Consider the following 123,361-nt stretch of genomic DNA (forward strand, 5'->3'; position numbering starts at 1 on the left):
GGCAGCTGCAATGGGAAGTGGCAGCTGGAGAGAGGAAAGGCACAGAAGGGCTGTTCTGGGGAAAGGTGCTCCATTCCTCGGACAAGCAAGGTGGACGCAGCGTCATTGCTGCGAAAACACTGCAAGAGGGTGGCAGGAGCAGTGGGACAGCGTTGCTGCTGCTGCTGCTTGAGTTCCACAGCGTCTGCTGCGGCCATGGAGCAGCTGATCAAGCTTTTGTCCCCCACACCAGCCCTTGCTACTCTGTCCTGCCGACACTGCCTCCAGGTGCTGAGCTCTCTGGAGTGGCACCGTTTCCCATGGGAAGCAGAAGCCCGGCAGCAGGACCAGCTCTGCTCTGAGCCCAGGCATCACTGATGGGTTGCAGAGTGCGGGGCAGCTGGTGGCGATTGTGACCACCAGCCTGTGGCACCAGGGCCTTGACACGGAGCGTCCCCTCGCTCTCTGCCGTGAGAGCGTTGGTCCCCTGTCAGATGCAGCAAACGCCAGCGTGAGCGGTAAGAGCGGGCTAACAACTGCAAATCGCTCTTCTCCTGCGAGTGGAGTTCAGTACAGCGGCTTCCCTGTCCTAAATACAGCGTACAGTAAGTATTGAATTAACTTTTCCTCACTGACCTCGCGCAGCCAGTGCGGCACGGTTGCAGCCCAGTGCTGCAATGGGACATGTTCCGGGTGGGGAGGGGGATCTCGAGGGGCTCCTGCCAGGGCTTGAGAAGAAGCAGGACAAGTGTGATTTCAGCTGTGTGGGTGCAGCAGAGCATCACCGAGACTGCACTGGGACAGCAAAGCAGCGTCCCCAGACGGGATGGGTGGGAGTCCAACAGCAGCAACAGCTTTGCCGTGAGACAGCCCCTCTGTTTTGCAGCAACACGCGGCCAGGGAAGTCTGGAAACCTGCTAGAGGTGACAGAGTGACACCACAGAGAGCCCAGAGGAGCAAGAGCTCAGGGTGAGAGCAGGTTCCCAGGGAGCTCCTTGGCTCTACCGCTGCATTTCCTGGTTGTTGTGATGTTAATTGCGCAACTTCCACCCCAAACGAATGCAAGTTTTCTACATTTAGCACCAGGGGTCTTCTTAAGGAAAACTGATGGGGTTTTTGTGAAAGAGAAACAGAAGTTTCGAGACAGTGACAAAGATGAAGGTAGACACATTTTATCTGAACATCCACAAAATTTGTGCTGTTTTCATGCAAATCATTCCATAAAGTTATTCCTGGCCTACAAAATGCTGACTGTGAGCAGCTGGAGTGCTGTAGCCACCGCTTTTCACCATAAGCAATCTTGCTGTAACCTGTATGTCTCCATTTTTCTCTCGCATTAAGCCACAGCGGGGTCACCGGGGCCGGCAGCAGCTTAAACAGCTCGTGCCCAGTCCCTGGTCCCCGCTGCTCTGCCAGCGCCACTGCTGTGTGGGTACAACCATGCACATCTGCAGTGTAAATCAGACCAGTGATGACTCTAGGTTAAAAATAATCCCCGTCAGGTGCAAGTTTTCTGATGCTATTTTTTAAATCTGAGATTAGTGTCCTGATGCAGCTCACAGAGCAGTTGTGTAGGCAAGATGTGTAAGAGCCCGGGGGCAGAGTGGAGGGGTGGGAACAAGCAGACAGAAACTGCATGTGCTGCGTCACCTCCAAAGCCCGTTTTGTCCAAGCAGAGACTCACGTAAAGGCGTGCTTCCCGGCAGCGAGAGCGGCTGCAATCGCACATCCCAGCTGGGTGGTGGGCCTGCCTGCAGACCTTGCAGGCAGCAAATTGCTGGGAACAGTTCTTCTTCCAGGGGTCTGGGAGCTTTCAGCTGCCTGAGCTCCCTGAACCAGCCCGTCCGAGTCCGCAGCCACAGCACAAGGAAGAGTCACGGGAGACCGGGCAGCAGCATCCTTCCCTGGGACAAACCCAGGCTGCCCCAGAACGGCATGCTAAGATCAGAAATCGGAGCAGGCGCTCTCTTTTGTCAGCTCTTCTTTATAGACCCAGCACTATGTGTGGCAGTTCACTGGTGGGTGTCACATCATTACGTCACCATGCGAATAAGAAACAATGACATTAAGCAATTATTATTGTTACCAAGCATGAGGGTCAATTATAATTCCCAGTTAGGAAATTACAGACTTTTTTGGCACAGGTGGTGACGACCTTGGACCATTCAGAAGGGTTTTAAGGTGCTGGGCTGGGCTGGCCCTTGGTCATGCTGACTCCCTGCACCTGTGCTGAGCTCCCAGGAGGATCCTGCATCCATACTGGCACCAGCACGGTGAAGGCTGGTCTGTAGGTGGGGAGTCAGCAATGCTGCCATGAGGTAAGAGAGAAATTTTTCTATTAAATTGTGGTTTTCATTTTTCCCATTCTGAAACTACATCAGAAATGTTATTTGGGGCTTTTAGAGCTAGAATTAAGAGATTTTTGGGTAGAGACCAAGTCTGGGGAAATGTGTAACAAAAATAGCTACCTGGGAAAGCTCTGATCCAACAGGAGGGAGGGTTTGACACTATATATTGAAATCTGTGTTCCAACAGAGAGCTAAGAATACTTTTTTAAAATTTATTTATTTACAATTGTATTTGGCTTTGGTATTCAGACATACAAGAATAACTAGTTCCCATATAAGTAAAACAGAGGCAGGGAGAAGTTTAAGGTGACAGTGAGGACTGGTGCTCAAAATCTTCCCGGCCACATGCTCCCTCACTAGGGCTCAAAGCACAGCAGGGAGTTTTGCAGCAGGTAAATATGTTACTGCTCCAGATCAAATGGAGCAAAGTGAGTCAGCTTTTATCACAGTCTCTGGCTTAAATCCTTTTCTGGGGCTTGTGATGCCTTCGGGCTTGTGCCCCCGCTCTGCGGGGCTGAGCTCCTGCTCCTGCAGCCCCCTGCCACAGACAGCCCCGACAGCGCGGGGCGGCTGCCAGGAGAACAACTGTGTTCCAGGGACCCAGAGGCTTCTGGAGGAACAGCAGAAGGATAATCAAGAGCTCTGATGGGGCTTGCAGTGTCAGTGTTAAGTAACAGCCGCTGGTGGCAGTTGAGGGGGGCAGGACTCATTCCAGAACTATTAATACAGCCCCTATTTATACTGCTAGGCTCCCGCAAACGGCGCAGCGGAGAGCTACAGCTGCAGAGCTAAAATGGAATAAATGTCAGCCTCCAGGGAGAAAGCGATGCTTTCGGCAATCGTGTGGGAAAGGAGACGGTGAAAGGACAGAACGCGGGGCGGCTTTCAGACCTGAGGAAGCGGAGCGAGCTGATCGCAGCACCCTGAGAACGCAGCCGGTGGGCAGAGCCAGCCAGTAACCTCTCTGCAGCTGACAAGTCTGTGCCGAGAGCCTGCCAGAAACGCACACTCAGCATCAGACGCAGCACCTACGGATACTGGTAGAGACAAGGAGGGGATTCAAGCTGCTGCTCTGCTCAGCCAGGACCAGGTGTGACTCAGGACAAAGGAACAAAAGCCTGAAAGGGCATTTTGAGGGACCTGTAAGTGCATTGTCTGCCGGGCTGGAAAGATGATGGAGAGCACGGGAGGGCCATATCTGAACACTGCTGCTGTGACATCCCCGGTGGGAATAGCTCGGTTGCTGCAGGTGACGTTTGGATGCACCACGTTCAGCCTGGTAGCCCACCAAGGGGGATTCAGCGCAGCGTACGGCACTTTCTGCATGTTTGTCTGGACCTTCTGTTTCGCCGTCACTGTCTTCATCATCACCTGCGAATTCACGCACCTGCACAGCTGCCTGAGTATTTCCTGGGGAAACTTCACTGCTGCTTTTGCCATGCTTGCCACGCTCATGTCTGTCACGGCTGCAGTGATCTACCCGCTCTACTTTGTCCAGCTCGGCTGTTACCCCATCGGCTGTGAGGTGAGAGACTTTCGCATCGCAGCCAGCGTCTTTGCAGGCCTCCTGTTCGTTGCGTACACCGCCGAGGTGTTCTTAACCAGGGCAAAACCGGGACAGGTCACCAGCTACATGGCCACCGTCTCCGGGCTCCTGAAAATCGTGCAGGCCTTCGTGGCCTGCATCATCTTTGGGGCGCTGGTGAACGACAGCCAGTATAGCAAATACGTGGCGACGCAGTGGTGCGTGGCTGTCTACAGCTTCTGCTTTGTGGTGACAGTGGTGGTAGTGGCCTTCAGTGTCACAGGGAAGACTGCCTTGCTGTGGTTCCCCTTCGAGCGCTCTGTGGTCGTCTACACCTTCGGGGCTGTGCTGCTGTACGTGAGCGCAGCGGTCATCTGGCCGGTGTTCTGCTTCGACAGTAAGTACGGCTCGCCGCAGCGCCCCGGCCTCTGCACCAAGGGCAAGTGCCCCTGGGACAGCCAGCTGGTCATCGCCATCTTCACCTACGTGAACCTGCTGCTCTACGTCGTGGACCTGGCGTACTCCCAGCGCATCCGCTTTGTCTCGCACCTCTGAAATGCGGGTCTGCCGCTGCAAAGCCGTCCCAGCCGCGTAAGCAGCAGCAGTCGGGGATGCAGCAGGAGATGGGATGCGGGAAAGGGACGTGCTGATCAGGCATGCGCGCAAGAACCATCAACAAACCTTCAAGGTCAAGACGGACTGGACCAGTAAATTAACAACCTGTAGTGGGTGGGATGCAGCTGATGCTAGGAAAAGCCCACCTCCCCCATCATTCAACATCTGCCTCAGCCACCTGGTGCCAGAGCGAGGAAACGATGCAGCTCAAAGTACGCAACATGGCCTTTCCTCTCCAGGCGGCAGAAACGCTTGCTGCAACAGCGGGTCTGCAGGCTACTGGATCACTGAGCCAAATATTAGGAAAGACACCAAGGATTTTGAAACTTACCAACAATTAACCATAATCAAGTGACTACCCAGGAAGTGGGAAAGTTAAAAGCTGCATGAAGGAACACCAGTTCTGGAGATGAAAAACAATCCCTCAGAGTTTGGGTTAGTTTGGGCTGTGTGGTGAGACACAAAATGCTTCCAAGTGTGGGAAATTCCAGTCGGGATGTTTCTGAGAAGAACATCATAGCTATTATAGTATTTTGAAGATTAGCACTCCTTTTCTCTTCCCCTCCTTCACTGTTTAGCACAGAACAAGAATATCCTCAAGCACACACCTTGGGGGGAAGCATGGGATATTCCTATTTAGCAAACACTGAATCATCACAGAAATGAAAATTTGCAAAATCGAGGCTCTACTGCCAAGAGACAGGGTGCAGAACAGAGCTGGACGGCAAAACAACCACCTGTAAGTTGACATCCTCGCTCGAGCAGGGCCAGAAGGTACCTTGGCACGTGCTTTGCCTCAGTTCATGTGCCACCGTTTCTTCATGCTGATGTCGAGAATTTTTTTTTCTGGAAGCTTAAAGATAAATTCTGGGGGGAGGGGGATGCAGAGATTAATTGATCTCACAGCGCTGCATAAAAGACTAAACCTGGGAGGGGGACACAGATGGGACAGGACACGACAAAACCTGCGTACAACGGTCACAAATCGGGAGCGCTGCCTCAGAGCAGATCAGGCGCTAGGATTTCCGAGCTCTCTGCGTCAGCAATGAGCTGCATTTCTCTGACCCATCCCTGACAAAACACCCACTTTGAAGTCCCACATTGCATAGCTCAGATTTCAAGCTTAATAGGAATAAATGTTCTTCATTCCTGATCCAGCGAGAAACCAAAGCAGTCTGAGTACTTGTGCAGAAAGCATGCAGACTAGATAGGTTTGATTAAAATCTAAAGTAGCTGACTGTCAGAAGCAAGATTTATTTTTAACCAAATTAAAATAAAGCTAAATGGCAGACTTGCATACTACATCTCCAGAGATTTGTATACTTTTATCTTGCTCTCCACACAGCTTTTATTTCACCAGACACAGCCCTTCTGCTTTCTGCCAGAAAGCACAGGTCAATTTATTTTGGTGCATGATGCCTGAACGCAGCCCCAAAAAGGTATATAGGCAAACGGCCGAGACCTCTGACTGACATTCCCTGTGGCAGAGTCACTCAGGAAAGAGGAAGGAAACTTACTTTTCATCAGTGCTTTGTCTGGGGTTTGAAAAGCAAAGGAAAAAATTGTTGGGGCAGACTGTGTTGGATAACTCTGCTACCGAGTAAGAGCCAGCCTTTAGCAGCAGGAATTATTAGCCCGTGAAACAGGTGAAGAATCGGTATCCAGCATAAAGGGAATGCACTAAACAGCCTTCCGAGGGGTTTTTCTCTTCCGCAAGTCCCTGGTAAGGGCAGGAAGTCTGGCAGATGGTCCAGTAAGAGGCTGGCCAGCTTGTCTGTCTATCTACTAGAGACATAAACTGGGATATTGGAGAGCTTTATTTCTTGACGCCCAAAGAAATTAAGCGGTTGTACAAATAAGAAATGCTAACCTGGGAAAATAAGTCATTTGTATTGGAGGAGGCAGCGTACAAAGAGAGCCACTGCACACAAAAGGAACCTTGAGCATTTATGATGGATTGTTTTTAAACCCATCGCCTGGACAAATTAAGCTGTGTAACTTGAAAGTCACCTTTTTTGTTGTTATTACAGAGCGCTAAAAATCAAACAGGTGTGACTGTGAACCATCATGGCTTCTGCTATAACACTCAAACCTGCAAAACGAGGAATATTGCTTTACGGAAGCGTCTTCCTGTGGGCTCTGAGCGGCTGGTGGAGGCCAGGGAGAGGGACGTCAGCGGCAGGCGCGCTGCAGGCACGGGCTGCTTGTCCGCAGAGGTGACACTGCAACTCTCTCGGGCAGTGAAGCCTGTCGGAAAGCTCCTCAGCCAGTTAAGACGTTTTTCAGCTATGCATTTGCTTACTTTTTGCTGTGAAGATTTTGCACTAAGTAGGAGGAATTAGCAGGAATATGACAGAATCTGCTAGTGACACAGGTTGATGCAGCTTACACAGTAACGGGGACATAAGGTCAGGCCCGGGAGAAAGAGGTAACTGGGAAACAATGGGGGTAAAATTCAGTGCCTTCACAATAAGGAGGAAATAGAATTTAACATGGAAATCATGATCCCACTGACTGGAGGAGTGGAAAGACAAGTCATTGCCAAGAACAGTGTGTTCAGATTTAGCTTTCTCATCTGCCAGCCAAAGACTGAGCAAAAAATGTTAGCATGGTCAAAATGGCAAAAAAAAGATTGTGTGGACAACAATCCACTCTTTTAGGAAAAAAAAAAAATCAAAACCTCATGCTTCAGTGGTTAAAACACTCACTAACCAGTGGAAACTATGAGATTACCCAATCTAGGACAGAAAACATCTGATATCTGCTTAATATGATTTTAACAACCAACCTTGTCATGATTCAGTTAATGAAAAAACACTTTATTTCCAGAGCTCATCTTTCCCCTTAATTAATAAATCATGATCAAGTAACTTGTCATGAAACAGGCTTCCGAGGACACCAATCATTCTCTACTTTTTTTGTGAACTAATGTCAGAATGTACGTGCATTCACTTAGAACTATGGGTTTGTGTTTGCTGCCAATCTGGACACCTCCTAGGCGATCCCAACCTGAAATATATATATGTAAAAAAAAAAAAATTATCTGAATACTTAATGGATTGGGTTTAGTTTTGGTTCTGCCAAAGGCAAGGGCACGAGACATCAGCCCGGTAAGATGACATTAGGATCAAAAAGCACTGCTGGTGTTCGTGGCGACGCGTTCCAAAGCGCCTCGGCCTCCCCGCAGCGCGCGGGCCTCTCCCCTGCGCGAGGCCATGCCACGGGCCGTCGCCCTGAAGCACGCGGGTGGGACCATACCGCCCTCAGCGCAAGAACGCCCGCGCCCCACGCGTGGCCGCCTCCGCGCTTGCCGCGGGTTCCCCTTGGCTGTGCTGGCACAGCCGGTCTGGTCACCGGCTACAGAATGGCCGCCCCAGTCCGAGTGCAGGAAAAGCCCTTCGCTCGGGGAATCTACACCGGTCCCGAGAGACGAGGAAGCCACCGCTGCAGGCCGACGGCTGCCCGAGCCCATCCGGCACGGCAGGAACCCGCGCAGCCGGGAAGGGAGAACGCGCCAGAGTCCCGGACCCTGGGGAGGCAGAGCCCGGTCACCGGGGCTTCCCGAGCCCCCGCTCCCACCTGCGGCCGGCGAGGAGCAGGGGGAGGACGGGCGCGGGCGGAGGGGCACCTCCCGGTGCGGCACGGGGGGAGGCACGGCCCCGCGGGGGACCGAGGGCCCCTTCCCGCGCCCGCTGAGCCCCGGGCCCGCGGCGCGCTCGGCCACCCCGGGGCTGGCCGCGCTCGGCTCCGCGCCGTCGGGTGAGGGCAGGGGCGGCGCGGGAGCGCGCGGGCCGCTCACGCGCGGCGGCGCACGAAGCTTCCAGAACGGCGCGCGCCGCCGGCCCGCCGCTGCGCCGGGAGGAGAGCGCCGCCTGGCGGGGCGGGGCGGAACGGCAGCAGGCCGCCCGCGGCCCCCGTAGGCGGTGAATGATGCAAGACCCAGCGCCGGTTGCCCCAATAGCTGGCGAGGGCTGCGCCAGTGGCACCGCCCCTGGTCCCTGAGTGGCGGAGGGCCGGCGCGACCCCGCCCCGCCGCCCGCCGATTTGCTGCGAGCCGACGCCCCGCCCCACTGCCGCGCGGCACCGCTTCCCTGCGCGGTGCGCGGCCACGTGGACGGCGGCGCGGGCGCAGGTGGGCTCCGGCGGGGCCGAGCGAGCCGACCGCGCCGCGCCGCACCGCACCATGAGCGTGGGGTTCATCGGGGCGGGGCAGCTCGCCTTCGCCCTGGCCAGGGGCTTCACGGCGGCAGGTGGGGGTGGGCGCGGGCGAGTGGGCGCGGGCGGGCGGGGGGCGCCGAGCCGCCTGGGCTGACGCGCGGTGCCGTTCGCAGGGGTCCTGGCCGCGCACAAGATCACGGCGAGCTCCCCGGACATCGACCTGCCCACCGTCAGCGGGCTGCGGGTGAGTGCGGGCAGGCGGCGGGGCGCGGGCGGCGGTGCCGGGCCGCCCCGGGCCACAGCGGTCCCGTTTCTCCCCGACCGCTGCAGAAAATGGGCGTGAACTTCACGGTGAGCAACAAGGACACGGTGAAGAGCAGCGACGTCCTCTTCCTGGCCGTGAAGCCCCCCATCATCCCCTTCATCCTGGAGGAGGTGGGCCCCGACATCGAGCCCCGCCACATCGTGGTCTCCTGCGCGGCCGGCGTCACCATTGGCTCCATCGAGAAGGTGAGGGGAGGCGTGGGCTGGGGGGCCGGGCGGGGGCCCGCCGCCTCGCAGAGCCGACACCGCAGGGCAGGGCCGTGGGGGAGCCGGCCGTGAGCCGCCCCTGCTCCCCGGGACTGAGCCCGTGCTGCAGCCAGCTGGTTGCTCCGGTCACCTTTGCCTGCCCTGGTCAGAAAAAACTGTAAGAGTCTTTATGCCAGGTCTTCTATTGCATGAGGCGCTATCAGATCTTCTTTCTCTCAACAGAGGTGGGTCATCTTCCCCTGAATTTCTGCAGGTTTTGTGCTAAGTGTCTGCAGGAGCTGTTTTGGAGCCTTGTGAGTTGAGTGGGAATGAGGCCTTCAGGGTATTGTTGCCAACAGCAGCTCTGCCCAGCTTCCTGTTTGCTGCTACTCCTAAAGGCTTCACCTTTAAGTTTTGGCCGCTTTGGCTCAAAGCGGGAGTTTAGAATACAGGAGTCTCTCTCTTCCCTCTGCTTCTGTTGTTCTTGCCCCTGGGGAGTCCCTTCCTAGACAGCCTGTTTGGTATGCCAAATATGCACTAAAGCTCATTTTTCTCTCCTCCTTCTTTCTTTCTTTCTATCTCCAATAATTTTCCTCCCTAAGAAACTCTCTGCCTTCTGCCCCACACCAAAAGTGATCAGGTGCATGACCAACACCCCTGTGATTGTCCGGGAAGGTGCTACAGTCTATGCCACTGGGACTCATGCGGATGTGGAAGACGGGAAGCTCTTGGAACAGCTGATGGCCAGTGTAGGCTTCTGCACCGAGGTGGAAGAGGACCTGATAGATGCTGTAACGGGGCTCAGTGGCAGTGGCCCTGCGTATGTATGTGCTTCTTCCTCAACTTGTGACGGTCTTGGGGAGAGCAGTAGGCTTTGCATGGGGTAAAAGCCTGCGCAACTTCAGTTTGTCATTTCTTGTTTTTCTCATCGCTCACGTTTGCGATGGGACATGTTATCCAGGTATCCAGTTTATAACCAGTTTGGGTCAACAACAAAAGTCCCTTACCAGCCAGATGAGTCTGAAGTCCATAGCCAGTGAGCAGTGTCCACGTGTCTGTGTTGCAAAACATGGGCCTGTAGCTAGTGTGACCCAGAAGCTGAATCCTGCCATTCTCCCCGCTCCTGAGCTGGAACTAGTGAGAGGGAAGCCTGGCACGGCACCCGTACAGTGAAGGGGGAGGCTTTTGTCAAGTCTGTAAGTGACAGGAGTCACAGTGTGGTCCTGGAGCCCTGGATTCTCTCCTTCCTGAGAATATCAGTCTTGGAGTAGAGACTTTCAGTCACCTTCTTCCTCTGTCTGGTCTCAGGCGTTCACTGCCCTGGATGCTCTGGCGGATGGGGGAGTGAAAATGGGACTTCCCCGCAGACTGGCTGTTCGACTTGGAGCGCAGGCTTTGCTGGTCAGTATTTCCTCCTCCAGAACATTTGAGTCTGAGCCTGCTCTCTGCAGAGTATTCTGCATGTCATGGTTTGAAACGATCTCGGTCCTCTTACTGAATCTACTTTAAAAAAAAGTGTTTGGTTTGACTGTACACATGTTCCTGGTGAGGGGACATAGGAAGTGTCCGCAGCAATCTGCTGGCGCTGATGGTGATGCGGGAGCTGGGGCCTGGGGAACCGTGACTCCTCTGCAGGCTTTGTCGGCTCTGATAAGTGTTTTGGCTGCCTGCAGGAGCCCAGTTTTGCCCACTGTGAGTGTTAGGTCCTGCTCTATGCAGTGGAGAACAGGAGTATTTGACAGTTGGTTCCTCAGTCACAGCTCTGGCAGCTGTTTTCTCTTCCTCACTACAGGGTGCTGCCAAAATGCTGTTAGAATCTGAGCAGCATCCCGGTCAGCTGAAGGACAATGTGTGCTCCCCCGGGGGAGCCACCATCCATGCCTTGCACTTCCTGGAGAGCGGTGGCTTTCGCTCACTCCTAATCAATGCTGTGGAGGCTTCCTGCATCCGGACAAGGTGGGCACCTAGGAAGTCCTAAAGAGCCTGCAAAACTTGCCCCCCACGCTCCCCGTCTCTTCCTTCCTATGCCTTTCTCCCACCACTCCATTGCAGGGAGCTGCAGCATCTGGCGGACCAAGAGAAGATTTCCCCGGCAGCCATAAAGAAGACTTTGCTGGATAAGGTGAAGCTGGAGTCTCCTTCTCTGTCCGTGGCATCTGCCAGCAAAGTCAGTCTGTTCACCAGTAAGAGCACCAGCAGCAAGAAGAACTGATCAGACTGCTGGAGTCTGGCTCTGCTGAACATCAGTCTCCTCCATGCCTTTTCTTTTTTGTCTGAGGAAAACGCTCACTCTCAGTGTTGGTGTCCCCCATACCTGGCGCTTTGCTTGTAGCAGCTGTGGGGCAGTGCGACGCTGTAGATGAGGGTTTTTAACCTGTAGTGGGGTTGGCGCAAACTGTCCCTGGCATTGCTGTTTGCTGTTGGGCAGGGTGATACTATCATCAGAGCTTCAAAGGCATCATTTGTCCAGAAGCCTTGGATGCTTCTGGGACTTGGGCAGTGTCCATGGTGTCTAGTAGGATTTTTAGGAGGTTTCAGCATGCCTTTTGGTTTCAAAGGTTTGAAGCAGGCCTGGATCCCTCTTGCCCCATCTTGCATCTGCTGTCAGAGCTTGTATCTTGTTGCCGTCTTTATTACTTTGAGCAGATGCTGCCACACCAGTGCAGTGCTGCACACTACATTAGAGGCTGGGTGCTAAAGCATCTCTCAGAAGGGACCACAGTGCCTCTGCCCCATCTCCCGTCTGCCTTGACTTTAAGAGACAGGTGGTGCAGACCTCTGGACCACACTCCATTTCTCTCGTTGCTGGCCACCCCTTCTATCTGCTCTATATGTTTGCGGGACCATTCACTGCTCTCACTTTGCTGCTAGCCTGGCTTAGGTGGTTGGGCAGGTGGAGGGGTAGTGAGTGTTCCCTTTTCCCTCTCTTTCTCACACCTCTTCCTGCTCTCCATCAGCAGAATCTGCTCCCACAAGCCCATGGATATGTTTCAGCATCACTGTGCACCCCAATGTTCTCCTTGCTCTTTGCGCTGCTCCTGGGGCAGCCAGGAGCAGAGCTGAAGTCGACAACCTCCTTCAAGAAAGCCGCTTTCTGTACTGTTCCCTTAGACACAAGCAGAGTTTTGTACCCAGCTGCTGAGCTACTGTGTGGCAGCAGAAGTCTTCCTGAGCACCTTTCCTTGCATCAGGCTGTACCTCCTTGGACTGCAGTGTTGGTGCCTGTTGACAGTGGCTGCTCTGCTTCAGCTTGTGCAGTCCAGCTGTGCTGTGGTGAACTGTCCCATCCAGACAGCATTTCTCCCAGCAGAGCCCCTGGCCTGGTGAAATCCAGCACAGGAGCCCTCAGCGTTACCTTATGTTGGCACAGTTATGTCTCCCTGGTATTTTCTAGACTGTTTCTTTTTTCTTAGTCTCTTAGAAGGTGTTGCACTGCTAATGGCTAGAATGGGAAGACAGCTATAAAAAAGTTCAGGGCTGCTTCATGCAGTTGCATTCCTAGTTCTTTAGAATACAAGACTAAAGTGAGACACTGAGTCATCTGTTCTGGCTTGTGGCTTCGATCTTGTCCCATCTCACCTAGCTAGCTTGTCCTGCATGAGACCCAGGAGGAAAGTCAGTCGCTGCTTGGTGAAACACATCCAGATGACTATGCTTTTGCAGAGGAGGAAGATCCTTGCTGTTCTGGTCTGGAGAATTTCCCGTCTGACTCAAATTTATGAGCAATAAACAGCAGTGAAGTGGTCCCTTCTGACCTTCACGCTCCAGTACTGGGGAGGGAAGGAATGTACAGCCCTGAGCACCAGGCCAGGCGTGAGCAGGCACTGTGCTGTGTCGAGGCAACGCAGCACCCCTCTTCCCTGGGCCCACTAGGGAAAGGGATGAATGAGGGTTGGAGACTCAAAGGGCAGAAGGGACGAGGGTTCTGATCAGACAGAAGGTGGATTACAGCCTCTCATCGAGGGTGGTTAACCTTTCCTTCAGGCACAGCCGTGGGAGCCAGCCCCAGAACGGCAGCAAAGAGAAGATTGCACCTAGTGCTTTCTGAGATTTCTTTGAGCTGATCTCCATGCGTGGCTTCCTTGCCTCTCTACTTTTCTTCCAGAGCCCGAGTCCTGTCCCAGGCTAGGAAACTGCAAAGCGCACCCGCTGCCCCTGCCACTTTTATGGGGCTGCAGTGGGAGCAACAGGCTGGAGGGGATGGAATGGGTTTGGGTGGGTAACTGTCACACTGTATTCTACCTTGGGGTATACTGGGGGGGTGCTGGTAGAAGGAGGACATTTAAGATGGGCTTTTTGTCTCCTGAGGAATCCTGGACGTGCATTTCGGTATCGATGCCGAGGCTGCCAAAGGTGCTAGCGTTAAAGTGTTTTTAGTTTTAGGCTTTTGGCTCGTAGCAGGGTGTGATCCTATAGGCATGACAGATGGTTACTCCTTTTCCCTCTTTACATAATAAACTGCTTCTCTGACGGAGACCTGCGGCTAATCCCAGCTGTTTGGACTGGCTGTGTCTGTTGCCTCTGGCAGTGGCCATTGGGTCCTTGCTGCCTGCGGTGAGTGTGCTCAAGGTGTGCTGCAAACCTGTCTTTGAGGATGGTTTGTCTGGGGGTGGGACTGGGAAGCATATCAGCCTTTTTCTCCTGTCACCCATGGTTCCTGAGCAACAACACAAAAGTTATTCTAGAGCCCTGTGGTGCCAGTTTTCAGAGATTTAAAGAGAAGGGAAGGAAGAAAGCATGAGCATCCTGACCCTTTAGGCTTTCTAGTCGTTCTGCCAAGACAAGATTCCATGGGAGGCAAGCGGGTGCTGGGCGTTCCTCTGTTTCCCCCGCTCAGAAGCTGTGAGTATCCCGCGCAGGCAGGCTAAGCTGGCAGTCAGATGGCTTTAGTACTGGCTGATGGAAAATGAAAGGGAGTCTTGCAGAGAGAGTTTCCACTTGGCTGATAAAGTGCAATGCAGAGTAAAAGGTAGGATGGCTGAGCTCGAGCAGACTTACAGACTGCCCAGCGTACGCCCAGAGAGGCAGAGCTCTGTATGAATTTCCTAGATGCTTGTAGACCTCGTAACTGAGCCGGCTGCCGCAGCAGATGGAAAACCCCGCCTGTCAAGGGCTAGAAAAGGGCCCTGCAGGACCCAAAGTCAGGTCCCCTGCGTGTGCTGCAGAGGACAGTGGTGCTGCTGCTGAATGCCCAGGGCCCAGACTATTTCCTCCTAAGGAGCACGCTTTCTCCGTGCTGTTGCCCTAACTCCCGTATGCCCAGTTTCGTTGCTGCACCCTCCAGTTGTCCCTCGTCCCCTGCTGTACTCCTCTTGTGAGCGCTGCTTTGCTCGCAGCAGGGCAGTAAATGCAGCAGGCACCAGTATTGCTGTGGTGGGCACCCACAGCGGCGGAGCAGGTGGAAACGCACCCGGAGAAAGCCAGGCAGGACCCGGGCGAGCCGGCCCTGGGCTTCACGCTTGTCAGCCGAGTCAGAGGTGCCCCGGAGCGCTGCTGCAAAGCCCTTTTCCCCGGGTCAGCATTTTCGGGGGAGCGCCTGCTGCTCCGGGCAGTTCCAGCAGCACGGGGGAGCGGGGCCCTGGGCGAGCGGGCGGCCGCGCTCCTCTGCGCTGCAGCCGAGTTAAAAGGCGGGACGTGGCACGTGGGGTGCCCCCCCCGCGTCCTGCTGCGCGGCCGTGCTCCGCTAACACGCCTGGGAGCCCGGGGAAGAGGAGGCCGCCGACCCACCGGGGCCCTGCCGGGCCTGCGGGCACGGCTGCGGCGTGGGCGCGGGCCGGGGCCTGGGAGCCCCCGCGCCTCCTGGGCGGAGCCCCGCGCCTGCGGGCGGGAGGCGGCGGGCGCGGCGCGGCCCGGCCCGGCCCCGCCGCCGCCACCCCTTCAAGGCGCCGCCTCCGCCAGGGACGCGCGGCCCCCTTAAGGCCCGGGTCGGTTGCGCCGGGCGCTTCATGAATGGAGCCACGTGACCCAAACATCACGTGACGCGTCCGTGAGCGGCGGCGGCTCGCGGCGTCCCGGTCCCTCCCAGCGCGGCCTCCCCGCCCGGCCCGGCCCCGGCGGCTCCGTCAGGAGGTGAGCGCCACCGGCGCCGGCTGCGGCGGCGGGCGCGGCCCGGGCGGCGGGCGCGGCCCTGGCACCGGGCGGGGCGGGGCGGCGGGCCGGTCCCCGGGGGCGGGCCGGGGCGGGGCGGGCCCGGGATGGCGGCCGGGGCCGCCGCCGCGGGCCGGCCGGTGCCGCGCGGGGCCGCCGCCGCTGACTCACGGCGGGGGTTCCGGGGCCGCGGCCGCCCCGGCGCCGCCCGCCGCTGTCCCCCGCCCCGCGGCGAGCAACAGGTGTGCGGGGCCGCCGGGCTGCGGCCTGTCCGCGCCCGCCGCCTCCCGGGGCCGCCAGCGGGCACCCCCGGCGCGTCCCGCCCCGCTCCTCCCGGCCGCCCTGCGGACCGGCTGCCCCGGGGGCCGGGCCTGCCCCTCCCGGCGCCGCCACGGCCTGGCCCGCAGCGGCTCCCCGCTCCCGCGTGGGCGGGCTGCCCCGGGGGTCTCCTCGGCGCGCGCCGTGACGCGTGTTTTTCCCCCGGCGGGAGGAGCGGGGGTCTGGGGCGGGTGGGACAGCCGCCCTTCCCCGCTACCGGCAGCTCGGCGCGGCCGGCGCCGACCGACTGGCAGAGAGCCGGCGGCCGAGGGGACGCGGCTGCGGGGTTCCGGCCCCTGTTCCGTGGGTCCCGCGGCCTCGCCGTCCCGCCGGAGCCCCCGGTGGGTGCGGGGAGCGGGCTGGGGTGCGGGTCTGCTCGGCCCTCGGCGCTGAGCGCATCCCTCCGGCGGGACTGCGGGGCGGGCTGCGAGGGTGCGTGCGGGCAGGGTCCGGCTGCCCAGCGCTCGGGAGCCGCCCGCGCGTTGGGGAGCGAGGGCCGTCAGGGTGCGCTGGCCCCGGCTCACCGGGGGCTCCCGGCGCGGGGGCGGGCGCGCAGAGGCGCTGTCCTGACCTCGCGCGCAACGGGGGGCGCAGCCGAGTGCGGATTCCCGGGGGGGCTGCGTGAGCCGATTCCCGAGGATGGAACCCGCACCAGGAGAGAGCCTTCCCGCGCCCGCCCGGTGCTGCGGGGCCCGTTGTGGAGCGCAGCCCCGTCCTCCGCCGCCCGGTCCCGGCGCCGTCCCGGGCCAGCCTGCGCCGGAGTGGCTGACGTCACCGTGTTTACGCGGGGCTCGTGGCGCGGTTCTGCGGTCGGGAACGTGCAGAGCGGGGCTGCGCTGGATCACGCGCCGTGCTGTCGGCTCCCTTGTGCGGCCTTTGAGCTGAGGAGAGAATTGGCTGCGCTTGTGCTGAGTTCAGGCCTTTTGAGCTCTGGGGAAATGTGTTGAGGCTGCGTTTTCTTCATTGCAGTCACTGCGTTTGGCACTTTTCAGTGTGATCTTTCTTCAGGAAGCTATCAAAAGCTGAGCAATCAGCTAGAGAGTTAAGCCAAGTTTGGTCTCTGTCTCGGTGCCAGTTCTCTGGGTGTCCTCTGTGCAAGCTGCCAGATAGCCCTGTCTCTGATCCTGTACACGGGACTCAGAAAACAGCCAGCAGCCAGTCTGAGGGTTGTTCTCATTTTGCTGACCGACTTGTGTGTTGCTGCGTCTTGTTTTGATCCGCCTGGGGGGGGGACGAGGGGAGATGGGATCACCAGGGGCTTTTGGGGACGGTCCCGTTACAGCTTTGACGACTGTTGTGGGAGGCTTCTGCCTGACACGGTTTGATTCCTCCAGGTAAAAACGCTTGGCTCTTAACTTTGCTTTAGCTTCTAAACCGCTGTTGTCAGGGTCTGGCACCAGCCTCTTCTCGTGTCTGCTGATAGCTCTCCGGCCCCCACCTCAGCTTTCGCAGGAGTCATAGTGCAAAGGCAGAATGAGTCGCTGCCTTCGCGAGGTCTGGACCGCGCGAGCACCTGCGCTGACGCCCCAGCCTGCCCCGGGGAGCTCTCTGCCCAGTGCCCTGCCTGATGCAGCATGTTTGCCTGGTTTGTTTTCTTTCCGCTGTGCTGTAAAGAAGGAAGCTTGAGTGCTTGCCAGGCAGCTGGAAATTGTGTAGTGCCACAAGGCAAACAAATTTCTGTGGCCCCGCTGAGCAGACCTGCCCTTGGCTCCCTGCGCTCACAGGGACGGCTCAGGGAGGTGCTGCAGCGGCGACACTGTTGGTCTCCCCAGCTATTCCCTTCCCTCTCCCCTTTTCCCAGCAGCCATGTTGTTTGCCAAGTAGGAGCAGAGGAAGGAAATACAACAGTATGGGGAAGAGTGAAGAAGTGATTTTATGAAGCAGTTGCTTGTGTGCTGTCTGCCCTGTGTTAGCCTGCTTCGTTGCAGCTACCTGCCTCAGACAGCAAAGTGACCCTTTCTGCGCCAGCGCTGTCAGGTTGTGGCAGACGTCTTGTTGGAAGGAGCATTGTCCTCTGGGTATAAATAGCCTGCCTCCTGGCAGGCTGGAGGCTTTGGGAACGTCTCTGCCAGTGTCCTGGCGAACGCTGACCCCATTCACCTCTAATAGGTGGTAGGTGCATTGCAGGGAGCCTGCACCACAGCTGCTGGATGAGCATAAATTCGTATTTGCTGACTTGTGCGTCTGGTTTCTTGGCTATAACTGTACATCAGTGCCTCTTACAGCTAGTAAAGCAGTAGCAAACAAAATTGTTGACTGGCACCAAAGAGACGAAAGGTTCAGCAGCGTTTGTAGACGCGCTTGCGCAGGAACGCTTGCCTTGTTTAAGGAGATGTGCAGTTCCTGGCTGTTTGGGACACAGCTGTGTCTGTCAGGCAATATCTGAGTGCGTTAGTTCATTGGGCAGTGTAGCAGCGCTCTGAACTAAAGCCTGAGGGGAGAAGGTATGTAGGGTCAGAAACAGGAGCTCGGGTATGATTCACTGTAAAAACAGGCCTAGGAATGGCTTTTCCGTGGTAGTGAAGGCGTCTGCTCTCCTCCGGTTTTGGCTGCCCTTAATCTTTGTTTTCTTACGAGCATACCTTGGCTCTGAAGATAAGGGAGGGAGAGAGTGGTTCTGTGCCCTGGCGTTACCGGGGACTGATAGGGGCTTTCTCACAGAAGGGAGCTACCGCTGGGGTCAGCTTTGCGTGACTGGGAGAGGTGAAGGCTGCTGAGGCATCGGCCCAAATTTGTGATGGGATTCCAGCGTGCCCAGATGCTTCCTTGTGCTGCAATATCAGGTTGTCCTTCTGTTCCTTGGGAAAGGTTGGGTGCAGAACTTTGGCTTGAACCTGGATGTGCTGGCTTTCCTGGGAAGCAGGACGAAGTTTGGAGAGGCATGAGCACAGCAGCGGCACCCTGTGTCGCGGAGGCAAAGGCTTCCGCCATGCTCCTTGCCCGGGGTCGCATGTTCTTGAACCATACTGGTTGCGTCCTTGGGGGCACCTAGAATCTGGTAGGACTCTTGCCCTGGGAAGTTTCTGGGCTGTGCTTGGGCACCTGTTGGAGAGGGTGTGTCAGAGCAACTGCCTGCGTTGCTCTGCTTGGGAGTGACACGGATGAGGCTGGGAGCAAGAGGAGCAGGGAGTCAGCGTGCTGAGTCAGCATGACTGGCCCGGAGCAGACGTGCTCTGGACCCAGCGTGCTGCCTGCCAGGCTATTTTTAAAAATGTGGCTTCTGTGTATTCTGACTCCTCCTAGTTTTTTAATTTCCCCCACCCCAAGTGAAAAAAACAGCATTGCCACAAAGTCTCCGTGGGAGTAGGGGTGTGGAAGGGCAGGAGTTTCTGCTCAGGGACAGAATCTGCCACTTGTGAGTCCAGCTCAGTCGGGCTCTTGTCGAGTGTTGCCTGAGGAGGGGAGCGGGATGTGCAGCAGCACGGGGCGTTGCTGCTGCTGGACCCTGACACAGGAATGTTGCAGGCCCTGCTGCATCCTGGGGGGCTAACCCGACCTTCCTTCCCTTCCAGAACCTGATTGACAAGGCTGTCGTGTTATGACGACCCCCAACAAAGGAAACAAGGCCTTGAAGGTAAGGGGCACCTGGAGGAACGGGATGCGGGTGGCAGATAGACACCTGCTCCAGGTTTCACGAGCGTGTGCCACCTTCTCTTCCAGGTGAAGCGGGAGCCAGGCGAGAATGGGACCAGCTTGACAGATGAGGAGCTGGTGACCATGTCCGTGCGGGAGCTGAACCAGCATCTACGGGGCCTGTCGAAGGAGGAGATCATCCAGCTGAAGCAGCGCCGGCGCACGCTGAAGAACCGGGGCTACGCGGCCAGCTGCAGAGTCAAGCGTGTTACCCAGAAGGAGGAACTGGAGAAGCAGAAGGCAGAGCTGCAGCAAGAAGTGGAGAAGCTGGCCTCTGAGAACGCCAGCATGAAAATGGAACTTGATGCTCTCCGCTCCAAATACGAGGCTCTCCAGAACTTCGCCAGAACCGTGGCCCGGAGCCCCGTGACCCCTGCGCGGGGGCCTCTCGCCTCCAGTATGGGGCCCCTCGTCCCTGGCAAGGTTGCTACTACTAGTGTCATCACAATAGTGAAATCCAAAACGGACGCCCGGTCTTAGTGAAGCGAGCGTTGCCTGAGCTTGTCTGTGCAGGGCAATTAGGCGCAAAACCAGCCTGGAATCCCCAAAGCACAAACCCTCCCCACACGGGTCCGGGTTCCTTCTCCTTGGCCCAGGACTGGCCTGCTGATCACTCCAGTTTTGTTTTGTTGTGTCCAGATTGGTATGAGCCGTGGTGATGCGTCCCTCGTGCTGTGCAGACAGAGCCTCCCGCCCAGCGGTCTGTAGCCCTCCGTCACCCTTGGGACAGACTGCAAGATCTTGGTTTTCCAGCCAAAGAAAGTCTGTGCAGCGTGGCCGATGGCAGGGCGGCAGGAGGGCTCGGGGAGGGTCCGGAGGGAGGCTTTCTTCCGGGGGGCCGGGAACCCCAATTTTTGGTCACTTCCAAAGGCTTTATTTCGTTACTCTTCCAGGTGGTGCATCCCGGCGCCTGACTGCCAGGCGCCCGAGCCTGACGCTTTTGTTTCATTTGGTACCCGTAGTGCAGTCGGGGTGTTCTGTGTGATAGGTTTTTATTCCTTTCTAGGTGTGCCTCTGTGCCCTAACAGTGGGTTTCCTTCAGACGTCGTTGCGTTAGCTGTGTGAAGTAGCAGTGGTGGAAAGGAGGATGCTGTCGTGCCCTGCCGCCTCTGCCCCAGCGCTGGGGAAGGAGCCGGGGCCCTTGCACCCCAGGGGAGGGAGGGAAGATACCGTGTTGACTGCAGGCCGGTTTTGTGCCTAATGTGTTGCACTGAGCAAGACCAAAATCACTAGTTGTTCCCGTGTTTTGAGGGTATCAAGTGTCTCTAGTGTGATGGTTTACACAACCAGTTTATGTGGTTAAATAGCCCTTTATTTAAAGAGAGAAACATCATTTTAAGAGTTATTAAATTATCTAAGTTTAAAATTAAAATCAGACAGAAGAGAGAGCATATTTATAGTCAGCTTTTTTTTATCTGAGAGGGCGAGAATATTTGACCATAGAAATGGGGAAATATTCTCGGAGACTTTGCTAGTTAAAGGTTAATAAATAAATAATTTTAAAGTTTCTCATGAACCTCCCGCAAACTGTTTGTGGCTCTGAGGTTAGTTTTTATAAAGAGTTATCAGACTTTATTTATAAAACTTAGAAAAAGACAAAAAAAGAGGCAAGTCCTGTTTGATATCTTTTTGCAATTGTACCAAAAGTGACTTATTCTCGACCTTGCTGGCTTCCGTTGTGTCCCCTTGTGTTGCGCTCTCTGAGCTCTTGCGTGGCGCTGCGGTGTGGTGGGGCCAGCGGCTGCCTTTGCCACGTGCTGTCGTTTCATGCTGCCATCGTTTTCCCTAAGCTCGACCGAGAGATTGAATTGGAATCTCTCCGAGTTCTCCAGGATTCTGGCACGCACACAAAGGTGCTGCTGTTCTTGGAGGCAAAAACAAATGGCTGGTGAGACATGCCTGGAACACGCGTCTCTGCAGAGGCGTGCTGCGGGAGCATGGGCAGCGTGGGCCTCTTGCTGGGCAGCCAGCACCAGGTAGCTCAGTTCCCTGCACGGGGGAAACGCTGCGCTTTCCTTCCTCCAGCAAAGCTGGTAGAGAAGTAACACAAGGGAGAATTGTCCAAGTTGAGAAGGAAACTGATAGGATTCAGCTCTGGAATTGGATCCTGTGGTCAGAACTTGTGTTGCTCTTGCAGCTCGTCTGACAAGAGGAGCCAGTCTGCCTGCCTTCTGGGCAGCCCGGGACCAGCGCTAGTCCTGAATGTCCGCATATTACTGAAAATTAAGCTGTGGCATGGTTACTGTCTTTCCTGGTGCAGCTTCTGTCTGTGGGTGTTGGAAGAGTGCGTAGATTTACAGCTGCATGACGCAGCTGAGAAGCTGTGGCCAGGCTCCATTTCCACAAACACTTTGATCCCCTTGTCCCCTCCCCAAAGGTGTGAGCTGATTACCGAGTTGTTTTAGAGAAGCAGGACGTGGGGGTGAAGTCCATGTGATCTCCTGGCTGCTGAAGGCCTCCTGAGCAGAGGGGACAGATCAGGATGGCACAAGTGAAACTGCAGCCTTGCACGGAGGCGTGGTTCGCCATACTGGGTGGTTTTTGGTGATGTGTTTCGTGGGTAACTGAACTGATACTGCTGTCCTGGCTGAGAAGCAGGTAAACCTGACGAAAGCTGCAGTGTTGCAGGAGAGGAGCAGATGGTGGGGATTTCCTGCTGGAGAGGGAGATCAGCTTTGCTCTGATTGGGAGTTTAGAGAGAAACTGTTTGGCATGCTTGTCCCAGTGAACTTCCTGAACAAGGAGTAAGTTCGAATGTCGCCTCCAGGCTTCTCCCTCCCAGCCCTGGGCTTTCTCTTCTCTGAGCTGAAGTGTGTGACGTGCTGTGTCCCAGCTGTTCACCGGATGGGCTGTGCACTGAGCAGCACTCAGCGCGGCGCTCTGGGCTCTAACCTTTGTCTTCCAGCTGGTGACGTGGTACCTGGAAGAGGTGAGATGTTCCAAAACACGGAGACCTCTAGTTGGCCTGAGGTGTCAGTCCCAACCCTGTCCCTCCGGGAGCCAGCCTGAGATGGAACCTGGCTGGAGAGCCGTTCTGAACCCAGCTGGAGGCCTGACCCCAGCAGGGTGAGCAGTCAAGGTTTTGTGTACGGGGCTGGATAGGGACGGAGCTCCAGGGGCTGGAGGCTGTGGTGTGAGGAGGGCCTCATCTACAGAGCAGGTGATGACAAGCAATCCTGAAGCCATGGTGAACTTGCTTCTGTTGTACTCTGGAGCAAGGAGTGGCTGGGTCCTTCCCTGCCTGCTGGGTGGCAGCCGTGCTTTGGAGCGAGCTGTGAGTCAGGAGGACAGAGCAGGCGGCAGCACTGGCTCCACCAGATGTTAACGCTGTCCTTTCTCCTCCCCTCTGCTGTGCCTGCTAGCTTTCTGCCCCAGCCTGCTCCGAGTGGCCAAGTGTGTTCGATGAAGACACATCACATGGGGGAGCAGGTGCAAAGCTGTGGCAGAAGGGCGCCTGTGTGGTAAACAAGCTCTGCGGGTGCTGGGCTGGATGTCAGCAGGGATGCGGTCCCCGCGTGAGTGCTGCTTCCCTACGCTAGTGCGTTGGTTTTGGTTTTGTTCTCAGTGAAGTGCTGGACCCCGAGTGATGTATCTCTGCAGTGTCCAAGGAGTCTCCCGTCCTGCTCTGGGGTCCCGTCCCCTGCCGGCTGGCTGTCGGTGCCTGTGCGAGGCGACCCCTGCCCCGAGCCGCCGCGCTGACCTCTCTCTCGTATATAGCGTTCTGGAGTGTGACAGTTCTTGTTCCTGAGGTGCTCGTCCGTTTGGTTTCCTGCTGTGAAGGGTGTCGTGTTTTCTTTCTCCTTTTCCTGGTGCCGTTGCAGCGGTGGCTGGGGAGGGGGCCCTGCCCCAGCCTGCCCGCAAAGCCCACCCGCGGAGCGTCCTGCCGCCGGGAGCTGTGTATTGTGGTAAATTGTGTAGCTACCCCCGCCCTGGGCGAGGGGCGCCTGGCCCGGGGGACGCGCCCTGTCCCCGGCCGGTGCCCCTGCCCGCGGGGCCGCGGCGCGGGGAGGCCCGGGCTGCCCCGGGGAGGGCTCCTGGCGGCCTCTGCCCCGGCCCGGCGGGGCGGCCTGAGGCGGCCGGGGGCTCGGGGGGCGGGCGGCGGTATTTATTGCTAAGTTATTGCCGGGGCGGCGGGCCGGGCGGTATTTATTGCTGTACATAGTGTCCGTCCGCGCCGCCGCTGTTTTGTACGTGACAATAAACCGCTTTGGAACAGCCGCCGCCTGCCGCTTCCTTGGGCGCGGTCCGCCGCGGCGCGGGGGGGCGCTGCTGCACCCGGGGCGGCGCGGCCGGAAGTGGCGCTCGGCCGCTCTCGCCGGGCAGCGGAAGCGGGGCGCTTCCGGGGCGATGGCGGCCGGCGGCAGCCTCAGCCGCTCGGAGCGGAAGGCGGCGGCGCGCGCCGAGATCCTTCAGCAGGAGGAGCAGCGGGACCGGCGGAGACAGGTACGGCGCGGCGCGGCCCGGCCCGCCCCGCCGCCGCGGGCCGCCGTGACCACCCGTGTGTGCCGGGCAGGTGTCCCGCATCTGGAGGAAGCCGCCGGCGGAGCGGAGCCCCGAGGAGTGCCAGGCGCTGCGCGAGAGCGAGGACATCGTCCGGGAGCTGGAGCGGCGCCGCAAGCGGCGCGAGCGGCTGCGCCGGCGGCAGGAGGAGGTGGGCGGCGGCGGGGGGGGGTGGGGTTGGCCGGTGAAAACCGCTGTGCGCGTGTCCGGGACGGCTCGGGGCCGCGGCCGCGGGGCCTGCCCTCGCGGGGTCTCCGCATCAGCCGTGCTTCCCGCGGCTGCCAGATGCGCGTTTTCCAAACGTGTGCGGCTTTCTGTGCGCGTGCTGTTCCCGCACGTCTCTTGGGAGAATGCATCTGCATGCGCTGCTATCCAGGAAGCTTTTTGCCTTGGTCTTCCACGGACAGCACCCATGTTCTTTTAAGTAGAAGCCACTTCTGACAACATTTGTGTTGCTTTTTCTGGCTAGTTGGCTAATTTTCCCATATTAAAGCTTCCAGGGAGCTCCCTGTGCTTTTCGGTCCCGTGATGCACTGTATCTCAGAAACGTGAACTTGCTCAGTTGTATTTTCTAGGTATGTGACGAACCGGAGGAGTTAAAGAGAAAGGCTACTGAGCTGGCTGCTGCTGTCCGGAACGCCAAGCACCTTGTCATCTATACGGGAGCCGGGATCAGTACGGTAGGATTCCTTGGGGGTGAGTGGCTGGAGCTCCTTCAGGGGTATTGCGGTGTTGTTTGGGCTGTTTCTGTGGTTTCCAAATGACTGTATGATGTGTGTTGGAAGTCACGGCTCCACTGCAAACCGTGACCACGGCATTTGCTAGTTTGCATCTTGGAGTTGTGCCTGCTGCCCAGGAGATTCCGAGGCTCACCCCTGTGACCGTGTGGAGAATGTGGTGATTAAACGAGAAGATTGCTAGTCTTCATTCGAGTCTCTTCAGCTACTCTGGTGTAAAACCTAAAGCCAAGTTAGCTAATTAACGTTGTCTGCATTAATGGACAAGTAGGAGTAGCTGGTGGTTACCAGAACTCACAAATGACAGTTTAAGAAATGGTTGGCTTCAGGGGCCTCTGTTTGGAGAGTGGAAATCTGGTTCTGCATCTTGTAATGTCATACATGCCACCTTTGAACTCTGGAGATGGGAACTTTATTTTTCCTTCCCTTTTCTACAGTCTCTGCAGATGTGGAGCATGATTCGGGGCAGGGTGTATGAGCGCCAATGTCACAAATACTTTTGCTGAAGAATGCTGAGTGCAGGCTACTGGAAATCAGAGTGATGCAAATAGGGAAAGGTTCAAGAACTTAATTATGTGTAGGGAAAGTACCAAGGGTCAAAAAGAGTTCTGGAGGGATTCCATAATGGTAAAATTGGAGAAAATAAATACTGGAGGTGAAAATGAGAGCTGTAAGGCAGGAGAAGAGATGGTGGAGTGAGAGAAAAACATATGAAATTGTTTCATTGCTCCTGCAATTAGGGAACCGCTGCGCTAGAAAACTTGGGAGTGAATGAAGATGCACCTGTGAACGAGGTGTATCTGGTTGTCGCGGGTGGGAGCGGGCTGATGTGTTTGTGGACGAGGTATGAACCTTCCCGTCAGGCCGCCTTCTCTCTCGGTAACACAGGCCGCCTCAATCCCAGACTACAGAGGCCCTAATGGCATATGGACGTTGCTGCAGAAGGGCAGGAGCATCAGGTAAGGAGAAATTCTGAGCTCTGTAGCAGAAAGCTGATACTAAAAGAGAGATTAATGACAATTCCAACTTTTTTTTTTTTTCTTGTTCTCATCAGGGCTACAGACCTGAGTGAGGCAGAGCCCACTCTAACCCACATGAGCATTGCCTGCCTACACAAGCACAACCTGGTAAGGTATTTTTTCCACACCTCACTTGTGTTCCTCTGTCTAAGTATGATAAATAAAACCCATCGGGGGGGGGGGGGGAAGCTTTTCATGAGACTGCGTAACTACTGTTTTTACTCAGGTGGCTACACATCTGTGCAGGAAAAAGCACCTGTGCTCACATACAGCTGACTCTAGCTCTTAGGCTTGCTCCAGGCTGTAGCTCTGGCAGTTTTTCCCCTGGAGCCTTTTCTTTAATACCTTGTATTTGCCTCCTGTGAGGCTGGTCTGGTGACCTGGCAGAGCTCTCTTTCGCAGAGTCGTCTTTTCATTTAGCTTTCATAAAGGTCTGTTCTCTGCGCCTCTCTGCTGTTAGTTCTGCTCTGATGTACGGGGCTGTTCGCTGCGTATTGAGACACGGGTGTCACCTGCATTTAGTAATACTGTCAGTTTTTTGCGAGTGTATTAGCTCAGTGTTTCATTTTCTTCAAGGTGCAGCATGTGGTGTCTCAAAACTGTGATGGGCTGCACCTGAGGAGTGGGTTACCCCGAGCAGCAATATCTGAGCTTCATGGGAACATGTTCATAGAGGTGAGTGGCCAGAACAGGATACAGTTACTGTCCAGGGGCCTCACAAGAAGATAATGTAAACTCTTTATCTCTCACTAGCTCAAGAAGAATTAGTACAAGGGCCAGCCTCTGATTAGTTCATATCTTCAGGCCATCGGGTTTGGGCTGAACTCGTTAGCAAGCGCCAAAACAAGTGTTCTGTACGCCCAGTAGCTTTTTCTCTGTACTTGCTAGAGCCTTCTCTTCTGACTACGCTTCCTCAGACCTTCTCTGGAAGCCCTGCTACCGCATAGCCAACATGCTCCCTGTAATTCCACTTGCTAGTTGAGCTTTTCCAAATTTTTCCAAGTTAGCAACTGATCCCTGATGATCCCTTCTACTGCTTCCAATTTATTGTCCCCCAAAAATGCTTTTCTTCTGAGAGAAGTGGCTGGCTCCTGGCCTTTCATGGGCCAGATGCTAATGATGTAACTGATTTTTTGCTTTTCTCCCGCACCAGGTCTGCACTTCCTGCACCCCCAACAGAGAGTATGTGCGAGTGTTTGATGTGACGGAGCGCACAGCCCTGCACAGGCATCACACGGGCAGGATGTGCCACAAGTGTGGGGCACAGTTGAGAGATACAATCGTCCACTTTGGGGAGAAGGGGACGTTGAGACAGCCCCTGAACTGGGAAGCAGCAACAGAAGCTGCAAGCAAAGCAGATGTGATTCTTTGTCTGGGTTCCAGCTTAAAGGTAACTTTAGAGACTCGGTGAAGATTGTTAGCAGCATTCCCTCTTGATGATACACCTTGGTGCTGAGCAGTTTCCTCCCAAACAGACAACTGTAAACTCTGGTGTCAGGATTCGCCCACCATCTGTGATAGTCTCTCTTCCTCCCTCTTTCCCCTCCTGGTAATACATTCCTTTTCCTCTCGCTGATACGGTTCACAGTTACGCGTGCCTTTTGCTGTACTGATAATCTCTATTTTGTGGCAGGTTTTGAAGAAATACCCACGTCTTTGGTGCATGAGCAAGCCACCCACTCGTCGGCCAAAGCTGTATATCGTGAACCTGCAGGTGAGAGCCTCTCGCGCTGGGTTTGGGCCAGACGGACGCTGGTGTGCGGCGAGCTGTCTGGCCGAGGAGTGCGCGGGCTGCGTCCCAGGCAGCGAGCCCTGCCTGCCCGCGGGGAGCCGCCTGTAGCCGCGGGTCTGCTGTCACTCCTGCAGTGGACGCCGAAGGACGACCTGGCCGCCCTGAAGCTGCACGGCCGCTGCGACGACGTCATGCGGCTGCTGATGGCGGAGCTGGGGCTGGAGATCCCGCGCTACGACCGGTGAGCGGCCCAGGGCCCTGCCCGGCGCTGCGCCCCGGGGCCGCCCGGCAGCGCGCCCACGCTCGCCCTCTCTCCTCCGCAGGGCGCGGGACCCCATCTTCGCGCTGGCCGAGCCGCTGCGCCCCGGGGAGGAAGGCACGCACTCGCGGAAGCCGGTGGCCCCGCCGCCGGGCGCCGAGGCGCCGCGGGAGGAGGAGGAGGCGGGGGCGGAGGCGGCGCCCCCCCGCCCCGGGGGCTGGCTGGGCCGCGGCTGCGCCAAGGGCGCCCGGCGCAGGAAGAGCAACTGAGCGCGGGCGGGGCCGGCGGGGACGCGCCCCAAGATGGCGGCGGGGGCGGGCGCGGGGCGGGGCGGGCGGTGGCCCAGCTCGCTCGGCTGCGGGCGGGGGCGCCGCCGGTGACAGCGCGGCCATGCTGCGCAACGGGGCGGCGGCGGGCGGCGGCCCCGCGGCGGGCGGCGCGGCGGGGCACCGGCCCGTGCGCGTCTGGTGCGACGGATGGTGAGTGCGGCGGGCGCGCGCGGCGTGTCGCCCGCAGAAATAAACCGTGTTGGCTGCGCCGGTGCCTCCGCTCCTCTGTGACCGCGGCGCGGCCGGGCCCCGGCGCTGGGCCCTGCGGGAGAGCGGGTCCCGAGCCGCCGCGTAGCCCTGGTGCGTGCGGGAGCGGGACGCGACCGCGCCGGAGCCGGGAGCGCCCTCGGGCTCCGCCGCCGCGGGGGCCGGGCCGTCGCGAGCGGCCGGGGCTGCAGCCGGTACCGGCCGGGGACAGCGCTGCCGGCCGGTCCCGGAGCGGGGGGGGGCGGCTCTCCGGCGGGGCGGGTTCGTCGCAGCGTGGCGGAGCGCGGTGCCCGATGAGCGGGCTGTGAACGCACCGGTCGCTGCGGGAAAACAGAGCGGGGGGACCGCGGACCTCGGCCCCGGGGCAGGGCTCCGCGCTGGCGCTGCGGGGGGGGAAGGTCGCCTCCTGCGGCTCCCCAGCGCCGGGCGCCCCGGTGTCCGCAGGCTGAACCGGCGCCGTTGTCTTCCTAGCTATGACATGGTGCACTACGGCCACTCCAACCAGCTGCGCCAGGCTCGGGCCATGGGAGATTATCTGATTGTTGGAGTCCACACAGATGGTAAGAGGTTTTCTCAGCTTTTCACCCCGTGCTGCCGCGGGAATCGCCCAGCAGCGTTAGCCCTGAGAGAACAGAGATGTCCTGATACAAAGCAGGCCTCTTCCTGCACCTCCTCAGGGAGCAGCAGCCTCCAAAATAAAACTGTGTTTTCCCTGGGTAAGGGAGTGGAGTTGCCCCTTTCACGCTTGTCGGAGTGAGGGTTAGGTAGTTCGGAGCTTGCAGGCTTCATTTGAGGGGTGATCTGCATTCTGTGCTGTAAAAACAATTGAAACAGTTGAAAATCAGTCTGGTGTTTGCTGCTACAAACTGCAGAACTGATATTCCAAAACAAATTGCTGTGTGGAGAAAACTCGTTTCAAGCCCATCTGAGAGTTAAGCGCTAGCAACTAGTTACTGCATCTGAAAACTGATTTTAAACTGGTTTATGGGTGCGTATTTTCTGGCATGAACCGAGCGTAGCATGAAGCTATTGTTTAAAAGTGGGATTTCCCCTGGGGACTGCCAGGAGGCCCAGGTAGTCTCCCCAGTAGGAAGCATCTGGGTCCAGGGAGGCACTGAGACCTTTTGCCCTCCGGGTGAATTCCAGGGCCCTTGTTACGCACTTAAGAAGTGGAGCTGAACGAAAATATTTTCTGAGCTAGCTGGGGCTTTGGGCTTCCTTCTCTAGCACTACTCCCAGTTCCAAGGGAGTCGTGGAGTTCACTTACCTGTGAAATGACTGAGGCTCCCATAGGTGAGAGCCTTCGTAGCTGTAGTACCTGCTTCTAACTGGGTTTTTCTGTTTCTCGCCCAGAGGAGATTGCCAAGCACAAGGGCCCCCCTGTCTTTACACAGGAGGAGAGGTACAAAATGGTGCAAGCCATCAAGTGGGTGGATGAGATTGCTCCAGGAGCTCCCTATGTCACCACACTGGAAACCCTGGACAAATATAACTGTGACTTCTGTGTGCACGGTGGTGAGTGGTATTCTGAGGCGGTAGTTGTATTAACACGGGCCCTCTGCGGCGTGTGTGCCCTTGCTTTCCCTGCTGCAAGCTGAGGAACGTTCTGGCCGGCGCTGGCTGTCAGAGGACACCTCGTGTAGAGAGGTGTGCCTTACCGACACCTGTGCTGGGCAGCCTGGCCACTCTGGTTCGGGTATTCTGCAGGAATGCGGCTGTGTGCTAGGCACCCTAAGAGAGGCCAAGTCCCTTGGCTTTGAGCATCCCTTTCACTTACAACGATTGAAACACGTTGTCCGACAATTATCCTGAGGTTGCCCTTAGCACAAGCAGAAGGTGGTGTGTGGGGGAATTAATTTACAAAACTTAAACTTGAAAAATGCTGTTAAAAAGGTAAGTGTGCAGAAATACAATCGTATTTATATCTACTTATCCTGGGATGAGATCAGATCTGAAAAGCTTCCCTTTATCCAGCTGATAAGCTGTTCAAGGGCTTAGCTGACTGTGAGGCCTGAGACCTAATTCTTACTGTGAACACTTTTCAGTTTACAGTCACTGAAGAGAACTAGTGTTCTGAGGAAATGCTTCTGTACTCTCTCCCTTCCTGGGACTGCTTCTCGTGTTCATTCAGCCTCAGCCCCTCCTCCCTACCGCTCTGAAGGCGTTTTATTAGTTTAATCAGGAGTAGTCTTTGCACTCATTTCATGTATCCTTCCTCAATTGATCCCAGCCACCTCCTATCGATAAGGCAAGTATTTCATTAAATGTAAACAAATCATTTGTCTTCTATGAGATCGATACTCTTTTTCACAGGGACGGGGGGATTATCAAATTCCTTGTTAACTTAATTGCCTGCCCTGAAAGTGTTTGGCGTATGTGACCCCTTACTAGACTTGATGGGGGATTATCGCAACAGAGAAGCGCTCGTGGCCTTTGCTCCAGTTGCCCTGCCTTTGTCCCCTCTGCCAAGTCAGTCAGTACTTTTACCTCAGTAATACTGTTGCACGCTGCGTGTTGCCAGGTTGTGTTTATGCAAAAGATGAGTTTTGAAATAGCTGAGCCTAACTGGGAAGGTGGCAGACAGCAAGCCCACTGTTTCTGCCTTGCTCCTGGCACACAGAGCTGTATTTGCAGTATGTTCTCTTCTCCCTGTGCTCTGAGAGGAGGGTGTGGGGTTTGAGAACTCCTCCGCTTCCCTGAGCGTGCCACTCAGCTGTGTGAGAGAGCACTCGTGGGCTGCCAGCGCCTGCACCGTAAACTGGCCATTTTGCCAAATGAAAGCCAGATTAGGTTTTAACTTGTTAAGGTTTTGTACTGTCACTGAAAGTAGGTGAGAGGTGTTTTTGTAGAGTGAGTTGGGGACCATGCCAAAGATGAAGGGAATTAACTCTGTCGAAGGGTGCCTTGATGTCACTGTAGAAGGGCCGTCACCAAGGGGAAGAGCTGGCTGTTGGAGGACTGCTTAATTGACTGAAAAAGTTGCAGCATGAACCAATGGCTAAAACCAGTCCTAGAGAAGTTAAGGTTAAGTGCTTTTGAACACTGGGACTGATGGTAGCTGTTTACTGTTATTCAGACAATAATTCAGTCACGCCTGCTGCTGGATTCACTGCAAGGGCAACCCGTTTAGATCTTCTGGACTATCTAAAAAACAATGGACCAGATGGCTAACGGTGTTAGCATCCAGGAATATGCTCGTCTCCATGGATGGAGATGGATAGTCTTGCAGACCCCTGGCATTGCCATGGGAGGCAGGACATATCCCCTGCGTGTGCATGAGGATTTGGATTGCAGGAGTTCTGATCTGGTGTGTGTGCTCAACCTATGCGGCTGCTGCTGTCGTTCTGAAACAGCTTTTGTGCAGGAGGGCTTAGGGCGCAGTTCTGAGGCTTTTCTCTCTCTGCAGATGATATCACCTTAACGGTGGATGGCAAGGATACCTATGAGGAGGTGAAGACAGCAGGGCGATACAGGTAACCTGTTGCTGCTTACCTTCTTATCCTGCTTTGGGCAGAGTTTCTGTGAGTTCATGTCCTGAAGCGAAGTCAGATGAAACACAGCTATCTTGAGGTCGCACTTTAATTTTGCTGTAACGCCTGTCAGAGCTTCAGTTGCTCCTATCACTTTGACTTCCGGAAAGTGTCGCAGACGAGCAGCTGACTGGCAGGGCCTTCCTGTTCCTGGCAGATGCTGGTTCTGGTCTTGAAGCCTCACTGAGAGTTAGCTCTATTGGGAAGTCTGTGCAAGATGAGTTTTCCTCATATGAGCAGTTGCTGTGGCATGAAGAAGGTGCAGAGGCTCAGCAAATGAGTGCTGTACTTTGTATCAAGAGCAGGTAGAAGGAAGGCTTTCTCAGGACGGCTCCCGGTTTGGATTTATCGAGTGTCGTAGGTGTTCCTGTGGTGATGGCGGGAAGAGAAAGAGGCATGTGCTCCTGTGGCTTCTGCTTTATCCTCTGCTTGTCTCCCTGCAGGGAATGCAAACGCACCCAAGGTGTGTCCACCACCGACCTCGTTGGCCGCATGCTGCTCATGACTAAGGCTCACCACAGCAACATAGTGAGTCGGAGGGCTTCGGGGGGGAGTTTGAAGTCCAGGGCGTATGCCGGCTCTTCCCTTTTGCTGTCCCGAAGGGCAGTAGAGCTCCTGGGCCTGGCTCCTAGGTGCACAGAGAACTGGCAAGCTGATTATGGACAGTGGCAGCAAAACACCCTGCTTATGTTTGCTTAAGCCTGTCTGAGATGACAGTGTGATCTCAGCCCTTGCCGCTTTGGAAAGGCGTAGTGGGGATAAAAGCTTCGATCCCTCGTGACTGGTGTGGGCTTCAGGAACATCATGGGAACTACAGGCTGGCCTATGGCTTCTCTGAGGGTGAAGCTACATAGTGCAGCCACGTTCACCTGTCAGCCCAGCGCTGCCAGAATTGGAAACTCCTCTTCCTTCCCACTGAGCTGCATGCTTCTGCCTTCTGCTGTCTCTAGTCTTATCAGCCCTTTCTTCAGTCTCCTCAGCTCACTACCTGGTAGAGGGCTAACCTCACCAAAGGAAAAGAAAGGAAGTAGTTTTGTGTTGGTTAATGAGTTGAATTGACTTGGTAAACAAGCAATCTGGTGAATGGAATAATCTAGAAAACAGCAGGGACAAGACAAGGGACCCACGAGAGAATTCAGGGGTAGAGGGAGATCTTCTAGTGTGCTGAGCAGTTAGGCTGGCTTAGCTGTAATGTCCAAGCTCACACCAAGATCTGGCGCAGTGCTGCTAGCTGGCTGCAGAGATCTGAGCCCGTCCCTACTAGAGTGTCTCTGGAAGAAGGAGCGACGCTGTCCTGTCTGGGTCTTGCGTAGTCGAGAGAGATGTAGGTGTGCAACACTATCAGGTCTGCAGGTTGGGCAAGAACCCTCATCACTGTGTGGTGCCAGGCTGGGATCAGATAAGGACACGTTTCAGTTTCATCTAGCTCAAGCTGGGGCATGACTCTGGTTTGGATATTAACTAGTTTGTCAGCATTCGGTGCCAGGAATCGATGGTGTGCAGGCCAAACCTGGACTTCCCAGCTCTTCTGTCACACACAAGCGTATTCTTGGTTGGATGAGCTATGTGAGTGCTTAAACATTTTGACTCTTTATCTCCCTTCAGGATGAGGACCTAGACTATCGGAAGCACACTGACAACTTTGGGAAGGTAATGTGAGTTCTGGTCATGGACGTCTGGTTGTTGTCCTGTCTGAGAAGGATTCCAAATGTGCTTTCTGGCCTGTGTTGCAGGCTTGTCTTCCCCCTCGCATTTAGTAGTAACCTCAGCAAGTCTGCTGCCCCCGTAAAGCAGCTGCCATAGTCAGTGAGGTAGGCAGGTGTGGCCGCACGAGGCTAGCGAGTGAGCTGTGCTTCAGTGGCACCGTAGAGCTGCTGCGCCCGTTGAGCCTTTGCTGTTTTTCTGGCTTGCTTGCAAATACTTTATTGCTGCTTCCTTCGAGACCTAAGCGCCTGCAGTTCCATCCTAGGGACGGCTTCTGTGGATGCTCCTTTTAGTGCTCGTCTTTTTAAAGGTGTTGCTTTAGGTCTGGGAAGCGTTTCTGTATCCGGCACGTAGCTACCGTGCTGCGCTGCAGAATTTGCATGCCTGGTCTTCAAGACAGCAGGGAACCCCAGGAGGATTGCTCTGCTACGTGTGCAGCTCATGCCTTGGGCTACCTCTAAAGAGCCATCAGCCTCTTTTTTTTTTTTTTGTCCCCTGGGTGTTGGATTGTCCCTGATTAATGAGCACCTGGACCTACAGCTTGAGTAAGTCTTTTTTCACTCACAGGGGGTTTGCTGACCAGGCTGAGTCATCCTCTTTGTTCCCCACCATGCTGGTTGTTTTTAGCAGGCTTTCGGGGCCTGTTGCTCCAGCATGGCTGTTGCCTGGTGCTTGGATCTGGGGAGGATATCTGGGCACCAGGTACCCTGCTGCCGTTGGCGTGGCCTGCCCTGGGCTTGGCCGCGTTGTCGTTGTTCCAGGTCTGGACGAGCAGCCGCCTTCGGGGGAGTGAAGCAGGTGCCAAGTAGGTGATCGGTGGCTGTTTCCAGAACTGCCGCGTGGCGGGGATAAAGCTCCGTCTGCAGTTCAGCGGCGCTGGGATCTGCAGCTCTGGGTGATCCCTCCCGGCTCCGCACGCCTGGGGAACGGGTTGGCTGCCTTAAGGCTTGAGACGCGCGTAGGTGGGCTGTGTGGCGTCTCCCTCGGTCAGCCTTGCCTTCCTGGAGATCAGAGACTGTTGCCTTCCTCCTTCCTGAGCTCTCTTGTCGGCATCGCCTTAGCTGGCTGTTGAGGGGACGATTCAGACTGTATTTGGCAGAGCAAAAAGGGCTTTTGTGAGATTGCACAAATATTTGGTGCCAGGAATATAGAAAGTCCAAGCTGCTAAGAGTCGTGATACCTGCTAGCAGATTGCCTGCAGCTGCATTCTGTGTGTTGTCCAAACACCCTCCTGCAGCCTGAAAAGGAAACATGTGTGGTGTGTTTTCGCAGGGGCCAAAAGGTCACAGTCCCTGGACTGGCGTCTCGCAGTTCCTACAGACATCTCAGAAGATCATCCAGTTTGCATCAGGGAAGGAACCACAGCCGGGAGACACTATCATCTACGTGGCTGGAGCCTTCGACCTGTTCCGTATCCTTGGCTGTTTTGTCAAGGAAGCAGCACTGGTCTTTGTTTTCATGTTTTGAGGCACCAGAATAGGATGTTTGCTGCTTCTTTTTTTTTTTTTTTTCCTGTTCTCTTTTTCTTTTCTGTAGGTATGCATGCGAGAGAGGAGGCAGGAGTTCTTACTGGCAGTTTCTTAGTCACAGGACACTGAGAGCGCTACAGGTCCTCTCTAGAGCGATTTGTGGCTGTTGGAGGATTTCAGGAAGGCAGCTGCATACTCTCCATGCTTTAGTGGTCACGCTCTGGTCCCTGTTGAGAACTCGCTGTCACAGACTGAGTGACTGCACAGGGCATCTGGGGCAGACAGTCCGTCCCTGGGACAGCCTTTGCGGCATTGTGCCAGAGCACTCGAAACAGGTAGAAATTCTGCACAAAGGCAAAGTTGAGTCCATGTCAGGTAGAGCTGAAAACACGTCTGGCTTTTGCCCAGAACCTGTGGAGCCTGAGGAGGGAGGAGGAAACTGTTCTTAGGACATAGGCAATGAGTAATGCAAAAACTAAATCCTTGAGATTCCCGTCTCCTGCTGTGGTTTTTCAGTGCACCTGTTTCTGTCTTCCTTTCCCTGTCTTCCACGTTCACTTCAATTCCTTAAACAAGTCTTACAGATATTGGGCATGTAGATTTCCTGGAGAAGGTTCACCAGCTGGCAGAGAAACCCTACATCATTGTTGGGCTGCACTTCGACCAGGTCTGTATATAACGTTGTGCAAAGACAAAGCAGCTTGGCACCTGTTCTTTCCGAAACAAGCAGGCTGTGCTCTGGAAAGCAGGGAAGGGATGAATTGGCCGATATGGGATTTTCATGTTGGGACAGAGCGAGAGGGAAGGGCGTTGCTTTGTCTCTCTTCTAATCGTGCTTGCTGCTTTGCCTTAGGAAGTGAATCGCTACAAAGGGAAGAACTATCCCATCATGAACATCCACGAGAGAACACTCAGTGTCTTGGCCTGTCGGGTGAGTGCCTGTCGGGTAGGTGCCTCTGTGCTGTTTGGAAATTGCCTGGAGCTGGGCGATGTTCACCCGTAGCCAACAATCCCGCGTGAGTTCTTTGGTGTGTGCCGAGAAGGCCAAGACAAGACTGGTCAGTTTAGGCTGCAGAGGTGCTGGTGTGCTCTCAGGAGGAATTACCAGGCTCCTCTGCCGTCCTGGCTAACCTGAGCTGTTGAACTCCTCCGCCTCTGTTCCAGCGGCAGTGACAAGGCAGGATGCTTTGCGGAGTGCTGCAAGGCAGCTGTGTTCTTGCAGAAAACTCTCTGCTCCCTGCAGCAGGGGAGAAAATTCCTGGGGAGGAAATGTGGGAAGGGCCAGAAATGTGTGGCCTGAGCAATTAACTTTTGGATTTGCTATATATGCACTACCAGAAAGCATATTCGTTAGCGGAACAAAAAGGTGCTGTGTGACAGTGGCTGCCACAGCCACTTTCCTGTTTCCTTACTTGAGTTCCTAACTCTAACTAGGTGATCTGCTCAAGTCTGGTCAGGAAGCAGGCTGGCCTGTTTTGGGTTTGTGGTTTGTTTGGGTTTTTTGTTTGTGGGTTGGTTTGGGGTTTTTTGTGTTTTTTTGTTTGTTTGTTTGTTTGGTTTTTTTTCAAGCCTGGACTCATTTACCTGGTTTCTTTCACAGTATGTCTCGGAAGTGGTGATTGGAGCCCCCTACGCTGTCACTGCTGATCTGCTGGATCACTTCAGGGTGAGAGTCTTTGCGTATGGACAGACGTGAACATGTTGGTGTGTGGTGTGCTCGGGGTGCTGAAGTGGTGCAGGAAAACACAGGGCTGTGGAAGAGAGACGGTCCTGCTCAGCAGGATTACAGGGAGCTCTGGATACGCTGTCAAGCCTGGTGCAGGAGCGGTGGCTCTGCTGATCTCCAGGCCATGTTGCAGTGAGTGCAGTGGCAGGGAAGGTCCCCGTCATCTTTTGGATCTTGTCAGCAACTTTGTGTCCTTCTCCAGGTGACACTTGTGTGTCATGGGATGACTGAGCTGGTGCCAGACAAGGATGGTTCTGATCCGTACGAGGTAAGCTGCTAGCTGCTGTTGTCTGTCCTTCTTTGTCAGCGTCTGATAGATACAGCATGGCTTGGATTGTGTTCCTGAGCTGAGAATTTGTATTGCAGAGGATGCTATGCAAGCAAGTCCTTGGCAGGTGATGCTGTTTTCCATCCACATCTGTTGTAGCTACTTGGAGCAGAGCCTGTAAATCATCCACAACAGCTCCATTCTTTTAGTCGCTGTTTCATCCTGCCTGTTCCTGGTGCCTTCACGGCCGAGTGAGGAATCCTGTAATCTTTGCTCTGTCCCAGTCCTGGGCAGCCTTGCTCAGCTCCCATGTGCTTGAAGCCTTGCTTTCAGCAATTATTTATTCTGCCTACTAGGAGATAGTTTTGTATCATGCCAGGCTGGGTGCCTGTAGGACCTGCCATGACTTCTGCTCAGCTCTCACTGTGGAGCTGTAAACCCAGAGGTCCTGTGTGGTTTTCACAGCTGAGTCTGCTGTGCTTGTTCGCAGGAGCCCAAGAGACGCGGCATTTTCCAGCTGGTGGACAGTGGCAGCAATCTCACCACAGATTTAATTGTGCAAAGAATCATCAAGAACAGGTTGGCTTTCTTCATGTCACATACTGTTCCGTGCAGCTTGTGCGAGGACTAATCAGTGGGATCAAATGGGAAGAGAAGGGGTTATCTAGGGGCGCAGAGTCGGTGACCGGATCCATCATCTTCCGTAGCTTGGGCAGGCTGCTTACATGGGGATGTACTGGGTGTACAGGGAAAGGAACAGCTGAACTCTACTGTATTATTTTTCCTCCTCCTCCTCTATTAATGATAAAATTTCCTTGCTGTGTTCCTGGGGAAAGAAGCATGTTGCTTCTTTCAGAGCTTTGCTCTTTCAGGCCTGAGCCCTTCATCTTCAGCGACCTTGGCTCGGGTAAATGGTGAATTTGATTTTGGTGTTACGGCACTAAGTGGTGTGTCCCAGGGCGGGCCAAGCATGGAATAGCAGCATCTTCCGCAGAGGGAGAAATAAGCAGTGTTTGACCGGTGTGGGAGCCCAGGTCTTGGGAATGATGGTAACCGTCACGGGAAGCTCTGGGTGCTGGCTCTTGGGGAGCCTGGGGTTACTGGTGAGGTTTCTGAAGTACTCTCCCAACAAAGCAGCGTAGGAGAAGGCAGTGCTCCCCTGCTCCAGATGCTGTGATTTCACTAGAGATACAGATGAATGAGAATCTTGTGGCTTTTTGTGATTGATGCAGGCTGGAGTTTGAAGCTAGGAACCAGAAGAAGGAAGCGAAAGAGCTGGCTGTGTTGGAGGCCATGAAGAGACTGGAAGAGGAGAAGCACTAAGCCAGCAGAGAGCTGCTGCTTGGGCTGCGGAGTGCTGCAGCCTCACCCTCTTGAGAAGCAGACAGCTCTTTGAGGGGAGACCCCTGCGTGGGAACACCGCTCCTCACATGCAGGATGTGCTGTCCTACCCTCTGCTGTCCTAGCTCCTCCTGCACTAATTAGGCAGACATAATGAGTTGGGATCCTGCCGCCTAGTTTTTCCTCTGTTAATCAGCCCCCGTTCCCTTTCCCAGGAGGAGATCTGACAACAGGAAAAAAAAACCAAACAGTTTTTAGTTATAACTAATGTTTTAACATGTTGATGTGCTTTTACCTTCTGCCATTTCTGGCTTTTAGTAGGAGGGAAGTGGAGCAGCTGCCCAGGCCCCTTCTGTCCCTCCAGGTTCGGCTGTCCTGACCGGAGCCTGCGTTCCAGAGCAGCCCTTTGGGCGGTGGTGGGGTCTGCTGGACAGACTGGTGAGAAGGGCCTCCTCAGGGAAGGGGTACGGCACCCGCAGTTCCTCCTGTGAGCTTTCGGCTGGGGACACTGGGCCATGGGTGTGCCGGCTGCTCTGGAGTTCGCTCTGCTGCCTCTGCTCAGCTGCTGCCACTGCGTAAATGAACCCAAAGCTGCTTTGGGTTCAGCTGGACAAAGCCCCTTTGCTGCGGCTGGTGCCAGCGAATCCTTTGCTGCCCCAGGAACAGGTAGCACAGCAGCTGCCGAGAGGGGCGCGCGGCTGTGGCGCAGGGGCCCTCGGTTCGGCGGTTCCCTGGTGGGTTGAGGTGTTCCTCAGCGGGAGGAGTGGGACCCCGGGTGCTTTTGCCAAAGGCTCTTCCTGTTGCAAGGCAGCAGGACCCGGTGCTGCGTGTAGACCGTGCTCGGAGCCCTGCTTGCTGCTGCTGCTGGAGTCCACCATGTGCCTGAGGTGTTATCTAGGGGAGGGACCTTGTCAGCTGAAGTTTCATGGCTGTTTTCTGAGGCTGACGTGCAGCACGCATACCCCTGCAGGGAGGTGCGGGGCCTGGGGAGGATGGGTGCTGGGCTGAGCCTCTTTCTGCCTCTTACATTCCGGGGTGCAGTGGTGGGTGTCGTGGCCCGCTCCGCGCACTGTGCTGGACAGTCCTTCCGTGGCGGTTCTGTTGTAAACTTTTGTTGCTGATCGTTAATAAAATGTTGAAGAGTTGTGTGTCGCTGAGGCTCAAGCCTGGGCAGCGGAAAGGGGCCAGGCCCCTGGCTGGAGACTCTTCTGCAGCGGCTTTTCCCTGGAGCTCCGATGGGAGCCGAGGAGAAGCTGCTGTGCCCGAGGACGAGCTGGTTGCCCTTCGGCAGCCCAGCCAGAGCTGTGGGGCGTGTTGGGTTTGTTCTGCTGCAGGGGTTAGGGACCATTCTGCTAGAAACCCTTTGTTCTCCCTGGGAGGAGGTTTTTGCTGAATTCACTAGAAAATTAAACCAGACCGTGTGAGGTCTGTGTCCTGGGGCTTTGTGCTTTCTGGACTCTGAACCTGCGGCAGAATTTACACTGCCAAGGTGAGTGTCTCAGCGCTTTGGCGGGGATGTAGCCATGGTGGGTGTGGAGGGAAGAGGTGGCCTGGGCTATTCTGCTGATCACTTGGCGTATCGCGATGCCGCAGTAGCGTCTGCAAGCGGCCGCGGTGGGTCTGTCCTGCTGCCCGGAGAGGGGCTGCAGTGGGGATGGATCAGCTGTGGAAGCTCGGGGTCTTGTGGCTGCGTAGCTGCTAATCGCAGAGGCTGTGTTCGCGTATTGGCATTTCAGTAGTGAACAGAATGTTCATAGAACAGATCCGTGCGTCGTCTGTGACACCCACCTGTGTGCGAACCGTCCCTGCTGCGCCCTGGGCAGGGGGAGGGACTGGAGGATGAGGATGCTCCCGTCCTCTCCCGATGTAGCTGGAGCCTGGGGATCTCTGCGCCGTGTTGAGCTCGGGTGACGCCGTGAGCGCATCCGCTCATCCTGGGCTCCTCCCAGCTGCCCCTTGCAGCCCCAGGGCCGCTGCTGAGACCCAGATGCTCCTGCTCAGGAGGGACGCAGGAGAGCAAGGCTGGTCCTCGCTGCTCCCAGCCCCGGTCACTGCGCTCCGCACTGTGCTCTGGGCTCTCCCTTCCCCAGGGTGCCCGCGCTCCGCAAAGGGGCTGGAGGAGAGGAGAGGGCAGCCCTGGGGGTGCGGGAGTGATCCCAAACTTCTGCCACCCTTTTTGGCGAGGAGGAAGGTGTCTCTTCTCTAGGAAGGTAACGTGTCTGGCCCCGCTGGCTGGCGGCAGGGTGGTGCTGTGGTGAGAAGCCTCCTGCTGCGACCCCCGCCAGCCTGGGGACACCCCCCGGGCTCTGGGGAAGGAACACCCCCTCCCAGTGCACCCAGGCTGCTGCCGCTTGTCCGCTGCTGTGCGAGGCCGCGCAGCTGCAGCTCCCCAGCCGGGACCGGGGCTTTTCCCCTCCTGACCCGAGCTGCTGCTGCTGTCGGGGGTTTGCCCCGACTGAACCGGCTGTGCCCTGGCTCCCTGTTCAGCTACGCCCCAGCGGAAAACAGGGGGGAGGCCCCACCGGCCGGCTGGGGGTCTGGGCTGCCCCGAGGGTCTGTGAGATTGGGCTGAGCCCTGTCCTCATCCTGGCCACAGCTGGGATGAGGGAGCGGTGTCAATCCTGGCCCGGAGGAGATCGGCTCAGGCCAAGGCTTTGCCTGCTGCAGGACGCAGGGGAGCAGCTGTCGGGCAGGGGGGACGCGTGCTGGAACCACCTCGTGCCTGGGCTGAGCTGCTGCTCAACCCCGCCTCGCAGCCCCCCTGCCCTCTGCGCCCTCCTGCAGAAACCCCGCAGCTTAGGGCGCCAGCCCTGCCGCCCGCAGCCAGCAAAGCTGCTCCTCGGCCCCGAAGCAGCGGTGACGCTGAGCTGTTGGCCCCTTCCCGGGGTCCGCTGGCTGCTGCGTGCAGCCCCCTCCCACAGAGGCCGCAGAAGAGTTTGATGTTAAAAACAAACAACTCGCCCACGGTGACACATCTACCCCGGGCTGAGCATTTGTGTGTAAATGAGCTGCCTCCGGGACCCAAACAGGTACGGTTGTTGTTCTAAAAATGACAGAAGTGCTTTATGTTGGCTCGCACCACGCGCGGGTGCCTGCCTGCTGCTGTGACTTGTTTACGTGGAAACGTCAACTTCACTTGCTCAGCTGGAGCTGCTGCTCCTCGGGGCGGCTGGGAGCTCGTTCTGGTGTTGGAAGCTTGCGTACGATGTTCCTGTCTCCAGGCGCCCCTGGGCACTTCTAAGCTTCTGTTTACTGACAGCCTGTGAGTCCTGGGGAAAAAATAAAGAGCGTGGAGTTAAAAGGCGGGGGGGAATGTAATGAATTTCAAGTTTGTGACTTTGTTTTCTGTGACTTCCCCCCACTGCCACCAAGGGCAGAAATCAAACCTCTGGTTCCTGCACCCATCCTGAGGAGGACCCCTCCCCTGCGCTGCAGACTGCAGTGAGCACCTGACGTTTCCCCAACGGAGCTGATTCGCGGCATCAGTTGTAGCAGGTGCCTGAAAACTTGGGAGGGCAGCCACGACCCTGGTGAGGGGGGCTGGCAGCTTTCCCCCAGCCCCTGCCACGGTGCAGGACCCCCAGAGCAGAGCTGGGGTGGGGGCTTGTCCCCCAAGGCTCCACTATCCGTTCACGGGAGGGGTGATGGGGTAAGCGGACCCTGATGCCCCGTGGGTCACTGTTGGTGGCTGCTGCTGCCCTAGCCAGAGCCCAGACCCGGCTCCTCGCAGCGCGTTGGTCCTGGCGTTGCCGGCACGTTCACCCCGCTGCGTAGGGAGGGCTGGGGCTCTGCAGCCGCTCGCCACGTGTGGTGGCTCTGGGCAGGAGCTCAGCACCGGGGCGGTGACGGGTTACTGCTGCGGGCGGGAGGAGAGCTGCACCCGCTGTGCCCTGGGACACCCGCGCTGGCACCACGGCTGCTGTCTCGAGCTGCCGGAGCACTTGTGCCCACGAGATTTCAGAGATGGGGGCTGAGATTAGTGGCAGGCACTTACGGTGCTGTGCTGACCCTGGCCAAGGTGGGGACGCTGGCATGTGTCCTCCACTGTGGTTGGTGGCCCCGGCACCAGTGGCCTCCGACAGGCTGGTGCTGTGCCCCGATGCAAGCAAGCGCCCTGCCGAGCCTGTGGCCAGGCCAAAGCTTGTGTGGCACAGTGCAATGCATCGCCGTGGGGCTGGGCTGCTGCCAGGGATGCTTGTGGGGAGAAGGTGGGCTGGGGGGGCTCCTTTCATAAACACCACGGCATCCACCGGAGACAAGCACCTCTTGCCAGGCAGGCACCGCCCTGGCAACTGGGTGGGTGCTGTGCTCCCGGCCTCACCCCTGGGGAGAAGGTGGCCCCCTCGGATGCAGGAGGAGCAGCTGGTGTCGGAAGGGGGGCTGCTGCTGCCCCACTCCTGTCACGGAACCCACGTACTGCTGCCAGAGCACGGCCTGGGTGCCCCAGTGCTGGGCAAGGGCTGTGCTCGGGTCTCCTGCAGCGCAGGGGGGTGGCAGGGCCCTTCCCGCTGGGACAATGTGGGGACCACGTCCTGCTACCAGCTGTCTCCAACGTGCTCGCAGCTGGGATGTCACTGCCCCCTTGCCCGAAGCGTTCCCCAGAGCCAGGAGCACGGTGTCCTGCCCCCTGCCCAGCCTGTCCCCCGCATCGTTTGGCTTGACGTAGGGCAGCCCCCGGCCCCAGACAAGGCCCTGCAGGATTTGAGGAGCTGGGGGAGCTGCAGGGGGGAAGCTCAGCAGCCCCAAGCTCCCCAGATCCAGGCGGGCTCCCCTCATCCCACAGCGCCTCCCTCCCCTGCAAGGACAGACACGACGGAGACAGCCCAAACACCTTTATTGTCACCACAGAGCCACCACCGCGGCTCAGGCATCCGCACACTCCACGGGGTCCAAGGACACGATCACGTCTGCCTTGCACTGGAGAGCGCTGCGGGCTCCAGGCAGCACCCGGCAGCTCCGCGGCTGGGGGGCCACATCCGTCACGCACGGCGCCTGCGGGGGAGACCATCAACGGGGACCGGGGTCCCGGGGTAATGCGGCAGCGGCGGGGGGAGCCGGGGTGCCCCCACCGCGCCCCAGCGCCCGCAGGCAGAGGGTCCTACCGCTCAGCGCGCCGCGGGGGTGGGGGGGCCCCGGCGCCCCCGGCTGGGAGCGCAGCCCCCGCGCCCACCGAGCCCCGAGCCCCCGGGGCGGCGCCGGTACTCACCGTGGGGTGGAGCCGCGCGGGCGGCGGGGCCGGGCCGGGCAGCATCGCCCCGGGGCCGGGCTCGGACCGGCGGGGGTGGGGCGAGCGGCGGAGGCTGGCGAGCAGCCCCGAGGCTCTGCCCACCGAGTAGTGGCGGGGCCCGGCCGCCGCCCTGTACCAGGGCTCGGTGGGGCGGCACAGGCAGAGCAGCGCCAGCCCCAGCCAGCGGGCAGCGCGCATGGTGCCGGCGGGACCGCAGCGCTCGGGGCCACCGCCGCCGCCTTTATAGCCGGGCGGGGGGCCCGCCTCGCCCGCCCCCGGCAGCGGCGGGGCCCGCCCTCCCGGGGCGGCGGAGCCCGCGGGGAAGCGCTGCCCGCCCGCGGCCGGGGCCGGGTGAGGCTCGGGGCGGCCCCGACACCGACACCCCGCGCTCGCCGGAGCCGCTTTTCGCTCCCGCAGTCCGGCCCCGCGGCACTGCCCCCACCGCAGCCCCGCTCCCGCGCCGGGAAGGAGAGCGGCCGGCGGAGGGGGCGGCCCGGCCCCCCCGGCCCGGCGTCACTCGCGGAACTTCCACTCCTGGCGGCACATGGGGCAGTGCTGCTGCACCTGCTGCGCGTTCAGCCACTTGAGGATGCAGTGCATGTGGAAGCAGTGCGAGCACTGGCCCCACACCAGCGGGCAGTCGTCGCCGGGCACCTTGCCTGCGGGCGGGCGGGGGTCAGCGCGGGGGCGGGCGGGGCGGGGCGCGGCGCGGCGGGCCGCACTCACAGTCGGGGCAGCAGCCGTTGAAGGCCATGCGGCAGATCCCGCAGTTCTCGTCGTTGGCCACCCACAGCCAGGAGGCCACGCCGTGCCAGCTCCGCACGCGCACCCGCATCGCCCGCGCCGCCGGAACCTCCGCCCCGCCCCGCCCCGCGCGCGAGCGCGCCTTCCCCGCCCGCCCCGCCCCTTCCGCTTCCGGCGGCGTCGCAGCGCGGCCGGAAGTGCAGGCCCCGGAGCGGAGCCGCCATCATGGCCGACAAGATGGACATGTCCCTGGACGATATCATTAAGCTCAACCGGAGCCAGCGCGGGGCTGGCCGGGGCGGCGGCCGGGGCGGCCGGGGCCGGGGCGGCGCCACCCGCGGGGGCGGGCCCGGCCGGGGCGGCGTGGGAGCCGGGCGAGCGGGAGGCGGCGGCCCCGTGCGGAACAGGCCGGTGATGGCCCGGGGCGGCGGCAGGAACCGGCCCGCGCCCTACAGCCGGGTACGGAGCTGCGGCGGGGGCGGGCGGGCGGCGCTGGCCGCCCGCGGGGGCTCGGCGGCGCCGCGGGGACGCGGGCCCGGGCCGGGCCCTTCGGCGGGGCGGGCGGCGGCGGGATGGGGCGGGGGGCGGGGGGCGGGCCCGCCGGGCGGCCCCTTTGTCCGCGGCCGGCGGGGCGGGCAGCGTGGCCGGCGGCGCCCCGCGGCCGGCGGTGCCCCGGCGGCGCTCAGCGAGGTCCCGCTGTCGTTGCAGCCGAAGCAGCTCCCCGAGAAGTGGCAGCACGACCTGTTCGACAGCGGCTTCGGGGCGGGGGCCGGCGTGGAGACCGGCGGGAAGCTGCTCGTCTCGAACCTGGACTTCGGCGTCTCGGACGCGGACATCCAGGTGGGGGCTCGGGGCGGCGCGGCCGGCTGCGCGGGCCGCGTTCGCGGGGGGTTTCATTCATAGCGTCGGGGCCGGGCGCGCTGGGCCCCCGCGGGGGCTCCCCGAGTCCCACTCCCCCGCGGCCGGGGCGGAAGATCCCGAGCGAATCGCCTCTGCCTCGGTGACGAGGATTGCGGTGCGAGCGGCTGTCCTGCCCCGGTTCTGGGCGTCTCGAGGGGGCTGCAGTTCGGAAAAACCAGCGTCTTCCGCGGAGCACTGGCTAATCGCGTTGTTAGAGAGGCGGGCACAGCACGTGTCGGGGAAAACGCTGCTGGTGGCTGCATCCGGCTGCGAGTGCAGAATTCAGCACAAACTGTGCAAACGCCGAAGCTCCGCGTCAGTGCAGAAATCCCACAACCGTACGGCGAGGATGCCTGCGCGCTCTGTTTTCATGGGACCTGTTTGCGCGCCTTTGTTAAAGTCGCATTGTGCTGAGCGCCGAGGCGTGCCTAAGGACACATCTGTCGCTGTAACGGGGGAGGTTGGTTTGAGAGGGAGAGCGCGTGCCCTGCGCCGTAGTGCCTGCGGCACCTGCTGTGCTGGGTTCCCGTCGGGGTCGTATCCCTTGTTTCAGCCGTGCCTTGGGTAAGAACCTGCCGGATTCCTCCGGCTGGGTGCGCGGCGCGCCCCGTCTCTGCGGCTGCGCGGGCCGGGAGGGGTTGAGGCGCGGGGCTCCCACCCGCTGCGAGGGCGCAGTCACGAGTGGGCGGTGGGTTCAGCAGAAATGGACGTTTGCACGTACCAGGTGCGTCCCACGGGGGGCTCTGCTGGCTCGGTCACACTGCAGAGTGGTTCCTTCTAAATTGCCTTGCGCTCCTCGCGTCCTCGCCAGGGAAGAACAGCTAGGCACTGTTAGGCTTTCTTCGCTGGTGAGTTCGTTCCAGTTACTCCGCGTGCTGCTCCACTGTGTTTGGGGAACTGGAAGTGAGCCTTGTCAGGTCACCCAGTTACTGGGTGGTGCGCTAAACGCACCTCTTTTCCTCGTGCAAGTTCAGGTGGGTTTAAAGAAGTTTCTTGTCTGTTGTCGTCGGGCCCCGGTGTGTCAGACGCGGCTCTGTGAGGTCTCCTCCGCTCGAGCGGCTCCTGCGCTTCCTGTGGCCGCTGGGATTGGCCTTTGCCGCTGCGGCTTGGGCAGAGGCGGGACGGACTTCCACGAGTGGTTTGTTTAGCAGCAAAGCTGACTCCATGGCTTTGCACCTGTTTGTTACCACTCATCCCATAATGTAGCGCTGCCTCAGATGTGGGGATCGCTTTGTTTCTGTGCTAATCGCACAGAATGCGGTTCAGCGCCGAGGTGCGTGGGCCAGGAGGAACCTCCAGCGTGCATTGCTCTCGGACGAGCTGCGCGGCCTCGCTCCCTGGGCGTTTGCTGCTGCTCGGGAGGAACCCACGTTCTCTGCGGGGCAGAGAAGGGGCTGAGCGCCGCCTCCCCTGCACCACGCGCCGTTCCGGAAGGCTCCTGTCGGGTGCCGTTCACCTCCGGTGAGAGAGCACGAGGCAGCAGCTGGCTGCGGCCCGGCCCGCGGCGCCGCGTGCTGAGGGAGTGGAGAAGGTGCGCGGTGCTCCGTCGCAAGCCCGGGCAGCAGCTGCGGCTGCGTGGCGGCAGATGCTGTGGAAGGCGGCTTGTACCTCTGGGCAGCTGACAGCTCTGGCATCGATCTGGAGCTTCAGGGGCACAGGGTGCGGCGGAGCCTCGCGAAGCTGAGGTGTCCGTACTGACTTCCGAAACACAGCAGCTGTGAAGCGAAGTCGGTGGCTCCGTTGCTGTCTCCCCGTTGCCGTCCTTCGTGACAGCAGATGACATACTCCAGCAGAGCACTGCCCCAGTCTCAGGTTTTGGGGTTTTAAACTGCACCTGGTCCAGTTCAGATTTAAGGGGGGGGGGCGGGGGAAGTCCAGCACAGTGAAGCTGTGACCGTCTGATGGATCCCTGTGTTCGTACAGATCGCTCTGACTGCGAAATGGGTCGGGGTCTGGGCTGTTTTTAGTCACCCCGCTGATTCAGCCCCAACAGAGACCCGCAGTTCCCCTCGTCTCTGCTTCCTGGCTGCAAAGTGATGGGCGTGAAGTCCCGCTTGTTTTTGTCGCCTGTAGCAGCTTTTGAGATCCTCCTGATGGGCTCGTGCTCCCCTCTGTCGTGGGCGCTTTTTCCGCGTTGTCAGTGACGTTGGGGAGCGGCTGCGGTCGCTGAGAGCGGTTGTGCCTGGGGGTCTGCCAGCACCGTCTCTCGGCTGTGCGGTGTTCGCGGCGCTGATGGGCCTGCGCGCCCTCCTCCCTCTGTTTCTCAGGAACTCTTTGCAGAGTTTGGGACCTTGAAGAAGGCAGCGGTGCACTATGACAGATCTGGCCGCAGCCTAGGGACGGCAGACGTGCATTTCGAAAGGAAGGCAGACGCTCTGAAAGCGATGAAGCAGTACAACGGAGTCCCCTTGGACGGTGAGTCTGCCTGGCTCCCCGTAGCGCGTTCCCCCCGCGTCCTGCAGGCGGGCTCACGGGCTGCTCTCCCTCCAGGGCGCCCCATGAACATCCAGCTGGTCACATCACAGATCGACACACAGAGGAGACCAGCACAGAGGTGAGATGCCGTACGGCCGCGGGAGTCGCTGTGCCCGGCCAGCGCAGGGCGGGACGTGCCTGGCCCCTCTCTGCGCAGGAAGCGTGGATTGGTCTCCTGCTCGGCAAACTTCCACGTGCCCGTGGGGCTGACCGGGGCGCACTAAACCAGTTGCTCTTTAACAATCGCAGTGTAAACAGAGGTGGCATGACCAGAAACCGCGGCGGTTCAGGAGGATTTGGTGGTGGAGGAGGCAACAGGCGAGGTACCCGTGGCGGGAACAGAGGGAGAGGCAGAGGAGCTGGGAGAACTTCCAAACAGCAGCTTTCCGCAGAAGAACTAGACGCACAGCTGGACGCTTACAATGCCAGGGTGAGTGCTGCCTGGGCGCTGCTCGCGGCTTTGCTGCAGCACCTCGCTCTGGGGAACGTGGGCAGCCCGGGGCCGGCAGGAAGGAGAGGGGCTTTCCCGGGCCGTCGGGCTGATGCCGTCTCCCGCTGAGGCCGAGCAGCGCCTTGGCCGGTAGCGGGCTCTACTTTCCGGAGCGCTTTGTCACCTGCTGCGACTGACGGCGCGGGAACGGCCCCTCTTCCCGGCTCCCCGGCTCGCCGGGGCCTGCGCCGGGGGGCTCTCCCGCGGCTGGAACAGCCGTGACGAACTGTAGCTGTGTGACGAAACCCGCCGGGCTGGCAGGCTGGGGAAACAGAAAGCAAAAAGCAAAACCCCCGTGAGAGCGCTGCGCGGGATGCTGGGGGGAGAGGCGTTCTGCCGTGGCGGACGTGAGCCCACGCGCACCGAGCTGCGCGCGCTTGTTGCTGCCTGCAGAACGAGAGCAGCCGCCTCCGCGCCGCAGCCCGGTTAAAACCTCGATAGAGAACCGAGGTCACGCGTGTGGGCGATGACGGCGGAGCTGGGGTGGCAGGAATGGGGTAAAACCGAGGAGGTCGTATGGAGGAAGCGGGATGGGCGGAATTCCAGGAAAAATTGTCGTGGGGCCGTCTGGTGTGTTAGAACGGTGTTCCCTGGCGCTGGGGATGTGCGAATAGCGGTATTTTGCCAAAGCCCGGCTGGGGCGGGGGGCGCAGCACGGCGGGGGCTGCAGGGTGGGGCGGGGGCTGCGGGGGCCGCGGGGCGCGTGGTGACGGCTCCTCTCCTCTCCTCTCTCGCAGATGGACACCAGCTAAAGCGGCGGGCGGCGGCGCAGGGAAGGACTCCGGCCTGGCCGCAGGCTGCGCGGCGGGGGCTGCGGCTGCGGCTCGCTCCGAGGACGGGATTTGTTTTACTTTGCGTTCTGGGATAGGTTTTAACTCCTGTAAAGGTTTTTTTTAATTCCGAAGCAGACCCGTTTTGTACCGAGTTATTTTTGGGATAAATTTTACTGGTTGCCTGTTGGGCCGAGGTGGCTTTTTCACCTTTGCCGTAATAAAATAGAACCGTGTCTAGAGCCGTGCGCGCCTGCTGCGCCGTGCCGCGCCCGCGCGCGCCTTCCCGCCCCGCCCCGCCCCAGCCCTGTGCTCCGTCCCGCCATCGCGCGCGTATCCCCTGGGCCAATCAGCGCGCCGGGCCGCGGCCGGAAGTGAGGCGCGGGGCTCGGCCCCGTATAACGGGAAGTGACGGGCGTGTCCCGGAAGTGCGGGGGTGCGCGGGCGGCTGGGCGGATCCCGGCGGCGTTGTCACCGCAGCGCGGAGAGCGAGCAGGGCCGGTAGGGCGGGGCCGGGCCGCGCGGGGCGGGGGGGCGGCGGGCACCGGGCGCCGGGCGGCTCCCGGGGGCGGCGGGGCCGGGGCGGGGGGGGGGCGGCTCTGGCGGCGGGGCCGCGCCTCCGCCCCGCTGGGGCCTGGCCGGGCCGGGCCGGCCGCACCGCGCCCCGCCGGCCCCGGGGCGCGGCCGAGGCGCGGGAGCGGGGCCCCCAGCGCCCTTGCGCGACCTCCGGGAGGCCGGGGAACGCCGCCGTCGCCCGCGGGGCCTCTCGGGGCACGAGCCCCGCGGTTCGGGCCGGCACGGACGGTTCGGTCGGCTCGTGCGCCCGGGGCTGCCCCGAGCCCTGCCGTCGGGTCCGTGCCGTGGCCTGGGCGGGGGCCTTTTCTCCCCAGGGCGTCGGGAGGGGCGAGCGCTCTCGTTTGCCCCGAACAGCTCCCACGAAGCGTTTCTAGTTCCGAAATCAGGAACTTGGAAGCAGCTTCCTCGTGGCCGCTCTCCGCCCGTGGCGGGGCGATGGAAGGGCCCGGTCCCTCCCCTGACGCTGTGGGCGGGCCGCGGGTTAGAGCCGCTGGGGCACAAAGGCTGCGGCGTGGCTGCCGCGGGAGCTGTCGGTTCTTCCTTCACGGCCCCGCCGCAGGGACCGTGCTGTCTTCCCTGGCTCCGCGGGCCCTTTGAACGAGTCTGACATGCCTCGTCCTAAGACGAGAATTCCCGGTCGCGCTGAGCAGCTGAACTGCTGCCGTGGGGGCTTTGGGTCTAGTCCAGACTGCTCTGGCTTTCCAGGCCTTCTTCCAGCGTGGGTGCCTCGTCCCCGAACCGCTGAGCAGGGACGCCGTAGTGTCCCGCTACGGGGCGGGGGGCGAGGCGTCCGGACGGGCCGCGCTCCGGGCGGTGTCTGTGGCTGCAGCGCTGGGGTCGCCGCACGAATGGCGGCTGCAGCCCGACTGCAGCCCCCGTACCCACGGAGCTTGTCTGCGCCCTGGGTGTGGGACTGCGGGAGGTTCTCAGCCTCCTCCAGCCGTGAGCGCATGGAACTGTCCGCTCACGCCTCCCGTTTGCTGCCGTAGGTGAATGCAGTCCAGGGTTAAGTCAGGAGCAAGAAACCATCAAATCAAATATTAGGTCTCCAAGCTGCCGAGCCCCTAGCAGGCAGCAGGCTGTTTCCAGAGTCCGTCGTCTCCAGAGCTGTGAGCTGGCGGCGGGGACCAGGGGAGATGAGAGCTCTCCGGGACGCTCTCGCAAAGCCGCGGGATTATCTGGTCGTCCCCCTGCCTCTGACTTCCCGGGTGGAGCCGGGGCAGCGCTCTGCCTCGGGAAGGGTCCGTGAGTCACCAGTTCCTCCTCTGCTGCCGATGCGCCGCCCCTGCCGCTGCCTGGGAACCGTCGGAGCCCGGTTCGTTTCTGCTCCAGCCCCCCGGGCTGCGCGGGTACGCGTGGAGCAGCAGCGCGGCCTGAGCTGGGTTAAGCCGTTCTCGCTGCCGTCCGTACAGCGCAGCAGTGTTTGCAGCTGCGTAGCAAACCGGCCAGAGAACTGATCTGGCTGGAAAACAACCCCGCAGAAACGGTTATTAACCGATTAAACTCCAGCCGAGCTTGCTGGGTGGCGGCGCAGGCGGGAGGAAGGGTGGGACCACTGGAACTGGCACTGCTGCGTGTGCGCGGCTGCGCTCTGGCCTCGGGGGTCCGAAGCAATTGGCTCGCAGGAGGCTGTGACCCCCTCTGGCTGCGCCGTGCTGGGATCGGGAGCCAGGGGAGCCGGGGGGCGGCTGTTCAGCGCTGCCTGCCTGAGAACAAGCCGCGGTGTTCCTGGCAGAAGGGGGGCTGCTGCCCTCGCGGCTGCTACCGGTCCTGCACGGAAACTGCTGGGGGGATCCGGAAGAAACTGCTGACTTGAGGAAGCAGCGAAGGCGGCGGTTCAGCCTCCTGCTGTCTTCCGCAGGCTCCTGAGGCCGGCAGCGTGTGCGAAGGGCCCAGGGCTGCTTCCCTGGGTGTCTCTCCGCAGCCGAGGAGCCCGCCTGCTGGAACTGGCTTGGGGCTGAGCGCTGGCTGCGGCAGAGCCCACGGTGGGTCGGTGCCGTCTCGTAGAGCAGCGGGGACACCGGCTCTAGCGCTCTGCGACTTGGCTCTGCCTTGAGAGCTGGAGAGCCACCATGCGGAGGTGCCGAGCAGGGTGCCCGAGCATCTTCTGGGCGTCAGAAGGAGCTGAAGGGGAATTTCCTTCAGAGCAACGCCTGAGGTTTGGGGTGTGGAGCTCCCGTAAGGCACCCACGCCCGCCGCAGGGCAGCAGCGCAGTGGGGAGGCTTTTGTGAAGGAGCTGAGCCCTTTGAAGGGCTGCGTGGCAGGTCTCTCTCCTCTGTGTCAGTGCTCGCTTGCTGGAGGCGCAGGCGGCTGCATGAGCGCGGTTCTCTTCTGTCCTGGCAGTTCAGGCGCGCTCAAGTCCCTTGGCTTTGCGTGGTGCGGCAGTGTGGTGGCTGGTCTCTCTCACACCTGGGAGAGCTCTGGTTTACCAGTCCTGAGCTCCGTCTGCGAAGCCTGAACGGTGAGGCTGGGGCCCTCAGAGAAGTTTTGATCCTTCCTCTCTGGCTGCGTGTTTGGAGAGGCAGCCGTGCGCCATGGTGATGAGATGCAGCCCTCTGCGCGGGAGGGCGCAGCCCCACCGGCTGTGTCGCGGGGGCCCCTCGACCCCCGTGTCCGGCCGGGGCGCAAGAGCCTCCTGGGAGCTGTCAGAGGTGTTTGGCTGCTGCTCCCAGGGAAGCCTGTGGGAAGAGGGGAGGTGGTGTTTCTCCAGCGTTCCGCGGGGAGCAGAGCCCTCGCTGGCCTGAGCCGCTGTTGGAATAGCGCTTTGTTGGTCTAGGGAGCCGTTTTCTGCCTCTGGTGGCTTCCGCGGTTTTAGGGATCCTGTGGGTGCTGGGCTGGATCTCGATTGACCTGTGCGGTGGTACACGCGGTTGTTTCTTTTGCTCTGGATCACAGGATTAGGGCCAGAGGCGCAGGAACGCAACCGGAGAGCTGGGGATTTGGTTTCTCGGTTGGGGCTTTTTTGGTTTTATTCTGTGCCCTCTGTGGCATGGTTGTTGCCGGACGTCTGTTTGTGGGAGGCATTGCCCTGGCAGCTGGTGAAGGCTGGGTGCTGGTGAGGCGTGGGGGGAAGCTGTTCCCCGACTGTTACCTCTGGAGGCTGGTGATCGGCGAGGGGTAGCTCTGAAATGGGCTGAGACCAAACGAATGCGTTCCTTAGCGGTCAGGACACCTGATCCTGGAAAGTGGCTGCAGTTTCGGCTGCTGGAAATCAGTGCTGAATCCTGTTCGGCGCTGAGGCTGCGCCTGTGCAGAGCGCAGCGACCTTCCAGACCCGGCGCTGCTGCTGGGGGAGCTGCGCCGTGGCTGGCGCTGCTCTGTTCACCTTACAGCGCTGATCTTCGCCCCACGCACTGCGCTGGCGTCACGGGCCGTGGCTGTCCGATGGCTCCGGTGGCTGTTGCTCCATCCGGGTGTTCATAAGGAGTTTTGTCTCTGGCTGCTCCGAGAACAGGAAGGCGGCACACACCTGAGGGTGCCGATGCCGCAGAAAGGGACTTGGCCCCGTCAGAGAGACGCGCATGGATACTGGGGACCGTCTGCCGCGTGTGCGGCTCTTTGTTGTGCTAATGCTTTCCAAGAGGGCTCAAACAGAGAGTTTGTGAGTCAAAAGTCAGTAACTCGGGACTTCGCTCCTGTAAAGCTCTCACTGAAGGCCCCTCTGCTCCAGTTCCTGAGATCTACAGAGGTCTTGGGAGGAAGGGCCAGGAGTTCTGCGGGGTAGGGAGGGAGCGCGACCTGTAGCGCTTGGGAGGTGAGATCTCACTGGGGGGCGAGACAGGACTGCACCAAGGCGATCGGGCGGGAGAGCAGATGCTTGGGCGAGTGCTCAACGCTTCTGGGAGTCTTCAGGGCTGGAGGCTTCTTGGACAGGAGCACAAGGAAGCGACGGTTTGGTACAGGGACAGCAGGCTGAAATCCGATCAGCTGGTCGTGTATGATGTAAGATTAAGTGGCCTCTTCCAGGATCTGGGTCCAGGGCGCTGGAGAACGCCATGCGGAAGGGCCGCTGTTTCTTGTGGAGTGCAGAGATGAGGCGGCTGTTGGGAGCTGTAAACGCGAAGGTACAACCGGAAAAGCTCCCCTGCACAGCCGCGCTTGCGCCAAAGCCCTCGTACTAACGGCAGCGCGTCCATCCTCCCCCCGCCTTCCTCTGTGATAGCGGCAGTCAGGCTTTCACGCCCAGAAACGCCGCACGTGTCCTACCCCCGGGACACCCCGAGAGCCCTGCCACCCTCCCCGGGGAAGCGCCGCCAGCCCAGGACAAGTCAGCAGGTCTGCTCTCGGGTCTGCCTGGCTGCAGCCTCGCCTCAGCACGGCTCGCTGGGAGCTGGGGCCGCACCTCGCCCGGGAATCCTGGCAGGCGGGCTGCTCGCCGGTTCCCCCTCCCCTCCCCTCTCCTCTCCGCTCCGCTCCGCGTGCCTGCCGATAGCTCTGCTGCAGCCTTCTCTTCTGGTGGCGGCGTGCGGAATGTCACTTCCTGTGTCTAATTGGTCTCCTTTGCCCTGCTCCCAACAAAACACGAACGATATTTGTAGCTGAAAACGCGGCAGGTGGCACCGCTGCTGTTGTGCTGTTACGGCCGTTGCCGCGTTGGGACTGGCCGTGGCGTCAGGCCGGCTCCAGCACCTGCAGAACTGCCTCGCGTCGCTACAGCGTGTGCTCTGCAAGCCGCGCGCGCTTAACGTCAGCGGGGGGTTCTATTCCCCCTTTGGGTGGAGATGGGATAATTTAACTGCGCTTCTACGCCCGTTAGCTGAAAGAAGAAGGGAGCGGGTGATGGTTAGCTTATTGAGGGTCCTGGGTGGGAAGCTCTGGGTGCATGTAGGTCGTAATTAAGGAGTATTTAAGTAGATTGCGTGTGTTTGCTGTGTTTGGAGCAAATGCTGGAGTTCTTGATTGGTTCAGAGCAGGGAGCGGAGTTCTGCGCTCTGCTGTGAGTTGTGCGTGCTAGCGCAGAGCTCCAGGCAGGAATATCCACCAGGGAATGCCAGGTAATGACGGAAACACCCGGATCCATCAGCAGATAGTGCGTGAAAGATTTTGCTTGAAAAACAAAACCATGTGAAAGCGGCCACTGAAGGAGGTTCTGGAGCCTGTAGAGCCAGGTTGGTGTTGGTTGCAGGATGACCCCGGGACGGCGTGCCGCACGGAGCATCAGGAGCTACCGCGGGCGTCGTTGGCTTCTACCAGCCCTTCAACGGGAGGTCGGCGTCACCTTTCACCGGCCCTCAGCACGCGGCTGGGTGATCCCGGCTACAGTCTCGGGCAGCTGAGCCAAACCCACACGTGTTTTTAATGCGCTGGCTGTTTGACTGCCCGCGTGTGCCGCGGATCTTTGGAAGGGACCGAGCTGAGCCAGGTGTCTCGTTCCGCTCCTGAGGCACCCGGTGCAGAGCAGATTGGTCTGGTTGAGTTACAGACCGTCGGCTCCAGACTGCAGCAGCGGCTCCTGGCGTCTGCGCCCGCGGTGGGGCAGAGGCCTGTCCTTAGCTGGAATCGCGTGTTGTAGAGAGCGGAACTGAACTGGGTTTATCCTGGGCTCAGGTTTATGATGAGTCAGGGCCTCACATGGCTGACCTGTGGAGAAGAGTGTTTTTTCTTTGGCTTGGGCTATTTACATGTTCCAGCTTACGAGTAAAGCACCGAGGCTGAATTTTTCCTGCCCTCTTGCGTGGGCCCCCCTGGGCTGAATACGGGACCTGGCGTGCTAGAGGAGTCTGCAGGGGCAGCGGGGTGCGGGCCCTGGCAGCGCTGTGTCCCCTGAGGACAGCCCGGGGAGGGAGCCTGGGGAGCCGCAGCGGAGCCGTTCTGGGGCAGCCTGGCTGGTGCTGCCGGGCTGCGCTGCTGCGAGGGGGCCCGCGCTGGCGGAGTAGGTGGGTGCAGTTACGCTTCTCCTCCCTGCTTCAGTGTAACTCGCGCGTGTGAGGATGGCAGAGCAGGAGCCAACGGCAGAGCAGCTGGCCCAGATCGCAGCTGAAAATGAGGAGGACGAACACTCCGTCAACTATAAGCCACCTGCCCAGAAGAGCATCCAGGAGATCCAGGAGCTGGACAAGGACGACGAGAGCCTGCGCAAGTACAAGGAGGCGCTGCTTGGTGCTGTCACCGTGACTGCAGGTGAGCCCTGGGCCGTGGCTGCGCCTCGCTCGAGCCAGAGCTCCGTCAGTCACCTCCGGCCTCAGCCCCGTTCCTGCCCGGAGCTGTTCTCCCCTGGCTCTGTGCGCGTCGTGGGAGCGTGAAGGCCAGTGTCTGCGCTCCCGCCGTGCTGATCTCTGGCCCTCGGAAGAAGCTCGGTGTCCTGGTTTCGGCTAAAACCCACGACTCGCAGGGACTGAGGGGCAGCGCTCTGCTGTTAGAGGGGGGTGCTCCTGGGGAGGCTGCGGGCTGGGGCTGCTGCAGCGGGGAGCCCCCACCGTCACTGGCTGGTGCTCTCACTGGTTTTCTCGCTCTTTCAAGAAGTGCCCTGGAAAGAAAAGGAGTCCTGCTGGCTGGCACTGGGGGTGGGTATCTAACAGCCTTTTCCCTTGCCTTCTAGATCCCAACGCTCCAAACGTGGTGGTGACCAAGCTGACTTTGGTCTGCACCACTGCTCCTGGCCCGCTGGAGCTGGACCTGACAGGTGAGCTGGGAGAGAATTCCCGGCCTCCTCCCGGCTGGAGCTGGCGTGGCGTGGGGCCTGGCAGGAGCACAGCTGCGTGCTGGGCAAGCCCTCGTACGTCAGAAGGGCCCCTGCGCTGGGTGCAGTCGGGTGCCCGAGGCGCCGGCGGGTTCTGCCCCCTGAGCCGGCGGCTGCCCGGCCTTTCTGCTTCCGCTGCCTCGTTTTGTGGAGGTGTGAGCTGCCGGGTGGGGGAGCCAGCCGCCCTCCAGCCCGCGCAGCAACACTAACGGCCGCTTTGGGACGGTGACAGCCTCGGAGCAAACGTCTGCAGAGGAATGTTCTTGAATTAACCGCATTGCCGTGCTGCAGTGTCCTTTCACAGGGCATCGCTTGCCCACCTCTGGTAGCGTGGGCAGTGCAGCAAGGGGTCCTGTCGCCCGAAAGTGAAAGGGCGAACCGCGTGTTGTGCAGGCAGTAGGGATCGCACCTGCTGCTGCAGATACTGTCCCATCACCTCCTGCAACTTGAATTCGCCCCAGAGCGCAGTGGGAAGGGGCTCTGAGCAACCCTCTCCCTCTTCCTCGCAGGTGACCTGGAGAGCTACAAGAAGCAAGCGTTTGTGCTGAAGGAGGGTGTGGAATACCGGATAAAAATCTCCTTTAGGGTAAGGATTCAGATCTGAAAGCTGAAGAATGAGCAGAACACCAGGCTGCTGCAACCGCAGCGCAGGGAGTGCCTGAGCCCCGAGAAGCCGCACGATGGAGGGAATTGTCTCCTGCCGTGGGTGGGGTCGGCAGCCTGTGAGATGTCCTCTACAGTCCGTGCTTGTCTCCCGGCAGGTTAACAGGGAGATCGTGTCAGGGCTGAAGTACATTCAGCACACGTTCCGGAAAGGCGTGAAAAGTAAGTGCTGCTCGGCGACTCGGGTACTGCTCGTGTGAAGGCTTTCCGCTCTTTCCTCTGCGGTGACGGGGGCTCGCCCGCTGGGGCCCCCGCAGCTCACCGTGGGAGGAGGCGGTCTTCATCATCTCTGTGCCACTGAGCCCGAATGGGAAGGCTTCTGGGTCTGCTACAGCGTGGCCACCGGCGGCCCTGGCTGCATGGGGCTGTTCATGTGGGGGCTGTTCAGCTCCTTCGTGGATTGCTGTCGCAGTAACAGACCTTTCATTTGCTTTAGCCTTGCCCCAGGTGCAGGGGAGGCTCGTAAACAGCCTCCACACGCCTCTTTTTCTCCTTCCAGTTGACAAGACCGAATACATGGTTGGGAGCTATGGCCCCCGAGCAGAGGAGTACGAGTTCCTGACCCCCATGGAAGAAGCCCCTAAGGGCATGCTGGCCCGGGGCAGCTACAACATCAAGTCCAAGTTCACAGACGATGATAAGACTGACCACCTGTCCTGGGAGTGGAACCTGACCATCAAGAAGGATTGGAAGGACTAGCCCTTCCCAAGGCCAAACCCCAGAGAGCGTGAATCAGACAGTGGCTACCGTAGAAATCCCCCCTGTACCAAAGTGCTGACATTGGAACCCCCGTACCTCTCGCCCCATTATAATTTGAGCAGAGAGCTCCGTTTTGTAACGTGCCCCCTCCCCAGAGAATCGCTGAGTGCATTGACCAAACCGTGCTGTCTGTGTCGGGTCTCCAGCTGCCTGTCCCGGGGCCCCGCTGTCCCAGCGCAGAGGCGGGAGCGCTTGCTCCCTCGCCAGGCCCTCTGCTGCTTCTCACCTTCCTTTACTGGGCAGGTGCTGAAGGGGAGAGACCCTGCGTTCGGTGTAGGATCCTGTGCCTGGCTTTCCTGTGCACAGCGCAGGGTAGCTGCTGTCTCCAGGCAGCTGAAGAACTTTGATGCCAGGCAACTCTTGAACCTCTTTGTTGGCTAAAATCACGTCCGACCTGCCCCTCCCGCCCAGTCAGTGTCCTGGGAACGCCGGCAGCTCCATTTGTGGATGTTCCCTGTAACCATGATGCCTTAATGTGTAACATGTGTCCTCTAGGGAGGGGGCCCTGCCCTCGTTACACTTTTTAAATGCCCCTCAGCCTCCCCCCGTTTGTTGGCATGGCACTCATCTTGGTCACGCCCCTCATGGGTCATTAGGAAAGAGTCACGACTTCCCGCTTTGCTGCTGGTCCGTTCTCCACCCGAGACGCGACATCTCCGGAGGGGAGGGTGGTGTGCCATCCCGGGTGCCGCATGGCTGCCCCCCCCAGTTCCGGAGAGCTGGGCTGGCAGGACCCCAGCCCTGTCTGCGTAGAGCTCCCAACTGCGGCAGCCTTGGCGCCGCCGGGCAGAGGGGGCTGCAAGGCAGGTGGGTGCAGGAGTCACCGGTGCTGCCGTCACCTCGCACTTCTCATTGCAGCCGAGGCAGCTGCAGAGCACTGAAATCCCAGGGCAGCGCCCGCCCTCCCGGCTGTTCTGGGCAGAGGACGGACTGCTCTGCTTCTGCAGCTGCTCTCCTCATGAGATCAGCCAAGAGCTTGCAATGGACAAGCGTTCAGAAGCGGTTAATGCCTTACGTATCTGTTCTGCCTTTAAAATCTGTGCCTGGCCTGTCAGTATTTATTGCCTTGACACTCGGCTGCCCCGTGCCCGCGGCAGACCCCTGCAGCGCGCCAGCCTGCCGCCACGGCTGCGCTGGCACGGCGCTCAGAGCCCAGGAGCCCTCTGGGCAGGCACCTTCCAGCTGCACGGCCCTCCTATTTGGATCCTACCGCGCTGAGGTCGTATTAGAACCGGGACCAAGTTCATGTGGCTTTCTCGTAGCTACGTCTTTGCCTCTAATTCTCCCTTGCCCTGCCCCTAGAGAGATCTTTGTTAATTTGATTTGGTGCATATGTCTGTAAATCCTAGACCCGGGTTAACAGGTTTGGAATCATCGTCTGCTTCTCCTTTTATGACAGTTACAATAAAATCTTTGAACTGACTGTCCCTTCTGGTCCTGTTCTGGAACTTCCTGGTTCTGGGTCTGGCGGGAAATGGCGGAACTTCTGCTCCACAGGGAATTTCTGCAAACAGCGGGGCGGGAGAAGCCCAGGATCCCTGGGCTTGCTGAGCTGTGAAACGGGATCTGGGATCCCTCCAGAGGAGAGGCAAGAGGCCCCCTGGCAGCGTTTGGCTTCAAGATCCGTCCCTTGCTGTTGGCTCTGTCCTGCGCGGCCGGCAGCATGCGGGGTGAGACGGGCGCGGGGAGGTGAAAGCCTGAGCTGGCGAAGGGGGGGGGCTGCGCCTCGGCCTGCCCGGCTGTGCCCGCTCCAGCTGCGGGCGTGAGGTGACATTCCTGCGCAGCCAGAATGAGGGAGAGCGGAATCCGGGGAGGAGGTGTGTGATAAGAGCCTGCGGATGTTTGCAGAGCGTGTGGCACGTTTGTGTGAAGGATAAGAAAAGTGCAGCCGGGAAAAGCTCCTCACAGAGCCTGCAGCACTGCAGTCGCTGTGGGGAGGAGGTGGCTCGGCCCCACTCCCGGTCTAACAGAGTCGCAACGGTAACTGAGAACTGAATGGGGCGCGGAACCTGCTGAGCGGCCAGCGCAGGCCCTGCTCTTGCTCCCAGGAAAGCTGCCGTGCTTCCCAGATGCCGCAGCTGAAGGAAACAATGCAACTGGGGAACTGCGAGGGCCGAGGCGAGACACCCGCAGCGGGGCAGGAGCCGCTTGCGCGCCCGGAGCCCGCTCTGGAAGGCGTGCGTCGCTTGCGCCGCGCTGTAAGCTGTGCCCGGCCGCGCGCCCGCGGCCCTCCCTGCGCGCGGGGACGAGAAAGGCAGCGCAAGAGCAGGAGCTGGAGCGGGCGGCGCCCGGGCTCGTGTCGGTTAGAGCGAGCCCAGATGTGCCGATAAGGCGAACAAAGGCCCTGCTTGTGCTGGCCCCCAACAGCCGCTCTGCGGGCAGCGGTGTCAGGGCGAGATCCTGTCTGACGCAACCGGCAGCTCTTTGGCAAGTCTTTCCAAACGCTGGACGTTGCCGTTTCTGTTAGATCGTTGCCACGGTGGTGGGTGCCCGGGAGGGGCAGGCAGCACGGCTGTACCCTGCTGTAGCCGCAGGGACCGAGGGGCGACAGCGGTGATTCACTGCCCGGGTTTTCTCCAGGGCGTGCTCCTCGCCAGGCTGCCGGGCTGGGCCGTCCTGCCAGCGCGCTCGGGCCCAGCAGCCCAAGGACGCGCGGCTCCAGCCCCGGGCTGGGCAGGACGCGGTGGCTGGTGGCTGGATGAACCTCGCTACCTGTGGCTTCCCAGCCCCTGCCAGGAGCTGCACCTCCCAAACCTGGGGAGCTTGCTAAGAGCGGCACAGCAGCTAGCTGCTAGCACAGCAACTGCCTGGAAGCAGCAGAACCGCAGCTGCGCGAGCGCGGCAGCTTTCACCTGCGTCAGCCAACAGGCAGCTGGGGAGAGCCGAGGGGAAGGGGAGAGCTTGTGGGTGAACGTCTTGCGGGAGAGCCCCGGCCGAGGGCTGGACCTGCTGCGCCAGCCGCTCGTGGTGAGGTGACGATGCTCCCGCCGAGAGCCCAGCAGGCGGCCAGAGGAGAGCGGCTGCCGCCCCAGAGGGTGCGTGGTGCCCCCCGTGTGGCCTGCCTCTGGCAGACCCCGCAGCGCAGGGGTGTTCAAAGGGATTCAGGGAAAAGAGAGGACCCGTGCTCTGCTCGCGGGGTGCCGCGAGGCCGGCACAGGGCCTGCGCTCAGCAGTGGCGGGATCTTCGGCTGGCACCAAAAACAAGAACAAGGGAGTTCAGCAGCTGCAAGGCGTGCGTGAGCGCTGCCGGCCTCGCCAGAGCTGCTGAGCGGCTGCACCGGCGCCCTGCGCCTCGCCGGGCCCCGCTGCCTTGGCTGGCGCGTGCAGTGCGGCGAGACAGCTCGTGGCCCTGGGCCCCAGGGGCCTGCTGGCAGCGGGACGGGCCACCTCCTGTGCCAGCGCGCCGGGCCAGGCTGCTCCGGCAGGAACTGCCCCGGCGCAGGGCCGGGCCCCAGGCGCTCGCTCGCCGCGGGACCGGGCAGGCTGCGGGCGGCCGACGCAGGACCTCGCTCCGGGAGCAGCCGCGGCCCGAGGCGCGGGTGCCGGCACAGCCCGAGCCGCCGGCCGGGCACTGTGCGCTCGCTGCGGCCTCGCCACCCGAAGCCCCGCGGGGCTCGCGGCGCCCGGCAGGCGGCCGGTCCCGCACCCGAAGCTCCCGCACAGCGCCCGGCTCCTCGCGAGCCCCGCCGCAGGGGGGGGGGGGGGCAGCGCGGGGGCAGCGCGCGGCAGGGCCGTCCCGCAGAGGGGTGCGGGGCGCTGCCCCCCCCCCCGCCGAGAGCCGCCCCGCAGCGTCACGTGCCGCGCGGCCTTTCCCCGCGGCCGCCGGAAGAGCCCCTTTCCCTTCCGGGCCGGGCCGAAGGGCGGCGGACGCGGCCCAGTCAGAATCCACCACGCGCGCCTGGCCGTGCGCACGCGCAGTGCCCGCCCGCCGGGACCGCCCGAGTGCCACGTTCGAGGGCAGGCGGCCGCGCGAGGCGGCGGCGCTGCCCAATCGCGAGCGACGCAGCGAGGAAAGGGGCCAATGGCGGCCCGCGGGAGGGCAGCGAGGCCAGCGGCCAACCCGCGGCGGCGGGCGCCGGGCGTGCCCAGCGCGCCGGCGAATAGGAGCCGCGCGGCGGCCCGGGCGGCGGGCCGAGCCAATGGCGGGCGGCGCCGGCGCGGCGCGGCGCGGCCAATGGGGCGCGGCGGCGGCCGGCGGAGGCGGGTTTATAAGCGGAGGCGGCGCCGCGGCCGCACGCCCGTCCCGGCCCGTCCCCCCGCCGCCATCAGTGCCATGGCCGCGCTCCGCGCCGTCGCCGCGCTGCTGTGCCTGCTGCTGCCGCCCCGCGCCGCCGCCGCGGCCCCGGAGGAGGAGGACGGCGTCCTGGTGCTGCGCGCCGCCTCCTTCGAGCAGGCGCTGGCGGCGCACCGCTACCTGCTCGTCGAGTTCTGTGAGCGCGCCGGGGCCGGGAGCGGCGGGCGTGCGGCGGCCGGGGAGGCCGAGGGCGGGGCCGGGAGGCCCGAGGGGCGGGCATGCCGGGGGGGGAGGGGGCGTGGGACCGTCCCGGGCCGGGGGCCGCTGAGGGGCCGGGGGGGCCGCGGGACCCCGGGTGCGGGTTCTGCGCCGCCCTTGGCCCCGCCCCGGGCGGTTCGCGGGGCCCGGGGGGGCCGTGGGGGCGTCGCGCCCGGGGCTGGGGGGCCGCGGCCGGCGCTGACGCCCTATCCCGCAGACGCCCCGTGGTGCGGGCACTGCAAAGCGCTGGCGCCCGAGTACGCGAAGGCGGCGGCGAAGCTGAAGGCGGAGGGCTCGGAGATCCGGCTGGCCAAGGTGGATGCCACGGAGGAGTCGGAGCTGGCGCAGCAGTTCGGCGTGCGCGGCTACCCCACCATCAAGTTCTTCAGGAACGGCGACAAGGCCGCTCCCAAGGAGTACACAGGTGAGCCGGGGCGGCTGGCCCCGCGCCTGGCCACGCCACCCGGGTGCAGAGGGCAGCGACGTGGCGGCAGGTCCTTGCGCCCGGCCCCGCGCTCCTGCGTGTGCTGGTGCAGCTGGACAAGGTCCACCGTGGCGGCAGCACGGGGAGCGGAGTGGCGCCGCAGCGGGCGTGCTCGGGCGGGTGTTGTGCTTGGGATGTTGAGGAAGGAGGCTGCTTTAACAGCTTCCTAACCTGAGCTGGGGAAATCCCTCATATGAGCTACAGCAGCTGGAATTGCTTTTTACGTAGGGAAACAAAGCCATCCCGTTTGGTTTGTTGCTCAGCTTGACTTTACTCAAACAGTTTAATGCCCAGAATTGAAAAAAATGCTTGGTGGTTGGGTAAAGGGGCGGACATGAGACGTAGGACAGAGGTGTGAGGAAGACCAAGACGAGCAGAGTTCCCCTAAGCTAAGCCACGTTGTGCTGGGTGCTGAGGGTGACACCAGAGTACTGATTCCTAAAGAAAAGGTGAGAGAGACTGGTGTCCTGGAGAAGCACTGTATTGCTGGTCAAGTTTAAGAATGCGCTTGGGCTGGACGCAAGAGAGGAGTGGATTCCTGGGAGCCCCTTGCACCTTGACTTAACAGCTGTGGATTAGCTGAATTACACCAGGAGCGAAAGGAAAAGACTTGTGTAAACGCTGTCTTCGCTCTCCCGACCTCTTGGCCAGCTGCCGAGCAGTCTGTCGCGAAGCTTGGGGGTTTTGTGTTTGTGAACTTAGTCGGGGGAAAAAGTGAATCTGTGTTCTTATCTTTCTGGCGTAGCTGGCAGAGAAGCAGATGACATTGTCAGCTGGCTGAAGAAACGCACCGGCCCGGCTGCAACCACCCTGACAGATGCTGCTGCAGCAGAGACGCTAGTGGATTCCAGTGAAGTGGTTGTGATTGGTTTCTTTAAGGTAGAGTTTGTGCTTCCATTTGAGAGGCTCTTGTCCGTGTCTAGAGCCTTCCCTGCGTTCTGCCCGTGGGAGCTGGCAGCTGGGGAGGGCTCTCCGTAGTTGTGAAACACTTGCTGCCCTGCCTTACTTGATCTTCCAGTTCCTGGCTGGTAAGCCCTGGGATGTTTATGCTTCAGTTTGATGTCTCACGCGAGACACTTCCTTTATTCTCCAGGATCTGACGTCAGAGTCTGCAAAGGAGTTCTTGTCAGCAGCAGAGGCCGTGGATGACATTCCTTTTGGGATTTCCTCCAGTGACGATGTCTTTGCCAAGTACCAGCTTAGCAAGGATGGTGTGGTCCTCTTCAAGAAGGTACTGGTTGGCGCAAAGCACGAGCACCACGCTTGAGTCTTCTGCCCCTTCGTACCTTTTCTCTAATTAGTCAACTTCAGGTGTGGGCAGCCCTGGACAAAACAGGAAAAGATCCCGTGCTGTTAACCTGGCTGTTTGCAAGCTCAGAGCCTGCTGGGGGAGGAGAGTGGAGCCCGCAGCCCCTTGGTGGGGTGGCGGAGCCCCAGGTCCCTCTGTGGTGCGCAGCTGGGAGCAGAGGGGCCCGCAGCTGGCGCAGGGCAGCCTGGTCGGTCTCCTGGCCTGGCGCTGCCCTCCTGAAGCTGCAGGCCTTTGGGTCCAGGCTGTTGCTTCACTCACTTCCCTGTTTCGCAGATATCTGGCTGTAGCGCAGTAGCGGTCAGCGCAATCTCTAGAATCTTCATGGCTGTAACTAGCGAGGCTCCCGTGCCCTTCCCTGAACCTCAGAGGTCTTAAACAGAACGGTAGCCAAGTTCTTGATGGCTTGCCATGATGCCCTGTGACTGTGGCTTAGCAAAGCTGGGTTCAGCACGCTCGCGCTGAGCTCTGCCGCAGTCAGCGGTGGTGTCCAAGGGGTGGTGTTCCGCTCTTGCACTGCTGCGGGTTCTGTGGCGTAGCGATTCCAGCAGAGTTCCTAAGAGGATTTGCAGTTCCAGCTGACGAGGCCGGGGCAGTTGGATTATGTGCAGAGGGATGCTGGCCTTCTACAGAATCAGAAATAAGCTGACGGATGCACTTTACTATTAAAATCCAAGTCACGGGAATTAAGCTCTAGGTCTGGGGAGACGAGCAGCGGTTCCTTGGACTTGGTGGTACCGCGCGCATGGGTGCGGTGACCAGGCCAGAAAGCTGCTTTGGGTTCCGACTGATTAAATCTGTGGTTGAATCAGTCATTGATCTGACCGAAGACAGGCTAAGGAGTTGAATCACATCTTATTTCATTCTTTGTTCAGCTGAAAGAGCGTGTTTTATTCCACTGCACCTCTGAAATTGTAGCTGTTATGGTGCTAGAAGCTTGGAGACTTAAATTCTCAGTGAGATCTTTCAGCTCAGTCTGGCTGAGGGTGCAGTCACCTGCCTAATGAGGTTTTGCAGCTGGAAAAGCTGGATGGGTGGCGGGAGCAGCGTGGTGTTCTTGGCTGATTTGCTACCTGTGTGGCGCTGTTCTCGCGGTACGGCTGTCTGTGCTGTGTTCGTGGCTAGTGCTGGGCTGCAACAGCTGCTTGCAGGGGCTTCCTCAACTTCTGTTCGTGTCCTTTGGCGAACGCTGAAGCCCAGATAAAGTGCTCCTCTAAAACCAGCTGTCTCTTTGGGGCTGTGGGGAATACCGGCATCGGGCTCTGAGCAGAGCAACACAGGAGATGGCTTTGAAGTGGCTGGGTTACAGCCGGGCTTCCAGCACTGAGGAGTTACTGCGCTGGATTTTATCTAGTTGCCTGTGCATTTAGTCACACTTAGCTCTCTGCAGAAGGGACTTGTGTTGGCTTGATCTGATGTGCTGTCCTCTAGCCCTAAGTCCTATGAGTTCTCTTGAGGTTTCCTCCGATTCTGAGGCACCGGGGCGATGGCAGGACCAGTCTTTAACAAAAAGGAGTTTTCAAGCTATTTTCCGTAAGTGTGGTCGCCTTGGGTACATCTGGAATGAAAGCAGGTCTGTTCCTAGCAGCTTCTCAGTCTGGTGCATTAGGAGTGGGAGGAACCTTGGTCTAAAGGCCGCTCATGGGGCACTGGAGAGCCAGGGCGCTGCAGGAGCGCCCCGCTCTGCGCGGCGGGAAGGTGAGATGCCCTTTGAATGTTGCCTCTTGTTCGTGTTTTGAGGTGATGTCACGGTGGTGCCGTTGAGAGCTATCGAATGTGTCCACCCCAGATCAGGGTGAAAACAAGCACCAGCAGTAACCAAATACCAGGCTGTAAGGACCAGACAGGTTTTTACCAGCAGCTCTGGTTTTGGGCTTGGTTCAGCTTCCTGCAGTTAGTGGGGTCTGAGCTGGGAGGGTTTGCTGGCTCCTCATTCTCACCTTATTTGGGGTTGCCCAGACCTGTGAAGACCCTCAGACTGTTCTGAAGATGCGAAGGTGGTGCTGAGTGCTTGTGAAAGTATTTACAGAGTTAATTTCCAGTGGTACGTGTTTTGCTCAGCTTTTCTGCTGAGACTGGTGTGCTTCCTCTAGCAGAAGGTTATCCGGGTACACTCGCGCTTCTGCCAGTAACTTGAGCGTCGCCCTGCCGCGGGACTGCAGTGTTGTCCTGCACATCCTCTCTAACTGTGCTGGTCCTCTACAGCTGCTCCCTTTCCCCGCTGCCAGAGAGGGTGCTGAGAATCCCGGTCAGGGATACAGGTGATGTCCTGCTACAGAAGCATATCTGGCCCCTCTGCTGTGCATGTTAAACGTGTGCCGCTGTCTCTAACAGTAGACTGGAACCGCCCCCCAGAGCTGAGTGAATCCCTCTTTACTGGCACTGCACAGTGCGCTTTGCTGTCACTTCTTTCACAGCGCTGTCCCGTTAGCCTGCGTCTGCTCTGACACCGCTCCTGCAGAGCGGGAAGCTGCCTGTGCGCTGGTAGCTTCTCACGGGTCTGTGCGATGCCTTCTACAAAGCTGTGAGGCAGCTGTTCATTTTCCTTCTCGGTGACCTATTTCAAATTGTTCCGTGATCATGCAGAACAAAGCCGAGGTCTAGGCTGAGCGCTCTGTTGCTGCTCACCTGCTGCTGCTAGCAGATGATTTGAGGCTTTGTGTGCCAGGAGGATGGACACCCTGGTACACGTTCAGTGTGAACATGTGGTGACCTTGCTGAGAGACGGAAATCTGCTCTGAACAAGTGCAGCTGAGATCTGCTGGGGCAGCGACTCTGAGTGCGTCTTATGTCCTGAAAGGGATTTGTACGGGATGTGGAAGCGCTCTAATACAAGAATATCTGGTTTTGCAGTTTGATGAAGGCCGTAACAACTTCGAAGGGGATCTCACAAAAGATAATTTACTGAACTTCATCAAGTCTAATGCATTGCCTCTGGTCATAGAGTTCACTGAACAGGTAGGTCTTCAGATACTTGGTAAGGCATCTTCCCATAGCTACTGTGTGAATATAACAAAGCTTAAATTGTAGGTTTTGTGATTGTGCTTTATCTTGAAGCTGACACTAGTTTGGAATTAGGAGTGTGAAGAACACAAGGGGAAGGAGATATAATTTTGTTGTTTAAAGCATTCCTGTAGTGTTGGAGGCTCCTGTGGTCTTGTCAGAATAGCAGAGCCAAGCTGATTTTGACACTGATTTACCACTCTTCCAAAAATAAAGTTTATTTTCTGCTCCTCAGACTGCTCCTAAAATCTTTGGAGGGGAGATCAAGACTCATATTCTGCTGTTCCTACCAAAAAGTGTATCTGACTACCAAGAGAAACTGGACAACTTCAAGAGTGCAGCTGGAAACTTTAAAGGGAAGGTGAGATAGATTTCTTGGGTTATGAATTAAGTGGCCACCTCCTGCACAGAAGTGTAGTACTGTCTATACCTGCTTAGCAGCTGTAGAGGAGGACTTGAAGCTAGCTCTCTCTACCTGTGTCACTTGATAACAGGTGACGGAGTCACTTACTGGCTTGCACAACTGCTGAAGGAATAGCAGTTAACTCCTGACTTTCCTTCTTGCGGATGTAGATCTGACTCTGCCTTGCTCACCGTCAGTGCCAGGTCTGTGTGCGTGCCGCTTGAACTGTGCGGCTGCAGCGTTCGTGCTCTGACCGGGCGCCCTCCTGATGGGCTTGGAGAAGCCGGCGGGGCCAGTTCAGCTACTCCCCGTGCAAGTGTGTGTGTAACGTATCGAGAGCCACTCGTCTTCACCATGCTGCCTTTGACTCTTTCCTCCAAAGATCCTGTTCATCTTCATAGACAGTGACCACAGTGACAACCAGAGAATTCTGGAGTTTTTTGGCCTAAAGAAAGAAGAATGTCCAGCTGTACGTCTGATCACACTGGAGGAGGAAATGACCAAATACAAACCTGAATCAGATGACCTCACAGCAGACAAGATCAAAGAGTTCTGTAATAAATTCCTGGAGGGCAAGATCAAGGTAATAAAGATAAATACTGCTGGTGGTAAACCTACTGGCTAAGCAAGGTTAAAAAAAGGTGCGGTGGGGAGCTGCATGAGTCATCTGGAGAAAATCCTTCCAGCTAGTGTATGGGATATCTAGCGGGCTTTGTGCTGAGAAGTGAAAGGTGAGGCTGCTGGGGCACGGAGACAGCAGGAGAGCGAGCTGTGTGTACCCAAGTACAGCTGGGGCCCGCTCTTTCTGCTGCTTATGGCAACCGTGCTGTTTAGCTGGTTGCTCCTCCTGCCAACAATCTGGAAGGTGTGAACTTCTGTGGCATGATTTAATCGCTTCCAGCTCACATCTGCTGGAGGTAGCCATATGCAATGTACTCCAGCAGTGACTTTAGCTAAACTCAGGCCTGTGAGAACGATACTGTCAGCAATATCGTTTCCTTCCGGCAGAGCTCAATTGCAGTTCGCTCTGCACAAGAGCCCCTGTTATTGCTGCTTGCTCGTGGTGGGAAGTAGACTTTCTGTGAGCAGAAGTAGTGACTGATTCATCTGATTGCTCACAGCCTCTGATTGAGGCATGGGGGGTGGTTAAATTGGGTTTTCCAGGATATGTGATTGCATGTGCATTCCAGGCAGCTGTGTAGCAAACCACGTCCCTGAATTTCACTTCTTATTCCAGCCCCACTTGATGAGTCAAGATCTTCCTGAAGACTGGGACAAGCAGCCTGTCAAAGTTCTAGTTGGGAAGAACTTTGAAGAAGTTGCTTTTGATGAGGATAAGAATGTCTTTGTAGAGTTCTGTAAGTGTCTTTCAACAGCTGATTCCAAGTAACGGGCATGAAAGGAGTGCCAAAACAGTGCATGGCCAGGATTAGGGAGAAAGTGTCTTACAGAATCAGGCCATAAAGGGAGTCTTGGTTGAAAAGACGGGTGTGGACTGTCTGGTGTGGGGCTGATGGGGAGCGGTGGTGGTCACTCGTTAGGCTGTTGGTGCTAGCTATGTTTATCTAATTAACAGATGCCCCCTGGTGTGGTCACTGTAAGCAGCTGGCTCCGATCTGGGACAAGCTGGGAGAGACCTACAGGGACCATGAGAACATCGTCATTGCCAAGATGGATTCGACAGCCAATGAAGTAGAGGCAGTGAAAATCCACAGCTTCCCCACACTCAAGTTCTTCCCTGCAGGCTCTGGCAGAAATGTAAGAGGGCGGCTGGCCTCTGTACAGATCGCATAACGAGGGAGGAGTAGAAGTGCTTAGTTGCCTGCTCGAGTTCTGTCCTGGACGAGGCTGTTGGGAGGGCTCTCCATTCTGTAGGGATGGAACACGTTGCGTCTACAGGACATCTGAGACCCTTTGGGGGGGGCTGGGCTGTCAGAGTTTGGGGGGGTGGGAATGGGGAAAAGAGGGCGCATAGCAGAGGACAGTGTGCTCATCTGCAGGCTATTCTTTCCTCGCAGTGATCTCTGAAGTCTAGTGGCTGAGCTGTTTTCCTTCGTCTCATATGGGTGAAGGTGAATTTTTAAATTCCCTTTTGCTTGGCATGTTCACTGTTGCTCAGAAAGAGAATTCTCCTCTCCAGGGGCGTGGTTCTGTAGGTGCCCATAACCATTATTGTGGTGTTTTTTTCCTGTGTAGGTGATTGACTATAATGGGGAGAGGACACTAGAAGGCTTCAAAAAATTCCTGGAGAGTGGAGGTCAGGATGGAGCAGCAGCCGATGATGTGAGTAATGCTGACACAGTACTCCGGGCCTTCAGAAGGTGGGGGGTGGGTCAGATCTGGTGCTGTGCGTGGGTGCCCAGCCCTAAATAAGATCCTGGGTTGTTATGTGGCAGGAGAGGATATTGTCGGTGAGCACAAGTGCCCACATCATGAAAGGCCACTGTTCAGCTGCAGCCTGGCTGGCTGTTGGCCTGTAATGGGCTCTGAGAGCACTTCAGTTGGGTGTGCAACAAACGTTCTTGGGAGGCTGAGACACAAATGTACGGAAACGTTGGTGTTGCAGCCTAAACCAACGCAAGCTGTCTCTGGTGATTGTGCAAACTGCTGGAGGACTCAGAGGGCTTGTTCTTGATTGTGAATGCCTGCTCACACCTGGAACTGGAGCAGTGTATCCAGTTGGAAGCTCCTCACGTGCCCGGCTGAGGGTGTTACAGGTGCAGGTACCAGCTTCCAGGGGCTTCTAATCCTTAATGTCCCGAGTTCAGAGCTCCTGGTGGAAGTGGCTGCATGATTCGTTAGCATGGCAGCAGAGAATAGTGAACAGATTAGAGACGCTGTTCTGTGCTTGTGTCAGAAACCAGTAGCTGTCTTAACTTACGCAGGATCTGGAGGACCTGGAGACAGATGAAGAAACAGACCTTGAGGAGGGTGATGATGATGAGCAGAAAATCCAAAAGGATGAGTTGTAAAGAGAAGCCTGATCTGCATCACCCAAAAAAATCAGACACTAAAATTGGCTGCTGTCACGCAGCCCACTGAGTCAGAAACCCATTAAGATTTAAAGCAGAAGGTGAATGACTGGAAATCCAGGGATTGGCTTTTAAAATAACACTTCCCCCTCACTTGTCTGTACACTTGACTCTTTTCTTTCTTTTTGCTTTTGAGAAGGGATCTGTCACTAGGTAGCCAGCCAAGCCAGCTGGGCTTGTTCTTTTTTTTTTTTTGTGATGTACTTTTTTTTTTTGTACACAGCTTTTGTTTGAAGTATTCTGTCCTTCTGGGTAGAAGCAGATTGCGAAGCGGTAGCGTGAGTTCAGTGGCCCAACATTCTGAAGCCTTGCCACTAACATCTTCCAAGAAAGCTTTTTTCCTTTTTTTCTTTTAAAGCTGAAGCCTGTACCTGATTTCCCCACCTGGCAGGGTGTAGGAAGTGCTCTGAAGCTGTCCTTCCCTGGAATCAGCCTTCAGTGTACGTAGGGGAAGAGGCAGTAGGCTTGACGGCATCATCTGGTGGGAGGTGCTTCTCTTTGTGCTGGCCAGATGTTTCCTTTCCCCTCTGCTTTAAGACGCTTGGAGATGGCTATTCCAAACACGGAAGGGTGGAATACTGTGTGCACTGGCTGTGCAGGCTCAGGGTGGGGGTGACAGCTGGCTCCTCACTCAGGGGAGACCTGGCTGTGTTGCCATCCTTTCGATCAAATGCAAGGCTGTTCTGCGATCCCTTTCCATGCGTTACTTTGAATGGGCTGACCAGGTGGGTGGTGTGGGAGGGTCTGATCAAACAGGACACCTGCAATTACCGGGTTTGGGGAGGAACTTGAACAGGAGTGCCTCAGAGGCCTGAGCTGCATCAGGCTGCTTCTTAGCATTCCGCTACGGTAACATTGGAACTGAAATTGTTGGCCAAATAAAGTTGAGATTTTAATACTATTCTGTCTCTGTCTCTATCAGAACACAGAATGAATGTATTTGAACCTGACCCAAAGGGGATCACAGTTTTAGGATGATTCTCAAGGGATTCTGCCAGAATGCTGTTTGTCAGCTTTCTCAAATTTGCACTAAATACCACACTTTTGAGGGAAACTACACTTTCTGGATGCTTCCAGTTCTGCAGGTGTCTTCTGGTCCCCTAACCTGAAGTTTGTATTGCATAATCGGCAAAGAACTTCACTGTGACTGGGTTGTGTCCAGCTTAAATCAGCTTGTGCAGGCAGACGACTAACAGCTCTGTTAGTGAGCAGACATTGGCTTGGGCTCTGAGAATAAGCGGCTCCCTGCCAGCTGGCCTGAGGTGAGGACCTCATTGCTCTTCAGCAGTTAACCAAGAATTTGCCTACAGGGAAACCTGGGGCTGGCTGCAGCTCTGCTAGTCAGGCTCACATGATCTGGTGAGCTACATTGCTATTTCCAAACCAGTCACTTACTGCTGAAAATATTTTTGTAAGAAAATATGCAATAAATGTCACATGGGATGGCACAGTAAGGCTAGAGGGCATCTCGTGAGCCTGTCACTGAATGTGAACGTTGGGATGGTAGAACGGGGGTGTTGGGCACTGCTTGTCTGCAGCTCCAGCCTCCTCCTGCGGCTGCCCTGGGAGCAGAGCCCTGGTGTGGTGCGCGCAGCAGGCAACCGCTGACCTTGGGATCCAGCACCGTGCTTGCTGCCTGTTCTGTTGGCCGTCAGTTGTGTTTGTGACTCTTACCTGTGGTTGTGTGGACAAGGATCTCTGAAGAGGCCTCCAGTGAGGTCAGCCCTCGCATGCCTGGAGGCAGGAGGGGCCTTGGTCTCAGCGTGGCGCAGCTGCCACAGCCGTACCCCCACAGCGCGGGCAGTGCTAGTGGCCGGTGCTGGAGCTGGTGAGTGGTAGCTGCCATGCCTTTGTGGTGGGGAGGAAGAGAGCGCTGCTGGCAAGGAGCCCCGCTGGAAGGTGCTGGCTAGGACTTGGCTCAAAAACGTCCATTTTGTGGAGAAGATAAAGTGTAAACAAGGCTGAGCTCTGCAGTGGTTCTGTGTTTATGGTCTCAGACCTGCCTTGCTTGGTTTAGAGGGGAGTGGTTGTCATACACCAAAGCTGCTCTTGGCAGAGCAGGACTCCATCAGAGTCATCTTGTGTACACAGCTAATTGCTCTTCCAAGAAAGCAGGCTAAAAGTGTTCTGTCTCCACAGTAGCTAGCTCAGCCTCCCATCGCACGGTGTTCCGACTGATGTACTGCTGAGCGGAGATGCTCGGCGAAACAATCAATGCGCTTGCCAGAAGATGACCAAGTGCAGCAGGCAGTGCTCAGGTGCTGGCAGAGCTGTCGGCCTCGCTGCTGGCGGGGGCTCAGGACAAGGGTCTGCTGCGGAAGGGGCAGTGTGAAATCTGCGCCTCCTGGCACGGGACAGGGATTTGTCCTGGCGCACCGCGGGGAGCTCATTGCTCTGCCTGGGCAATCCTCATCAGCATGCAACAGAGCACAATACGCTTGGGTATCTGGCATGGCCAAACTCTGATGGGGAAAGAGGATGGAGGAGCGGTTGTTCTTTGAACCCTTGGTGGCTCTGAAAGATTCCTCTGTGGTAAATGCTCCATTTTGGGCCTCTGACAGCTGCAGTTGGAGAGTAACGCATGCAGGAACGGCCTGGTGGTGGTGCTGTTCTCCAGCTGCTCTGTAGAAGCCTGCCCTTACGCAGCAGCCGGGTTTGAGTCTGAACCGGGACGTTGAGCGCCCTGGACGGGCACTGTAGGCTCGTGGTTCTGCGCCCACATCAGGAGCACCAGCAGCACCCCTGTCCTCGCAAGGGCACCGATGACATCCAACGTGCTGGTGGTGCTCTCGGTGCTTAGCTGTACGCTGTCTCGCGGTCGCGCTGGGCAGCACGGCTCATTCTGCTCTTTTCAAGCCATCTGATGCAACTAGAGGAGAGTGACTTAGCTCTGAACGCAGTTGGCAGCACAGCTCTGACACGTCTGCATTGCACTGGCTGGTCGGTACACGAGCGGCTGGCTGCCCTCGCTCGCTGACCGTGCTTGTGTCTTTCCCTGGCACGCACGGGTGTGTGCGAGCTTGCTGCTGGGCAGTCCTGTCTTCAGCCCTTGGGCTCCACGGAAGGGCTACCCATGCAAAAGCAACAGTAGATTTGACCCCTTGCATGGGCACATCAACAGGTGGGTGGTAAGATGAGACACCAACTTCTGCCCAAAAGTGGGAGGCTGCAGGCTTGGGCGGCTCGATTACAAAGTATCATGGCAAATAGCATGAGCTTCACGTCCTCAAAATAGCCCGTGGGAGCCTATATAACACGGGGCTCCCGGAGAACCACCAGTCCTGGGCCAAGGGCCCGCGGGTGACCTGTGCGTGCCCAGCGCCATCCGCGTGGGGCACTGCAGCGTGGGGAGAGCCCGGCAGTGCCGGCGAAGGGGACTCGCAGGCGGACACGGCGTGGAGGGAGCGCAGCAGTGCGGGCACCATCACCCCTCCGTGGCGAGGAGGCACCTGAGAGGCAGACGAGGAGAAAGCAGTGCTTCGAGGCCAGCGAGCGGCAGGGCTGAGCACTGAGCAACTCCGGCTGTTCCGCCAGCCCCCTTGCCTCCGGGCCTCCTCTTCCTCCGCAGTGCCTGAGGGCTGCGACCAGCATGAAGGACTATTGTCCGGTCTCAATGCCCCGGTACAGTCGGTACGCCCAGAGACTGAGAGCCTCACGCACCGTGCGCTTCCCCAATGACGTCGTTTTTCAGGACCACATCAGGCAGGGGGACCTGGAGCAGGTGGGCAGGTTCATACGTGCCAGGAAGGTGACGCTGGACACCATCTACCCTTCTGGTGAGTGCTGCCGGGGCTGGCAAAGCTGGAGTCTGCGCGGTGGCACGGCTCAGTCGGGCTGCGAGGGAGACGAGAGCGAGCTGTGCGGCCAAAGCTAGGACGCGGGCTGCCTTTGGCAGGGTCACAGGCTGGAATCGAGCTGTTTTCCTCCCTAGCGAGGAGCAGTGCCTCCGGCGCTGCCGAGCAGGGCCCAAGAGAGCCCCGCGTCAGTGCCCCAACATCTCCTCTCAGCGTGGTCAGTGCAGGCTGTGGGAAGGGGGGAGGCTTCCCCCGGGGTCCCCTCAAGGCAGAACAGGGGGCCCGCAGCGTGGCGGGACCTGGGGAAGGAGCCGCGAGCACAGCCTGGTCTGTGGAGCTCTGGACGGGACAGCGGGGCGCCTGCCTTCCACCCGGCCTTGGGGGAAGAGCGGGGAGAAGCCAGCCCCACATCTTGTTCCTGGCTCTGTCCATTTCTCACAAACTGTTCTTTCTGGCACGCGTGGATGTGGCATTCGCGTTTGTGGGGAAGGCATTGTGTTACGTCTGCACCCTGCTTACGGAATGCCTCGCCCCAAACCGGCTGGTGCAGAGTGGATTTGTCCCTTTTTTGTGCTTGGTTTCAGCGTCTTCTGTCACATGGCTGGGGACAGGGTCTCAAACGACCCTGAGCTTCCTCCTGTCTATACTGATTGCTTCATCACTTGCTCCGTAAGGAGCTTCCGAAACTTCGACAGAGCAGGGTCCCAGAGACACTCTTCTCGTGTCCCCACGTGAGTCCTGGCCGGGACCTGGGCAGCTGCTCCTCCCTGAATCTGTCCTGCCTGGCCCTGTGGGAGGTGGGTGCTACGCCATCTTAGAGAGGGTATTTACGCCATAGACAGGGAACAGAAACCTGTGGCAGCTCCTCTTGCTTCCTCAGTCTTCGTTCCCTCCCCAAACTCATCTCACTGACAATGAGGGTTTGCTGGCACCCCTCTTTCCTGGGCTGTGGACAGCCTGCACTTGTAAGCTCAGCGTTAAGACCCCTCCTCCAGTACAGGGCTAACAGATGGTTTCCTTCTAGGCATGGCAGCCCTCCACGAAGCTGTGCTCACTGGAAACCTGGACTGTGTCAAGCTCCTGGTTAAATACGGCGCCAACATCCACCAGAAAGATGAGAATGGGTGGACGCCCCTGCACATGGCCTGCAGTGACGGCCACGCTGACATAGCCAGGTGAGGACACCTCGCCCGGGCTGCGGCCGGACGCGCTGCACTGCAGAGCCCTGCACAGCCGCCAGCGAGGGCCGGGCCGGGCTGCGGGCGTCTGTGCCTAGGAGGGCGCCCGGTACTGCGGGGCTCGCAGGCCTGCCCGGGCCCTAAGGCTCCCGGCGGCGGGGCCCGGGGGAGCCGGGAGGGGCGGCCCGCGGCCCCGCCGGCCCAGCGCGCTGTCTCCTGCAGGTACCTCATCTCCCTCGGGGCCAGCCTCGAGGCCACCACCGACGCCGGGGAGAAGCCCTCGGACCTCGTCGACCCCGAGTACGAGGACCTGGCGGAGCTCTTCCGAGCCACCGCCGTGGCCTGAGGCCCGGCGAGGAGCAGGCCCCGAGGGGCCCGCGCGGCGGGGCTGCGCCGGGGCCGGGGCCGGGCCTGGGCTGGGCCTGGGCCTGGGCCGGCGGCCGGGCGGGGACTGGCTCGGTACCGCGTCTCGGGAACCACTTTGTACTTTTCCAATAAAGCGTCTCGCACAGCGCTGCCGCCGCCTGCGCCGGGGCTGGGACGGGGACCGGGGGGCACGGGGACCGGGACCGGGACGGCGGGACGGGGGCGGGGCCAGCCCGGGACGGGGGGGCGCGGGGGCGGGGCCGCGCCTGCGCGCTGCCGCGCTTCCGTCGCGGCCCGAGGGCGAGCGGAGGCGGGAGCCGGGCCCAGGTGAGGGGCGCGCGTTGCCATGGCGACGGGCGGGGGGCGGCCCGCGGCCTAGCCCCGGCCTGGCCGCCCTCTCCTTTCTCCCCGCAGCCGCGCCGAGCCGCGCCGCGCCGAGCCGAGCCGCCGACGCCATGGCCAGGTGAGCCCCGCCCGGCCCCGGGCCCAGCCGCGGCCCCGGGCCCGGCTCAGCCCCGCGCTTCGCTTTCAGCTCCCCCGTGTCCCGCGTGGTCTACAACGGCAAGCGGAGCGGCGGCCCGCGCTCCCCCGGCGCTGGCAGCGAGATCTTCACGCCGGCCCACGAGGAGAACGTGCGCTTCATCTACGAGGGTGAGCGGGGCGGAGGCGGCGGGCGGCCCCGCGGCTCGGGGGGGCCGGGCTGCGGCCGGGCCTGCGCCCAGGCGGTGCCTGAGGCCAGCGGCCCCCTCACCGCGTCCCCGCAGCCTGGCAGTGCGTGGAGCGTGACCTGCGCAGCCAGATGGGCTCCGAGCGCGGCCTGGTCGAGGAGTACGTGGAGAAGATGCCGAACCCCAGCCTCAAAGGTGAGGGGCGCGGGGGGCACCCTCCCCCGGCTCCTGGCGGGGGATGGCCGGCCCCGGGGAGCCTCGGCAGGCCGGGAGGCGGCTGCGGTGCAGCCTCTGCCACCAAACTCTCTCCTGTCTTCTCCGCAGCGTTTAAACCTGTCGACCTGGGTGATCTGAAAAGGAGGAACACACAGGATGCAAAGAAGTCCTAAGGCGGGTCCTCCCTGCGGATCGGCTGGTCTCCTAAGGTCCTCAAGCAGATTTAATTTGAGATTTTGTGTTGATTTCCTCCTCTGGTCTGTACTCCCAAAAGCCCGCGGGAGAGCCAGTCAGCTTTGGGGCTGATTCTGAAGCTACCTGAAATCAAAGATGCTCAGGGGCTCACTGAGGATGCCCAGAGCCTGTTGCAAAGGATTCCAGTCTGCTCAGCTTTCTCTGGCCTCAAGCTGTCCTTTCCCTCTTCATGCTAGGCTCACAGTTCTCCCGTTCTCCTTCCATCTCAGCCCCTGGTGTGCTGAGGACGTGGGCTGCCTGGGCTGTGGTGTGCAGCAGGGCAGAGCAGAGCGGCCGCGTTGTCAGCAGAGGCAGCGCTAGTTCTCTGCTCCCTCCTGTGCGCCAAGGATCCACAGCCGCTGGGGCGGGCCGGGGGAGAGGGAGGAGGGTTGGTTCTGTCCTCATGCCTCGGGCAGACGGGCAGCCCCAGTTCAACGCCGTTCGTGCGGCTGAGTGCTGGGCGGCTCACGCTGGCTGTTCCTTCCTCCCTTCTGGGGCAGCTTAGCTTGTACCTGGGCTGCTGCTGCGTGGGCCTCAGTGCTGCCAGAGCTGCGGGTCTGCGTCCGCAGCCGGGTTTTCTTTGTGTTAGATTGGGCCAGGTCCCTGTGGTGCTGGAGGTGGAGCTGCTCCCCTCGGGGTGTCAGCGCTGGCCCCGGCCCCAGGCGCCCGAGAGGTGCTGGGGGGGTTGCAAGGCCGCGTTCAGAGCCCCGGCCCCTGTGCTCTGGCAGCTCCAGGGGCGGGAGCAGAAGTGGGGGGTGGCTGGTGCTGGCGCTGCAGAAAGGAGCTTGCCGGCACCCTTGCCTGAGCAGCGCCGTGCTGTTCTGTGCTAGCACCGTTTTCCAGATGTGCACCCTTGGAAGAGCTGTGGCCTCCACAGCTGGCAGCAGTGTCGCTGCGTGGGGGCTGCCGTAGCTGGTGTAGCTCACCCCGGGGGCGGCTTTCTCGGGACCCTCCCTCCTGGCGAGGCTCGCGTGGTTCCTGCATCATTGCCTCTGAGCCAGGGAGAGCGGCTGTGCCATCCTCGCCCATCTGCGCAGCGCAGCCGTGCCGTGCGTCCCCGTGCCTCCAGAAGACCGTGGGGGGCGGTGGGAGCAGCCCCCTGCCCGCCTGTGCTCAGCCGGCAGGGAGGGGGCTGCCGGGGGCTCTGCCCAGCGCCGGTGGGCTTCGGGAGGGGTGCGGGGGGAGTTGTGGCTGCCATTCCCTTTCCTTTGTCAAGTCGTTGAGCTATACTGTTCCCTTTTTTTCTGTTGTCTGTCACTTGAGGAGTGTTGTAAATAAACCTGGTGTCCTTTTGGCTCTGCCTCCGTCTGACGGCGCCTGCCACAGCCTCCGCTCTGCAGCTGCCCCGGCCGGGCACAGGCCGACCCCTCCGCTGTTCGCCGCGGGCGTTGTGCCCGTGGGGGGCCGCAGCGTGCGGGACACTGCCTGGCCGCTCCCGAGGGTGCTGGCAGCCGTGCCCCGCGCCACGCAGGCCCTGGGGCGGGTTGTCCGAGCCGCAGCATCCCGGCGGGCTGCGTCCTGCCCGATCCCCCCTTGTTCTGCAGCTGCGTGTGCCCGCTGCCTCTCTGGGGCAGGGCCCTCGTTCTTCTTGTTTTTGGACTTCCAAGGTGTTCGTGGCTGAAGCCCTGTGTTTTCTGTTTCAGACTTCAGGGCTCTCTGTGCCTTTCCCGGCCTGACCCGGTGCTAAGGAGAAGCAACGCAGGGAGCATGAGCCACGTCTTTTTTTCTTTTTTCCCTTCTTCTTCTTTACAGAAGGGATCTTGTCCTTGCACTTGCTCTGGGCTCTGAATTTCGCTGCGAGCGTGTGTGGCCCGGCGCTGTGTGGGCAGCACAGTGCCCCTGGGCTCGGGCAGCCCTGCGCGCCAGCGTCCTGGAGCTGTCGCTGGAGCAGAGACTAAAATGCTGGGACTATTACTACACTCGATCCTCTTCCCTCCCGTGCTTTAATGGCACCTAAACTGTACGTAGCATTGCTGGAATTTCTCCTGAAGCACATCTCTTTACACTCAGCCACGACCCTGTTGCCTCCCTCCCGTCACCAAAACATTCCCGGGGGGCGCGTGCTGCCCGTTCCGGCACAGCGGGATGGTGCCTCAGCCCCTCTTGTTGCCCACTGTGGCGGAGCTGCCGCTGGACCCGCTCCGGCTCCAGTGCTGCCAGAGCCCTGGTCCCCGCAGGCGAGGGGAAGCGGGAGTGAGAGGGCGGCAGTTGCTGCTGGCACGGCCCCTCTCCTTTGACTTTTCCTGCAGGATGGGCCCCGCGTTGTGCCCTGTGTCGGGGGATCGCAGAGCCGGGCTTCCAGGCAGCCCCGAGCACAGCTGGACCCGAGTCTCCTGGGCCCATGCGTCCCAAGGGGATGCGAAGGGGCTTCGCTGGGCTGGCGGCGCTGGAGGAAGGCGACGCGTCCCAGCCGGCTGGCCGGAGCACTGCGCCAGCGGGACGGGGCTGCGCGCCCGGGGCTGAGCGGCTCGGCGTGCTGGGCGCTGGCTGCACGCTGCTGGCACAGCCGGGCTGCAGCAGCCCCTGAGCAGCGTGGCTGCGGGTCGTGGCCCCCGCTCCAGCGCAGCGCTGCAGCCAGCCGGCTCGCTGCTCCAGCGGCTGGGCAGGGCCGGCTCTGCCCGCACCGGGCTGGGCTCGCGGCCCGACGCAGGACGGCTCTGCACGGTGCCCAGTGCGGGCAGGCTGCTGCGGAGCCCGGCATGCTGCCCTGCAGCCGGGTGCACGCGCAGACCCGGGCTGTCCTGGGGGCTGCAGCCGCGTCCCTGAGCCCGAGCGCGCGTACGGGGTCCTGCAGCCCGACCCCGCTGGCCTCTGCCTTGTTTGTCTCTTGGCTTGAGTGCCGCAAAGCCGGGGGCGAAGCAGTTGCTTGGGCTCTAATGAAATGTCGTACAAAAATCATTTCTATAAACAGGCGCTTTTTATAAAGACTGATGGCAAACCCCGGCGTGAGGGCGGGGAGGTGGCGCAGGAGAAGTGTGGAAGTGGGGTGGCGGGGAGCGAGGCCGCAGGCCAGCGCAATCAGGCTGTTTACCTATAAAAATCGAAGGCGGCAAGGGTTTATTTTCCGTGACTTGGATACGGTGCTCATCATTAGATTAAGGGGTGGGCGGAGGAGAGGTATGTGTTGTATCATTGAATTAAGCCGTGGGAAGAGGGGACGGCAGCGGGCAGAATCTACTTAGAAGACCAATTTGCGATGTTCAGTTCCCTTGATAAAGTGGGAGTATTCCTGCGAGGCGCCGCGGCCCCGGGGCCCTGGCTGCTGCCGTGGGGCTGCCGCTGGCCCGGGCTGGCCAGGGCAAGCAGTGGGGTGACGTTCCGGCCCCGCTCCACGCCGTGGGTTCAGCCCCACAGCCAGGGACTTGCACTGCGGCCGAGCCCGGCCTCTGCCCCCTCCCCACACACCTCTAAGGAATAAATTATTGTTTTTTTTTTTTTTTTTTTTACACTGAGGGTGGTGTCACACTGGCCAAGGTTGCCCAGAGGGGCAGTGGATGCCCCATCCCTGGAAACGTTCCAGGCCAGGTTGGCCGGGGCTCTGAGCAATCTGATCTGTTTGGAGATGTCCCTGCTGCTGGCAGGGGGTTGGACTGGGTGGGCTTGAGCACTCCCTTCCCACCCAAACCAGTCTGTGGTGCTATGATTCTGGGGAGCGTGGGCTGGCGGCAGTGCCTTCGTTCCACCCCTCGCTGGTCTGCGTGTGTGGTGCTGCCTGAGCCCTGGCAGGGTGCACACAGGACTGACCCCCCGCTGCCACAGCTGAGAGCGGTTCCAGCCTGCGCTGCGGCTGCCGCAGGGTCCGCGGTGTGCGAGGCACCGGCAGCTTCCTCCAAGCCACCCACGTCTCACCTGCCATGTCCTGCAGCCGGGCGCGGGCTCGGGGCCATGTGTGCCCCCCCGGCAGCTGGAGGGCACGGCAGCAGGGGCAGCGGGCTGGCCCCTTCTGGAGATTCTCGGCGGTGATGGGAAAGGATGCGGCCGGCAGTCCCGTGGGCGCTAGCTCCTCGGGGCAGGGCTGGCGGGACGTGCCAAGGGGCTGTGCGGGGGACAGGGCTCTGGGAACATGGAGCGCTGCCACGGGGACACCCTGTGGGCTTCGGCCCCCGAAGGGTCCGGTGATGGTGTGGCAGACGTGGGGCCCTGGCGCTGTGCGTCACCCCCGGGCAGGGTCCAGGGTCCCCTGCCCTGGGCGCCGTGGGGCCAGCCTGGCCTCGGCGCCTCATGGTGCCATGCAGGGGGACAGTGGGGTGTTGTCATGGCAACGCTGGAGCAACAGGCGCAGGCCCCGGCGCCGCACGATGACCATATTTACATTCCCAGAAACCGCTTCGTGCTCCAGCAATTTGCCTCAATTAGGCTCGTTACCGCGTCAGGAGGCCGCAGCGACGGCAGCAGCCATGGGGCCAGCAGCTCCGCGCTCCCCTCCTCATGCCCACTCAGCCCCACGGCTGTGTGTCCCCACAGCACTGCCTCGCCGCCGGCTCGCAGCCCTGGCCCCACGTCCCCGCTGCGCCGGCCCCTGGACACCGGGTCCCCCCTCGGCCGGCAAGTTGTGGAGTAAACAGGAACTTTGCTGCGTGCGGCACGGTGCTGCTGCCGGGCGCCAAGCGGGTGGCCAGCGCTGTGGACATGCCCTCCCCACGCCGCAGCCGGTCCCACTGCTGTCCGTGCCCTTGTAGGGGTCTGGGACCCCGCTGCCCCCGGACAGCCAGCATGGCGCCCACCGTTCCGTCACTGGCGCGCAGGTGGGCAGGGCAGTGGCGGCACAGGCCGTGCCGGGACAGGGTGGGATTTGGTGGGAGGGCGGCCGCCTGCCTGCCCAACGCTGCGCAGGGCTGCTGGACACCACGCCGAGCACTCGCCCCACTCCCACGTCCCCTGTTCCGGGCTGCGCACGGGGTCTGGCAGCTGGCGACCGTCATCTCCTCAGGGCCCGTGGGGCGGCAGGGGTCGCGGCAGGGCCGGCTGTCCGTCCCGCCACCACCCGTTGTCAGGGTGCCCCGGCCAGGGAGGTGCGCCCGGCTAATCCCGGCACACCAGCCGATTGTGGTGCCCAAAGCCGCGGCATCCGGGCTTAGCACTCATGTGCGCGGCACAAGCCTCTTAGGGTGCTGGCTCCCGCCTCGCCGCGGTCAGCCAGCCCGGCACGGGGGACCCACAGCGCCGCACCCCACGGCACTGCTCGTGGTGCTCGCTGCTGCCAGCGGCTGCTGCCCGGCTCGTGGCCTGGGTGGGCTCCCAGGAGAGCGGGGGTGCCGGCGGGCAGAGCCAGATGATTTAATTAAGGGCTCCCGGCAGTGAAAGGACAGAGCCAATTAGCAGCCGAGGGGAGCGCGTGCTGCTGGGGAGCTGGAGCCCCAGCCGCAGCGCCGCAGTGGCCTCAGCCTCACGTCTGCCTCGCTCACCTGCGCGGGGCTGTGGGGCGGGCAGTGGGGTGGGCAATGGGGCTGTGGGGCAGGCAGCAGGGCTGTGGGGTGGGCAGTGGGGTGGGCAATGGGGCTGTGGGGCAGGCAGCGGGGCCGTGGGGTGGGCCGTGGGGCTGTGGGGTTGCCAGTGGGGCCGTGGGGGGGCCATGGGGCAGGCAGTGGGTGGGCAGTGGGGCAGGCAGCGGGGCTGTGGGGTTGCCAGCAGGGCCATGGGGCAGGCAGTGGGTGGGCAGTGGGGCCGTGGGGTGGGCAGTGGGGCAGGCAGTGGGGCTGTGGGGCGGGCTGTGGGGCATGCAGTGTGGCTGTGGGGTGGGCAGTGGGGCAGGCAGCAGGGCTGTGGGGCCGTGGGGTGGGCAGTGGGGCCATGGGGTGGGCAGTGGGGCCGTGGGGTGGGCAGCGGGTCCATGGGGCAGGCAGTGGGTGGGCAGTGGGGCCGTAGGGTGGGCAGTGGGGCTGTGGGGTGGGCAGTGAGGCTGTGGGGTGGGCAGTGGGGCTGTGGGGCGGGCAGTGGGGCAGGCAGCAGGGCTATGGGGCAGGCAGCGGGGCTGTGGGGCAGGCAGTGGGGCAGGCAGCGGGGCCGTGGGGCGGGCAGCGGGGCAGGCAGCAGGGCTATGGGGCAGGCAGCGGGGCCGTGGGGCGGGCAGTGGGGCAGGCAGCAGGGCCGTCTCCTGGTGCAGCCCACGCACGCCGGGTGCCCCAGCTCCTCGCCCAGGCTGGGCGCAGCACCCGTGGGTGCCAGGCGCGCAGTCTGCACCCGCCGTGTCCGCGGTCCCCGCACCCCAGCCGCCCGCTGCAGACAGACACGCGTGGGAGCCGGCCCTGCAGCCCGGCACGGGCCCACTCCTATTTACAGTGACGACAGATAAATTACAGAACTGACGAAGGGTCTCGCGGGCGCACAAGGGCAGCACCACAGGATGAACCCCCCCCTAGAGCCCCCCGCCCCACAGATCCCCTCCCCGCAGAGGTCCAGGTCCCGCTCGCCGTGCCTCACCCGCAGCCGCTCCGGCCACGGCCGTTGTGCCACGCATGGGCAGCACGGCGCAGTGTCCTCACCGGCGCGGGCAGGGTCCGGCGCAGCCTGCGCAGCGCCCGGAGGACGGGGACGGGACAGGGACGGGACAGATGCGGCAGCTGCCCCCGCCAGCACGGCCCACGGCAGCGGGGCCGGCGCAGCCCCCGCTCCGGCCACGGGTCAGAAGTGGCTCTCGGCCGTGGTCTCGGGGAACTCGTAGCAGTGGTGCCGGTCGCCCAGGGCGAGGTGCTCGGCAGCGCTGCGGCCGCTCCTCTCGAGGTAGTGGGTGCTGGGGCACACGGCGGGGGGGCCGCGGCCCAGCCCGTTGGCGGAGCCGCTCACCAGCTGGTGCTTCTCGCAGGTGCTGCCGGCACCGTTGCGGGCGCTGGGCGCGTGGCTGTACGTGTGCTTGTACTCCTCCGCCAGGTCCTTCCCCAGCTTCCAGCGCTGCCACCTCTTCAGCAGCTCTGCCTGCACCTGCGGCAGCTGCTGTCAGCGCGGGCCCATGCCCCCCCGGCTGCCCAAACCCCCCCGGCTGCCCGCTCCCACGCCGTCCCGCTCACCTCCTTGTTGACGAAGCAGTAGAGAATGGCCACCAGCATCCCCTGGACGGCGGGAGGAGATGCGTGAGAGCTGTGCGACCGGACCCCGAGCCCAGCCCTGGTGTGGTCCCTCCCGAGACGGAGGGTCCCCACGGAGGGCCTGTCCCGTGCGTGGCGGGGCTCACCTGGAAGGAGCTCAGGAAGAGGTCGAAGAAGAGCTTGACGTAGCGCAGGGTGCCCTGGGCGTGCTCGTCCGTGACGAAGGCGAAGACCACCTCGTGGATGCCCAGCAGCGGGATCAGCGTCAGCGTGGACTTGGCCAGCCTGCACGGAGAGGGGCCCGTCAGCGCCAGGGCGCGGGGCGGGCGCACACACGCACCGGCCTGGGGCTGTACCCCCCACCCACCTGAACTTGTAGTCGGTGTAGCGCATCTGGTGCGCGCGGAGCTTGGAGACCAGGATCTGGATGATGCGGATGAAGATGAAGAAGTTGATCTGCAACGGAGCAGCGAGCCGTGAGGGGCAGGGCAGCTCTGCCCCCGGCCCAGGGCAGCCCCTGCCGCAGCAGGTCTGGGGCCCTCGCGGACACAGAGCCGCAGCGCCTGACTCACCAGGATGGCCAGGAACACGGGGAAGCGAAGGATCCACCAGAAGCCCATGTTGTTGTTGGTGGTCCAGCACCTGCAGGGGCGGGGAGGGGGCTGCAGGGAGGCCTCTGGTCGGGGGGCTGCTGGAGCCTGGCGTGGCACCGGCGCCCCAGCCGAGCGAGCGCCATGGCCTGGCACCCGGCTCCTTGCACGGGGCGACGGCGTGGCGCCTCTGGGGACATCACAGCGTCCCCGCCATCCCTCAGTGCGCACCCGCCCGTGCCCACACACCCGCAGGCGCCAACCCGCCGCAGGGGCTGGTACTCACTGGACGTTTTCGTAGAGGAACTTCACCACGACCCAGGGGATGAGGAACAGCACGGGTGCCCCTGAGGGGAGGCGGGCAGGGGCGGGTGAGGCACGGCGAGGGACAGGGTCGGGGGACGGGGACGGGAGCCAGCCCGCACTCACCCCAGCCGATGCACAGGTAGAGGGTGAAGTAGCTCCTCTCAGAGAAGACGGCCACCACCAGCAGGTTGTGCAGGTAGATGCCCTCCACCAGCAGCCAGCAGTAGTTGGCCACGATGCCATACTGCATGAAGACGGTGGCCGTCCGGCAGCCCGCGGCCGCCTGCGGGCAGGGGTCAGGGCTGCCGCGCTGCCCGCGCCCGCGGCCCCGCCGGCCCCGCACTCACCTCATCGCTCAGCCAGATGTGCACGTTGTAGCCGTCGATCTTGTCGCTGTAGTGGGTCTTGAGCAGGGCGTCGATGACCAGCACGGAGACGCCCTTCAGGATGAAGGAGGCGAAGAGATTCATGTGGATGTAGTTCCTCATGCAGTGCAGCTTGCTGCGGAGGCGGGAGCTGCTGTCAGTGCCCGTGCCCGGACCCCCGGCTCGGCCCCGCCAGCCCCCTGGAGGCCAGCACCCCCACCTGAAGCCCAGCAGCAGGGCCAGGGCGAGGAGCAGTGCGCACAGGGATACCGAGTAGCCCACGGTGTACATCACCTTGAAGCTGCCGTAGGTCTTGGCGAATTTTTCCTGGAAGGGGCGGGAGCAGGTGAGGGCAGGGCAGGCAGCCCCGCACCGGCCGCCCCCAGCTCTGCCTACCTGCGCCTCCAGGTCCTCGGCGCCCAGCTCGCACTGCGTGGCGTTGCGCAGGGACTGTCCCCGGGGACCCGTCACCCACTGCCCGTCCGGCCCGCAGGTCTTGAAGACGTGTCTGTGCTTCACTGCGACGGCAGGAGGGCGACGGGGTGTGCCAGGCCCCAGAGCCATCGCCGGCACCGTGCACCGGCCCAGGCGTGAGTGCCTGGCGCAGCACCTGCACACGCATGTGCACACACCCCCCCACCCCCGGGCATTACCTTTCTGGTACCAGGGCAGGAACCAGGGGCAGGGGACGCTGGCGGTGCTGTTGGGCAGCGTGTCGGGCCAGCAGGAGAACTTGTCGAAGGTGCGGTTACAGACCAGCTCTGCGGAGGGACGGGACGTGCCGGCGCCCTGCACCACGCCGGCCCCTGCGCCCCCCAGACCCATCCCGCCGGACCCCGCGCCAGCTCTCACCCGTGGGCGCGGGCAGGCGGCTCATGTTGCGCTGGCACTCCTCGCTGTACGCCTTCCAGCTCTCCAGGAGGAAATCTGTGATCTGGGCAGAGGGGCCCTGGGAGCATCGGGGAGCGTTACCGTGGGGGTAACGTGCCGTGCCACGCTGTGCCGCGCAGGGCCGTGCCGTGCCAGGCCATGGCAGGGGGCTGCTGCGGGCAGGGGTGGCTGGGGGCAGGCGGCAGGCTGGGCACAGGGCAGAGCACCGCGCTGCGGGACGGCCCATCCCTACCTGGCAGCAGAGCAGCAGCAGCAGGAGGCTGAGGAGACGCGGCTGGGACATCGCTCCGCTGGGCCACGAGCCGCATGGGGAGCGCGGGGCACCTGGCTTCCTACCGGCCCTCAGCAGCTCCTCGGCGCTGCCGGCGACAGCCCTGGCGCGTGGGCGACCCTGCATGAGACGCTGCATCACGGGGGCGCGAGCAGAGGGACCCGTCCCGGGCAGAGTTGGGGACGCAGGGCCGGGGGCACACGGGTGCGGCGGGGAGGTCACCCCGGCACGGCTCTGGTCAGAGCGCCACGATCCTGTCCCCATCCTCGCCCGACCCCGCTTGGCTGCAATGTTCGGCTGGTTGGTTGGGCGTTCTCCCATCACGCTGCGGCGCCGCCGCGTACCTGCTCTTTTCTCCCCAGGACGGCATCAGAACCGCGGCCGTGCCCCCCCTGCCCACCGAGCCACACCAGCCCGCCCCGGTCCCCAGCTCTCGCATCTTCCCAGCCCCTGCCCGGCGGGCGCGCAGCCACGCACAGGACACCACCCTGCGCAGGGCAGACCCCCGTGCCGCCACGCCGCGTCCAGATCCCACTGCGCACCAACGCGGGTGCGGCCAGCCCACACCGTGCACGCATTGGTGCTGAGCCCCGGGACCCCGGGGGCAGCCAGGACCCCTCCTCACGCCTGAGCATCCCCTCAGGGCAGCGCTGGTGCCCAGGCTGCCTCCCCTCCCCGCCACCGCGCGTGGTGGATCGCATCCAGGGCACCCCATCCCCGTCCCGGAGGTGTCCCCAGGCACGGCACCCAGGCAGGGACGGAGGCGGGCAGGGAGCCGGCAGGGATGGCTGCCAGCCCCGCGGAGGGTGACCGTTCATCCCACAGCAGGGATGCTGTGGCCCCGGGACCGGCTCAGCCTGGCCACACCACCACGGCTCCATCGCCCCCAGCCCACGCGAGTGACGCGGTGCAAAGCCCGGCTCACAAGGCGCCGTAATTCCCTCCATCCTTCTAAGCCGGTTATGGGGCTCCTGAGTGGGATTTCAGCTCTTCCGGCAAGGGGCCGTTCTGACGGCAGCCCCACGGCCCGGCCGTGTGGGGTGAGGGCAGCCGAGCAGGGAGGGGACGGGGACAGAACAGACACCGCGGCATCGCCCCCCAGGCTCCCCCCGGGCTCCCCGACCAGCCGCCGCTCCCAGGGCACACCGCTCTGCCCACGTCTATTTTTATCCCTGGGAAAGTCGTGCTTCCTCCATGCAGACCCACTCGCCATGACACAAGTGGCTGCCCGAGAAGCTCATTAATCAGCGCGTGGGGCTCCAGATGCGGCTCGGGGAGCTGGACCTGCCGGCGCGCGCCTTATTTAGACAGTCCCAGGACAGAAGGAGCCGTTTCCTGGGACAGACCGCACTGGGTGGGTTCTGGGAACGGGGACCTTCAGTGGGAGCTCACGGGCCACCTGCCCACGCCAGCATCCCCGTCCTTGTGCCCCCACCCGCTGCACGCCGGCATCCCCGTCCTTGTGCCCCCACCCGCTGCACGCCGGCATCCCCACCTGCCCCATCCCGCCGCTGCCTGTGGCCTGGCCCCGTGGGAACCTCCCGGTGCCCGGCCCCTGCCCCAAGCATCCCTGTCCCGGGACCAAAAGTTCCTCCCGGGCTCTGCGGATCAGCAGCAAACTCGCTGCCAGCCCCTCTCCGCGGCCCGGGGAGGCAGCTGTGGGGCAGAGGTGCCTCTATTTTTAGCTGCCTGCAATGGGATTTAGCAGCAGGGAGGCCTCTGCCCTAGACTCCCCCCGGCTGGCAGCCGCTGCCCGGCCCCGGGGCTCTGCCGCGGCCAAGCTGGGCAGACTGCACTGGGTGAGGGGTCCTGGCGCACGGGGCCGATCACGCTCCTCGCCTCCAGCACGGGGCTCCCCATTTTGCAGCGGGGCCCTGCGCCGGCCCTTTGCCCCAGCTGCCCACGGCGCCGCGCAGCCGCAGCACCGTGCTGGCCCCCAATCCCCGCGGTGCGAGGGACCCCCGGCAGCTTGGCCGCCCCACGGTGCACTCTCGGAGATGCAGGCTATTTCTAGCAGACACGCGGGCGTGCGGAAGGAGCTGTGGACCAGTTGTCCCCGGTTCGGCGCAGGTGGGCCGTGGCAGGGAAGGAGCAGTGGCCCTGCACAGCCAGGACGGAGGGGTCTGGGGCGGCTCAGACCACCAGCAGTGCCAAGCAGCTCCCGGGGAGCTGGCACTGCCCAGCATCGCTGCTCGGAGCCACAGTCGCTGCTGGCCGGACGTGCCATGGCCATCACTGCCGGGAGCCCCTCTCTGCCGCGTCCACTGCTGACAGAGGCAGCACAGCGAGAGGGACCCGGCTCCGCGTCACCACCTCCCCTCACCCCGTCGTGCCCAGCCGGCTCCCACTGCCACGTTTCCCTGCTCCGGTACCTCACCCCCAGCCGCGGCCAGGCTTTGGCCCCTCGCCACGCCGAGCCGTGGGCACGGCTGGAGGGCGCCCGGCCTGCGAGTGGGTGCATCTGCTGGGGCTGCGGCTGTCGCAGTGGGCGCGCAGGGGACTTTCGCCCCACGCTGGTGTTGGGCAACGTGGCGTGTTCCTGTGTCACGGCTCTGCGGCTGCTGACCCCATGGAGGCTGGGCTGAAAACACCCGGCACCGCTCCACTGCCGCAGCCGCCACGGGGAGACCTCGCGCCTGCGATGGCAGAGGAGGAAAGAGGAGACAGCCCCGGGATGGCTGCGCCTGCGCGGGGAAGGGGTCAGTGCTGGCAGCCCCAGCGCTGGGGGCCAGGGCGTCAGGCGCAGCTGCCATCACCTGCCCTTGGAGTGGAGGGAGCGGGGGCCAGGGTGTGCAGCCCGGGGAGGGGACGGGGCGAGCTGTGTACTGGGCACGCCAGGCTGCCGCCTCCGCTGCGGCATCGCACCAAGCCATGGGGAATGGATGGGAAAAGGCTTGTGTTGGGATTTTGCCCCCAGCCAAGGGTGTGCAGGCCCTGCGCTGCCCTGCAGCGGCTCTGTGCCCGCCCGGGCCCCCGCAGCCGGCTGAGCGCCCAGCTCTGCCTGGGGGAAACGCTCTCCTCCTCCCACCCAGGTCGGCTCGTCCTGGGGATTTTGCTGTCCCGGCCCCTCCGGCTAGCACCCGGCTCTGGCGGCCATCACACGTGTGAGGGAACGAGCTCCACATCTGGGATCGCTGCGGCTGATTGCCACATGGATCAGCAGCTCGGTGAAGCCTCCACGGGGACGCTCATGGGCATCGCAACGTGACCCAGAGCACCCTGGCACAGCCACGGCCCCGCGCCAGTGCCGGGAGGCTGGCACAGCCCACTGCTGCCGCGTCCCTCCACGGGGCTCCCGCGTCCCTGGCTGGGGTGGGAGCACAGCCTCCCCACGAGCGCAGCCCCACGCCCAGCACAGCACCAGTTGCTCAGGAAGTGGCGGTGGGGGCTGCGCGCCCTCCGGACGCTGGGATTAGCCCCCAGCGCGCTAATGCAGCGCTTTCCACGGCTGGCTTGGCTTTGAGCTACGAGCTACGAGCCAGCGCGGCAGGGGCTTCGGCACTTGGCAGGGGAGGGGACGGTGCAGGGCCAGAGCTGATGCAATGCCAGCGCGAGCCTGGCCCTGCAGATGCTGCTCCGCTTTCCACCCAGGACTACGGCGAGCAGGACAGACGGCTGCCGTGGGGGGGGCCCAGGAGTTCTGGCCCGCACCCTGCGCTGTCCCCGCCTGTGTCCCTGCCCCGAGCCCAGGGATGCCTCTCGCTCCCCACCTGCGCCCCACCAGTGCTCCAGTGCTCCCCCGTGAAGCGGGTACCGGGAACTTTGGCAGCGGAGGAACAGTTCAACTGCCTGAAGCAGCTCTCGCGCTGCAAGACCGCAGCTCGTTTCCACAGAGCTACACGATTGGAAACGCTGAGCAGCGGCACATGGAGAGAGCCAACGTCACCAGGCACCGACAACGTCGGATTCTGTGTCACTTTGGACCAAGAAAACCTAAACCAACCCTGACAGTGTTTTCGTCAACCGCAACACAGGACGCAAACAGGAGGAACGCTCTTGGCGTCACCTCCACGACCACCCTGCTATGAAAGAGGGAGCTCCCAAAGAGGGAGCGTGGTCGCTGCGCGGCCGGGCAGCCAGGCAGCGGCCGGAGAACCTTGCTGCTCGGCAGGTTCCGGCGAGGGGATGCTGAGCCAGCTCGGTCCTGGCTCAGGGAAAGGGTTTTTTTGTTCATCACATTGCGTGAAAACCCATAAAACACAGGAGGATGGCACGAGAGACACGACATGACACGTGTGGTCAGCGTGTCACAGGGGAAGCACAGGACTGGGAAAAGCCTAGGAAAAGGTCAGCGCTGGCAGGCGTGTGTGCACGTGTGCTTGCACCGGGAGCTCAGCACTCGCCTCCCCAGACCAGCTCGTGTCAAGAATGAATGCTGTGGTCACCACGGAGCTGGGGACAACCTTCCGGTACCTCACCGAGGGGCGAGCACAAACCCTGCTCCTCCAAGGCGCAGATGCGCAAGCGACGTTGCACACAGCAGCCGGTCCGGGAGGGGGTTCCGGCAGGGCCCCTCCCTGGCCCCAGGCACCTGCAGCACGTGGGCACGGCCGGGCACCAGCCGCCCCAGAGGCAGGCGGTGCTGTGGGGCAGCACCTGTGCCCAGCCATCCGCTGGTGCCCGCTGCTCGCAGCCACGGTCCCCAGAGGGCCTGGGCTGGGGCAGGCAGACAAGGACAGGGGCTCTGGCCGCGGGGGACGCAGGACAGGGCAGGACGAACGGAGGAGCACAGGGGGACAGAGCAGAGTGGTTGTCCCATCTTCCCTGCGTCCGGCTCGCCCGGACCCTGCCTCTGCCTGGCACGGCGAGGTGGCAGAGCAGCGCTGCGCTAGGCAGCTGGTCTTAGCCCTGCACTGCTGATCAGGGCTCGCAGTCACATTTTTTCATTAACTATTTTTAATCCCCATTTTGCCTCTTCTCCATTCAGCCTTTTTTCTTTTCACCTCTCCAGGCAACAGAACATTAAAAAATCTGCACCACAGCGTGCAGAAAGGAGCAGGGATTGGTGGGAAGGACGGGAGCTGGCAGCTGGGGCTGCACTAACGTGTCGAGGAGGGGTCCTGCGGGCCCTGAATTTTCCTGCTGATGCACAGATAAAGCCGAGGAAACCACAGGGGCAACCACTGAATTTGGCACGGGTCAGAACACCCATAACACGCGCTGCCAAGCGCCGCACGGGCAAAGTGGCTGCGTTTCAGGGTGCACGGCGGGGCGCTGGGCAGACACATACTCAGCAGCAGCGGACACCCTGTCCTCAGCCCGTCCAGCCGCTGTTGCTCGAAGGGAGCGGACCCACAGCGGGGTGCCCTGCTCGCCCTCGGCGCCCCGAGGGAGCAGCCGGGCTGGGAAGCGCAGCGCCAGGCAGAGGTAATCGCGGCTGCTGCTTTGGAGATGCGCTTGCAACCACGAGGCCGGCAAGGTCACATACCCAACATGTCCTGGTTAAACAAAGCCATTTACCAACACCGTGTTGACACAGCAGAGCTCAGGACAGAGTCACAAAGGGCACTCGCGATGGGCCCCCGCGACGCCCGCAGAGCTCGGGGAGCGCGGGGAAGGGTGGAAAAGTGGCAGAAAGCCACAGGCACCGCTGCGCCCACGGCAGGGAGACCCGGTGGGCACCGCCCCGGCGGGGGGCTTCTCCGGGAGATGCTCCCGGCGCCCCAGGGTCCGGCCGGAGCCCCTCGTCCGGGGCTCGCAAGAGCCACGGCAGCGCCCGGGGGGCCCAAGGGCAGAGCCCCTTCCCGGGACAGCGGCTCGGGGGGAGCGGGCGCGGCCCCCGCCGAGGGGCTCAGCCCCAGCGGGGCCGGCGCCCAGCACCGGAGCGGCTGCGGGAGCTGCGGCTCGGGGCCCCGGGGACGCGCAGCCGCCACCCGAGTCCAGCCCCGTGCGGCGGGGCGCGCGGCATCCCGACGGGGAGCCCCCAGCCCGCGGGGACGGGCGCTCCCTTCTCCCCCCCGCCCCCGTACCTGTCGGGGCTGGGGTCGCGGCGGCTCCCGGGCGCATCGCGGTGCTAGCGGGGACCGGGACCGGCGCGCTCGGCCGCTCCGGCGAAAACTTTTGCCGGAGCCGCGGCAGCGGCGGCGGCTGTGGCTGCGCGGGGGGAGGGACCGGCGCGGGGGGAGGGACCGCGGGCGAAGAGCCGCGTCCCGCCGCCCCGCTCCTCCCGCCGGCACGGGGAGGGGAGCGGGGGCGCAGCCTGGTTCCCTCCACCGCCGGCCCCGAGTGCGGGGCGCTGCGCACATCACCGGCGCCGCGATCGGGAGCTGCGGGTGCGCCGGCGCTTGCCCCCGCCGCCCGCTCCCCGCCTCGCCCCGCTCCCGGGCCCTGGCTGGGCTCAGCTCGGCTCGGCTCGGCTCGGCTCAGCTGGGTCGGGCTGGGCTCGGTTCGGTTCGGCTCGCCGGCGGGGACGGGGCGGGCAGAGCGGCGGGAGCAGCTGGACCTCACCGGCCCCCGAGGGAGCGGGATGGGGGTGCCCGCGGCTTGGGGTCCGGCGCAGCAGGGTCCCCCGGGGAGGCTCCCCCGGGCAGCGGGATCCCGGGAGCTCCCTGGGGGCTCGCCCCGCTCGGGGGCCCGGACAAACCCCCCCCGCGCAGCCGGAGCTGCCTCGGGCCCTGTCTGCCGCAGGCTGCTCGGGCCGGGCCGGTGAACGCGGCCGGTGCGGCGAAGGCCGTGGGCACCCCCGAGCCCCCCGCTCTAGGGCGGGGGTGCCAGCAGCCGGCCTGCCCCCGCACAAACACGTTTACCTCGGGGCGGTTGCAGCGCGGGGCTCCCCGCACCCCCCGGCCCGGCCCCGCTCGCTGGAAGCCCCTGCGGCTGCGGACGGAGCGACCTGGGTGCCGGGAGCGCAGGGCCGGCGCAGCCGGCGGGACCGCGACCCAGCCGGACCGTCCCCGCCGCTGCCGGCCAGGGGCTGGCAGGGCTCGGCGCCGCCGGAGCGGGGTGGCTGGCCGGGGCACGGCCTTGCGGCTCCATCGCTTTGCGGCTCCATCGCTCTCCGGCTCCGCACCGGCCCCAGCGCGGGCGCGGAGCGGCACCCGCCGGCCCTGGAAGCGGCGCCGGGGCGGCCGGGGGCACGAGCCACCGCAGCCCCCAGCCCGTCCCGAGGAAGGGGGCTCCGCTGGCCCCACATCACCTGCCCACGGCTCTCGCACGGGGCCAGGCGCAGGAGCCGAGCAGCGATGCCAGCCGGCATCATTAGGCTTCGTTAAGGTGACGAGCCTTCACTCCGCCGCCGTCCCAGGCTGGCTCTGTTCCGCCGGCGGGAGCCCAATTAGTGCCGCGGCCGGCGGGCAGCTCCCGCCAAGAGGCGGAGGCGACGGGCGCCCTCGGCGCGGCTGAGACCGGGTACAGCTCGGGGCACGGCTGGCCCGGGAGCTCGGCACCCGCACCCTCGGGCCGGGGGCACAGAGCGGGGCGCAGACCCCCCTGCTCGGCACGGTGCCGAGGGGGACGAGCCTTGCTCTCCTGGCTCCGCTCCCGGGGAGCGCAGCTCCCAGCCTGAGACCCCACATGCCCCCCGAGCAGGACACCAGGCCCCGTGCTTGTTCCACTGTTTATTACACATCAAGGTCACAGATATTCCAGTTCTTTGATCCCTCGGGGCCACCACGCACAGGGGTGCTCGGGGGCTGGTGCCCGCAGCCCCCGGGCACAGGGCAGAGCAGGGCGAGGGGGGCTGTGAGGCAGCCTTGGTGCACTCAGTGCGAGGGGCAGGGGTTTGGGCGAGGCCGCAGAGCGGTGCTGGATGGACACCCCCACCCGAGGCAGCGGACAGGGGCAGGCGAGAAGGGCTCCAGCCCGCGCCCGGCCAGCCGAGCCCTTCGCCCACGGGGTCCCTTCTCTGTCATCATTGGTATGAGGCACGATCCCTGAAGAGCCCAGCAGCCATCGGGCACTGGTGAATTTTGGCCAAGCAGAAGCAGGGGGTGCGTGGGGAGGCCGGGAAGCAGAGTGGGGGTGCCAGGCTGCCCTGGGGTCAGCGGAGGAGCACGTGGGGCCAGAGGCACGAAGGGAGGACAGGGCCTCACTGCGCCAAACCTGCGTCTCCCCTTGCTGCTTGCAGAAGCAGCCGGGAGCGAGGCAGCCCCGCGCCCCGCTGTCCCCAGCACAGGCCCTGCGGCAGCGAGGTCACTGGCCCCACCAGCCCCAAAGGCTCTGTGACAGGTACGGAGCCAGAAGGCCGGATGCCCCCTCCTCCCCCGGCAGGGCAGTCCCGCTCCCAGGGGCACGAGAGGGACAGGGCTGGGGGGTAAGGACAGAACGCGTGGGCAGTAAGGCAGTGGGGAGACAGCAAGAGAAAAAACCCGAAACCAAGAGCGCAGAGGAGACAAGAGGCCCAAGACTATCCCAGAGGTAACGGAGGTGCTGAGAATGGGGGTGAGAGAGGAAAGGGGAGCCTGGGCATGGCAAGGCACGGGAGCGGGGACGAGGGGTAGGGGGAGCGGCGCTGGCCCCAGACAGCAGAGAGGGGCTCTGGGATCCCAGCGGCAACCTGCACGCTCACCCCCCTAGGGCGAGGCAGGGTCCTGTCCCTCCTACTCAGGTGATCACTTTGATCCCAAAATATTTGCGCAGCTGTTCCAGGAAGACAAAGGTGAGGACAGTATGAGGAACAAGCCGGATGGCAGCAGGAACAAAGCCCTGGAAGGGGACAGTGAGAACGGGGACAGTCAGTGAGGGCCTGGCCCTGGGCTTCCCCGTCCGGGCCAAGGGTGCCCAGCAGCCCGACCCACGGTGAGCAGCACGAGCGTGCAAGCACGGGGAGCGCTGGGCTGGGCACGCAGCACGAGCTGCGAGGAGCTGGGGCCTTGGTGGCAGGCACAGACCGCCACAGCAGTGAGGGGGGCACCGCAGCCATCACTGTGCACACACCTCAGCATCACGCATCAGCCCCTCTGCCCCAGACACACGGGTGCTGGCGTCACCACCTCAGGAGGAGCCCGGGTCAGACCCCACAGCCCCCAGTGAGAGGGGGCTAAACACTGGCTGGGGAAGAGGAGCAGCCAGGCTGTAACAGGGAAAATGCCGGACTGGGAGCATCTGGAAGAAAGTGCCTGGCCCCAGGCTGAAACCCAGGAGAGGCCAAGGCTGCTGGGGCCGAGCCGGGGACTGGCCCAAGGAGGCCTGACTCGGGACACAGGCTGGCTGCCGGCAGCACAGCCTGGAAGGCTCCACCTCAGACCTGTTCTGGACCTCCACTGCTGCTCGCAGCCCGGCCCAGCCTCCCCATGCCCACCCTAGCAGCCCAGGTACCTTGTAGAAGGCGAGGGGGCCGAGCTTGGCGGTTTCCATGGCACAGTGGGTAACTCCCTGGAGCGAGACAGGGGGAGATGAGCAGGTGCCAGGAGGCAGAGGCCAGTGCGCAAAGCAGACAGGACGGGCAGCAGTGAGGTGGGTGGGCTACTCACCCGGTACTCGCCCTGGGAGTTCATGAGGCGGGTCTTGAGCACGTCCAGGGGCTGGCACAGGAATGTGGCGCATCCGCCCTGGGGACAGTCAGCGGGGGTCAGCGGCCGAAGGCAGACACCCAGGTGCCAGCGACCGTCGTGGTCACTGGAGAGACCCGGAGCCCTGCCCACACCTGACCCTGTGCCGGGAGCCCCGCAGGAGCCTCTGTGCCCGGCCCGGCCCCTCCAGAGCCCTGAGAGGCAGCCCCAGCCTGGGGTCCCGAGCCCAGCTGCAGGCAAACCCAGTCCCAGTCCTGCCTCCCCGCAGCCAGCCCTGCTCACAGCGATGAAGCTGGCCAGGAAGTGAGTGAAGATGTTGTCTGACAGCAACCCAGTCGTGAGAACCAGCTGCTTGGCCTGGTCATAACAGGAGAGCTGTGGAGATGGTGTATTAGTTGCTGGCACGCTAGGGACTACACCTGTCCCCACCCTGGGCATCTGCTGCCCAGCAGAGCTGTCCTACCTGCCCAACGGTGACTAAGGCGCCTCGGCTGGATGCCATTGTAGCTCCGGAAAAGAGTTTCTTCAAGCCCTCTGTGGACAGACAGACTGGGATCAGCACAGTCTCAGACATTATCCACTCCCCCTTCCCCCTGGGAGCCTCCTTCCCTGCCCAGTCTGTGTCCCAGACTCCTCATCCAGCAGTGCCTAAAGCACACAAAAGAAATACGCTGCAGGAGAGGAGAACCCTGCAGAACAGCCCCACGGCCGCCCTGCCGCCGTTCACTCCCCGGCTCCAGCCTCTCGCGCTCTCCACAGCGGCTCCCGGCCGCTGGACAGGCTGCCAGCCCCGGCCTGGCCCTGCCCGACCCTCGGCTCCCCTGGCCCCACGGCCACCCTCCGTCCCCTCTCCCTGCCCCGGCCGAGCGAGCACCGCGGTGGGTCCCAGCGGGGCTCCCGGGGTCGCTCCTGCCGCGGTTTCCCGGTGCCGGGGAGGGCGCCCCGGGCGGGCTCACGCTACCCCGGCTGGCACGGCCTCACCTTCCCGCAGGACGCGGTACATGCCGTCCAGCGCATGGGAATAGCTGCAAGGAGCGAGAGGGGAAGGCGTCAGGGCGTGATGCTCTCCCGCACCCCGCCAGCACCGCCGCCCGAGCGGGTCTCCGCCGCTGCCGGGCACCCGGCCCCGCCGCCGGTGCGGTGCTGCCCCCCCGCGGCCACACGGACCCCCGGACGCCGGAGCCCCGGCCCCTCCCGGCCCCCCGACCCCCACTCACTTGCGCCGCAGCGCGGGCGGCTGCTTCATGTCGTTCTGCATCCTGCAAGGCAGAGCACCGCGGGGTGAGGGGGGGCCGTGCCCCGCTGTCCCTCCCCAGCGCCGGGACCCGGGGGAGCCTGCCCACAGGCAGCTTGGTCAGGAGAGGAGCGAGGAACGCGGGGAGCGCCCCACCATCGCAACCGCTGCCGCGCACCAGCCGCAAGCCTCCCGCACCAGCGGCCCCGGGACGCGGGCAGAACTGACCTGACGTTCACCATGTCTGCCGGGGTCCCCACGAACCCGCCGGTGAAACCTGCGGCCAAAGAAGAGCTGGGGTCAGGGGGCTCCTCCAGCCCGGGGTGAGGGACCCTCTCCCTTGCTCACCTCCCACTGCTCCCAGCAGCACTTTCTGGTAGAAGGGGGGAGGCCCCTGGCTGCCCTGGCCCAAGCGGTCCCTCGCGGTCTCGTAGATGGCAAAGCGAGTCAAGGAATACGTCATCTGGAGGAGAGGGAGAACGAGCCACTGTGCCCCGCTGGGCGCCTGCCTCCTCGCCCCGCAGCCCAGGGCGGCCTGTCAGCTCCAGCCCAGCTGCAGACAGGGAGGGCAGCGCCGCGCAGCAGGAGCTGCGTGCCGGCCTCAGGGGCCCGGAGGCCATCAGGGCACGGCGGCGCTCACCTGCCGGCACAGCGAGGCGCTGAGCCCGTTGTAGAGAGCCAGGAAGCCATCGGTGCGGATCACACGCATCGCCATCCCCATCATCCGCATCTTCACCTCCTGCTGCGTCTGCAGGTGAACCTGGGGCAGAGTCCGGCGGCATCAGCGCACCAGCCCAGCGCTGGGGCTGGGCAGAAATGGGAGAGTGCAGGGCAGCGGAGCAGGGATGGCCGCTCCCAGGGCTTGTCCGGGTAACTCGTTAGCCCTTGCGCAGGAGCTTCCACACAGACCAGGCTGCCCACACCTCAGCCCAGCATCAGAGCGGTGGAGGCTGGCAGAAGGGGGACTGCCGAGGCACCTGCCCACAGTCCCTCCCAGGCGCCTGCCCAGCTCGGTGGCCTCAGCAGCACACCCCAAAATGGAGTGGCAACTTCTGCTCCTCCAAGAAAGGCCCTGGGCCACGCTGGGGCCGGGAGGATCCAGAAGCGCGTGAGCGAGCGATCAAGCAACCAGCGTGGGTTTGCTTGGAGGGACCAGGACACGGCTGGTGAATTGCTGGCCTCCTGCTGCCCTACACCCTCGCCGCGCGCAGGAATTCCCCTCCTCCCCAGCCGCAGCAATCGCAGAGCAGGAAGACAGCCCTGCTCTCCAGCCCCGTATCACTCCCTGCCACAGCCGGGCACAGCCCAGGCGTCTGGGCGCTCCGCTCCCCGCCGGCAGCAGCCCCACACCTCCCACCATCACTGGCGGAAGTGGCAGGGGGACCGCGAGGGCCGGCCGGGACGGAGGAGCTGTGTTGTCCAGCGCTGGAGCACGTTCTGAGCACACCCGCGCGGCCCCATGCTGAGAAGATCACGTGTAGGTCAAAGGCCCCAGGAGATAAAACTGAAGAGAGCAAAGGGCCGCTGCGAAGGAACAGGCCTGGCTTCCGTCGCAGGAGCCCCGGCACGGCCAGGGCATGGGACGCGCAGCGTGACGCTGGGAACAGTCGCTGTTTCCCGTCTGGGGCAGCAGCGGGGGTGCAGGGAAGGGGCCTGCCTTCGACCCTGGCGGGCAGATTTCAGACGTCAGAGACCAGAGCTCGTGGTGCGCTGCGGAGCTGGGCGAGCGGCGGCACAGCAGCCCAGGGCAGAGCGACCGGGCGAGCGGGGCAGGGCCACACCTGGAAGCGCTCCGCTGCCTGCCGGTGCCAGGGCCACAGGCGGGCAGGGGAGGAGCTGGCCAACTGAGGGCACTGTCCCGGGACAGGCAGGCCCGTGGGCGGCCGGTGGCTGCGAGCGCCGGCTCAGGGGTGCTGGCAGGGGCACGAGCACCTTCCGGCCGGGCTGGCTGGGGCCTCCCGGGGCCAAGGTCCAGCGGTGCAGCAAAACGCCCTTGGCCCCTGCCCCGCCAGACCCTGAGGCCCTTCGTGCTTCCTGGCAGCGAGGGAGCACTGGGCTAAAGGCAGGTCTGCGTTCAATATTCGGGTGTGAACTCTCTGGCAAAAACAGCCAGCTGGCCTGGGCTGCTCGCAGCCGCGGGGCACGCACGGGCTGAGCATCCGCAGGGGACAGCGTGTGGAGACACAGCCCAAAAGTCACACCCGTCAGGCTGGCCCCGAGACAGAGGCAGACCTAGAGGCATGCGCCAGACTAATTCCCCGTCTTAGCGCCTTGCCAGGGCATCCCACACGAGCTCCCACGGGCTGCCAGCCACCTCCACTGGGCAGACGGGGCCAGCTGGGCACGGCAACAGGGCCGAGCACCAGGAAAGTGGCATCCCCCTGCGAGCGCCGGCTCCTCTCCTGGCCCTGCGCCCGGCGCATCTTCCCCTCTCTCCAGGTGGCAAGGGGCTGCCTGTCCTGAGCCTCACCCGTGGGCACAGCCGGCCCTGGCCTTGCTCTGCCGCTCCCCCTCCGCGGCCCGCCCGGCTGCCAGGCTCGTCACTGCTTGGCCGGCACACAAGGCTCCGGGCAGCGCTGGCATTCGCCCCGTCCGTGGGTGCTGGCAGCACAGGGCTGCGCGCGGCGCTCTTTGTGCGGCAGCGGGGATGCCAGGCCGACCGCGGTGCCTAGGTGACACCTTGGCCTGAGGACGAGGAGCCCAGTGGGCCCGTGTCCAGCGCCGCGGCCCTGGAGCCGCCGCCGTGCCTCACCCAGGCGCCTGGGCAGGGCTGGCCGGGGCGTCCTCCACGGCCCCTACACCTCGCAGCCCCCAAGGCTGGCACCCAGAGCCCTCAGCCCCGGGCCGTGTCCCCTCACACGCCTGCACCTGTCCCGGTGCCGGCCCCGCGTCCCCTCAGCGCTGTCCCCGCCCCTGTCCGCTCACCGCCGTGCCCCCGGGCCCCTTCTCCCCGAACCCAGGGCCGGTCCCCGTGCGCTCGGTCCCCTCACAGCCGCTCCCGGCCCCTCAGAACCGGCCCCACGGCCGCTCCCGGCACTTCAGTTCCCCGGTCTCCCAGAGACGGCTTTTCAGAACCGACCCCTCGCAGCCGGACCTCCCGCAGCTGCTTCACGTCCTCTCACCGCCGTTCCCCTGCCCCACAGCCGCTCCCCAGCCCCTCAGAGCCGGTTCTCGCTCCCCAGCCGCTCCTGGCCCTTCAAACCGGTTCCCCGGTCTCTCAGAGCCCCCCCCCCCTTCAGCAGCTGCTCCCCAACCCCTCAGAGCCGTTCCCCGGCCCTTCAATCCGGTTCCCCCGTCCCCCAGAGCTGCCCTCCCACCCCCCCAGAGCCGGTTCCCGCTCCCCCCTCACCGCCGTTCCCCGGCCCCTCAGAGCCGGTTGTGGCTTCCCCCCTCCGCTCCCCGGCCCCTCAGCAGCCGCTCCCGGCCCTTCAAGCCGGTTCCTCGGTCTCCCACAGCCGCCCCCCCCACTTCAGCAGCTGCTCCCCGGCCCCTCAGAGCCGGTTCCCGCTGCCCTCTCACCGCCGCTCCCCCGCCCCACAGCCGTTCCCCACCCCCTCAGAGCCGGTTGTCGCTTCCCCCCGCCGTTCCCCGGCCCCTCAGCAGCCCCCGGCCCTTCAAAGACGGTTCCCCGGTCCCCCAGAGCCTCCCCCCCCCGCCGCCGTTTCCCGCCCCTCGCTTCCCGCCCCCGGCACCTTCAGCAGGTCCAGCGGGTGGGTGCAGCAGGCGGCGCCGCACGAGGCGAGGCCGCCGAAGTACCAGCGCGACACGCGCCGCTCCGCCATCGGCGCTGCTCTGCGCGAAACCACGCCCCCCCACACCGGGGGTCAACGCCACGCCCCCTCGCAGCGAGCCACGCCCCCTCCGGTACCGGGAGGGTGACGGCGGGACCGGGGCCGCCGCGACAGCTCCCCCGCGCCGCTCCCGTGAGGGCCCCGGGCTCCGGAGTGCAGTTCCCACCCGTTCCACACCCCCCCCCGACTCCACAAGAGCGACGAAGCAACCTCTCCCCTGTTAATTATTAATGGTGACTAATTAACAGGGAGGTCAAACCATCCCGTGCGCATGGCTGCGGCGGCACCGAAAAGTAGCACGAGGAGGGGGTGATGGCATGGTGCAGCACCAGTACTGGAGTACGCACAGGGCGATCACACACGGACGATTTAAATAAAAACTTTTTTACGCTCAGGGTGGTGGAGCACTGGCCCAGGCTGCCCAGAGCGGTGGTGATGCCCCAGCCCTGGAAACATCCCAGGTTGGCCGGGGCTGTAAGCAACCTGATGTGGTTGGAGATGGCCCTGCTCCTGGCAGGGGTTTGGACCGGATGGGCTTTAATGACCCCTTCCCACCCAAACCGTTCTACGATTTTTTGAGATATCAGCCGTTTCACAGGGGGTTCTTTGATGTTTATGAAGGTAGAGTTCATTGCAGTGCTGGAACCAGACAGAAGCCCCGCCAAACCGAACAGCATTCTCGCACCAGATCGCTTTGAGAGAGCATTCCCACCCCACGACTGGGGGACGTCTCACACTCGGAAACGTCCGGACCCCAGCTCGGTCAGCAGCTGGCGCCCAGGCAGGTGGCAGCGGGGAAGGCAGCGGCCACACCAGTCCCTCCGCGGCAAGACGGGGACGCCTACTCCAGAACCACAGTCCCTCCTGCTGCCTCCAGTGCCGCTTTGATCTTCTCTGCTTCCTCCTTGGAGGCGTTAGCCTTGATCTCCTGCGGAAGGGACTCCACCAGCTTCTTTGCCTGTGGGGGGGACAAAGTACGAAACTCGTAAACTGGCTTTCACTAACCGGATTAACAGATTGAGAGCCATGAGCCTGACCTCTGCCTGAGCGGAGCAGGGAAACTCGCCGACTGGACTAAACCCCAGGACTTTCACTTGAACTACAGCACATCCTGCCAGGAGCCATCCGAGCCTGACTGCAAGCGACGGCCCGGCCACTGCAGCCCTGGGAGAGCTTCTTCAGCGAGTGACTGCCTGTAAACGCCTCCCACCACGCGCACGGTGCTCCCAGATGTGCGGCCCCGGTCTGAGAAGGTGCCTGGGACGCACGCAGAGCCACCGCGCAGCAACCTGCCGCGGCAGCTGACGGCCTGCGTTGGGTCGAGTTTTTTCAGTGCAGATGGTTTGGTTCACGCATTGCTGCCAGCGCAGCGGAGAGGCTGTCGCAGGGTTTGTACGTGGCTGTGCAGGAATCCACTGCACCAGGTAAAAAAAGAGTTCCAGGACAGACTATGCTTGACAACACAATCTTGTTATTTTCAGGACTTTGTACACAAAACTACCGGTACCACGCAGTACCGCGGTATTTAAGGCACGCTGAAAAGCTGCCGAGCTGATTTAAGGGGACCTCCTGCAGTACTGCCGTACAGAAGGGGAAGGGAGCCCGGGAGGACAGGCCCCGGCTGCAGGCAGATGCTCTTGCACCAAGCAGCAGCAACAAAGCTAGACGGCTTTTTAAAAACAAAGCCTGGGGAGGTTCCTGCGGCGAAGGGCCGCTGCCAGCTCCCTGCCATGTGTCTCTGCAGACACTCAGCATCCAACAGACTGGCCACTGCTGACAGAAAGAAGGTTTTGTTGTTGTAATTCACACTGGGCGCAGTGACGATCTGTCCGTGGCGGCAGAAAATGTTTTTTTTTGCAAGGGATGAGAAGGCGTAGCTGCGCAGGCAACGCTCAGCAGGGCAGGCACCCCTTCACCCACCAGAGCCCAGCGTCCGGAAAGGAGCCTGTTCTGGCCTGCTGTTACGAGGACAGGCAACACAATCGCGGTCATTCATTTAACATCTTTGCTCACTAATGCCTAACGTCCGTTCTAAAACAGCCTCGCTCAAAGGAAGCAGCTGTTCAGAGCTCCCAGCAGGAGGAAGAGCAGAGCCCAAGCAAAACTGGACCTGCACAGTAACAGCCGCGGGGCAGAGGCAAGGCGCTTCCAATCCCAGCCAGAGCACACGAGAACGCCAGCGCAGGACGGGTGAAGACATGAGGTAAGTGTCTGTTGGGTTGGCTCTGAACACGCTTTCAGAGGTGCAGACAGTCTCGAGCCCGGCCTGCGCTGACGACGTGCCTGTCTCAGCAAGCAGTTGTTCCTGTCGGGCTGTCCTGTTCCAGTCGCATCAGCACTCCAGATATTGTACCAGCAGTGCTTTCTTCCAAACCACGGACAGCCTTACAGGCCAAGAACAATCCCCTGCAAGTCTCATTTGTAACACCTCAACCGATGGCAGTAAAACGTACCATAAAAACCCATCAGCTGCACTTTGAATACAGCCTCCACAGGCAGAACCAGCCGGCAGCAGCAGTTCGTTGTGTGTGTGTGTTTTAACCAAAACACATCAGTTAAGTCACACTTGACACAGTTCACCCACAATAACCGCCATCTACCAACCCGGTAACTGCAACCAGCGTGTTTGACAGGTTCCACGTGCTAAACCCAGCTGATTTAGCGTTAGTTCTCCCGGCAGCTTTTAACTACCCACTGATCGTACCTGTTACGGAGCTCTGGTGTTTTAATGTTTGCTTGGGACTGATAATGGATAAAAACTGCCAGACTAACCAAGCTGGCAGTCAGTTAACGATCCCAGCGGGCCAACGGAACTCGCGTCTCTGCCACTGCAGTTTCTCCGTTATCGAATAGTTTGCTTTGCAACGTACCAATATGAACGGGTCAGAGGATTTCTGCAAACCCTTCCAATATCCCGGGCTACAAACAAGAGCAGATTTTACAAAGCTCAACATTTCTTCCTCACAACTGAATAAACAGAAAGTGTTATTATTGTCCCCAAGATATGAAAGCACCGCCCAGCGGAGAACTCAAGCACGCTAAGTGCTCCGGCAGCAGCCGCTGCATCACCCATTCTCTGTTCCGAGCCTGCACCACGGCGCAGGCGCTGCCCGGCACTGCGAAAGGCCTGTCCCGGCATCGCCTACAAAAAGAGCTCCGAGAAGCACTGGAAGCATGGATTGCAAGACTTGCGAACTAGAGAATCTCTTCTAAGTTCAGAAACATACTGGCTTTGAAAAAGAAAAACACTTCAGAGGAAAGGAAGCCAAACACAGCTGTAAAGAGGAATCCTGGCTGCTGCCGAGTTCTGCAGGAAAGCTCACAGCAGCTTTCGCATGCGGAGAAGGTGAGGCTGGCACGGAAGACTCTGGGGTCTTTACTCTGAGCCTCCTTCTTCATCTCACAGCTTCTGCTAGGGGCTCAGTTGCTGGCCACACAGCAGAGCTGGGAGGGAAAAGCCTTTTCCAAAAACCACCAGACAGACGCAACCAGCTCCTGCTCTATGCCTCGTCCACATCTTTGCACTGAGGTGTGCACACAGGCAGAGAACACAGAGATTTCTCCTAAACACAGAAATCCCGGTTCCCTTTTGAACAGAGAACTGAGGCCGCTGCTGGCAACATGCTTCAGAACCCGCCCAGGCTCGAAGGCGACGCAGCGGGCACCTTGGGCAGCCCCCTCCTCACCTGCACGAGGTTCACTCCCGGCACGAAGTTCTTCACCTCCTTGATCAGCTTCACCTTGTCAGCAGGCTTCAGCTCCGTCAGCCGGACGGTGAAATGTGTTTTCTCTTTCTTCAGCGGTACCTCCTCCTCCTCCTGGAAGCAGCCAGGGCTCGGTGAAGACACCTGGCCCGGCCCAACGGCCCTCCGCCCTCCCACCACCACGCGTGGGGCCCCGCGAGGCCAACACGGAGCCCCCCGGGGCCCAACCGCCGAACCAGCCCCGCCCCGAGAGCCCGGTACCTGCGGAGCGGCCTGGGAGGGCAGGAGGGAGGCAGCCGCCGCCGCCGGCATCACGCCCACGTCCGGGATCTTCAGCGTCTCCTGCGGGAAGAGCAGCGGCACCGGCGGCCGGTGAGGCGGCGCACGCGGGCCGGGCCCAGCTAAGCCGGGCCGCGATGGGCCGGGCCGGGCCGGGCCGGGATAAGCCGAGCCAGGCCACCCACCTTGAGGAGCGCGTTGAGGTCGGCCACCTCCAGCAGCGTCAGCCCCGCGATGTCCCGCACCAGCTGCCGCACCTTGGGCGAGTACTCCTTGGCGGCCGTGTCCAGCGGCGCCCCGGCCAGCGCCTCCGAGCGCCGCGCGCGGCCCGTGCCCAGCGCCCGCAGCCCGGCGGCGGCCGGCCCGGCCGGGCCCCGGCCCCAGCGCCAGGCGGGCGGCGGGCGGCGCGGCAGGCGCGGCGGCAGCGCGCGGGCGGCGGGCAGCATGGCGGCCGCAGAGGACACGGCGGCGCTCTGCCCCGCGCTCGATGGTCCCGGCAGCCCCCGCGCCGCGCCGGCCGCTCTAGGCCTCGGCGCCGCGCCTCGATGGCGGGGCGGGGCGGAGGAGGCGGCGGTGCCCTGCCCGCCCGGCTCGCTGTCCCCTCCTCGGCCCCGGTCCCGGCCCCGCGCCCCCAGGACACCAGGCCGCGGGTCGTTCCCAACGCTTTATTGTCACCGTTCGCGCTCGGTCTGCCCCGCGGGGACGGGGACAGGCCCGGCCCGGAGGGGAGAGGGGCGGCTCTGCGGATGCCGGGCACCCGGAGCCAGCGGGACCCCGCGGCCCCCGGGCCGGGGACAGGGGCGGGGGGCTGGGGGCAGAGGAGGTGCAGTACAGAATTGACTCCGGATGAAGAGTAGTGTTCGGGGGGGACCCCGGCTCCCGTGGCCGAGATCAGTCGAAGGAGATGAGCTGGGCCTCTCCGCTGCCCTGGGGCTGCTGCGCGGGGGCGGGCGCGGGCTGGGGCTGCTGCTGCTGGGGGGCCCCGCCGGCAGGTGCCACCTGGAACAGACGAGGCGGCCCCGTTAGCAAACGCAGCGCTCCGGGCCCCAACGCCCCGGGGCCGGCGGCACTCACCTGCTGGTAGAGGGGCTGCTGCCCGGGCAGGTAGGACTGCGGGGCTGGCAGGCTGCTCAGCGCGGCTTCCTGGCCCGGCAGGGCGGACATGAGGCCCTGCAGGAGCGAGGGGACGGCTCTCAGAGGGGCTGGGGGACACGCGGTACCCCCAGGGCGCAGGTGAAGGCCCACAGCCTCCACCGGGCCTCCCCTTTCCCTGCGCCCGCAGCGCAGGCCCAGGAAGGCTCCACAGGATGGAGAGCCCCCAGTGCAGCGGGGCGCGCTCACCTGCATGCCGTAGGGCTGGTAGCCCATGGAGACCGACTGGCTGCCCATGTAGCCCATGGCGCCCGACTGGGGGGCCTGTGAGATGGCCGGGATGCTCTGCGACTGCGAGGCCGCGCTCTGGGGAGGAGAGGCTGGTGAGAGGGCGCAGGCAGCCACAGCTCATCCCAAACCGACGCCCCGAGATCTGCTTCCCTCTATGCCGCGGGGAGCCCAGAACTGGCTCTGACCCCAACCCCCTCCCACAGCGAAAGCAGCAGCAGATCCGGCCCCAACCAGCCCTTTCTCCCGCCCGCTCGGAGGTCCTGTCGCTGAGAGGGGGCGAGTTGCACCAGCACTGCAGAACGCCCCAGCCGGCTGCGAGCTGCTCTGTCCTCACTTGCCTGGTAGCCCTGCGTGGGAGTTGGCTGGTAGGACGAGTACGCAGGGGTGGTGGTGGGCACCGCCTGCCCCTGCTGAGCCGCCTGCCCGCCGCCTGCCCCGGCCTGGTACATGTAGGCATTCACCATGCTGGGATCTGGGGCAAAGAGGGCAGAGACTGAAGCAACCACCTTGTGCTCGGCCTCCGCCCACGTGGGATCAGCTCACTGACGTACCTGTCCCTGCGACGGGCATTGCGGTGTACGGCCCCGTGCCCCCTTGCGCGGCCTGGTTCATGTACACGCCGTGCATGGGAGAGCCCTCCACGGAGCCAGCCGGGCTGAAGGTGCCAGGGAAGCTGGTGGGCCCGGAGGGCTGGTAGATCACCCCGCCGGCCGCGGGCATGGCCTGGAGCTGGTGAGGGAAGAAAAGCAAGCTTTAGGCCGCGTCCCCTGGGAGCGGGCAGCAGCGTCTGTGGCCCAGCAGCCGTACTTGGGCGTAAGGCAGCGAGAAGGCTGGCATCTGGGCTCTCATCTGGATGGTCTGCTTCTGCTGTTCCAGGCGCATCTGCCTCTCCTTCTCCTGCTCCTGCAGTCGCTGGATGGCCAGCTGACGCTGCATCTCCAGGTACTCCTGTGGGAACAGGACCATGACGGCCAGCAGCCAGGACACCGCCGCACCCCCTCCTGCCAGGGCAGCTGTCCCTGCGCGCCCCGGGCTGGCCCAAGGTGCAGGCAGGCCTGCGGGCTGACACGGCCCCCGGTACCCTGGAAACGCTTCCCTGCCTCACCTGCTTCTTCTGCCTCATGATCTCCAGCTTCTGGGCCAGCTGGATCTGGCGCTGGCGCTCTGCCTCCTCCGCCGCACGGCGCAGCTTCTCCCGATGCTCCTCCCGCAGCGCGTTCAGAGCCCCGCGCGCATCCCGGATCTGGGCCAGTTTGTCCTGCAGGCCTTCGTAGTACACTGGGGAGGGAAGAGACAGCCTCAGGACCCTCTCGGGACAAAGCACTGGGACCAACCCTGCACACCCCACTGGCTTCTCTCCAGAGCGGCTGTGTCACAGGAATGCCAAACCGCCCCGGCGCTGGGGGAAGCCCTGGCAGCCCCCACTCCGCCCAGGACGCCCTCCCACGCTCCCGGCCCCACGTACACCTGCGCTCGTCCAGCTGGTTGAGCAGCTCCAGCAGCTGGGGGTGCATGTTGTTGATGGACTGGAAGAGCGACAACACGGCAGAGTCATTGGTGATGCTGCGGCCCCGCATGTGGTTGCTCTTCATGCGGTTGACAAATGTGGTGACCGCATTCTGCAGCGCCTTCAGGAACTGCTCGTGGTTCTCCTCAGACTCGCCGTTCTGGTACTGCTGCTGGAAGGACAGGGCCGCCGGTCAGTCTCAACCCTCCCGTGCCAAAAGCCAGCAGCGAGCCTGCAGAGCTGCGTGACTGGGCTGAACGAAGGAGTGGGGCACTCCTCACCCCTCAGACACAGCTCCAGGCCCCCTCTTACCTCAACGACACCAAGCGGGGCAGGGTGGGCTTCCCCAGGCTGAGCAGCTGGCTCCGTGAGGGACAGAGGTGCTGACGGGGTGGGGCTCTTGCGAACTTCCTCCTGTTTCTTCTCCCAGTAGTTGCGGTTCAGGTACCGAGCCAGCTGCCAGAAAGAGAAGGAAGATGAGCGCTGCAGCCCCGCTGAGCGAGAGCCTGTACCATGGACTAATAAGTCCTGGCTCCTTACCTCCGGGTCAATGTCCTCAGCCAAGGGAGCAGAGGAATTCTGGAAAGAGACAACAGGGAAATCCAGTTCAGAGAAAACAGAGACCGGCAGCTTCCGCACAGATGTCCTGCTGGGGCCTGGCCATGCCCGACCACCAGTGCTGAGCACCAGCGCTGAGCACCAGCGAGAGACTGAAAGGGCACAGCCGTCCTTCAGCCAGACGCATGCTGCGGCTACGGGAAGCAGCGGAGGCACCCAACTGCCGGCTGAGCACAGACCTTGCTGAAGACACAGCAGTGCTGTGAAAGAGCAAGGGGCTGAACGGGGCAGATCTTTTCTCTCAGAACAGGGATTAAATCTGACCCAAGCAGGGCAAGCTTGGGCTGTGTCAGCCACTTCACACTCAAGGGCGCCCACGAACGTACCACAGGTGGGGAATAGAGCGTGCTGACCGGGGGCGCTGATGAGGTGACAGGGGTGGGCTCAGCCTTTGGGTACATGGCGTAGGTTGTTTTCTGCCTCTGTAAAAGAGAAAAAACAGTCAACTCAGGGACTGTCCAGACTCCTCCAAACCACCCCAGTCAGCAACAGGCTGGGCACGCTGGGTGGGCGAGGATCCTAGCGATGGCCAGGCACAGCTGACAGACCCAGCCTCACGCTTTGTACAGCTCCCACAGGCCAGCGTGCCCCAGGGCTCGCAACCTGGGCACAGCCTGCGTCCAGCACTCAGGACTAAACACGGCACGTGCCTGGCTCCGCTTCCGCCCTCTCATCCCACGGGCCCTGCGACCCACTCACGCCAGGACACGGCTAGAGATCTGCCACCGCACAGCTAGGAGATGCCCAGCACATCTGGGCTGAAAGGCAACAACCCCTCCCAGGCGCCAAGCGGGGCACAAACCATTCTCTCCTTCTCCTCGGCCTCTGACTGAGACAAGGCAATAGCTAGTTGCAGCTCCTCCTCTTCTTGCAGAGCCGTCTCGTCACGCTTCGGAGGCAGCTGCAAGCGGAAAGACGAGGCAGTGGTCAGTGAAGGATCAACAAGCAGGTCAGGATCACCAGATCGCCTACAGGGCAGCCACTCACCTGGGACTGCTGAGAGAGGGGGCTGGTCAGGTACTCGGGGGGCAGCTCGGAGGTGGCAGCAGCCTTACCCTCAGCTTTCCTGTAGTCAGAAAGAGGCGACAGTGCAGACTGAATGCTCCTTCCTCCACACTGGAGCCCCAGCTCCGCACAACACGACAGCTGTAAACCCCGTTCCCAGGCAGGAAGGGAACCCAGCCCAGCCTGCACAGCTTGGGAAACCCTCGCGCTGGCCTGCGGAAAGACGGCTCCACACCAGCCTTCTCCCCTCGCTGTCCCAGCTGTCGCAGGCAAAGAAACACACAACAAAGGGTACTGACTTGTTGAGATGCTCGTAACAGGGCTCGCAGACTCTCACTTCCTTCTCAATCCCGAACTTGGGGATGGTGGAATACTTGGAGGAGCACTTGCCACAGAAGATCTGCCCGCAGGCCCTGCAATGATGCTGCAAAGGATGGGAGACTTCAGTGCAGTAGCAAGACACTCGTTCACCATCAGACACCACTCAGACACTCCTGGCACTTCCCTGCCACGCCCAGGGAACGCGGCCCAGCCCCAACACACCTCCACGCAGGCTCAGGCACTCCTGCAAGTCCTCGGGGGCTGTGCAGGACCAGGGAACCCAGAGGGGCAGGAGTGGCACCCACCTTCCGTGTCACAACGCCAAACTGCACTCGACACCTGTGACACTCCTCAGCATCCACCCAGTCTGGAGCCTGTCAGAGTCAAGGAAACCTGCATAAGGAGGGGGGAGAGCCTCGAGGAGCGCATCACCACAGAGCCTTTCAGGAGCTCCCACGGCTAACCAAGGCACTCTCCTGAACGGGGGAGACTGGAAGCATTTGCAGCTCAACAGGAACTATTAATCCCCACAGCTTATCTCCTCTCCTGTTACTAGAGACCGTGACGCTTTCCCAGTCAGCAGGAGATTTTCCAGGAACGCATCTGCACAGCAATCACTTCAGCAGTGCTCTGCTGCCACGTTCACACTGCCATGCTGCTGGACAGCCACTGAGTGGGGTAAGACGAGACGAACTCCCCGACCTGGTCAAGGTTGCCCTCCCTCTGGAAGTTTCAGGCTAAACTGCTGTACACCACCCCGGAACGGTCCCGCGACAGCCCTGAGCAGTATGCACCCAGCCGGGTCTCTGCTCTGGGTGAAATGGAAGAAAGCAAGGAAGAGGCCAGGTCTGTCCTGCAGTGCCAACTCCCTCCCCACCAGCAGAGCTCACCCTTTCTGCAGCGAACATGGCATCGCTCTCTTTGAACTCTGGGAACACGTGACCTATGGGAGAAGTGACAGAGTCCAGTGGTGAAAGGGGTTCTCCACACAAGGAGGCCGGGGTGCCTATGGCCTCGTGCCGTAGGTCCCAGCCACATGAGATCCAACTCAGCGTTCCCGCCCTGACCATCATCTTACTGACACAACTAAGAGCAATCTTCCTCCCACAGGTGGCCAGAGGGCAATGCACGCACAGCACCTGTGCCACCTGCGAAGTACTGGGCTCCCAGCCACGCTCCTGAGCGCACGGGAAAACCCGCTACTGGTTCCCCTTCTACACCTGCAGGGGACCAGGGCCCTTTGGATAAGGCTTGTTTCTCAAGACCTCGAACTCAGCATGGAGGGAAAGAAAAAGCTCACTGCGTGGGCAGACAGGGCTTTGAGCCTCACCCCTTGAACGGCAAGTGCGCGGCAACACTGGCTCGGCAGGGGATCGGGACCGCCAAGCTTTGCCATTCCCGTGGAGGTTCTGGTGCACAGAGAGATGCAGAGACAACAGCATGCCCCTTCCCTCGCAGGGAACGCTGCCATTCCCGGGACAAGAGAGAAAGTGCTGTACTGACCCTGCCAGAAAGCGAGAGCTTGCACCCATCCTGGAAGTCCCAAGGAAAGCCTGGGACGAAGGAACCGCCCCACTGTAAATCCCTTCCCAGTGGACACGCTGATTTGCTACCAGTTTTCTGAAGAACACCCGCAGGTCCTGCTTTTCAGGTCTCACTGCCAACCCTTAGCTGCTCGCTGGGCTGGAGGCCCAGAGCGAGGCATCCCCCGATCCTGGAACAACAGGCTGTCCTCTCTGCAGCGGGATTCAGCCCCTCCAAGAGGTTCACCGGGTACTGGGCACCAAGAAAACGCTCAGTATTGCGAGTCCAGATTTTGCTAACACCAGGCATGGCCTGACACCCATTCCTTCTCCTGCAAGGCTCTTCAGAGCAGAGCTGCTCGGCCACTTGTCCACCCGCCTTTGCCCACAGAGTCCTCACCTTCAACCTTCATTATCTGATAGGTGTCCTGCACCACCTTGTACTTGGGCTCATTGCGGAAGGCGTGAGCCCAGGCCTGGATAAGGTACAGGATCTTACTGCGGACACTCGTCTCCACTTGCCTCTGCACAGAAAGGGACAAGAAAAAAAAAAATCTGAGAAAAAGACCCCAAAACCCAAAGGATGGCGTGAGTCCCCCGGAAGAGAAGCCAGAAGTACCATTCATGGAAAGAGAGACGTTAGAGCACTTGCGCAAAGTAAGAGCTGTCAAAAAGCTGAAACAAGGACAATTCACAGCAAGGACTACATACTCCTCCAGCTTCCCCACTTCCACCCATCAGCACGAACAAGAAAACGACGTTCAGAGCAGTACGGATCAACCTGAAAAGCGGTGCGGTTACAATGCTTTGAGAAAATTCCCCCAGAGCCTTGCACAGCTGCTCCTCAGGGCGGGCATGAGCACCGGCCCGCCCAACACCTCACAAGAGTCGCTCGTCCCACACTCAGAGAACTGCAAGACCCACAGCTACCCAGCCGGGCAGAACACCGCAGCCCGCCTCGCCCGGGGCTGACAGCGCGCGGGCTCACAGCTGGAGGGGGTCAGCGCCGGGCTGTCAGCACCTCCAGCCCCAAGACTCCTGCCCAGGAACACCCACAGCTGCCTCAGGACGTGACGCAGTAAGGACAGCGGGGACGCCTGCCCACTGGAGGCAGGGGTGGTTGTATCACAGTTCAAGGAGCTGGAGGAAACTTGGCACGCCTGTTCGATCCCAGCCAGCCTCCGAGAGCAGCCCTGTCATCGGCTGACCGAGTCATCACGGATTCACATGACCGGCTGCTCCAGAAATCCCCCAGGAAGCAGAGGAGCATTGTCAAGCTCCTGTTTCAGCCGAGAGCTCAGCCCACACAGCGTGACTTACTGACAGTTCCTGGAGCTCCAAACTTCTAGAAGATTTGGCAAAATTCTGCATTCCACAAACGTCACAGCCCTGAACCTTGCCAGAACCAAGGCCGTTGTACCAGCACTGGGCATTCTCAGCCAGCAAAGCTGCAAGTGTAGGAGGGGAACGGGTCTGCAGCAGTAACGAACTTCTGAGGCAGGCAAGGACTGGAGAGAACCACAGAATCTCTTGATCTGATCTTGTCTGGTCTCCTCAGCGCTTGGCGTGGCTGCGCTGCTACACCTGGCCGTCACACTGCGGCAGTGTTCCTATCTCAGCAGGAGATCCTGCCTGGAGACCGAGCCAGCCCCACCAGGAAGGTGGCAGGAGAGAGACACCTCGCACAGCTCACCCACCAAATATCTGTGTCACCGCTCGTCTGCTTCTGGCAGAAGACGGAAGCTGTAAAGAAGAACGGCGCTGCTCTTACAACCTCTTGTCTGGGCCTTGCCGTTCTGGGGCTGGGAGCTGGAGACACAAGTTCCCATTTCCACTTCCCTTGTGGAAGTCTCCAGTCTGAGGACGCAAGGAGCTCCTGCAAGTATCGTGTTAAAACAAACTGGCAAGTGGTAACTTGTGACAACAGCTTGCCAGCGAGAACAGCCAGGTTTACACATGCACAGCTCCTCAAGCAATCCACAGGCCACTGGAAGGGCCACGACAACGAGGAAGCTTCCGCCACTTTCCACCTTCCTGTGCGTCTCATGGTGCGCTACGGGAGGGAACTCACCTCACCGCTGCACAGGTCCTCGGTGCAACGGCCAGACCATCACCTGCGTTTTCCTCTGCTGTCCCAAGCCAAGTAAAGCGTAGCACCTCGGAGTGTTTACCATGAAATGGTCCAGGCCTTTACAGCATGTTCCTGCCTCACCTCACAGGACAGCCAAGCATTTCCCGCGCTTGCACGGTATCTTCTCTCCCTAGCAGGCGCTCCTTAGCTCCCCACACTCATCCCTTCACATCACACCACACAGTTTGCGCTTTTCTGAAACACATGTCCAAGCAGTTTCCTTTCTGTTCCTTACACAAGGGGAACGAAAGAGGACACGCACATTTTCTCCCTCTGCTGCTTCTCTTACAAGCTCGTTCAAAACCGACAGTAAAGTAAAATCGACTTACCTTGAGTATTTCCTTCAGTTCCTCCATAGTCTGTTTATTGGCCACCTCGTCATGGACGGTTTGGCCGCAGTTTTTAACCACTGACTCCATGACCTGCAATGGCACAGGACAGAATCAGCCCGCCGCTGTCCTCTTCCTCTGCGGCCCGCGGCGAGCCCAGCCCTCGTTGCAGGTCACTGCAGCAGCGCGCCACCACGGGGGCTCTGTTTGAGCAATGAGCCGCGTTAGGGCAGCATCGGTCAAGCCAGAGAAATCCGCACTGGAGAGTAAGCTACACCTCAACTGCGTGGTGGCCCTTGTACCTCCGCTATGTAGAGACAGACCCCCAGCTTCTGTCTGTTTCTAACTCTGATGGAACCAAAGAACAAAACCCAGGGCCTGCCGAGCAGCTGCGGAACGCCTGTGCGAGAGCCAGGAGGAGGCAAACTCCACGCCGCGACTCCGCCGCTCCCCGGGCAGGGCAGGGAACGCTGTGCAGGCTGCGCAGCCCAGGAGGCAGCCGCATAAAAGACGGGAAGTTCCCTGGCCTGCGCTGGGCCCCGGCAGTGCTCGCGGTTTGGGCTGACGTTACCTCCAGCGCGTAGAGTGCCACGTGGGGATTCTTGTCATTGACCTTCTTCTTGATAGCATTGACGGCGTATTTTGCTCTGGGCAAAGAAAGAGAGCACAGGACCTCAGGTGATCATGAATCCGAGGGGAGATTCCACCTGCTGGTGCCCCGCGAGCCCCGCTCTAACAGAGGGGCGCAGCCAGCTCCCGGTTCGGTGGTTCCCCGAGGCAAACCGGGAAGAGGAGGAATAAAGACTCAGGCTTGAGGTTCCCTAAGGATTTCAGGCTGGGGTAACCCACAGCTCCTGAGGTCAGGGAAGCGTCTCAACACATCAGGGCACGCTGTGCCGCCCTTCCAGCGCTTTTCCGAAAGGGGACAACACGATGCGCGCCGTACGGGCTGACGGGACCCAGCCCCCCCAAAGACAAGGGGAGCTGCGCGAACAGCCCGCAGCCACAGCACTCACTGGGTATCGCCCTGACGGATCATGTCGCAGATCTGCAGGATGGATTCCCAGTCCGTCTCCAGCAGAAGCTGGCTCGTCGCCTTATCTGCAAGGGACAACCCTGTCAGGCGGCCTGGGCGGCTCTGCTCGTCCCGCCCCGCCCCGCGCCCGCCGGTGCGCTTGCGGGACAGCTCCGCGGACGAGCACCCCGATTTCTGCCGGAACGCGCCAGCTCTTCCCCTCTGGAGCCCCCAGGGCGCTCGGCAACCTCGGCTCCGCCGCGCCAGCTCCCGCGGGCCCGGCCCCCGCACCCCGCGCCCCCGCACCCCGGGCCCGGCCCCCGAGGCCGAGCGCTGCGGCCCAGCCGAGGGGCGGGGGGCGCGTTCCCCGGCCCCGCCGCGCCGGGGGGAGCCCGCGACCGGTACCGAGGAGCCGCTCGAAGGTGCCGCCGCCGCGCCCCATCGCGTCCGCCGCCGGCCCGGCCTGCCCACCGCCCCTCCGCCCCTCCGCGGGCGCTTCCGCTTCCGGCTTCCGGCAGGGGCGGTGCCGCTTCCGGGGCGGGGGCGGGGGCGGTGCGGGATGGCGGGCGCGGGGCGGCCGGGCCCCACCTGCCTGCTGCTGGGGGCGGCGGGCGGCGGGAAGAGTCTGCTGGGCCGGCGGCTGCGGCATATCCGCGGGCGCGGGGGGCGGCGGGCGGCGGGAAGAGTCTGCTGGGCCGGCGGCTGCGGCATATCCGCGGGCGCGGGGTGCGGGGGGCGGCGGGCGGCGGGCGGGCGGGCCGCGTCCCCTCCCCTCCGCTCCGCCCTGTCCTTAACGCGCGGCACAGCTGAGCGCCCAGGAGGGGCCCGCGGCGCTGGGCGAGCCCCCGGCCACGCTGCCCACGGTAGGACGGGCCCGGCCGGGGGGCTGCGGGGCGGCCGGGGGGCTGCGGGCACTCCCGCACCCACCCCCGCGCCGCCTCTCCCGCAGGTGGGCACCAACCTGACGGACCTGCGGCTGCCGCGGAGCGTGACGCTGCGGGAGCTGGGCGGCTGCATGGGCCCCATCTGGCCCAGCTACTACGGGGAGTGCAGCGCGCTGCTGGTGAGCGGCGCCGGGGGCCGGGCCCGGCCGGGGGCGCGGGGAGAGGGGCACCCCTGGCCCCGGCTCCGCCGCGGGGCGTCCGGCCCCTCCGTGCCCCGGCGCAGGGCCGCCCGCACCGCCGCTCAGCCCTCTGTCCCCGCAGTTCGTGGTCGATGCCGCCAACCCCACCCAGGTCTCCTCGTCCTGCGTCCAGCTGCTGTCCGTGCTCTCCGCAGCGCCGCTCGCCTCTGTGCCCGTGCTCGTCCTCTTCAATAAGATGTGAGGCGGGGGTCAGCCCGGGGGAGGGGGCGTGCGGGGGCACGCTGAGGGCCTGCGGTGGCTCCCGTGTCCCTTCCGTCAGGTGACGCCCGAGGAAGCCTGGCACGTCCTGGGGGCCAGCAGCTGCACTTTGCCGCGCTCCCCGGGCTGGCTGGGGCTGTGCGGACCCCCAAGCCAGGGAGCAGGCTGCGCAGGAGAGCCGTTGCAGTGGGCTAACGCAGACCCCTCCTCACACTGCAGTGACCTGCCCTGCTACATGTCGCTGACAGAGATGAAGTCGCTGTTCCGCATGCAGGACATCGTCTCCTGCGCCACGCAGCCCATCACGATGCTGGAGACCAGCGCCCGCGATGGCACTGGCCTGGCCGACGTCCTGCAGTGGCTTCGGGCCACCCTCGGAGACCCCCACTGACCCCAGCCCAGCCCGGGTGGCTGCGGCAGCCCAGGCGAGTCCTGGCACTGAAGGAGGTGGCTGGCGAGCAGCTGCCCTGCGTGGGGCCGGCAGTGGGGCCCCGGACGGCATCGCGGGCTGGTGATGGACAGAACCCCTGCGGGACTTTACAGTAAAACTTACACCGTACTGTCCAAGCTGGCGGCTGCTCTGTGCTCGGGTGGAAACCCTGGCCTTTTGGGGAAGGGGCGAGCAAGAGCCTCAGTAACCAGACCGTGCTGGCACCTCAGGGCAGGAGGGGGGGGGTCGTGGGCGGTGGGGCTGTGGGGTGCAGCGGTGCCTGGGCCGGGCTAAGCAGGGCAGAGTAACGCTCCCAGGTTGGGGGTGACGTGGGGGAACATGCAGAAAGACTGCAGGAACCTGGGTGGGTGTTGGGAGCCGGGGCAGGCTGAGCGGCAAGGATGCCTTGGTTGGGGACGGCTCACGAGCTGCAGCGAGTGCCGGCCCGCAGCTGCTCTCCAGCCCTCGCCTGGGCTCAGAGAATGGGTGGGTCTGTGTGGAGAACCCATCGCATGCCCACACCGATAACCCACGTCCGTGCCCGCCCTGACAGCCAGCCCAGCGCCCGGCTGCTGCGCTGCCCGGCAGCCTGGGTGCCAAGTCATGGGATACTTGTGGCTGCCTGGGCCTGGCACACGCTGCAGCACAACCCTCCTGGGGTCTGTCGGTGCCATGCCACGGGGGGAACTGGCTTCCCAGGGCCAGGGGGTGCAGACAGCACGCTGTGGTGGAACGCAGCTCTCAGGGCTGGGGCCACAGACACCACACCACGATGGCCAGAGGCTCCCAGGCTGGGGACACCACGCCGCGGTGGCCAGTGGCTCCTGGGGCCGTATGTGACAAGGCGACAGTGGTCCTTGCTCCCATGATGTGGGCTGAGCGGGGCTCTTCATGGGGCAGCCTGTGGGCAGGCAGTGCCAAGGAGCTCGAGCACACCCTGCGACGGCTGCTGAGTCACCAGCCGAAGGAACGCTGACGCACCAAACGCGCTTGCCCACTTCCAGCCCGACAGGCCCAGACACAGGCTACGCTTTAATGACGGGCCAGGTCGCCTGCAGCTGGGGAGCCAGAGCCTCCAGGTTCCCCTGCCCAGCCCAGCGCTCGGCCCCGTGGTGGTTTTCCGGCGCAGCGTGCTGCAGGGCGGCGGGGCCGGGTGGCCTCGGTTGTGGGGAAGGTGTCAGCCAGCCGCTCTCCTCCTGGTGAGCCGGACACGGGGCCGGAGCTGGGTCAGTGTCCGGCAGCTTTCGGCTCCAACGTTGCTGCTCCTGGGCAGGTTCTCTCCAGCCAGAAGCTTCACTGTCCCCAACGGCTTCTGAAAAGAGCCCAGAGCCGTTCTCTGGGCTGGCTGGGGCGCTTATAGGAGGGCTCTGCTGGCAAGCCAGCCGCGCGGGGAGCTGTGTCCTGGGACGGGACAGCAGTCCTGGCCCTGCTCCTGCTGCGCCTGCCGCGTCCCCAGCAGCTCCGGGCAGTGGGAGCACCCACGTCCCCGTGCTGCAGCATCCCCATGGAGCTGCCAGCCCATGTGCCCCAGTGGGTCCCTGGCTGCTGCAACCCGGAGGAGAGGATCTTCCCCAGCACCCCATGGTCCTGCTGCTTCCAGTGCCACACTGTGATGGCTCAGAAAGACAGTCGGATCCAGTCCCTGGCTGCGAGCAGAGTCTTGTCCTGTCCCGCTCCTTTCTGGGCAGCCTGACGCTAAGAGGAGAGATGCATTCCCTGAGACCCCGACTGTCTGCTGCCGGGGGCAGACACCACTGCCACATTCTGACAGCGGAGAGGAGGCTCCCTAAATGTCCCCATCCCTCTCCTGTTCCCTGTCCCAGTCCTGTCCCCATCCCCTTCCCTGTGCTGGCTCTGCTGGCAGCTGATGCTGTCCCCGGGCCGCAGCAGCACCAGGGATCTGGCATCCCCCGGGATGAGCCGGGTACGGGAGCAGCCCAGCAGCCCGGACATACACCCAGCCGCCGGCTGAGCCGGCCACGCAGCCGCCCGTGCCAGCAGAGCGAGGGGAAATGAAATGCCTGGCTCACCCCGTCACCTCCCGCGCCCTGGCAGGCCGTGCTTTGCTGCGGCTGGGCTGGCCCTGGCAGCGCCGCTCCGGCATGGAGCGGAGGAACGTCCATGCGCCCGCCGAGCCCCAAGCACCCTGGCAGCCCCCTCGCCCCTTCGCGCAGGCCTCACCTGGGACTCAGGCACGTCTCTCTCTCTGCTCGTAAATGCAGTGAAGCTTCTGAATGAGAAATATTTTATCTTCTCCTTCCTGCAACAGCAGAGACATTGCAGTGAGCAGCTGTGGGACGTGCTCGTGCAGGTTCGAGGCGGCAGTGCTTTTGGGGCTAGAGCCCGAATCCGGCAATCCCGGGGCTGGACCAGGGCGTGGAGCAGCCGGGAGCGGCCAGGGGCAGCGTGCGGAGCTCACGCACATTGGCAATCTGCTCCTTCAGCAGGTGGATGATCCTCCGCTGGCCTCTCACCACCTGGATGTTGAAGTAGATCACGGCTCTGCAATGACAGGCGGGAACAGGACAGTGGCAGCCGGGGCGAGAAACTGGGGGATGCTGCACCCCTGGCACCGGGCCAGGGTGCGCGGCTCTGGAGTGACACTCTGGCTCCCAGCCCCCAGCTCAGGGGGCCCTCAAAGTGTCCGGGCCCGGGTCCGTACTCACAGGAGGATCCCGGACACAAAGAACAGGAGGACGGGGTTCTCCACCAGCACCTGGTGGACCCAGGCGAACCAGGTGATGTTCGGGTTGGACTTCTCCAGCACTTGCATCCAGGTCTTCCCTGACTCGTAGATGGTTTCCAGTCCCTGGAAGGGACCACAGGTTTCTGACGGCCGCACCCTGAGCAGACAGAGCAGTGGGGTCAGTCAGAGCGGTGGGCAGCCCAGCCGGACCCCGCACCCAGCCCAGGGCACTGCCCCGCCTCAGAGGTCCAGCCCTGCAGGGACCAAGCCTCGCCCGCGGCAGGCTGAGGGGGTCCTCATCCCGTTGTCATGCGTCAGGAACATCTGGGAACAGCTGGGACAAGTGGGCACAGCCAACCGCTGCTTCACTCTGTGTGAGGGCCAGCGGCTGGGCAGCATCGCCCTGCCCGGGGCAGCACTGCACAGCCCCGTGCCGGGCGCGACGCGCTCCGTGTGCCGTCAGCGCTGGGAGCCACACTCTCCCCAAGCCCCCCTCCTCCGCCAGGCAGCCGGCAGTGCTGTGCCCCACGCCGCAGTCCGGCGCGTACTCACGACCAGATGGCGCAGGAGAGGAAGACGGCTGCGGCCAGGAAGGATGGGAAGAACAGCAAGGTGATGAAGACGGTGCTCATGCGAGATGCCTGCCAGGGCTTGCTGGGGGACTGGCAGTTCTGCATCAGGCTGGCCTGCAGAACGGAGCAGAGTCCCGCGTGCTGCCGTCTCCTGGGACTGGGAGTGCAAGGGGGACAGCTGCCCCCACCCCGCTGTCCCACCCCACCCATCCGCCGGGAGCCGAACGAGCTCAGGGACGCCCTGTCCCCAGCAACACCACGTCCCACGAGGATGGCGCTGCGCGGTGCGGCACCTCTGCTGTGGCAGAGGCAGCCCGCAGCAGGGTGCAGGGTTGCTGCAGGGCTGCCCATCGCGGGGACGCGTGGGGAGCTCTGGGGCGGGGGGGCCGCTCACACCTTTTTGATATAGAACAGCAGCACCAGCTTCAGCATCTGCACGGCCGGCAGGAGTGGCGCGAAGAGAACGCCCAGCCTGGCAGAGAGGAGGGAAGACAAGCTCGTCCCGGGCCTGAGCCCCGCGGCAGCCAGCGGCGGGCAGAGCTGGGGGCAGCGGCAGGGCCCGGCGCAGCTGTGGTCAGGCTTTCGCAAAGCAGAGAGCAGGCACACGACGCCCTGCGCCAGGTCTGCCGCGCAGGCTGTGCCAGGGCTGGGACCTCACCAGTCCCCGGGGTGGTTTGTGGCCTTTGTGGCTCCCGGGCGCGTTGCGAGCGGAAGCGCAGCAGCACACACGTGGATCCCCTCTTGGGCGGGGGGCGAGGGGCTGTGGCAGCAGAAAGGCAGTGGTGGGGGTGGCAAAGCAGGGGCCTGGGCAGCCGAGGGGGCAGGCTGGAGCGGAGCAGCTCCCCTCGGAGCAGCGGGTGCCATTGTGCGCCGGCCAGACGAGAGGGGCTGTGCATGCGCCGGCGCCTGCTCCTTCCCCAGAGCTCTGGCAGGGACCGGCTGGGCAGGGGATGCTGGACCGGCGCTGGGATGCTCGGCTGATGATCCCCGCGTGGCTCTCACCCCAGCGCCAAAGCCAGACCTCCCGGGTGAGCATGTGGGCTCTGGCTGCAGGTGCCGGCAGCCTGGCGCTCACAGCGCCCGGTGCCCGTCTCCCTCGTCCCACCCATGCAGGGCCAGGGGTCCTTCCTCAGCCCCGCTCAGTGAAACACAGGCAGCCCCCCGTGCCTGGTCCCTGCCGGCCACGGGGCTCCTGCGGGACCACGAGGCGTTTGCTCGCAGAGGAACGAGCCGCGCCGGGCGGGAGACATCTCACCAGGTCAGGGTCTGCCCGTAGATCAGCTCCAGCACATTTCGGGCGATGTCAAACTCCGGCTTCTGCTTCCTCTTCAGCCTCTTCTCCAAGATCAGCCTGGGAAGGAGCGGAGCTCTGCTCCTGCACCGCTGCTGGGGGGGACGCTTCCGCCTCCTCTTCCCCCGCAGACGGCGGCTGTGCCAGGGCAGCGCCGCGGGCAGCGGAGAGCCGGGGCCGCGCCGGGGGTGCCATGCCGGCGGGGGGACCCCTCCTGGGGCACGTTACCTCCAGACCAGCTCCCCGAAGAGTGTGTCCAGCAGGATGAAGATGAAGTCCATCACCACGAAGCGATACAAGTCCTGCCCCACGCACGTCTCCCAGCACTGTGGAGACAAGCACAGCTGGCATCACGCGGGCAACGAGGCCTCTCCTCCCCCATGACTTTCCCGTGGCCCCCATGGAGTGTGAGGGGCCGTGGGACCTTTTCCTCTCCTGCACCCCTTTCCCTAGCCATCCTACGTTTTGGGTGCCCCCGTCCAGCTGTTGCCCCCCTCTCCCTGGCAAACGAGCGGATGGTGCCTGCAGTGCACGGGCAGACCCCGTGCTGCCGGACCACTGTGCCTGCTGGTGCTGGGACTGCAGCCTTGACTTTGCTCTGCGCTCCCTGGGCAAGGGACGGTCTGGACGGCACGGCCCACCCGGCTCACATGGGCACCGTGTGCTCCTCGCAGGGACCCGCACAGCGCCCAGCCCCGCACCAGCGGCACTGACCTCCGTCGCGCAGACGATTCTCCGGCTGAGCCAGCGGTAGCAGAGCAGGCCAAGGACCACCATCTTCAGAACGTGGTTCCTGGGGAGCAGGAGCAGGGCCAGGAGCCCCTGAGCCCTGGGCATGGAGGGGCTGAGCCCCACAGATGGGGTGCCCTGCCCCACAGCTTCCCCCCGCACCACAGGTGGGGATGCTCCCTCTGCCCCGGCCCCAGCCAGCCTACCTGCAGATCGCCACGTAGACCTGTGCCATGGGGGAGTCCTGCTTCTCCCACATCGCCAGCAAGTGGTACAGGTGGGGCATCAGTGTGTTGAGGAGAGACACCACGAGCGGCAGGGCCAGCAGGATGGCTTCCTGCAGCTGCTCGCCGCTGCCCCGTGCTCGGTGGTCCTGCTGAACCTGGTGAGCGGGTACCAGGGTGAGCACGTACCAGGGTGAGCGCGCGGCTGCCAGCAGCCCAGCACCCTTGGCAAATGCTGATGCCAGGAGGGGAGCTGCACCGGGGCCGCCCCTGCCTTCCAGCGCTGCTCTGGCCTCCCTCCCCATACCCCAGCCCCTCAAGGGCGGACGAGAGATCCCACGGCAAGGGGCGGCACTCACCGCGTGCATGTGCTCCGCGAAGTAGTGCACAGCCAGCACGCAGCCCAGCACCGTGCTCAGCGAGAGGGCCCAGGCCAGGAGCAGCACAGCTGAGTGCCCCAGGCGCTGGCAGAGGCTGAGGGAACGGGAGCGGGACCGCTGCTCCGCAAGCAGCTCCTGGAAGAGAGCAGTGCAACGCTGCTGAACATGTGCCAGGTCCGGGTCCGGGGCGAGGGTTCGTCCTGCAGCACCGAGGTGGGACCCAGAGGGCTGACGGACAGAGGGCTGGCACGCGGCCGGGCTCAGGGGGCATTTGCAGCTGCGCAGCTCCCCCGTGCAGCGGGCAGGAGAGGGGTGCTGAGCCCAGGGTCTGGACCAGCTCCTGCCCAGCCTTTGCCTTCCCACTGCAGGGCGCAGGGGCCGACCCCAGCCCAGCTCCTCACCTTCAGCTGGGTGCAGATGTTCTCAGCCTGCAGCTTCGCTGCGCGCCTCTGGATCACCTTGAAGTCCCAGGCGCAGAAGACTTTGATGGCCAGGTCCCCCGTGGAGCTGCCCACACGGTAGCTCTCCCCGAAGGAGCGGGACATGCTGCAGCGAGGGGGGGGTGTCAGGGCTGGGTGTAGGGGGAAGGCTGGCAGTGCCAGAGGCGCAGTCGACCCACCTGAACACCAGCAGGACGCAGGTGACGAGGAAGGAGACCCCCACGCTGAACACGTAGGCCAGCGGCATGTTGTAGGGGAGCAGGGGAGCTGCGAGGGGGCATGCACTGCTGTTGGGGCCAGAGGCACAGGGGTCGTTGAGGGTGACATTGCTGTAGTAGCCATAGTACAGCAGCGAGTGAGTGAAGTAGCCCTGTGGGAAAGCGCACGATGGGGCCCACGGTGGCCTCGCTGGTGCCCACAACTCCCTGCCCAGCCTGGCACATCTGCGCCAGCCCGCGGGGACACAGAGCCCTGGGCTGTGCCAGCACCAGGCGCTTCTGCACCCACAGCACTGGCGGCCCCAGGGCCCTGCTGTGCGAGGGCAGGGACCGGAGCATCACCGTGGCAGGGATGCCGGGATGCAGGGCTGAGCCCCAGGCTCGGAGCAGTTCCTGGCCCGGGGACGCGCTGGCACTGGCGTGCTGGCAGCGCTTACCGCTCCTGTGAGGAGCTCGAGGCCGGTGAAGGGCTGGGGGCTGGCCGGGGCAGGGGGGTATGCAGCCTGCAGGGCCACCACGAAGACCAGGAGGATGAGGAATGAGATGATGTTGAACATGAGGAGCGTCTTGAGGAAGAGGAAGTAGGAGAGGACACTGGAGCCGAAGCGGCTGCCGATCTGCTTCAGAGCATAGTGCCAGGGCTGCGCGGCGGGGAGCAGGGAGAGGAGCCTGTACCAGAGGCCCCGGCAGCCCTGGGGAGAGAGAGCCTGGGGAGAGCACCGGGGCCGGAGCCTGTACCGGAGCCCCCAACGGCTGCCGTGCAGACCCGCGCCCCAGGCTTACGAGGACGATGCAGTCCTTGGACCACGTGCAGGGAGAGGAGAGCGCCCGGTGCTGGGCGTGCTGCCTCGGGGGGCCCCT

The 123,361-nt window shown here is 62.2% G+C and overlaps 18 protein-coding genes and 1 long non-coding RNA gene across 33 annotated transcripts in view; 11 read left to right on the plus strand and 8 right to left on the minus strand.

Annotated features, from left to right (window-relative positions):
- Positions 1-2,190: 2,190 nt before the first annotated feature.
- On the plus strand, positions 2,191-5,764 carry MYADML2 (myeloid associated differentiation marker like 2). Its single transcript, XM_086762572.1, has 2 exons — positions 2,191-2,297; positions 3,076-5,764. Exon 2 carries the CDS (start codon positions 3,499-3,501, stop codon positions 4,405-4,407), a length of 909 nt encoding a protein of 302 aa, XP_086618698.1. The 5' UTR covers positions 2,191-2,297; positions 3,076-3,498; the 3' UTR covers positions 4,408-5,764.
- Positions 5,765-8,598: 2,834 nt separating this feature from the next.
- On the plus strand, positions 8,599-13,627 carry PYCR1 (pyrroline-5-carboxylate reductase 1). Its single transcript, XM_086762465.1, has 7 exons — positions 8,599-8,717; positions 8,799-8,869; positions 8,956-9,135; positions 9,738-9,959; positions 10,444-10,536; positions 10,928-11,091; positions 11,188-13,627. Exons 1-7 carry the CDS (start codon positions 8,651-8,653, stop codon positions 11,345-11,347), a joined length of 957 nt encoding a protein of 318 aa, XP_086618591.1. The 5' UTR covers positions 8,599-8,650; the 3' UTR covers positions 11,348-13,627.
- Positions 13,628-15,066: 1,439 nt separating this feature from the next.
- MAFG (MAF bZIP transcription factor G) lies at positions 15,067-23,390 on the plus strand. 7 transcript variants are annotated; one of them, XM_086762436.1, is made up of 4 exons: positions 15,067-15,204; positions 19,053-19,114; positions 19,201-19,596; positions 20,180-23,390. In XM_086762436.1, the coding sequence occupies exons 2-4, from the start codon at positions 19,079-19,081 to the stop codon at positions 20,228-20,230; spliced, it is 483 nt and encodes a 160-aa protein (XP_086618562.1). In that variant the 5' UTR covers positions 15,067-15,204; positions 19,053-19,078; the 3' UTR covers positions 20,231-23,390. The 7 variants fall into 7 exon arrangements, with proteins under 7 accessions (XP_086618562.1, XP_086618555.1, XP_086618560.1 ...); XM_086762431.1 differs by lacking the exon at positions 15,067-15,204 and adding exons at positions 16,327-16,874; positions 18,349-18,895 and having other exon boundaries at positions 19,201-23,390; XM_086762429.1 differs by having other exon boundaries at positions 15,072-15,204; positions 19,201-23,390.
- A 98-nt stretch (positions 23,391-23,488) lies between these two features.
- Positions 23,489-27,711, plus strand: SIRT7 (sirtuin 7). The gene is made up of 10 exons (XM_086762428.1): positions 23,489-23,616; positions 23,687-23,824; positions 24,249-24,353; positions 25,299-25,369; positions 25,465-25,537; positions 26,006-26,104; positions 26,583-26,819; positions 27,063-27,143; positions 27,296-27,402; positions 27,485-27,711. Exons 1-10 carry the CDS (start codon positions 23,521-23,523, stop codon positions 27,687-27,689), a joined length of 1,212 nt encoding a protein of 403 aa, XP_086618554.1. The 5' UTR covers positions 23,489-23,520; the 3' UTR covers positions 27,690-27,711.
- A 54-nt stretch (positions 27,712-27,765) lies between these two features.
- PCYT2 (phosphate cytidylyltransferase 2, ethanolamine) lies at positions 27,766-39,138 on the plus strand. 3 transcript variants are annotated; one of them, XM_086762425.1, is made up of 13 exons: positions 27,766-27,899; positions 28,428-28,516; positions 29,310-29,471; positions 31,363-31,429; positions 31,930-32,014; positions 33,092-33,136; positions 34,463-34,601; positions 35,244-35,326; positions 35,513-35,590; positions 36,260-36,325; positions 36,588-36,653; positions 37,144-37,232; positions 37,886-39,138. In XM_086762425.1, the coding sequence occupies exons 1-13, from the start codon at positions 27,811-27,813 to the stop codon at positions 37,974-37,976; spliced, it is 1,149 nt and encodes a 382-aa protein (XP_086618551.1). In that variant the 5' UTR covers positions 27,766-27,810; the 3' UTR covers positions 37,977-39,138. The 3 variants fall into 3 exon arrangements, with proteins under 3 accessions (XP_086618551.1, XP_086618552.1, XP_086618553.1); XM_086762426.1 differs by lacking the exon at positions 33,092-33,136; XM_086762427.1 differs by lacking the exon at positions 29,310-29,471.
- Positions 39,139-40,961: 1,823 nt separating this feature from the next.
- On the minus strand, positions 40,962-43,624 carry NPB (neuropeptide B). Of its 2 annotated transcripts, XM_086762502.1 has the most exons (3): positions 43,201-43,624; positions 42,826-42,986; positions 40,962-41,263 (listed from the first exon to the last, which is right to left on the minus strand). In XM_086762502.1, exons 1-2 carry the CDS (start codon positions 43,417-43,419, stop codon positions 42,858-42,860), a joined length of 348 nt encoding a protein of 115 aa, XP_086618628.1. In that variant the 5' UTR covers positions 43,420-43,624; the 3' UTR covers positions 40,962-41,263; positions 42,826-42,857. The 2 variants fall into 2 exon arrangements, with proteins under 2 accessions (XP_086618628.1, XP_086618627.1); XM_086762501.1 differs by lacking the exon at positions 40,962-41,263 and having other exon boundaries at positions 42,812-42,986.
- A 62-nt stretch (positions 43,625-43,686) lies between these two features.
- ANAPC11 (anaphase promoting complex subunit 11) lies at positions 43,687-44,117 on the minus strand. The gene is made up of 2 exons (XM_086762503.1): positions 43,948-44,117; positions 43,687-43,880 (listed from the first exon to the last, which is right to left on the minus strand). Exons 1-2 carry the CDS (start codon positions 44,054-44,056, stop codon positions 43,735-43,737), a joined length of 255 nt encoding a protein of 84 aa, XP_086618629.1. The 5' UTR covers positions 44,057-44,117; the 3' UTR covers positions 43,687-43,734.
- A 47-nt stretch (positions 44,118-44,164) lies between these two features.
- Positions 44,165-48,842, plus strand: ALYREF (Aly/REF export factor). Its single transcript, XM_086762499.1, has 6 exons — positions 44,165-44,424; positions 44,674-44,805; positions 47,133-47,280; positions 47,356-47,419; positions 47,590-47,770; positions 48,568-48,842. The coding sequence occupies exons 1-6, from the start codon at positions 44,191-44,193 to the stop codon at positions 48,580-48,582; spliced, it is 774 nt and encodes a 257-aa protein (XP_086618625.1). The 5' UTR covers positions 44,165-44,190; the 3' UTR covers positions 48,583-48,842.
- A 172-nt stretch (positions 48,843-49,014) lies between these two features.
- ARHGDIA (Rho GDP dissociation inhibitor alpha) lies at positions 49,015-58,701 on the plus strand. Its single transcript, XM_086762193.1, has 6 exons — positions 49,015-49,101; positions 55,088-55,297; positions 55,716-55,799; positions 56,366-56,442; positions 56,618-56,681; positions 57,019-58,701. The coding sequence occupies exons 2-6, from the start codon at positions 55,108-55,110 to the stop codon at positions 57,216-57,218; spliced, it is 615 nt and encodes a 204-aa protein (XP_086618319.1). The 5' UTR covers positions 49,015-49,101; positions 55,088-55,107; the 3' UTR covers positions 57,219-58,701.
- Positions 58,702-61,518: 2,817 nt separating this feature from the next.
- Positions 61,519-70,899, plus strand: P4HB (prolyl 4-hydroxylase subunit beta). Its single transcript, XM_086762403.1, has 11 exons — positions 61,519-61,708; positions 61,988-62,194; positions 63,000-63,133; positions 63,348-63,485; positions 66,414-66,518; positions 66,799-66,924; positions 67,349-67,549; positions 68,204-68,324; positions 68,543-68,724; positions 69,163-69,249; positions 69,852-70,899. The coding sequence occupies exons 1-11, from the start codon at positions 61,552-61,554 to the stop codon at positions 69,936-69,938; spliced, it is 1,545 nt and encodes a 514-aa protein (XP_086618529.1). The 5' UTR covers positions 61,519-61,551; the 3' UTR covers positions 69,939-70,899.
- A 2,366-nt stretch (positions 70,900-73,265) lies between these two features.
- On the plus strand, positions 73,266-75,483 carry PPP1R27 (protein phosphatase 1 regulatory subunit 27). The gene is made up of 3 exons (XM_086762396.1): positions 73,266-73,774; positions 74,817-74,967; positions 75,193-75,483. The coding sequence occupies exons 1-3, from the start codon at positions 73,588-73,590 to the stop codon at positions 75,314-75,316; spliced, it is 462 nt and encodes a 153-aa protein (XP_086618522.1). The 5' UTR covers positions 73,266-73,587; the 3' UTR covers positions 75,317-75,483.
- Positions 75,484-75,621: 138 nt separating this feature from the next.
- Positions 75,622-77,748, plus strand: MCRIP1 (MAPK regulated corepressor interacting protein 1). Its single transcript, XM_086762574.1, has 5 exons — positions 75,622-75,663; positions 75,751-75,799; positions 75,869-75,987; positions 76,101-76,199; positions 76,329-77,748. The coding sequence occupies exons 2-5, from the start codon at positions 75,792-75,794 to the stop codon at positions 76,391-76,393; spliced, it is 291 nt and encodes a 96-aa protein (XP_086618700.1). The 5' UTR covers positions 75,622-75,663; positions 75,751-75,791; the 3' UTR covers positions 76,394-77,748.
- Positions 77,749-79,352: 1,604 nt separating this feature from the next.
- On the minus strand, positions 79,353-80,409 carry LOC147598406 (uncharacterized). The gene is made up of 2 exons (XR_015260573.1): positions 80,304-80,409; positions 79,353-79,485 (listed from the first exon to the last, which is right to left on the minus strand). It is a non-coding gene; the product is annotated as an uncharacterized LOC147598406 (long non-coding RNA).
- A 2,444-nt stretch (positions 80,410-82,853) lies between these two features.
- On the minus strand, positions 82,854-91,987 carry GCGR (glucagon receptor). 2 transcript variants are annotated; one of them, XM_086762113.1, is made up of 14 exons: positions 91,869-91,987; positions 85,861-86,019; positions 85,590-85,686; positions 85,391-85,498; positions 85,134-85,255; positions 84,958-85,064; positions 84,720-84,873; positions 84,496-84,655; positions 84,353-84,413; positions 84,049-84,118; positions 83,844-83,899; positions 83,623-83,761; positions 83,459-83,500; positions 82,854-83,372 (listed from the first exon to the last, which is right to left on the minus strand). In XM_086762113.1, exons 2-14 carry the CDS (start codon positions 85,909-85,911, stop codon positions 83,076-83,078), a joined length of 1,464 nt encoding a protein of 487 aa, XP_086618239.1. In that variant the 5' UTR covers positions 85,912-86,019; positions 91,869-91,987; the 3' UTR covers positions 82,854-83,075. The 2 variants fall into 2 exon arrangements, with proteins under 2 accessions (XP_086618239.1, XP_086618237.1); XM_086762111.1 differs by having other exon boundaries at positions 83,844-83,932.
- Positions 91,988-94,306: 2,319 nt separating this feature from the next.
- Positions 94,307-100,388, minus strand: SLC25A10 (solute carrier family 25 member 10). Its single transcript, XM_086762565.1, has 11 exons — positions 100,275-100,388; positions 97,223-97,342; positions 96,931-97,045; positions 96,811-96,859; positions 96,566-96,607; positions 96,330-96,373; positions 95,812-95,882; positions 95,631-95,723; positions 95,310-95,387; positions 95,155-95,211; positions 94,307-94,542 (listed from the first exon to the last, which is right to left on the minus strand). The coding sequence occupies exons 1-11, from the start codon at positions 100,362-100,364 to the stop codon at positions 94,441-94,443; spliced, it is 861 nt and encodes a 286-aa protein (XP_086618691.1). The 5' UTR covers positions 100,365-100,388; the 3' UTR covers positions 94,307-94,440.
- Positions 100,389-100,970: 582 nt separating this feature from the next.
- On the minus strand, positions 100,971-104,821 carry MRPL12 (mitochondrial ribosomal protein L12). Its single transcript, XM_086762316.1, has 4 exons — positions 104,542-104,821; positions 104,339-104,419; positions 104,060-104,191; positions 100,971-101,331 (listed from the first exon to the last, which is right to left on the minus strand). The coding sequence occupies exons 1-4, from the start codon at positions 104,800-104,802 to the stop codon at positions 101,215-101,217; spliced, it is 591 nt and encodes a 196-aa protein (XP_086618442.1). The 5' UTR covers positions 104,803-104,821; the 3' UTR covers positions 100,971-101,214.
- Positions 104,822-105,007: 186 nt separating this feature from the next.
- On the minus strand, positions 105,008-114,664 carry HGS (hepatocyte growth factor-regulated tyrosine kinase substrate). 2 transcript variants are annotated; one of them, XM_086762282.1, is made up of 21 exons: positions 114,594-114,664; positions 114,190-114,274; positions 113,745-113,820; positions 113,174-113,266; positions 111,114-111,237; positions 110,081-110,133; positions 109,496-109,564; positions 109,169-109,293; positions 108,852-108,930; positions 108,667-108,765; positions 108,191-108,286; positions 107,787-107,825; positions 107,559-107,702; positions 107,205-107,415; positions 106,845-107,017; positions 106,547-106,687; positions 106,291-106,468; positions 106,078-106,211; positions 105,698-105,814; positions 105,431-105,526; positions 105,008-105,355 (listed from the first exon to the last, which is right to left on the minus strand). In XM_086762282.1, exons 1-21 carry the CDS (start codon positions 114,628-114,630, stop codon positions 105,248-105,250), a joined length of 2,277 nt encoding a protein of 758 aa, XP_086618408.1. In that variant the 5' UTR covers positions 114,631-114,664; the 3' UTR covers positions 105,008-105,247. The 2 variants fall into 2 exon arrangements, with proteins under 2 accessions (XP_086618408.1, XP_086618406.1); XM_086762280.1 differs by having other exon boundaries at positions 107,205-107,418.
- Positions 114,665-114,740: 76 nt separating this feature from the next.
- Positions 114,741-116,087, plus strand: ARL16 (ARF like GTPase 16). Of its 2 annotated transcripts, none has more exons than XM_086762357.1 (5): positions 114,741-114,834; positions 114,992-115,051; positions 115,138-115,251; positions 115,394-115,509; positions 115,750-116,087. In XM_086762357.1, the coding sequence occupies exons 1-5, from the start codon at positions 114,748-114,750 to the stop codon at positions 115,919-115,921; spliced, it is 549 nt and encodes a 182-aa protein (XP_086618483.1). In that variant the 5' UTR covers positions 114,741-114,747; the 3' UTR covers positions 115,922-116,087. The 2 variants fall into 2 exon arrangements, with proteins under 2 accessions (XP_086618483.1, XP_086618484.1); XM_086762358.1 differs by lacking the exon at positions 114,741-114,834 and adding an exon at positions 114,857-114,896.
- Positions 116,088-116,979: 892 nt separating this feature from the next.
- Positions 116,980-123,361, minus strand: part of TMC6 (transmembrane channel like 6) — an 8,166-nt gene continuing 1,784 nt past the window's right edge. The window contains exons 6-20 of one of the 3 annotated variants that reach the window (XM_086762005.1): positions 123,284-123,361; positions 122,938-123,192; positions 122,462-122,652; positions 122,244-122,388; positions 121,822-121,977; positions 121,445-121,620; positions 121,224-121,302; positions 120,738-120,835; positions 120,474-120,569; positions 119,615-119,690; positions 119,199-119,332; positions 118,627-118,803; positions 118,384-118,462; positions 118,142-118,220; positions 116,980-117,301 (exon numbers count right to left, since the gene is read on the minus strand). The exon at positions 123,284-123,361 is cut by the window's right edge and continues 19 nt beyond it. In XM_086762005.1, the coding sequence (XP_086618131.1) occupies positions 118,149-118,220; positions 118,384-118,462; positions 118,627-118,803; positions 119,199-119,332; positions 119,615-119,690; positions 120,474-120,569; positions 120,738-120,835; positions 121,224-121,302; positions 121,445-121,620; positions 121,822-121,977; positions 122,244-122,388; positions 122,462-122,652; positions 122,938-123,192; positions 123,284-123,361 (1,812 nt within the window). In that variant the 3' untranslated portion in view covers positions 116,980-117,301; positions 118,142-118,148. Of the gene's footprint in view, positions 117,302-117,324; positions 117,656-118,141; positions 118,221-118,383; positions 118,463-118,626; positions 118,804-119,198; positions 119,333-119,614; positions 119,691-120,473; positions 120,570-120,737; positions 120,836-121,223; positions 121,303-121,444; positions 121,621-121,821; positions 121,978-122,243; positions 122,389-122,461; positions 122,653-122,937; positions 123,193-123,283 lie in introns of those variants that run through there. The other 2 variants (XM_086762003.1, XM_086762006.1) reach the window with 2 other exon arrangements.

This window comes from Chlamydotis macqueenii, chromosome 18 (genome assembly GCF_036417535.1).
Source record: "Chlamydotis macqueenii isolate bChlMac1 chromosome 18, bChlMac1.mat, whole genome shotgun sequence".
In the NCBI taxonomy this organism is placed as follows: domain Eukaryota; kingdom Metazoa; phylum Chordata; class Aves; order Otidiformes; family Otididae; genus Chlamydotis; species Chlamydotis macqueenii.

Bases quoted from the DNA above. Each gene is read 5' to 3' on its own strand.
- MYADML2 (XM_086762572.1), top strand. From the start codon at position 3,499: ATGATGGAGAGCACGGGAGGGCCATATCTGAACACTGCTGCTGTGACA.
- PYCR1 (XM_086762465.1), top strand. From the start codon at position 8,651: ATGAGCGTGGGGTTCATCGGGGCGGGGCAGCTCGCCTTCGCCCTGGCC. The intron at 8,870-8,955 runs GTGAGTGCGGGC...CGACCGCTGCAG, and splicing joins CCACCGTCAGCGGGCTGCGG to AAAATGGGCGTGAACTTCAC. The intron at 11,092-11,187 runs GTGGGCACCTAG...ACTCCATTGCAG, and splicing joins GCTTCCTGCATCCGGACAAG to GGAGCTGCAGCATCTGGCGG.
- MAFG (XM_086762429.1), top strand. From the start codon at position 19,079: ATGACGACCCCCAACAAAGGAAACAAGGCCTTGAAG. The intron at 19,115-19,200 runs GTAAGGGGCACC...CTTCTCTTCCAG, and splicing joins AAGGAAACAAGGCCTTGAAG to GTGAAGCGGGAGCCAGGCGA.
- SIRT7 (XM_086762428.1), top strand. From the start codon at position 23,521: ATGGCGGCCGGCGGCAGCCTCAGCCGCTCGGAGCGGAAGGCGGCGGCG. The intron at 26,820-27,062 runs GTAACTTTAGAG...ATTTTGTGGCAG, and splicing joins GTCTGGGTTCCAGCTTAAAG to GTTTTGAAGAAATACCCACG. The intron at 27,144-27,295 runs GTGAGAGCCTCT...TCACTCCTGCAG, and splicing joins TGTATATCGTGAACCTGCAG to TGGACGCCGAAGGACGACCT.
- PCYT2 (XM_086762425.1), top strand. From the start codon at position 27,811: ATGCTGCGCAACGGGGCGGCGGCGGGCGGCGGCCCCGCGGCGGGCGGC. The intron at 27,900-28,427 runs GTGAGTGCGGCG...TTGTCTTCCTAG, and splicing joins CGCGTCTGGTGCGACGGATG to CTATGACATGGTGCACTACG. The intron at 33,137-34,462 runs GTAATGTGAGTT...GTGTTTTCGCAG, and splicing joins ACACTGACAACTTTGGGAAG to GGGCCAAAAGGTCACAGTCC.
- NPB (XM_086762502.1), bottom strand. From the start codon at position 43,419: ATGCGCGCTGCCCGCTGGCTGGGGCTGGCGCTGCTCTGCCTGTGCCGC. The intron at 42,987-43,200 runs GTGAGTACCGGC...TCTCCCCCGCAG, and splicing joins CCGCGCGGCTCCACCCCACG to GCGCCGTGCGTGACGGATGT.
- ANAPC11 (XM_086762503.1), bottom strand. From the start codon at position 44,056: ATGCGGGTGCGCGTGCGGAGCTGGCACGGCGTGGCCTCCTGGCTGTGG. The intron at 43,881-43,947 runs GTGAGTGCGGCC...GCCCGCCCGCAG, and splicing joins CAACGGCTGCTGCCCCGACT to GCAAGGTGCCCGGCGACGAC.
- ALYREF (XM_086762499.1), top strand. From the start codon at position 44,191: ATGGCCGACAAGATGGACATGTCCCTGGACGATATCATTAAGCTCAAC. The intron at 44,425-44,673 runs GTACGGAGCTGC...CTGTCGTTGCAG, and splicing joins GGCCCGCGCCCTACAGCCGG to CCGAAGCAGCTCCCCGAGAA. The intron at 44,806-47,132 runs GTGGGGGCTCGG...TCTGTTTCTCAG, and splicing joins TCTCGGACGCGGACATCCAG to GAACTCTTTGCAGAGTTTGG.
- ARHGDIA (XM_086762193.1), top strand. From the start codon at position 55,108: ATGGCAGAGCAGGAGCCAACGGCAGAGCAGCTGGCCCAGATCGCAGCT. The intron at 55,298-55,715 runs GTGAGCCCTGGG...CTTGCCTTCTAG, and splicing joins TGCTGTCACCGTGACTGCAG to ATCCCAACGCTCCAAACGTG. The intron at 56,682-57,018 runs GTAAGTGCTGCT...TTCTCCTTCCAG, and splicing joins GTTCCGGAAAGGCGTGAAAA to TTGACAAGACCGAATACATG.
- P4HB (XM_086762403.1), top strand. From the start codon at position 61,552: ATGGCCGCGCTCCGCGCCGTCGCCGCGCTGCTGTGCCTGCTGCTGCCG. The intron at 62,195-62,999 runs GTGAGCCGGGGC...TTTCTGGCGTAG, and splicing joins CGCTCCCAAGGAGTACACAG to CTGGCAGAGAAGCAGATGAC. The intron at 69,250-69,851 runs GTGAGTAATGCT...TAACTTACGCAG, and splicing joins ATGGAGCAGCAGCCGATGAT to GATCTGGAGGACCTGGAGAC.
- PPP1R27 (XM_086762396.1), top strand. From the start codon at position 73,588: ATGAAGGACTATTGTCCGGTCTCAATGCCCCGGTACAGTCGGTACGCC. The intron at 73,775-74,816 runs GTGAGTGCTGCC...GTTTCCTTCTAG, and splicing joins GGACACCATCTACCCTTCTG to GCATGGCAGCCCTCCACGAA. The intron at 74,968-75,192 runs GTGAGGACACCT...TGTCTCCTGCAG, and splicing joins GGCCACGCTGACATAGCCAG to GTACCTCATCTCCCTCGGGG.
- MCRIP1 (XM_086762574.1), top strand. The intron at 75,988-76,100 runs GTGAGCGGGGCG...GCGTCCCCGCAG, and splicing joins CGTGCGCTTCATCTACGAGG to CCTGGCAGTGCGTGGAGCGT. The intron at 76,200-76,328 runs GTGAGGGGCGCG...TCTTCTCCGCAG, and splicing joins GCCGAACCCCAGCCTCAAAG to CGTTTAAACCTGTCGACCTG.
- GCGR (XM_086762111.1), bottom strand. From the start codon at position 85,911: ATGTCCCAGCCGCGTCTCCTCAGCCTCCTGCTGCTGCTGCTCTGCTGC. The intron at 85,065-85,133 runs GTAGGCAGAGCT...CGCCCCTTCCAG, and splicing joins CCGAGGACCTGGAGGCGCAG to GAAAAATTCGCCAAGACCTA. The intron at 84,874-84,957 runs GTGGGGGTGCTG...CCGCCTCCGCAG, and splicing joins GCCCTGCTGCTGGGCTTCAG to CAAGCTGCACTGCATGAGGA.
- SLC25A10 (XM_086762565.1), bottom strand. From the start codon at position 100,364: ATGGCGGAGCGGCGCGTGTCGCGCTGGTACTTCGGCGGCCTCGCCTCG. The intron at 96,608-96,810 runs GTCAGTTCTGCC...TCTGCCTTGCAG, and splicing joins GCAGACATGGTGAACGTCAG to GATGCAGAACGACATGAAGC. The intron at 95,724-95,811 runs GTAGGACAGCTC...CCATCTCCACAG, and splicing joins CCTTAGTCACCGTTGGGCAG to CTCTCCTGTTATGACCAGGC.
- MRPL12 (XM_086762316.1), bottom strand. From the start codon at position 104,802: ATGCTGCCCGCCGCCCGCGCGCTGCCGCCGCGCCTGCCGCGCCGCCCG. The intron at 104,192-104,338 runs GTACCGGGCTCT...GGCTGCTTCCAG, and splicing joins CCTCCCAGGCCGCTCCGCAG to GAGGAGGAGGAGGTACCGCT. The intron at 101,332-104,059 runs GTGAGGAGGGGG...TCCCCCCCACAG, and splicing joins CGGGAGTGAACCTCGTGCAG to GCAAAGAAGCTGGTGGAGTC.
- HGS (XM_086762280.1), bottom strand. From the start codon at position 114,630: ATGGGGCGCGGCGGCGGCACCTTCGAGCGGCTCCTCG. The intron at 113,267-113,744 runs GTAACGTCAGCC...GTGCCATTGCAG, and splicing joins TGGCACTCTACGCGCTGGAG to GTCATGGAGTCAGTGGTTAA. The intron at 105,815-106,077 runs GCAAGTGAGGAC...TCTCCTCCCCAG, and splicing joins CTCCCACGCAGGGCTACCAG to AGCGCGGCCTCGCAGTCGCA.
- ARL16 (XM_086762357.1), top strand. From the start codon at position 114,748: ATGGCGGGCGCGGGGCGGCCGGGCCCCACCTGCCTGCTGCTGGGGGCG. The intron at 115,052-115,137 runs GTAGGACGGGCC...CCTCTCCCGCAG, and splicing joins CCCCGGCCACGCTGCCCACG to GTGGGCACCAACCTGACGGA. The intron at 115,510-115,749 runs GTGAGGCGGGGG...CTCACACTGCAG, and splicing joins CTCGTCCTCTTCAATAAGAT to TGACCTGCCCTGCTACATGT.